Source organism: Calonectris borealis, chromosome 3, assembly GCF_964195595.1.
Source record: "Calonectris borealis chromosome 3, bCalBor7.hap1.2, whole genome shotgun sequence".
NCBI classification, from domain to species: domain Eukaryota; kingdom Metazoa; phylum Chordata; class Aves; order Procellariiformes; family Procellariidae; genus Calonectris; species Calonectris borealis.
Genome location: NC_134314.1, coordinates 5857015 through 6001193, shown reverse-complemented (window position 1 = coordinate 6001193; position 144179 = coordinate 5857015). Strand labels below are relative to the sequence as shown.

Genomic DNA, 144179 nt, shown 5'->3' with positions numbered 1-144179 from the left:
TAAGTAGCCTGAAAGCTGTTTTTTTCATGGTGACTCAGAGGGTCTGTTTACACCACAGGCAGCAGCTAGCTGCTTAGTGTGGAGAAAGAGCTGCTTAGTTATGTAAAGACAATAGCTCGGATCCAGAATCCTGTAGGACCTGGCTGGTATGGAGCCCAAAATTCCATCAGCTCAGTCTGTGTCCTGTCTGATGAAAAATTCATTTACCTGCCTCCAAGAGGTGTACATAAAATAACCATCTGTAATCACTGCATAGCTAATGGAGAGAGATGACTACTTCTAAAAACCCACAGAGGACCACCCATTTTGCTTAACTGTGTATGTCTTCCCCTGAGAGTGCAAAGAAGTAGAAGTAAACTATAGGTGATGACATCTCTGTAGGATCCAGTGCATCCACCATGTTCTCATGACAAATGCAAAATGAAGAGGAGCCATGAGCCCAGATTTTATATAGCAAGAATGTCATGTCTGACAGTCTCCCCAAGGCCCTGGTCCTGGGCTCTACACAGGCTCGAGGATGTTTGACTCCCCATTGCCCTCAAGGGTTCCCTAATCACAAAGCCAAGGCCAGGCATAGTGCAGTCTCCCTTTCCTCCATGAACCTAAACTGCTGTCTTGGAATACACCAGTCACATTATGTTACAAGGAGCAGGATCTGACATCCCTGCTCTTTCTCTAACCACTAGAAGCTTGACTTTTTTTTTTCTTTTTTTTTTTTTTGTGTGTCTGTCTCCCGCTCTACAATTGACCAGAAAAAAAAATGGTTTGTGGTGTCCTGGTCAAAACATTGTGGAAAATGTGAGTTCACTTTCCCTGGAGACAGTATCTTCCAGTTTCTATAGCTTTTAGACTCTTAGGAGGAAGGCAGATACTGCCACATCAGTGTCCTCACTACCTCTGGCTTTAAAGCCCTCTCTAGAAGACTTAGGTGGAGACAAAGTCATGTAGGCTTAGGAAAGGCTAGAACTTTGATCATAGCAGAGTTTGACTGACACATTTAAGTGTCCAGAAAATTTTCTGATAAAATAAAAGTGCTTTTAATGAATTTATAGGCCTGTATAATGAGCGGTCCAGGAAATATATGGACTGGTTTGCTGTCTGTGATAAAAGTGGGATTTAAATGGACTGGATTTCATTCCAGGATTGCTCTGCCTCTCAGCTAGCCAGCTGTCCTGGGCTCAACCCTGGCCTAATACAGCTATAAAACTTCCATTTCTGGAACTAGCTTATTTGATTCTTTCCCTGATATTTCTTTGTGCTGCTTTGCACACCACTGACGTACTTTGAATTGTGCATTAATTCTCATGCTCGTTCTCTGTATATAGCATGTAAGTCTGGCACACATTGGTCAGGTTCTAGTAAGACAAAATGAAAATAGGTGTTCCTGAGGGTCTAATACTAAAATCTTGCAAAGGATGTTAATCAGCCCATGAAGGCACATGGACTGATTTCTTTTACCTTATCTATTCATTTTAGTGTCTGTAATGTCACAAAATCAGCTTTTCCTGTGGTTTTCCAGTTAATTCCTTTATTTGTTTAAGGTGGAAATAACACAAAAGAAGACTTAGCGGCAAAGTGAGAGTATTTCTACCCTCAGGATTATATAAAGAAAGTATAAAGGGCATTTGAAAATTAAATTCTAAAATTTTCTCTGAAGCAGCCTGAAAGGAGTCTTGTGGATCATCAAATCCAGCCACAAATTCAGCCTCCCACGTAACAAAATCTGTTCATAAATTTAGTGTGCTCCTTCATAAAAGTGGTTAAGTTTCTTGCCATAACTACTCCTGTGGGAAGGCTGCTTCAAACCCTCACTTTTCTGACAGTTTGAAACTATCTTCTAATGTCCATCTGAAATTTATTCATGGCCAGTTAATACCCATTTGTCCTTATGCCAAAATCATCCTGTAGTTTAAATAGTCTTATCATCTTTCAGCTTCTCTTCTGATACTTAAAACAAACCTCTCCTCTAGTGTATGAAGTTCCACGTTCCTTAGATGATCCCAGTGCTCTTCTCTGCACCATCCTTATTTCCAGTTCATCTTTCTTGATCACAGGTGACCTGAGTTGTGACTACTATTCCAGAAATGAATAGTTTTGCATCTGTGCAATTGTAGTCACCAAACCTACAGTTTCCAATTTGGTTCAATCAAGTGAAGACATGTCAAAAAGATTCTGATTTTAGCCAGGCTGGTTTGTGTAATGAAAACGATTCCCAGTGTGTTTCCACGGTGCTTTCAGCTCCATGTAGATGAGAGACAGGCTTAAAAAACTATCCTCTTCCATCAAGTTCTCATCAATCTACATTAGGATTTAAGTGTCTTTGCCTTTGATTTGGCTAGAATGCAAATTGCATGTTTGCATCTGAACAGTTTAAGAGATATGTCTCAGGGACACAAACAAGTTACCATGTTTTTGCAAGCTACCATGTGCCGGCTGAGCTGCCACAGTTAACTGTAGTCATTGCCAACGTGATGTAATGCAACACAGTATAGCTTGCAGTGAAAGAGGTGGAAGCTATGCTGCGCAAGCTGTTGGATGCTGCGGATGAGGATTGGAAGTCATCTCCACAAAATGACTAACTTTAATAAGCTCCAGACTAAGACACCCAAATTTAGTGCTCATGTGTATCCAAGCTTCTGTTACAGTCAATGTGCATCTGGTCAATCGTGGAGAGATGGAGTAGACAACATATTCAGCTGGACCCTTGTCTACTAGTCAGGTGTGCTGTCTTGGCAGTCAATAGAAAGAGAGGGTCACTTGCAGATAACATCTTATACCACTTATCTGCAGACACCTGGGTTAGAATCTGCCCCATAACTTGGTACAATGCAATAATTCATATATATGTTCACGTGTTTTTGGTGGAGCTGGACCTCATATATTGATCAAAGATCTGCTCCAGTAGTAACTTTTTCAAGTATTTTTAACACCTGCTGTGTCTAGGTAGTGGCTACAGGCAAAATACTGCGCTCCTTTCTACTGCTTTTTGAGACCAAGTAATGAAAAGTGCTCTTTGGCTATGCAGTGTGCTGGATGAAGACTCTGAATACTTCTAGGTATCTACATGTAGGTGTATGAGTTCCCACTGTAGTTAGAGGACACAAAGTTGATGTGGTCAATGTAACCAATGGAGGCCAGTAAGTATTTCAGCTCGTAGTAAATATATACATGTTATGTGATTCAGCTGCCTAGTGCCACCTGAGGTATCCTAAAGTATCTCAGTAGTGCCGTCCTAAAGTATCTCAGCTGCTGGTCCAGCAGGACCCATGTCTTGTTTAGCAGCCCTTGTGTGTTTCTCTTGGCTAGCCAAGGCATTTCACACTGTGAAATAGATCTCCATTACCTATAATGTGATTTTAGAAACCTACTCATAGGTGTCTGTATTTATCTTAACCCCAGAATCAGTCTCACCCTATGGATATACTCAGCGTTTATCACAGCAGGCCTTGCTCTGCTTTTACATGAGTGATTGAGGGCTACGCTCAGCCAGGGGCTTTGGAGCAAAACCCAGGAAGGATTGTCTGGGAAGAGACCTCTGTGCTTCTCTCCGTATCTGGAGGGAGCTTACTCTAGGGATTCCTCTGTCAAGTAGTACTTCCAAGCAAGCCCACATCCTTTATCAAGGAGTAGAGGTCCTGGATGCTCCCAGAGTTTCCAGCCATTCTCTCACTGCCTTGCACCAAAGGATAGGGACATATTGACGCTTCTTGCTCCTCAGAGCCATTTCCAAGCAGGTGGTGTGGGCAAATGTTCTTTTTCTTTGCCGTCCTTGCGGTCCTTTGAAAGAATCATCCAAAGCCTTTAATCCAAGCCAAGCCACAGGTCAGAGTTGAGAAATGGTTTATAGCTGCAATATTTTTTCCCTGTGTGCTTCAAATAAAGAAAAAAGCAAACGCAGGAAAACACTCCTCTACCTTCCCACCCTTTTCTACAAATTCTTCTCTCATTTTCAAAATGGTTTGATTTGATTTCCTTGAAATATTGCAACACACACAAAAAATTGCTCCCCAGCTGAGAACTTTTTATATCAAGTTTCAGCCCTTCTGCTGTTGCATTTTTTTTTCAGGAAAAGTTACAAAACCCTGAAAACAGGAGGGTTTATAATGAAAGTACTGGCAGGGCCTTAGCTGTAGCATTTCCAGATGTGCTGTTGCAATTAGGGCTGGGCAAATAGAGTTGGATAAAATCAGAAGTGACCCAAAGTCTTTGTCAAAGCCTTGAACTGAACCTGGAAATCTTTAGGGAGTTGAAAATGTTTGGTTGTCTTTTTCTCTGTGTTTTGAGGGGGTGCTATATCCCATCTTGAGATGGAATTGAATGTGAAGAAAGAATGTTTTTGCAGCACAGCACAGCATTTCTGCTTCCAGTCACAGGTAAAATGGGAAGTACAGAGGCATTCAAAAACAAGGCTCTCCCTTCCTTCTCCAACATCGCCAGTATCGAAGAAAGCAGCTCCTTGCCTCAAACACCTCCAGAGTTTTGAAACCTTCTAGCAGCCTTCTAGTTGTGTAATAAGCCAAAACAAAACTCTTGGATTTGCATAATTTGAGAGTTTGCATCCAAATGTGACTCTGGATTAAAGCTCTGCAGTACAAGCTCATCTCACAATAACTGAAGGATCTTATGATGGCTTCAGATACGCACCAACACACATCTCACTTAAGGCTATAGGAGTCCCAAGTGTGTATCCACAGCAAGGCTCACTGATTTTTATATTTTCCTTGGTTTTTCACTTCCTTGTTTGATTCTGGGAAGGAAAGAGATAGCAGGAGAAATCACTATCTTCCCAGAAGGTGCTCTGGGGTTACTGCTCTGCAGTTCATACAGACACATAGCATGGGGGTCTCAAGAGAGGTAAGAGTAACCTGATGGAGCAGAGCTTGCCTGGATCCTTTGGGATAGAGGCACTGTCTCTCATATGGGCTTTGCATATCAAACTTTGCAGAAAGCAAGAAAACCAAACCAATTCATGTCAGAGGTAACAATAATAGCTGTGGAGAGCCAAGTGATCTTCAAACCTGTAGTTGAAAACAGAGGAGGCTTCTCATATCTGGGTTTGTTTTTCCATGCTGTCACCTTGACTTGAAGTTTGAATTCCCTGCTGAGATTTCCAGCAGGACTCTCCCTCCATGTCACATCATTTACTCAGTGAGGAAAACAAATCCCAGCAGACTTTTGAGTTTTCTGAGTCTTGTGTGACACGCTACTCTTGATATCCATTTCGAATCCATGTCTCGGCTCAGCTAAGGTTTCTTATTTTCTTCTAACACCCCGTGGCCCCCCTCTGCCATTGTTGAATAGCTGTATATATTAAAAAACAAATTAGTAAGTAAGAGCTCTCCAAGAACACCCAGGTGCTGAGGAAGTTATATTTGTGCCTCCAGAGGTGGCACGTTTTCCTCCTCAGATGATACCTGATCTAGTGTTATAGTATTGTGTTAACCGAGCATTATCGTGCTCAGAAGAGCCACAGCTCAGATGAGACGTAAATCTGAGGTCCTGCCTGGTTCCAGTGAGCACTTTAACCAGGGGGAAATTTGTGGGGAAGGCAGTAGGGTTGACAAGGAATGGAGGGGAACAGGGATTTCTCTTACTGTAGGCTGCCCTTTACCAGGATGCATCAAGAAGGTTTTTTCTCTTTTTACAGATGTCCCCAAAATACTGCTCCCCAACCTCATACTCAAAACCTGCCCTAAACATAAAATACTCTTGCTGCTTCTGTGTTATCTTCTCAGTGTGATTATGAGAATATAAACAGAAGTGAGAGCTGAAAGCCGTTGGACCTCTCACGTCCCAGCACATGCAAAATGCGATAGCGTGATACCTGCCTTACAATCTCATGTGGCAATCAAAGAGAGTAACAGGACCCCAGTACCTCCTGAATCTGTCCATCACAGTTGCATTGCACTAGCTCCCATCTCCATGTCTTCAAAGATGCCCCAGCTTGGCAGCTCAGGTCCTCAGTGCTGGGGAGGGCTTGCTTTTGTTAGAAAATTTCTGCCTTGCAGAGCTGACAAAGATGTTTCATGCCTTCAGATATGTGAAAAACACACAAATCCTCTAGGATTTACTTCTGGGCAGCATTTATCAAACCAAGGAGAAAGCTGGATCTTTGGATCCCTGCCATTTTAAAACTCTGAAGATTATTTCTGGTTACTGAAGTTTGACCTCTGCATTTCAAGTTGGAGCCTGTACTCCCTGGCCTAAATCTAAACCAGTCTGTAGCGTAGCTGTGGTTTTCTTCCAGGGTCAGCAATGGCTTAAATCCATGCCCAGCTCAGTAAATTGGAAATGGCAGAAGAAGATTCTAGGGTGGTGGCCTGGGAGGAAGATGAATACATCAATCCCAGATAATTGCTGCTCTTTTTAAAAAATTTAGGATGTCTTGAACCTGTTTTCGTGTATTAATATATTTCATGTATTAGGCTGGAGATAAGGCTGCATGATTAAAATGGTTCCCTTCAGCTTTAAAAATCTATTTGCAAAATTGGTTAGCTGTGTTTGAAAAGTGCTTTGGAAATCTCCAGGGAAAAATATTGCAGCATAGAAAACCAGTTGTGTTTATTCAGGATATAATGAATGGACAGTACAAATACTTTGCAGTATAAGCCCAAAACCCTGTGTTTGGGTAGCAGTGCATATTCTATTTAAAATACATGATTTTTTTAATTTTTTTTTTTTTTTTTGCTTGCCATAATCATCTGGGTTGAATTACAATAAAGTAAAGGAAGGACATGAATAATGATGATTAGCAAGCTGGTCATCTGTCCACCACCAAACTCAAACCAGGACTAACTACAAACTTTCTAGAAACTGCAAACCTGTTTCATGATTCAGGTCATTAATAACTATATTGAACAGAGCCAGATCAGCTACTTGAAGAAAACTACTAGATATATTTTTCAGCTTTGACTGTGACTATAACTAACTAACTGCTTTGTGAGTACGAACAGGAGCATACCCAGTTTACTGTAGTCCTATCTACATCACGTTTCTTTAGGTTGTTACGAGAAGCTCCTATAAGACAATGTCAAAAACGTTATTAAAGTCTAGATATGACATACAGATTTTTAGCCTATTATAAATGGATATTTAATTTTTTGGCTTGATTTATTCTTGCACATTCACCTCAGATATATTTTGTAGTTTTCTGTGATTTTACAAATTGAGATACAAATCTTTTTAGGCTTCATTTCAATGAAGAAAAAAAAAATTAAGATTCTAAGATTTGTCCTGAGAATTGATATTGAGCCAACTGATACATAAGTGTCAAAGTTGTCTTCTTCCTCCTTTTTTCAAAGATAGGCACTGAATTTGATACAGTTGTCTGTAATCTCACCTATGTTTCAGGAGTTATTGGAGAGAATACCTAATAGCTGCTGTCTCACACTTTGCTACTCTTGAACTTTCCGGAAAGAACTGGACAAATTGTCTTACTTATTATAACTGTGCTTCTAAATTTCATTTCTTGGGGACCAAATCCAAAATTAATACCTGTATAACAAAATAATAATAACAACAACAGGTAACATTGTCGGTGCTTTCTGCTTCTCATGTTCTTTATATATATTTATAAATATATATATATTTATTATATATTTATTAGTGCTTGCTAAGTAGAAAAGTAGTATCATCAAATAATGATCTGACTTGTTCCTTCTCACAGGAAGAGAGATGAAGCCTAGAATAGGCTTTCAAAGTACCTGAGTCCTACGCCTGCATTTTCTCCCAAAATAGTTGTATTGAACTGTTTTATTTCAGGCAAAAGTGCTCAGCATTAAGTTAATGGCCCTAGCTGAAGTCAGCTGCATCATCAGCAATGCTGAGTGCATTCAAAGACTTAACTCTTGATTTTGGTGTTTTTATACATATATAATATATACATACATATATACCATGTCAAAAAGTAGGATTTATGCCTTTTTACTTCTCTGGACTCATGACATTGGTATCTGTGGTCCATTTCCTATAGGCAAGATGATGTAATCACCTTGTTTTGTAAATAAGGGAATTTAATAATATGGGTATGACCAGAGTGTGCCAGTTAATCTCAGGGTCAGAGAGTGTGCCCTGGCAGTATCTAGGTTATATAGATGTACCCTTAGTGCTGCGAGCCTGGCAGGAGGTAAAGTGGATCCAGGCTTTCGCTATTGCAGAATGATAGGGAAATGTCATAGTCTTTGAACTTTGGATTTGGCCAAGTAAAGGATGTTGTCCCAAACTGCATGTTGGACCTGGAGCATCAGATGAGCATCATCTGATCTGGCCAAAGGACTCCTGGGATGACCTCTTCCTTCAATACTACCCAGAGTACTCACTTGCCCATTGTGGGCTGCCAGTAACTGAGCAAGCAGCTACTCAGCCTTCCAGGGATTTGCCATCACTGGACTGGAAAAACTGCAAGAACAAACCTTTCTTCTGGCACAACTCAGTGTCAGGCCTTGCAACTGACAGGTACGAAGATATGTGCTAATGTTTATCAGAGGCAGATGTGGAATCGTAATAGAAAACTCTAGAGGTAAAGACATCCCAAGTCACTTAAAGCCAGCTCCGGACTTCCTAGGATGCCAAGCATCTTTACGACAGGCAAGTGAGTATCTGATAGCTTCTAATGTTTCAGAAGTCTGGATATGAGCTGAACCAACAGTTGCTGCTCTGGTTTGTGTTACCTCAAAACTTCATTTTCCAATTCTCCTAAAGCAATACAAAAAAGCCCAAACTCAACAATTTTGTTACGATTTTTTTTTGTGTTCTGCTCCTCAGGAGCTGTAATTTCATGCTAGTATATCACTGCGCTAACCACTGTACAAACGCGGAACAGAAAGACAGAGCCTTCCACAGGAAGCTTAACTAAATACGGAAGAAGAGATGATAAATGGAGAGAGAGATGGGAAACAAAAGGAAGCAGTGACACTATGATGAGATGACTGTAAATTCAGAGAGATGTGGACTGATGGATGGACTGCAAGGTAGGTGGAAAACTGACAGGACCACTGGGCTCACGGAACAAAGGTCATCAGCAGGAAGTGCAGTTGGTGACCAGTTGCTAGCAGTTTTCTTCAGGGGTCAATAGTGGGACTGATACAGTGGGAAGTTGAACATCTTCATTAATGACTTTGAAGATGGGACAGAGAGCACCTCAGCAAGATCATGGACAACATGAAACTAGGGAAAGTGACTGGTGTAGTGGAAGGCGGGGATGTCATTCAGTAGTATCGTGACAGGCTGGACAACCAGTTGCACTTGAGTCAGTGACAGTGACGTACCCTCCCAGCAAGGGTCTCTTCCAACCTACACTATTCTGTGACAACGGTCAGCACAGTAGGCTGCTGCAGCCTGAAATCTGGTAAAGGTTGTTTTTTTTTTTTCCCCCATGGAATCAACCTAAAGGAATGTTTGGATAAGGAAATTATTGTGGAAATTCTGAAGAACAGCTCAACATAAAAGATCTTCTGGTATAAAGGGATCTTCAGAACGTTGCTTGGTTATTCCTGCACTGAGCCTAAACGTTTGTGGTTGGGAGTCATTTACCATTGGGAGTCATGGGCTTTTGGAAATGTGAAAGGAAGGGGGAATGACAGAGCCTGTTGTCAACAGAGCAAAGTTTCTTAACAACAGTCCAGTGTATAGATGAACCTGGAAACAAGTGCTGCTCATCCTTTCTACTCCTGCCTGCAATAGTTTTCTCTTGAAGTGAGGATGAACTGATATATTTTGCAGATTTTAATGGCTTCTAAGGTATATGGATGTTAGTGACAGGAACTAGGCAATAAAAACTGTACTCTCCAGTGTATAGTTATGCTAACAATGTTGCTGTTTGTGAAGGCAATAATATATTCTTTTAAATATGAACGAAGAATTTAATACTTGTGAATGAAGTGACAGCACATGGGGTTTATGAATATGGAGAGTGAAATTTTCAGTGGAAATCCCACCTGAGAGACAGTTCGAAGACCTGCCTATTGTTGATCAAGTAGCTTCTCGTATTTCCTACCATGCTAGCCCAGACAGACTGCAATCTTGCCCATTAACTCAGCAACTACTTTGCTGAAGGGAAACACGACGAGGGCAGAATTTCAAATGGTTTCAAGGTGCTGGTGACTTTTACAAACTGCACAGGCACCTTTTAGTGGTTAAAGGACGTGTTTATTTCTTGCAGTATTGGTTTGATTAAAACTGTTCCTTTTGCAAGTATGTAAAAGGTGGTTTTAAAACAGTGCCTGAACACCTGCGGGTCTAGAGCCGGTCAGGTTGTTTTCAGCCACTTTTTGTAAGTCTGTTTAGCAAAGCCAGGCTCTGTGTATGTGTGTGTACTTGCAATGCTTATGCGTGCATTAGTTAGGACATGTACCACTACTTCTAAGTTGACTGACCTTTATGGCTTTGCTTTCTGATGCTTATAATACTACCATTCTTCACCTCTTGGAACTGAAATTTTGGAATCTCTTTTTTAAGCTTTAGCAAAAATAGTTCTAGTATTTCTGAGAGCAAAGCTGCTGGTGGAAGAAGGGAGAAGAGGTGGAAGGAGAGGGGGGATTTGCTATTTTGTGTGTGTGAAATTGAGGCTACCATATTAAACTGAAAAGGGAACATAATCTGGGACTGCATGAAAAGATGAAGAACAGATTCGTACAAAAACCTTAGATGTGGAAAAACACTGTGTGTGCAATCCAGTGGGGATCTGGGGTGAAGACAGGGGAGGAATGGATCTTTTAGGAGGGAAAAAAAAAAGACATACAGATAAAGGAGCTGAGAGAGGAAATTCTGAGCCTTATTGCTTGAGAAGATTTAGGGGTCATGGGAAACAGGACATCTGGGAACACAACTGTGAGGTCTGCCAGGAGACTGGGACCAAGAGCTTTGAGAGGGAGACAGGAATGGCTTGAGATTGTGACAAAAAGTATTGAGAGTGGAGACTGGGACTGCCCAGAGGAGATATATGGGACAAGTAATCAGGGATGAGAAAACGGCAGGCTTGGGTGTGCCGTGGAAGATATGGGTCTGCTGAGTGCTCTTAGGATGTCGAGGCCCATGCATCCATCTGAGGATGTCATGGTTGCACGTATGAGCCCATACTGTCATGGCTGATAACTCTCAGCCTTCAGAAGCCCCTCAGGGTTACTCAGAGCAAACAGCGAGGCAGCCTGACCCTGAAATTCATTTCATCTGACTGTATAGCTCCACCAAGTAAATGTCGGCATCTGAGCTAAGTTCCCATTATAGCCCTGGGAGATAAAATAGGTGACTAAAAGGCATATCTCATCTGAAGCTAGTCATCAGTCACCATAAGTTTTTCTCCTTGTTAGGTGGTGATCTTTCGTGGGACTCGCTATCAACTGTTGCTGCAGCCCATGAAGATGGTGCCAGAAGACTGCCAACGTGCTGATGGCAACATCTCCAGATGATACTATATGGCCGAATTTCTGGCTTGTATCTAGCTGATAAATAGCTTTGAGAATTACAGACAGCAGCTTCATATGTTGAAAGAAAATCCTTGAAGTCACAAATCCTGCCAGAATATGTTTAAAACCAGTTTTAAAATGAGAATAAAGCCACTGGGTGATGGTGAGCTAAATTGAATTCTGAGCTGACCTCTTCAGGAGATAGCAGTTTGATTTTGTTGTTGAAATGTCTCCTGCTGAGAGATAACCCATATAAAATTTGAGTCTGAGAAAAGTATAAAACAAGCTGAGTGGATGACACTTGCCCAGGTGCTGAACAATCCTTTTGATGTAGAAATCTTCTGTTCTGCCTCCATCAACTGCATCACCCCTCTAGGTACTGGATTACACAAAGTTGGACTTTATCCTGGAACAGGTTAACAGGCTGGTCTTTACAAATCTTTGACGCAAGGTCACAGCTGGTACTGAAGCATGCTGTGGTGTTGCTAATTATGTCCACAATGTGCTCCATTAAGGTACTCTGTGAGTTAATGTCACATTAAGCTACTGTGTTATAGGATTGCGTGCTCTCATATACCTTCTACGACGGTTTTAGGAATGAGATGTTTATATTGCTGTTGTGTGCAAGATTTTGAGGTGCTATGGATGACTTTTAGGATGTCAATTAATAATGCATTACAAAGGGGATAATAAATGCATGTTAGTTCTTTGATTCATAAAACAATTGCCTCTAACCCAGAAATCTTTGGAAGGGTCTAACTGTGCAACAGATCTTGGGTTAGTGTTGTCTGGGTTGCAACAAACCCACGAAGTGCAACACTAGGCAGAAGTACCAGGTGGGGCAAAACACCATGGGAATGTGCATGTGTATTGCCAAATCTCCTCAAAGATACCAGGAAGGGCTAGAAACTTAAACAGTATCAGGCAGGTCTTGGTTCAGTGCTCAGCCCACTGGTTCACACTCAGATTTGTGTCCAAAACATCAAACCAAAAAATGTTTCAGCTTATCACAATAAGCCAGCTTTCCTCTTCTTGCTAGCACAAAAGAAACCTAACAATTTCAGCAGTTGAGCCAAAAGCATCAGCTGCAGCATCCTTTGTTCTTGAAACCTCCTGATCCTCTCAGAATAATGTCTTCCCTGCCCGCATAGAATCCCATGTCCGAGGGCTGACTGGAAACATATGGCACAATCCCATGTACATATGAATTTAACACAAGAATAAAGATCACAAACAAGGCCAGGCTGACTGTCTTATCCATTTGCATACCTTTCACTTAGAAACTTGCTGAAAGCATCCACAAATTTTCCGTCAGACCAGAGTCGATGGTTGGAGCTGTATGAATGCATAGAAAGAGAGACACCCTGGCCCAAAGGTCTGCTAGTGCAAAGAAACCAGACAGATGGAAAAAGAAGATGACTCTGGAGTCCCTCTCGTTTTGTCTCATTCAGGCTACCAACTGCTCACTGTGTCCCTGGTAGTCTCTCCGTGTCTTGCATAAGATTGGGTGTTATTTGGGGCAAGGACTATTTTTCTGTTCAGTGTTTGCACAACTCCTGTCGTAACAGCTTTCTGGTTTGGGTGTGAGGCTGCTAAGAGCAGTAACAATACTACCAATAATAATAATTATCCTATTTTCCAATTTTGCGCTTTAACCTTGAAGACATCTTTCTGGGCTCAGCTCATATTTGTGGGAGCTTAGTTATTTTAAAAAAATTAATTCCAGACAAATTGGCCCTTTTGCTATTTGCTTCACACAGACAATGACTAGCTCACAAATCATTTGGTCAGACAACCTGCTTCACCAGTTCCAGGAAGAAACCAAAACCCAGTGAACATGTTATTGGGCCAAACACTATTCCCACCGTGAATTCACGGTGATGGGTAAGCTAGAAATTTTTTCATTCTTGTACTGAAAACCTGAGGGTGGCCATAGAAATCACCATCATTTTCAGCAGATTCCAGTGCCTCCAGCATCTGCAGAGAAATTCATTTGGCCAAACTGCAAAAAGGAAAAGGGTGTGGGGAAAGGAAATAATAATTGCTACAGCTATCAATGTCTCTGCCATTTGCATGCTGGAGCCGCTCCAAATAACTTTGCCTCTTTTGGAAGTCGCTGTTTACTCCAGTTGCTTTGTACTGTGCTAACGGCTCCAATAAATTCAGTGCTATTCCTATGGCTCAGGGTGGCTGTCATCTGAGTTTATGAATGTGAGATTTGTTTGGCTCTCCCCCCCATGAGTGATTGGGGTTAGAAAGTGCGATTATATTTGGGCAGAGGGAGAGAGATGCTGCGAGAAGGCAAACTGAACAGACATTGTGAATATTTATTTTTTTTAGATGGAAGGCAGTTGTATTTATGTGCAGTTGTAAAACAGAAAAGATATTGGGTTCTGGTGCAGGAATTATATACTAACTCCAAAAAATGTATACAGTGAGAGCTTATAATAGAAACTTATTCCAGCAGAATCATTTTTTTTCAACAAACATGTAGATTGGCATGTGGAGCATGCTGTGCTGAAGAGATCGAAGCTTGATTGTGGTTTCATATCTGGCATTCCTGAGTGAACGGAGAACTGTGGTCCTTATTCATAGTATTTCGGGCTGGGGGTAGGAGAGGGGATGTTGCCATGCAGAATGGCTCTTGGTTTTGCAGGGGATGGGAAGCCAGAGGAGAAGCAGGTTCCGCTGTCCCCCATTTTAACTCCTCTGCTCTCTGCGGGTCTTTTGGATGTGGCAACTGTGGTAAAATGCCAAGAGAAAGTGGAAAATTTTGCCCTTCTAAATCATATCAAATCAATTAATTTGCTAAAGCAGGCTTAACAAATGTAATTCATTATGATAACACAGGAGCAAGCTCTTATATTTCCATGGGTTGCTTGCGCTTCACATGAGGAAATCAGGAATGCAATTTGGTTATCCATGCTGGAGTAGAGCACAATGTTATATGCTTAGAAATTTCAGGAGAACAAGGCATTTTCAGCTTTATCTTTTCACTATTTGCAAGACTGAGGCCTTATGAAAGAGGTGGCACTTCCAATTTGTATTAAGAAAAGTCTATCACGCCAATACACTGCTGTAAAGGGCCTCTCGTGGTAAAACATGATCTGACAGCTGCTGAAGAGCTATGAAGACATCATCTAAGCCAAGCTGGCATCACCATAAACACAAAAATTTGTATGGTTATGTTAAGTACTATCTTTTTTTCATGGTCAGGGAGAGAGGTTTGTCATGTCCTGAAGTTCATCAACATGAAGAGTTGGAGACGTACTAGTGAGACATCATGTAGCATAACTCCCTAAAGAGACTCTGCCAGGAGTCCTACCTGAGGAACTGAGTTTTAAGACTAGTTCAGGACTCCTCAATCCTTCAGTAACCCTAAGCTCTCACACTGCTGAAACTCTTAGTTTCCAAGGAACTGATGGTGAACGTGGCTAATTTTTAATATTTTCCCCATTCAAATGGAGTCTGAGATGCTTTAAGGCGCTACCCTTTATTGTTAATTAAGGCTTTGGATCACTAAAAAAAATCTCTTGCATTGAAAGTGTATGTCCCTGATCTCATCCCATTTTAGCATTTTTACATGATAAAATTGCTGGGGCTTTTTAGGCTGGCATAAATTAATAATCTCTGTTTTCTTATCCTTTCAATGACCTTATCTCAGCCTTGCTCGAATAGCTCATAGAGGCAATAGAAGATCCTCATTGGGAAGTGATTCAAAAGTGTATGCAAAAAATGGCATTTGTTTTCCTGCTTCCTACTGGATTCACTGAGTGATGTGCTGCTGAAGAAAAGCTGGCTAGCATTGCAAGCAAGGGACCTGGGGAGGTATTTGGAAGCTGAAGGAACTCAGGGCAGAAAGGCCTGAAGCAGAACTGATGAATTTGATGTATTCCAGTGATTTTCAGACAAGCTAAGATAGATTATCTCCTGTAATACATGATGTCATCTTCAAAGTTCTACTTTGTACTCCAGATCTCAGCCAGAATGTGTTTTTTTTCAAACTTTAGATTTGGATAAAATGTTGATATGTCCAATAGCAAGAAATTAAGTATTGCCCCATTGACGGGATTCATATAATCTGACGCCTATGGTGTGGCTCTGTCCATCTGACCCAGTCACACTAGGCTCACTTTATAGACAGTGGAAAGAAACAGGTATGTCTAGAAGGTGGTTTCTGAAGCCTGTTTTAGACATTACCCTAGGCTGAGAGGTCCAGCGCCCTGGAGGGGTCCCTCCATTCCCATGGCCTACAAAGGGAGGCAGCCACCACCTGTGTTGTAGGGTTTAAGGAATCCTGACCTTTCTGTCAGGAAGAGTCTCAACCCTTTCATGAAATGATTATCCTTCCCCTTAAAACCACCAAAGTATTTTGCTACCATTCTCACTGTAAGATGGTTTCAGACCATGGCCATCTGAAAATTTGAAAACTACATCTAATTTTTAGAGTAAATATACTCCAGGCCAACAGAAGCCCATTTGCGCTTGAGCCCCCATCCCTCTTTCACTCATATATGTCCTTTTCCTTGATGAAGGGGAAAAGCACCGATCTCCACTGCCGAAAGCCAACTGCTTTTAGACTTCTTTCAGGAGGCGACTTTAGTTAGACAGTTTTTTTCAAATTTTCTTAACCAAACCCAAGATGAACATAAACATTAAACCTTTCAGCTAGAAATATTTGACTGATGTCTGGAAATATCTGAAGGATGTATTCAGTGCCCTAGATTAGCAATCAGCTAAAAGTATTTTTGGCTACTCTTACTTTTATTCAGAATTTACTTAAGAAACTTGGTCAGGTTCTGAAACAACCTATATTAAGATCGAAACATGCAAGTTTGTGGGCATATCTCACAATACAATGGTGATTGTCATCTCTTATTTTTCTTAAAGAGAAGATTTCTTATTGTATAGTGCATCAAAATAGAGTGCTGTGTTTTAACTTAGCCTTCTGAAAGACAATATGGGGCTGCATATCCAAAAACACAGAACTGACATATTTAAAGGGGTAAATGATATTGAGTCTTCAGAGAAAAAAGCTACGGAAAAATTAAAGCAGTCTGCTTGAGTTGCCATTGAACATATGGATGCCAGATTGCAATGGTGAAAGCCCTCACATGATTTGAATGCTTTGACTTTTCACAGTGGCCTAATTATGATTAAGAACTGCCCTCTGTAACAATGTGCAAATCAATAACTCGTTTCTCTACGCAATGAGGAGGAGAGCTCTTTAGGATGCTTGGCTGGCCGATGATCGAGGACGTAGTTCTTGAGCACTGATTGCCCTTCATGGTATATTATTATTCATGGAAATATTGCTTCCCACTCTTCTAATGGTGACATCATGAAATTAGTGAAGACAAGCCCCCTTTCTCAGCAGGACAGGCGCCAGGATCGGATGCAGGTGTGACTGACTGGTCCCAAGGCAGATGCTTTCTGGTTTCTGACTGCTGCTGGAGGGGGCTGTTGGGAGGGCATGCCAGCAAGCTGAAGTGGTACAGGATTAATCTTAGCAGCCCGTTTCAATGGTACACTTAGCTGTTCTTTGCTCTTGAACTTGCTTTCACCATATTTAGAAAGTGAATTTGTGCAAAACTGCCCCATAAAGTAAGAATATATGGCTGACCTGCAGTTTATTTGGCCTTATATTAACAGAGTTTTAAATTCCCAGTTCTTTCTGGGAAATCAACCAGACAAAGTGGATTTGCTAAACCATTCCTGTCCCATACAGAAATTACAGTTGTATTTGATAATGGGTTAAACTGGATTTGGGCAAAGAGAGTTCAGAAAGTGTTGGATTGGATCCAGACCATTAATGAAGTAAAGGTGATGATTGGAGAAAAGGTGAAAATAAATCCAAGTGTTTGAGAGAGAAAAATCTCAAGAGAAATAACCCAGAGCATCCAAGATGGACTTTCTGGCAGGATGGGGAAGTTCAAGAAGGCTGAAATCAGCAATGATCACAGAAAGACAGAAATGCTCCACTACCCTTAATGAAGAGAAAGAAAAAATCCAGTCCACTTACAGACATATTGCCTCTGTAAGTGCTTGTGTCTTTACTCTGATTATAGAGGAGCTGAAGGCAATTATGCTACTAATTTTTGTGGCTCCGCTGTGTGCTTAAAGTAAGGCAGGATGAATACGGGCTTTGGAACCATATTCAGATTACTTATTTCCAAAATCTGTTAGTAATGAATTCAGACTGCCAAGCTTTTTCAGTTCTTTCCATCTTTTGACTGCATAGTAAATGGTCTAAAAACCAAGGATGAGTCTACTCAGGGCCAGGCCAAAAGCCAAGTGCCTAGGGCAGGGTGGGAAGTTGTCTGGACAGGACCCTGATGGAGCTCAGGTGGATCTGATTATGAGGATTCCTGTAGCCTTGCAGTGTCCTGGGGAGTCATTCCCTCCATTTTTGTGACTGTTTCTGAGTAATGTGTGTGACTCTCCATCTATTTGGTTTCCACTGACTACCTTAAGAAGACAAGTTTGCTTTCTGGCTTGGTGCGCCCAGCACCATCCCCAAGCCCTGACTGCCTGATCCCATGCACCAGGTGCTTCCAAGTGCTAATGCTGAGCGTTCAGCCTATTTCATGAAGTTTTTTTCCCCCACGCTTTCGCTCACCAGGTGCTGACTCTAGACACAGATGGATTATTGCACTCGTGCCTGAGCACGTAGCTGTGTGCGCACCATTTGTAAGGATCAGAGCTTTGCAGCTCACTGGGAGAGAAGATGTCTCGGTGTGATAGGTCCCGAGCAGCTGTACAAGGATAACTGACTTTACACGTTAATCCCCAAGCAACTTGCACTATTATTTTCTCTGCATCTGCTGCCCGAGCTCCTCAGATGTCCCTTGTCACTGGCACTACTGCAGTGACTTAGATCCCGTAGTTCACCCCAGGGACAACTTCTAGTACCGAGCAGCCTCTCGGGGGTAAACAGGTCTGAACAGCGAGTTGTCTCAGCAAGCCGCTTCATAGTTTCAGTCCCCAAACGGCTAGCTCTGTGTGTTTGACCTTGAGCATCTGGCTATATATAAATATATATATACATACACACACACTCTGGACAGTTTGCTCTGTACTGCTTACAGTGCAGCTCCATTTAAGCTCTGTGTTTTAAATGCTTCCCAAGAGCCATGGTTTAAATTGAGTGGAGTTGACTACTTATATGAAAAGCCATCTTCTCCTGAATCCCATCCATATCCTGGCAAGTGTCTGCCAAAAATATTATTCCCACCCCCTCCTCTCATGAAATATGCATATAAAATGCCCCCCGAATGGTACCTAAAAAATTCATAGTTCCTGACCACATTACAGTAATGCGCGTGGTGGAACCTAGCAGTGTAAAAGATGCTTTGTGACTCTGACAGAGATGATGCCGTATTCAGGAAATTAATATACAGGAGAAGTCTAAACATACAGGCAGGATTCATGTATATTATTCTGTAAGAGTTATTCATGTCTTTGGAAAGAGTGCTAGAGCTGTACTCATTTACAATATTTAGTGTGCTTGATAAATATTTGCAGTTCAAAGTTAGAGAATATATATATGTCAGTATATGTGTACACACGCATTGAAATACACACATATTCTACTATCAGGTAAGAGATTTTAAACTGCATTTCTTTTAATTGCAATCTCATTTAGTAGTAGGAGAAGAGTAGCCCTCTGGTTGATACATAAGCATTTTCTTAACCAAAAATGACCTGGGATTGACTGAATTTAGAATTTATAAATATTTCTCAACAAAAAATAATTGAAAGACTGGAAAAACCACTTCACACTCTCATTCTGACTTTGCTGGGAACCTGGGGGAAAATGTTTGGCTTTTTTTGTTTTGAAATACAAAGAAGAAACCAGTTAGTAAGAGCTCTGTAACAGAGATTTATGTTTAATTCCCAGAAACTCCACAGGGAACTGAGAACTGGGAAACTATCACTTATTCTTCCTGTTCAGTTTTCGATCTCTAAAGTGGAGATAATTGTCTTTCTTTTTGTAGGGAGCTGAATTGACATTCTTGTCCTGGCATGCTCTGATTTTTAAATCTTCAAAAAGTTTTCAGCTTTCAGGAGAAGTCAGTCTTGCCCTTATTTATTATCTACAATAACCTGCTAAGGGAGTTTGGGGATAAATGACTCATTCTTACGGTAGCACTTAGGAATCTTCTCTGAGTTTGCAACCTGTTGGGGAAGGCCCTGTATCTACGTGTAATAGGAGACTCTGGCTGCTCCAAAAAGTCTTGCAGGCTAAACGAATTCAAGAGAGGAAGGAAGTCTGCAATTTGTTTTTCTCATTTACCAGGAGAACAGAAGCGCAGAGGTATCAGATGAATTGTTAGGGATCATACAGGCAGGCTGCAGGAGAGCCAGAACCTGAACTAACATCTCCTGCCTCCTAGTATTGTCTTTGTCCCATAAGATCTCCTTTCTTTTCTGCTAGTGGAGCCTGCATTTCAATTAAAGATGTAATTTTTCATTGCGGTCAAGACCTGTCAGAGAATGGGAAGGAAAAGCTTCTAAACAGAAAAACTCGAAGGGAAGCCTGCGCTGCCCGCCTGGTCTCACCTTGCGTTAGTCACAAGTATTAATCCCTCCTTGCTGAGTGAATGGAAGAGTTTCCGAATTTACATATTGCTCAGCGGGCAGGACTCACCTTATCGGAAAGCCACTTTTTGCAGCATGCGGAGCGCCGCGGCTGCACAACAATGTGTCAGACTTCACGAAACAAGCGGAGAGAGTGTGAACACATCCACTTAGCAACGGAGCTGCCGACAAGTGAATAAACACTCCTCTGTGCCTGTGTGTTAGAGTTCAGTGGGTGCTAGTCCAAAAGGCATCTGTCTCCTCCGCTGGCAGAGACTTCTGAAAAAACCAGCATGCTGCATCTCTGACTCCTATAACCATTGCACAGCGGCCAGCATGATATCAGAGCTCCAAGAGGCCAAATCAATGCCTGGCTTTCCTCCCAAACCTTATTAAGGCTGACTAGAGCTGTTTGCATATCATTTTCCAGTGAAGTGATTTGAATTTGTGATTAGTTAAAATAAATTATTCTTTATTTTTTTTTAAACAGTCTAATAAAGCGGGGACTGTAGTTGTGAATAATTTAACTGATGGGTTTTGCACTCGTTCTTGAATAACTTGCTTTGGGGAAATCCTGCCAGAAGTCAGTGGAGCTGCACTCACGCACCGGTAAGGAACCTAGCCCACATTTCTGTCTTTGGAACACTATATCAGTTCATTTAGAAACATATAGGAAAAAAAGTGTTTTGTTCAAATTAGTCAATTCCTTCCACCCATGCCTAGAGCAGATACCGTTCTGGCAAAAGGCAATGTTTCAAAATTTTAGGGATTTTTTTTTTTCTTTTTTCCAATTCCTTCTTTTATTTATTTATATTTTAAATTTGATTTCTGTCTATGCTGGATATAAACTAAAAAGTATTTTGAATTTCTAATATATTTCTGCTTGCAGAACTCCCAAAACATGATGGCTCTGAAAAGAAATGGACTCTTTTGATACAGAGATTTTCCTTGTTCCAACAAGTGTTGGGAGAAGAGACCACTTGAAGCCCTGCTACTACAGTCATCGTCCTGCTGGCATACCGCTCCCTAATTCATGCACTGGTCCAGCTAGGTCCAGAAGAACTTCCATTTGGGCTTGGTTTCCCCACCCTTAGAGACCGTCCCCCTTGCCCAGGTTCTGAGTCGCAGCCCTGCAGCAGGGAACCATCATCCTCGGAACACTCTGGCTCTAGTTGGGCTTCTCCGAGCTTCCAGACTCCCTGCTGTGGACCTGGGAGCTGAGCCCAGATTATATCTACTCTTCCAGGCTTTTGGCTTCAGGAGAGACTGTCTGGAAGTTTTGGCATCGCTCCCTGCCCTACAGCTACAGACCCTGTAGTGCTGAAGACCTTGGCTTTGGGGAAATCTTCTTGGTAGGTCTATCCAGGGGCTGTCCCGCCTGGAAAGCTGTCTATATGTATTTGATCTTGGTGAGTCTATGTGGGGGCTGTCCTACCTGGAAAGCTCTCTGTATGAATTTGAATAGTTCTTCAGTGCAAGAAGAGCTAGTGCGTGAAATCTTGGGCTGTGTCTCATAGCGAGCACAGTGGTCAGGTCTCCCCCTCTTGCTCTGTCTCCTGCCCACCTCTGTCATGGTTCAGGTGATAGTCTGTTGATCAGGGCTTTGTTCTGGGAGGTGAGATGGGTGGGTTTGAAGCTGTAGAGGCTGAGGTGGTAGATGAATCCAGGTATCCCACTTCCCAGGTGGGAAGCATCTCACTACCAATTGCATACTGCGCCCCACTCGCCATTATGATCCGGGGAGTAAGGTAGGTGCCGTATTTCTGCAGATTCAGAAATACACTGCAAAGATGTACACAATCTTCCGTCCTCCCAGAGAGAGGTTCTGGGCAGAAAAACAGGACATATCTGGGATGAGGTCTCCTAAACCCAAGTTCAGGCAGGGAGGCAAGTGGAGAATTCATCCTGTGAATTGCAGCTTCACAGAGGTACTTGGCTCTGGGGTCTGTTGAGGGCCCAGTCCTTGGAGACATAATTTCACACCAGGCCATCTTTCAGCATTTTCTACTGATTGATAGGCTCCCCTCCACAACTCGGCTACGTGCCTCCTATTCCTGCCTGGCTGATCGTCTGCCTCCCGTAAAGGCACGTTTTGTGAAGTCCTGTCCCAGGACCAGCTTCCTAAGAAATATAGGGGAATAGTGGATCTCAGATCAGGTTTTTGCGTGGAAAACTGATAAGTCATCCTAATTCCTAAGGGACTTCATGAAGTCTCTGGTTCTCTTTCATCACACAGGCCCACCAATTTTGTCCAAAAAATCCTGGAAACTGTAAGGCTGTGTCTAGTGGTGAATATTATCATTGCCCTTTTTTGTTATGAGGTAGAAAACCATCACCAAACTAACAAGGCAATAGCTGATCTTTCATTCCACTGTCACATAAAACTATTTTCAGCCACAAAAGAAAGAATTGGGACAGTAATGATGAGAAGTCCTTCCTTCTGTCCCAGTTCTCTTCAACAGGTTGTGAGCGTTAAAGCCTAGTCAGGGCTATTTAGGTATTGACTGAAGTATTGTTTACCATAAGAAATGTCTCCTTTTCTTTCTACTTTTTAGAACAGTCTAGGAAATTAAATACAAGATAACTTGCACTAACTCCAAGTAGAGTCTCCCAGCTCCCAGGAAAGTAAAGAAATGGAAACACTAAATCACTCTCAGCTCTCCGATTGCAGCACTGCATGCAGCGTTACAACTTTGAATAGCTGAGATCAGCCCTTCACAAATCATGGTCTCTCCCAGACATCCCCTGATAATCCGCACAACACCCATTACTCCAGGCGGGACGGTGTCATTAGTCTTTATTTCCTTCAGTGAGCAATATATTAACACAGTCACCTCCTGCCCTTGCTCCCCTTTCCCTGTGGCTTTATTTCTTGCATGCATTTACTTGGCTGCTCCTTTCTTGTTCTGTCGCATTGCACTGCGGATAGAGCCGGTTGGTGCCTCTTTTTGCCAGGATTAATCACAGGGCAGGCAAGAAATCATGGTGCTCCCTTGAAGCCAGTAAGCAAGGCTGGATAAACACCGTGAGTGAGGATTTTAAAGGACTGCGCTAAATATCACATTCTCCAGCCTCTGCTGTCCCAGACGACCAACAAAGCAGAGGTGTTCCTCCTCCGTAACAGTGTGAGTTTGCCTCTAAGTTAGCAAAAGAAGTATTTTGGAAATGTGGAGGACAATGTTAAGGAAGAGGATGGGAGTGGGGGAGGATGTCCTTGCATTGTCAAAGAAGCAAATGGAGAAGAGCGCTGGATCCTCGCAGTCAGGGACTGTATTAGCATTGCATTTAGAGGTTGCTTTAGATGAATTTGGAGGTGATTTTGGAGCTCTGTGACATTAGCTTGCTTCCAGACACTTTCCCTGATTTGTTTTGCATTTCTCTGAGTATGAGGAAAGTTTCAGGAAGAGGGAGTGTCTTCAGCTGGGTGAAGCCTGGTGAGTCTAGGTTTTGCAAAATTCCTGGAGAAATCTTCTCAGGGAAAAATATATCAACCCTCGGCCCCTGTGTAGTAAAGCCATGGCCCTGTTGAAAAGCTGATGACTTTGGTTCAGAATTTCCAAGATGAGAGGACCCTCTCAGCACCTCCGAGGGCTGATGAATGGTAGTCCAGTCCCACTTGCTGAGGAGCCAACATGGAAAATCTGCAGGGGGGATGTGAGTGATGGAGTTTGTAGTTTGATGCTAGTTTGAATCACAGTCTGATGAGAAAGCGAGAAGGAACAGCCAATACAAACCATCCTCATCCTGTTCTCCCAGCAGTCTCTCCTGTAAAGCATTGCTTGGAGGTGAGCATACTGGAAATACTATTATTACTCAACTCCTGCTACTGTGAGACCGCCAGCGACTTGTGCAGAAGGAGCCAACTTAAATGACAATAAAGTAAAATCCTTGGCAGCTGGGAGTGTTTGCTTCTCGGTGTCTGAAAAGGGAAGCCTGGCCTGTGCTCCGCACTCATGCTGTTTTGGAAACTTGAAGTTGTCCATAAGGCATCGTCTGTGCAGAAGCCCTATCGCCAAGCAGCGGGAGATGTTGTCCTTAGCTGTGACAAATGATTGCCAGCAGTGATTTCGGGGAAGAAAGAGCAGCTTTCAGAGGTACTACATCTAGCAAGCCAGGGAGCTAAGCCGAGCTGCAAGAGTCATGCAAACACAGCGGTGCCACTGAGATGGGCCAGATCCTGAGAGCATTCACCACACCGTGTGGGGGGCAGGATTTGGCTTGACGCTCATAGTGTCACATGTCATTCCCAATATTCCGGGGCCAACTCCCGCAGAGCTGCGTTGCACTGGCCGAGACGGAGCTCTGTAATTACAGAGAGCTTTCCCTACCGTCTGGGTTGCTCCTGATCTGGCTGATCCTACTGATACAGCCCTCCTCACCCCACTGTGCTTCCCACATCTGACCTGAAAGGGTGATGAACACCTTCCTGTGAGTAGTCATTGTTTTTCTGAATTAATCTGGAAAGGTCTGATCTAGTTTTCAGAGAAGTATGGAGTCTTTCCATTGATTTCAGTGGCTCTTGGAATGGTCCCTGATTGCATAAACTCAGATCTCTGCTATTTCACACTTCATTTCCTTCCATACCCTTGGGTGAAGATCATCAACTCCTGTTGATTTACTGTACTTGAACTTCTCAGGTTTCTCCATATTTTTTTTTTTTTTGGAAACTTGGAGTTTCTTTCAAGACCACATTCAGATTTCTCCATAAAAATTCCCTGAGAGCAGGAATTTCCCTATTATTTTTTATGGTTGAACAATAATGCACCAAAAGGAACAGAAAAAAAAAGCCTTTAACTTCTCTGCTTCTTTGCTAGTGTCTCTAATTGCCTCACTTTGCTCAGTTTTGTCTCACGTTCTTGTAGATATTATTAAGCTTTACCAGGAAACACCGTGCTTCCGCTGTGCATAAATATAGCGATGCTTAAAATCAGACACTGATTACAGGAGTACCTGCTGAATTTTCTTTCACAAATTTAAAACCATGCATTCCTGATTACTGGCTGGAATCAGGGCACCAGAAGATGCAGAGTTCTGATGCTGTGGTAGTGTCCATTTAACTGGCTTTAATACAAATTCTTGTATAACCTGTTCTTCCTCCATACCCTGCATCCTGGATTCACAGCACCCCCTCGCCCAGATTCATTTGAAGCTACAATTGCATTTTTTCTGCTGATTCAGACGCAGCTATTTTTGTTCCGTTCTGTGATTCTTACACTGAAAAGCTAATAGGAAATGGCATTTTCTTAGCCTGCATGCCTACTCCTGCATGCATTCAGAGCCACTGGCTTTCAGTCTTCCTAGGCTTGCAGAACAAGCATAGTTAAGACCGAGTCAGCTGCCTCTCGCTCCCTGTGCAGTCAATAAAATTAGTTGTTTTTCTTTCAGTTGTTTCTAATCAAACCCACTGGAGTTTAGTGAGTTGGACACATATCCCTGAATATCTCATTCAGTGGTTGTAAGGTACACAGAAATTAAGAGTATCATTTATTCTATAGGATCCCCACTGAAAGTAATGCTACAGGAAAGGAGACAACCCCTTGCATCTCAGATCTGAGGCTACATTTGCAGGGATGGAAAAGAAAAAATCATCCTGCATAGTGTGTGTATACTTGATAGGAGATTGCAACTGAATGAACACATGGTCCAGTGACCCTATTGGTGCTATGTGGCTTTTCAGATCAGAATCAAATGTGCCACTGTTAGTGGTATCACCGAAACACTGATTTTCACCCACGTATCACTTCTAACATCAATGGTTTATAATGCTGTGGCCTTATCACAGGACCTTGGTGAATGGGAATCCTTCACTGAGTGCAAATCCTTCTTTGTTTGAACCTTGCTTTCACATATTTATTGCCTTTGCCACAGAAAAATCTTTCTTTCGCCAAGACAATCAGAACCGCCAGCAAAGTTTGTGTCTCTGCTAGGTCTCATCAAGTGGTACTGCTGGAACAAATTTCCTCCGACTAATCAGTGATATATTCTGTCTACCTTAGGGACTCCTTTGCCCAGTTTTAGTGGAGGATCTGACCTCTGCACCATGAGATGGCAGGGCAGCAAGCAGGTCAACTGGACTTGGGCTGTGCACAGCACCTGCTCATATTGATGCTGCTTCCCCCATTCCCTCTTATGTCATTGCTTAATACCTCCCAGTCTTACCTTGATGGTAGCCAAGACATCTCAGGTGATGTGGTTTTGCCCTTTCTGAGATATATGGGTGTTATTATTCTCAAAGTAAAGATAAAAGATGACATACATAGTGCTTAGGAGTCTTTTTTTGAAAAGACTTTATTGGTTTTGCATTGAAAAACTTCTGACATTTGAGGTGCTTGGTCCCTGGGTGAAATTCACAGATCCAATTTACTCACTTGGATTCACACCTTGGACTCTTTTCCATACCTTTGCAGACTAAATTGTCCTGTTAGGTCTTTGAAAATATGAAAGGAGGAGAAGATGATCACGGGCCCCTTATATAAATTGCCAAATGACAACTGAAGAAGGAGAAGAACTACACTGTCCTTCAGACAGCTGTACTCATTCTGAGGATCGATTCGGATATTCACTTGCTAAGCAATTACAACAATGAAAAAAGCTGCCACTTATCAGGTATGGATCACTGCCTCTTCAGAGGTGATGCAGAATGGATCTAGCTTCTTCATACATTAAACGTCACTATGAAGCTATTAAGCTGTCGATGAATTTATTGATCTTTCCTCTGCAATGAGGCACAGGTCCCAGCCACCCAGCTCAGACCCACACCTTATGGTGGGTACCTCCCCACAGCCTTGGCTTCTGGTATCATCAGCCGCGCTGCTGGAACAGAGCTCAGAGACATGAGAGATGAGGAACGGTAAGGGAGAAGTCCTGATCCTCCTTCCCTGTATTTCTAGGTCTTGGTGTCACTATCACCTAAAGCTGGACCTTGGGAACACGTCAAAGTGGAGAGAAGACCCCCTCCTTTTCTCTCCCCATCATTCTTGGACCTTGATATCAGCTGAGGGCCAGCAGCCAAGAAATTATTAACAGCAACTTCCGAAGCCCCTCTCAGCTGTATTGCACCTCCTCTTTAGACTGAAAACAAGAAGCAAGTCAACTTACACTGCTGAGCTCTGGCCCAAGGGCTAAAGGGTTTCACAGCCTGGGTAAGGAGCTATTGCAGCATGGACTTAGGACTTTCACAGTCTGATTAGAGCTCAGATCTGAATTTGGATCCAGATGAGGCATATAAAAAATTTTCATTGAGATATCACCAAGGATATCCTAATATTTATTTCCACAGTCCCCTGAGTTCCCTACAGGTAGCTGACAACTTTTTTTATTCAACTTTTAGAGAAATTTCTGGCAATTCTGCCGTTGCCACCCTGTTTAAACACCGTAGAGATTTTAGTGGTGATACAGGACCACTCAGATACCAACGATTCCCTTCCCTGTCCCAGTTCCTGCAAGCACACACTGCCTCTGTGGCTGTGAAAAGCTGAGGAGACAGCCACCATCCCAAGGTGCCACCCAAGCCAGCCACCCTTCTACACCACCTTCACGTGAGCCATGTCTCGCTCTTCAGGTCCAAGCAAAGAAGCAGAAAGGGGCACCCACAGACACGGGCAATGTTTGTGCTGGTCACTTATCTCCATAAATCTAGGGAAAAAGAGTCAGGACCTGCGGGTGGAAATGTGTGCTTAGTCAACAGATAATGTGGAGTTCAAACCCAGCATCTAAATCCTGGCGAGCCTTTTGCTTGATTTCTTGCTTTCATGCAAATCCTGATTAGCTCCTAGGAAAGCCTCACTGGGATCTGGATGTCGAGACTGATGTGCATCATGGTAAGGGCCTGTCCACACCTTTGATGCTGAGGAAGCTTTGCTCTGGATGCAGGCTTTGAAGCTGAGCTGTGCTTTCATTTGAAACAGAGCTTGGCAGCTCAGCTGCGGAGCAGAAGGGATCTGTGCTCCACGGCTGGTGGACAAGCTAACAGAGATGTGTTAACAGCTGCTAATGTGCTGCAGCTCCGATTTCAATTTCAGAGCATTGTGTAAAAAAAAAAAAAATAAAAATTTAAAAACTCAGGCATTAACAGTTAATAACAAGGGAATATTTCACCGGTTTCTCTTTTGACATAATGGAGCAGGAGGCTTGGTGAACCAGGAAAGGCTCCATAATGCAACATCCCGAGGCTGACACAGAGCAGAGAACAGATGAAAAAGCTCCTACTCAGTCTTTAATTTATAGCACATTTTATTACGTGGCGCAGATTTAATAAGTGAAAATATAAATATCAGGGTAACAATTACAGAGGCACTTTACTGGAGGAAACAAAACTTGGAATTCACGTCAATCTACAAGGCCCCAAGATTGCATCCAGAACCTCTTATTTCCTCTGGCACTCTCCTCTCCGGGTCTAAACTGCATTCTCTTCATCACAGCCATGCGGTCGGGTGGAGGAGGAAAACGTTGCAATAGTTTTGTTGTGTTGCAGTTTGGAGAGGCAAACATAGACAGAGGTATCTCTGGAGAGGCACACTTGTATGCTGAAGGGTTGGCATAAGTAAGCACGAATCAAAGAGGTTTTGAAACAGATGATTTGATATTCAATTAACCTCAACAGGATAACAGAAGAGCAAGTATGGTCACACACCGAAGAGGTCACATGGATAGTGGACAGCATTTGAAACAATGAGATGGTGATTCTTTCCCTGGTACAATCAACAAAAAACCCCAAAACCAGTATGATTGCATCTATCAGGGATGTTTGCCAGCAATAAACAGGAAAATAATGTGTAGGAGATGGCCTTGCATCTGTATTTGCATTAGTGAGACTGTTGCTGGATTGCACATCTGGAGAACTTCAAGGAAGACTCGGGGTAAACGGGAAAGGTGCAGAAAAGATTTAAAGAATTGGTTCAGGATCTGGAAAACACACCTGACAGTGAAGCTGCTTAGTTTGTCCATGGGGCAACTAGGGAGTGATTTAAACTGGGTCTGCGTGGTGGAGCTCACCCTGTACCCTGATCTTTTGCCACGCATCGCTTGCAGTGTACTCCATCAAACCTCTATGCCTGCAGCTGCAGTTGGGAAGCCCTCTGAGACTCGCCCACCAGAGAGGGTTCAACCTGCTGCCCTGAGCTCTGATATGCAACATGGGTGATGGCTTCCCGGTTCACAACCAGCTTGGGAAGTTACTCTCGATTGCTTTGCCCCTTTGAATTGCCTCTTCTCGGCTGTGATGCTGAACAACGTCGGGTCTGGGCTTTGGCCTGAAGGTTAATAGCTCTGAGGCTGAGGCCGGATTGTGATTACATACTCTTCCCTATGTGCAGGAGTAAGGTGGGAAATGCTTTCACATAGACAGGCACCAGGAACTTCCCCGTCTCTCAGATGAAATTAGAGCCTGACTGTGCAGTTTCTCCCTCCACCCACTATTTTGGGATATTTCTGTCAGTTGGTTTGGCTGCAGACTCTGGTCTCAGCTCAAAGGTAGCATTTGCTGATGGTTGCTACGTGAGCTAATGCCACTTGCCTTTCAGATGACATTTGACTGTGGATGCTTAAGTTAGCAGACCAGCATGTTTGTTGAGATGAAACTTAGGAGCCACAACCCTAACCATGGCCTGCAGGTACAGCTCGGGACAAAGACAGCACATGACAGAGTATCTTCTAAAGTTATTGTAAGCTTGAATGTCTTGAACTGGGACTTGCAAGTGTTCTAGGCAAAAAATTGGCACAACTTGTAGGGGTGAGACTTACCCATTAGGTCTATATGCCCAAGGTTGTGATGGCTCCTGTAGGACTTGATGCTTGGGTGGTTTCCCAGAAAGTGGTGTCCAGCTCCTGCACAAAATGCACAAATCACAGCATGAAATGCTATGGTCTGTGGTGTCCAACAATCAAACTGGATGGTCCAAATAGTTCATTCCCTCTGGCCTTCAAAACGGTGACTACTCTAAAAATAAAAGCCTTGAATTTCCTCCTTTTCCATTCTGCAGTGAATGCTTGGAAGGGGGAAGGAGGCTGGATCTGATTTGGATCCAGGGGACAGGTTAGAAACAAAATAATAAGAAGCATTAAAGTGAAAATGAAGAGTAGCCAGATCGCTGAATTTTAAAAGAAAAACAAACACACAATAAAGCGATACCTCCGCTGCTTGGACCAGCTCCTACTCCAAACCACCTATCACATCTCATTAGAACAATGTTGAGCGCTTTGGAAAAGAGGTGCCTGCCTAGGATCCACTTTCAAAGAAAACTGCTGGGAGTTTACTTAGAGATGAAGGAAAAAAAAATTAGAGCTTTTATAAGAACCAGAGAGAGTAGAATTCCTCACTCCAAAGCAATTGTTATATTTTAAATATTCTATTAAAGAATCCATTTTCTTCTTTTTCCTTAAATGTCTGGGGATAGGTTTCAACGTACATCTTGAATTGGGCTCTGCAGCGTTAGGATTTCCAGTGGCATTTGGTTTTGATAAACCTCCTTTTTTTTTTTTCTTTTGCCTTGAAGCAGTTTGTTCTCTTGGCAAGAATACAGAGACTGGCAATTGTAACTCACTTGTTGTTGCCAGCAGTAAGGAAGGCTTGAGGTCCTCTTTTTCAGCTGTAGCACGTTTGGTTGTTTGGAACCAGAGCAGTGAAAAGAGGGGGAAAGGAGGAGGGAGAAGGAGGGGGAAAAAAAAAGGCCCTTAAATCTGTTCTTTTCTCTACTGTAAATTACAACCCTGCTTTTTTAATTTCCTTTCCCAGCACAATGTTATTCATTCACTTCCAAAATAAACAGGGGGCTTAGAGAGCGAACAGCTTGGGAGAACAAACTGTCCTCTTTTCACAGTCTTTACCTGTCAAGAGCCTGATTAAACACATATATGCTGATGGCAAGTATGGTATGGTGGCCTTTGGGAAGCTTCCGCATCCCGAGGGTTGACAGTAGGCTGATCCTGAAGCTCTGAGGTCTTCAGAGAATCGATGGGTTCTTGTTCAGCTGAGCTACTGAACGGGGCTAAAAATACTATTTTTTTCTGTAAAGGCTCTGTTTTTCAAACACAAACCCATTAGGACTAACTTGGAAGAGACTGTCAAAAAAGACTTCACAGTCGCTAAGGCTTTTGAGATCCTTGATTTGGGATGATACATGTTTTTTTTCAAGAAAGGTGACTTGGGAGACAGAGGTCCTTTACTAAAAAACAGGCAACATAAAAGCTCATTCTAATTATATAAATGTGTGTTTACTGTTTGGCACAACAGTCCAGTCCTCTCCAGCATAACTTCATGGATCTTCCAGAGTGGCCCAATGGAGGGATGTGATTTTATGTTTCTTGATGAGGAAGTCAGATGTTCCTGCTTCATAATTTCTATTTCCTCGGTGGGTTCCAGTATTTCCTTCAAGGACAACCTATGGTCTAGACAAAAGCTAAAGCAGGACTCAGGTCCTCTCCCACCCATCTTCTGACCCATTTCCCACCCATCCTACCCTCTCCCACCCATCTACTCACTTCTACAGTACCTGTAGAAGTAAAACTAATCATGTAGGCAATTAGTAACCAGGGTTACAAAGCAGTCTGAGAGGTGGAGGTCTTCAGCTCTGTCTGTGACGCCACTGCTGAGATCGCAATAACCTTAAAGCAAATTTATTAACCTGTTTGCCCATCTTGACTTGAAAATACCATGGCCTGAAGTTTATCATTTTCAACCAGCAGTAAGTGGTGGGAGTAAATGGAAGCAGGAATACTGCTGGGATGGAAAAGCTACCCAGAATCATCAAGAAGCTGTGGGTTTTGGTGTCCTCCAGCTCCGGCCTTTGTCCTCACCCTGGGGATGGCTCTGATAAGTCACCCTTCCTCCTGGCATGTGTGTCCCCACCGCATGGGCGGAGGGCACCGTGCAGAGCTGGGAGGCTGTAGCTGGTCCCTGAGTCTGTTACTCCGACAGCAACCTTACTGCTGATGTGGCAGGGTCTGGCAGAGACCCACAGTGGACAAGAGGGACATGAAGGCCAGTTCTCTCAGTGTAAGAGATAATTGGCCAGACAAATATATTTTCAGTCTGAAAGAAAGAAAAAGAGGGGAAGGCCATCTTGTTTTTTCCATTTACTGTGTATACTGGGTGCAGTTAACTTTTCAAGGTCATTTTCTTTCTTGCATGTAAGTGACTAAAGATTCTGGAAAAGCTTTTAGATTTTTCCTGTTTACGTAAGTGGCTTGTTGTTGTGTGTTTCTTTTTTGTATATATATTTATATATAAATAATGCTGGAATACAAAATAATGACTGGTTTGTAGAAAAACCATCCGGAAGTTTCTCTGTATCCAACCCCGTAAAGCAAGAACCAAAGGGGGTTGCTGGGTTGATTTCACAGGCAACAAAGTTTAAATGGATGCAAGGAAATACTTCTGTTTAAAGCATATAATCACCCTAAGGAATTCCCTGCCACAGGAAATCATTGAGGCAGAGTTGAAGAAGGTCAGAGAGATATTTTTAAAGGCTTGAATGTTTATGTGAACAAGCAACTCACATTATGTACTTTTTCTCACTGGCCAAGAAGATGGGTCAAATATTACAGGGATTCAAAATATATGCCCACCATGTAAAAACTATGGACATAAATCAGTGATTTAGGTAGAAAGGTAACCATTTCCACACTATGGTTCACTACACACCGGTTAAAAAAGAACCATAAGCCAAATCACAGTACATTAATATCTGGAAACAGACGCTTTGGGGATCAACAAGTTCTAGAGTGATACAATGATACTACCATACAGTTACGCCAATGTGTGTAAGAATCTATAGCATCAAACTATTTTCTCAGAGCTTTAACCTTAACTTTTCTCACTTGCTTTAGTGTTTTGTTAGAAAATAATAAAAGTTTTTCCCTCTTTTTTCCTCCGTTTCTGTGTGGAATACCTCCTTTGCCTGTTACGCATTACCCTGCGATTGTGTTATCACTAGGCTAGCCATTCATTTAGTATTTGAAAACTGCAGAAAGTTCAGAGGCATGCCTTGTTATCTGTCATCTGCAGCTAGGGTTTTCATGGGTGATCTTGAGCGTTTCAATTTATGGAGGTCAAAACCGATCCATTTCACAGGCATCCAACTTCCAAGTGCTGAGCACACATCCCCTGAAAATCACCTCCTCCGCTTTATCTCCAGCAGAGCTCCTATAAATGACGCACTAAAAAGAAACTCATCACTTTTGGAAAATTCCTTTTCCTCCAAGTAGGATTTTCCACAGAAGTGATTTGCTTTGATTTTTATTCATTCTCAGGGCAATACGGAGAATGCAGGGTGGCTGTATCCCACCACAGACTGCACAGCCTGGTGCCCCCAAGAATACATCTGCACCAGCCAGTTAAACAGCACCGGGGAGTGCAATCATCTCTGCCATTGCACTGTTGGAGCTCACCCTGCCATGGTCTTCACTGAAGGCAACCGACACTGTCCAAATAGTGTTTCTGCATGGCTTGGGAATTAGGACCTTGCAGGCACTAAGCCCAACAGGCAGGTTGCGCCCAGCCATGCTGTTCTGAAGACTGAGAGGTCATGCTACACGCAGGTCACACCATGCCTGTTGGTCTTCATGTCTAGGGGGTATTCCCATCCACCTCATTTAGTAGGAGAAATGGGGCACAATGGGCTCAGGGCTTGGATGCAGTATCTCATGCCTTTTGGCCATGTGCCCAGGTTCCCTCTCTAGTGCAATCTCGACATGAGAGAGGAAATGAGAGGATTTGGGGTCTTGCTCTGATGAGGGATGCTGTGCAGATAAAGGGTTCAGATGGGGCTAGGGCACTCACTCAAATCCTGCAGCGTAGACACAGCCACAAACATCTCGTCTGATTCACACCTCTCAAGGGAAGAAAATAGCTCTTTTTCTGGCCAGATGGAACAGAACTTTAGAGAAATTAAGTGAACAAAGTTGACTTTCAGCCAAGAGCTGTTAACAGTTGTCAAGATAGAGAAATGGCTTATTCAGAAGTATCAATTAGGCCTGGACAACAGGTTTTGAAGTAAAAATTTACTCTCCTCACCTTTTATTCTTTTCAGTTCTGATCTGCTGTTATTTGGGTGATTTTCATTCTGGTCAACAATGCCAGTAGAAGGCTGAAGAGCAAATAGGCTTCAATTTTACTAGCTCTTTCCTCACAAGTTAAGAAAAAAAAAATGGAAAACCGGTAATGGGAAAGATCACATACCTCCGTAACTGGGAGATCTATGGTCAACAGCCCTGGCCATTGCCTGTCCCTAACAATTGCTATGAATGACTTGAAAGAAATATTGAAGTTACACCGTGAACAGCAAAGGTCTGAGAATTGTTATGAACCTGCTACCACCCTTTAGCTCCCTTCCTAGCTAACCTTACCCTCATCAGGTCTAAAAATTCTGGTGGTTATGAGTAACTTGTTTGAATACTAGACCTCTCACCGCTGCTACCACCAGCGGTAGCACAAGTAGGTATTTTAACAAACAAAACCTAGCACAGAAACACTACAAACTGGAGTCAATTAAAGACTCGAGTGGGCTGGAGCCACTAGATGTCATTCTCCATCACCACACTTCTATTGGTACCTTACATTTCAGGTATTAATTTAGAAAACCCAAACAAGAGTATTCTCTCTTTAAGGATAAGTTGGCTGCAGTCCTGCATATCTTGTGGGCTGTCCTGAAAGCATGGTCCACAGCCCGCATAACGTCTCATCCTCTTGATCTGTGACTGAATCAACTTCCCCACATGAAAGCATTTGCAAGGGAGACTATGCTGCTGGGTTTATGGTGGGAGGTGTCCTGGGAGGATGAGAAGCAACTGCAGAAAGTCAACAATGAACCAATCAAACGGTCCAAAGTACTGAGCAACCTGGCTGATGACTGCACCAATCCCACTGCCAGTTGATCAGGTTGGGTATTCAGTTTCTCAGGTGGTGGTTCAAGTTTCAGCGGAAGATATAATCCTCCCTTTTACACCTTGTTGGCTATGCAATAATTGCTGTGCCATGTAATACCTCCTCAAACTTGCCAAAATCAACTGATTCCTTGATGGACTCTGATTAGAATGCTAATATACTATGGTATTAGCCATAAAACTATCCAGGCATTAACACCGTAAAGAATTGAGGAAAAATGCTGTGCTCTTCCTCATTAGAAACCTTCCTTCCATATCCCGAGGAGTCTGGTGAGCCTCATGAGTTCAGGTTCAACCCTTCTGACTTTCTGACTTCCTACAGTGGGAGTTTCGCAGGCTTTTGGTGTGGTGCAGCAACTAATTTGTTCTAAATTTACTTGTTGTTAAATTTACCATTCTTTCTTTCTCATGTCCTCATGCTAAGGATGGGTGTTCTCCAAAACAGGGTGAGGGAAAGAAGCACATCAGAATGACCTTACAGATGAATTTGAATTAGAGTTTTGCCTCTGAAGCCTTTCAATCAATTGGGAGTGACATTTATTTAACCAAGACAAAAGTTCTGTGGCTTTGATTTTGTTGTCACACAGCAGCACAGCTCTGGAAAAACTAAGCAAGGGACTGTTTAAACTCAGATTATAGCAGGTCCGGTTTTTATCCCTTTGGAACAATAAATTGGCTTAGAACATAAGACAATACCAAATGCTTATTACTCCTGTGGAGAATTAATGAACCATGGCATCTAAACTATCGAGTGGTCAGACCATATGTTATTAGAAATGGTGGATGCTCTATATTGGTTAGGGCTGTTATGCATTTGTGATTAAGGCTATGAAACTTTACCAATAAACACAGCTGAGAAATGAGCATAAACAGTCAATCCATATGAGGGAAACAGGCCACGTGCAGTAAATGTAGCAAAATGCAATTTAATGAGCCTTGTAGAGAAGACTTGCTACATCCAAGAAACTTTCCCACAAACTAATATTGCCTGAGACCAACTGCTTATCAAAATAATCCTTGGTCTTACTGGACAGTGGTTCTATACACAGGGTGCGTAAGAGACGTCTGACACTAATAATCTCATCACTCTTGCGATATTTACTGCTGGCAATATGTATCTTCCCTGCTATAGCTTGTAGGGCCAGGCAGCAATGATCAACTGCAAAGGAGATTGTGGTGCAGGTCCAACCTCTTGAGTGGCACCAACAGTGACAGCCAAGTCACTGTTCTGTGCCTCAGTTTACCTATCACTCTAATGTGATGTTAATACATACAGCCCATACAGCTTCCCAGGTTCGTATTTATTATTGTGTTAATGCATGTCGAAGCATTTCAGCGCCTGTATTTCGTTATTGCCTTGAACACCATTTAGCAGGCAACCAGAACAGAGCTACTAATCATAATGAACATCTTAGGCGGAGATAAATCATCTCCGAGTGTGTACGAAATGCTGGTGGAGTTTCGGCCAATATGAATAGTGGCTCACATCTACATCTAAAGCTGGGGAAAGCAGTGGAGCAAACATGTCCCCAGGGTATGGCTCAGCGCTGTCCCCAGCCACCATGGTCCAAGAGGAGCATACCTCATCTAATGCCAACTCAGCAACACTGTCCCCAAGCAGAACCTGGGCCCCCCCATTCTCCAGCGAGCAGTCTGGACTTCAGTGAGAGACGTGCCTGAGAGAACTGGTGCACTGATTTGATGGAGCATCCTGATTTGCTCCATTGCTCTCATGGATGGGAAAAAGATAAAAAATAACTTGTGCAGATCTTTGTGGGATGAGAGTGGTGTGTGCTAAGTTGTGTTGAAAATTCTTTCAAAAATCAGGTCTTTAAGAGTTTTGGAAAATTGATTAAACCCTGGTGAACTAAGAAGAGGCTAGTGTGAGGCTGTCACAGAAAGGCCTGCTGAAATCCTGGTGGCAGCAAAGCTGAATTCCTGTTATATACACCAGGCTCCTTCCAACCCCTTTCAGCTTTTGCTTGTTTATTATTCTTGCTTGGTTTACAAGCTCCAAAGAAACTTGACATAGATTATTATACAGGAACAGGCTCAACGCATCTTGAGATGGATTATTTCCTTCCTTCAGAGCTACAAGAAGACTGGTGTTGCTCATGATTTGGTGTCTTTTGACATTTCATTGAAAAAGCTTACTTTCTAACACAGTAAGGCTGCAGTGTGGCAAAGTCTGACCAACACAGATCCATTTACCTGCTGGCGTCTCCAGCACTCTGGTCTATGATGGGATTTGCTGTTGCTGTCATGCCTTACATCTGTTTTTGCTGTTTAGAAAGTGGTCATTTTGACCTACAACAGCACTGATTAGAAGAGTTGTTATAATGTCCATTCCTGTGAGGTGGCCTCATTCTCCACAAGAAGCATATGGTGCAGAATACAAACTAAGAGGAAAGGGTAAAAAAAGTAAGTAGAAAAGGCAAGCAAAAAACTGCTGAGTTGTTTGACATGGTTTATTTATTTATTTGACAAAATAAATAATTCCTGAGCTGTGCAATCAATGATTATTTGGAGGTTTGAAATAATATTTAGGCTTATGGTTGTCTGAGCCATTATTCAGAGCTTCAGGATTCAGGCCCGCTGGACAAATGGACTTGTCTGAGTCTGCCTCTATTTCATGTAAAGGTGGGGAAGCTCCAGTTTTCCAAAATGAAAATCAGGTGCTGGTATCATCTCCTTCTGAGTTTCAGAATTTAAGAGAATTGATAGTGACTCAAAGGTGATCTTGTATCAGATGGAAACTAAAAACTTCACCAGGGAAGAATTACTATTAGCATTTATTACAACACGCTAATAGCGTGTCATGGTTAACAGAGCCCAATGAGAAGATGCTACGTAACACCAGAGACAAGGTCATTACGCAGCGAGTCTGGAGCACAGATGGATCCCGTAGCTCAGTCCCATTGGGGTTACCCAGCCACCAGAGGGAATCGGATCCTGTTTAAAAAACAGTTTTCGGTAAGATTATCTTGATCTGCCAAATGACCTTCCTGAAAATTGCATCTGAAGCTTACTGCACTGTCCTACCAGAATGCAAGCTGAGTTGATCTCCAGTGGCGCTGAGGCATTTTACACATGGTCTGATAGAAAGCTGCAAGCAGGACTCATTGCAAATTAACATAACTCTTCTAGTGCACTGTACTGAATTCAGCCTTCTGGATTATTCCATTTTCCAGTGAACTACAGATTATAATATAGCATGTGTTCTGTTTTTAAAGCAATTATGCTTAAATATACTTGTTCTTCAGTTTAATTTTCCTTCTGAAAGCACAGCAGTCATCTTCTATCAACAAATCCATTCCAGAATGTTTTTGCTAGCAACTGTTACTAAGACTTTTTTCATCCAAAGTGGAAGCTTGGGAGGGATATAATCAGCTCTCTAGCATGGCTAGAAACATTTGCCAGTAGCTAAAATATACAGTAAGCAAAATATCTGTCTTTCGGATGTTTTTAAAACAACAAAAAAGCCATCATAGCTTTAGGACGTAGGCCTCATCTGCTTCTTATCCTGGAAAAGTAGGAGTCGTTCTAGTCTAGCAGTGGGATGGCTGCTTTCAGGCAAGAAGGAACAGCTCCCTGGTCCAAGCAATCAAAGACCATATGACAAGAATGACTGGAAGAAACCCTATCATTGACATTATGTGACAGGATTGGGGTGTGGACTCCAAAAATGCAATTATAGAAGGTTTCCTCACAAAATGGAGGTCTGCAGTTGGTGTCTTCTCCTGGTTCCCCACTGCTGCCCAGAGGGCCCCAGGTGGCTGCAGGCACAGCCAGGGTTGACCTTGGGGGCAGTTTTGGCTGTGGAAGCCAAGTAGCCATGATTCTGTAAGCAGAAACAAAAGCTAAGCATCTAAGAAAGGGGTAAAGCAAACACCAAGCCCCATGCCTAGTGCTTACTGTTGAGGTAAAGCACCATTTTATTTTGATCAAAGCCTTTAATTGTTTTACTGACCACTGGAAAACACTTGCTGCTTCCATTCTTTCTCTCCTCGTCACATTGTAGGGGATCGAGCAGAACGAACACACTTGTGCACTGCTTGTGGCCAAGATTTGTGCTTGTCACCCAATCTGTGGACTACATGCATGTCCCTGCTCCCTAACTTGTAGTAAACAATAATGGCTTTTACTAGTCAGTGTTTTTAGAAGGTCCCATTCTTATTGTGCATGCAGGTCTACATGATTCATGAGTTTTGGATTACTCTTGAGGTTTGCTCCAAGAGCTGTTTCAGGTGGCTGTGATGTTATCAGGAGTAGCTGGAGAAACAAAGGCCTTTGAACAGAAAATTGGCAGGTAAGGGAATAAGGAAATTATTTTCAAACCATTTGTTTTAAGGTATATTTATCATACTCAGATCTAAACACATTGATTTATATTATGGCTTTGGCATCATAAACATTTGATAGGATTATTTATTAAAATTGCGCTGTTCTTTTTTGGCTTTCCAAAACATGTCTCTAATGAAATATTTAAACACACACACGCTACACAATTGGCTGACTCCAGCTCACCTCCTCAACACAACTGGATTGTATGAATATTCACATCTTTCATAAAGAAACCCAGCACTCATGGGTGCAGACAGATCACAGAATCGGGCTTCTGAGCTAAAGCTGCAGATGGACCTAAGTGCTACTTCCAACATGGTATTTTACAGAGATCCTTCAAATTCCTGTGGCTGAGGGCTATGCACATTCACATTATTGCTAGCAAAGCCCCATGGGCCTTAAGTCTCCACCAGAGAAATTACACCAACCCTGAAACTGTCACCCCGCTCAGATCCCTGTGTCACATCAGAGGCGAAGCAGAGCTCTCAGATTGCCTGTTTGCTCCATGGTCCTTCCTCTAGGACCTGCTTCAGAACATGTTGTTCTTTGAGCACAGTTATTTTACTTGGCTTTGCACCAGCCAGAGGTGGTAATGAAACTTTCTGATGTTGCCATGTGTGTCCCATCGTATCCCACAGTCATAGAATCATAGAATCATTAAGGTTGGAAAAGACCTCTAAGATCATCGAGTCCAACAGTCAACCGAACACCACCATGCCCACTACACCAGTAGTTCAAGTCCAGTGACTGAACTTGACGGGTTTCTTGCTAGTTTGTCTATCCAGCTAAGAAGATGTCCAAAAAACTACCTCAGAAGTCAAGAAGTGGATTAAAGCTCCTGTCTCAAACAAGTGTAGGGGATATCTGAGAAGATAACTCCCCGCTTTCCTCTTTCACTGTCAAAGAACAGTGCATCCTCCTGCAGGTTTCCATAAAATTGGGCTAATGTGACTTAGGTACCTAACCTAGGAAAAGATTCAGAGCTGAAAATCCCAGCTAGAGACTCCCAGATAGCCATGTCTTCCTTCATCAAGGACCAGGTATCTAGATGGTCCAGAGGGCCCATCTTCCTATTTTCTACAGGTTGCTCCAGGTGTTTTTAAGGTCTGCTTTCTGGCTTTGGGTAATCCTATTCACTCATCTAATCTGCTTACAGAGATCCTGAGTACTTGATACATGGAACAACCTGAGTCTGCTTAGAGATCTAGTTTTAAATGACTTTTCCAAGAGCAGGCAGAAAGTGAACGCAAGAGCCAGGAATGGAAGCCAAGTTTCTTGTTTCATAAACTCCTGAGTTAACCACTTCTGCTCATAAGAATCAAGTATGAAAAAAACATAACAAAAGGGAGTGAGAAGGAAAGCTTTCAAAGAACCAAACCCAACATCACCCGTTCAGATTTCTTGAATGCCTTGTGGTGCCAAACATTTACGGCTTTGAGCACCGCTGGAATTCTCAAAGCTGGTGGATAATTTTCCTCACAAATTTTATTACTGTAGAATCTGATTTTGCTACCCATACACATCGTGTTCAGCCCCACTTTTTCCCCCAGAGGTGGAAAAGAGCCCTTAAGCTTTGAGGGGACAGAAGACTGCCAAGTACAGAAGCTAACTTTTATTTTATTGCTTTTTTTCTTAAAAAAAAAAAAAAAAAAAGGAAATGAGCAGATGAAACCCATGTTGCTCTGTAAGCTTTTTTTCTTATTAAAAAAATTTACCTTCTCTTGTGATGCTAACTTTTCCCTGCTGTACTACCCAGGACAAGGTAACACTGAATATGATCCAGATCCAGTGAGAAGTTCTCTCCTCAGATCATTTTTCTGCCAGGAAAGGCAGGTTTGCTACTATCTGAGTGCTTCTTGGAGGTGGTTTGGTTTTGGCAAATCTTGCAGGAGACCTAAGCAAGAGGTTGCACTGGAAATTTGTGTTATTTTCTGTCAGCTCAGAAGGGTGCTTTTGACTTCTCAGTGGCAGTGTTTAAGAAGGCTTCATGAGGACCTGGGTGCTCAGTGACCAGGGTCTGTGGGTCTTTCCGTAAGGAAATTTGGTAGCAAGTAGGATTGGGTCTTTATTTAATGAGGTGCTTTGAGGTAAAAAAGAAAAAGAGAGGATATTAAGATGGACTTTTTCACTACGATTTAATATGCATTAAAGTAATTTCCACAGCAGTTGCTACAATTAGAGTGTAAACATTTTTAAAAAGCCATCCACTCTATTTCTTGGGGAAAGAAAATACGTAAATGAATAAAACCAACAGCAGTGAAGAAGAAGTAGCTTCCTGGCTTCTGATCAGCAAGGAAAAAAAAAAAAGAAAAAGAAGAAAAAAAAGGTGGCTGCTGTGCAACATTGGGGAGAGGAAAAGTCCAGTAAACAAGACAAAACAGACCTAATTGGAAACAGGGCCCCAGAGGCACTCCAGGATGGAAGGTAAGTGGAGAGAATGGGAGAGCTGCAGAGAAGATTAGAAGAACTGAAAAACCCAAAGAAAACCAAGGGGAATTGAATAAAAACAACAGTCTGCTTACAAAAGTAAACATAGGGGGAAGGGAGAACAGGCAAAGGGAAAACAGATGCACAATGAGACAGTGCTCAAGAGACAGAGGGAGATGAAAGCGGTCTAAAACAAGAGAGAAACTTGGAGTGAAAAAAAAGGAACAACAACAAAAAGAAACAACAAAAAATATTGGCAGCAACGCCTTGGTGACCTTCATGTATTGAGATGCCTCTGTTTGTACGGGCCCTGGGGAGTCTGGTGGCATTTTGTACACACAGAGGAATTTGCCACCAAGGAGCACGCTGAGGAACCTGAAACACAGATGTGCTGTCTTACTCAGGATTGTTTTTAAAGTCTCCTCTGTTTGTGCCTCTTCCTCCTGAGTAATGCAGATCTGAGATGGAGCAGATGAGAAGGAGCTCTGAAACTGAATCAGGGTACCCATCTGAGGTCTGGCTTCAGCCCAGAGCATCCAAAGAGAGCCTGATCCACCACCAAGCAGCTGAGCCTCCTCTCCCAATGGGCTGTAGGTGCACATATCTCCCATAGGCTTGCAGCCAGAAGGTCTACAAAGTCATGATTTCCAAGCACAAGTTAGGTTGCTTGTAAGAGTGTGTCCTTTCTGCGAAATAGATGCACAAAAATAAACTGCCATGGAAAAAAGCTGCTCTTTAGATCTTCCACTTGGAAACCCACAGTGGTTCAGAGCACAGCAACCACATGTAGAAGGTCTTCTGATGTCAAGTAGTTTCTCTGAGCTTAAACTCAAAGGCTTGCAATTCTTACAAGGCTATTCTGGGGAGTTATGCAAGAAGGTTTAAAATATTGCTCTCTCAGCTGCCTGACCTCCTCCTCAGGCATCTCAGAGTTTAGTGAGTTAGTGCAAACTGCCCTTCATTAGCAATTTAAGCTAATACTCCAGACTGAGTAGCTTCCCTCTGTCTCCCCCCCTGTGGTACAGGAGAATCGGGGTGACAGAATGTGAAAGGACCCAAGCAAAACTTTCCCAAACAAGTCCACCTGGTTGTGTGGGAACAGGTAAAGCAAGGGCGTTGAAAAGGGGTAAGGAGACAAGCCCACAAGTGGCATACATGGACTCTGCAGGCATTGTTTTGATGGTGAAGCAATCTGACTTTGATAGTGGTCCCATGAGTGGTGAAAGTCTGGCGTGGCATCTGTCTGTGGTGTAGAAGTCAGACCAGGAAGCTGTGAAGAGACTCAGAAATGTGATTTCAATGCGCAGTGATGCTGTCTCTGTGGTACTGCCCTGTGCGACGCATGCTGGAAGACCAACGGTATTTGGGGCATGGGGTCATTCAGACCATGTCACGCTCTGAAGAGCATTTAAAGGACAGGGTGGTCTTAGGGTTTCCTCTTTGATGATTCTGCTGGGAAAACATTCATGACAGGGCACAACGAGACAGAGTATAGAATCTTAAAATAATTGTCGGTGATTACTATGACAGGGCAGACTCTGTGGCACGTGTTTGACTTGGTCCACTTCAGAGTTTAGGGGTTTCCACAGCATCAGATGAGTCTTATTGACAGCATTGGCAAAAAGAGCTAATGACTGGGTCTGGGAGGCTCTGAGAGGGAGAGCTCAACATCTAGCTCAGAGTTGTGATTTTGGGTTAGTGATACAGCATTAAGTGCTGCTGCCTGTGTTATTCCCATCTAGTGAAAAAGCAGAGGATTTACAGACCAGACTCTTATCTTCTTTCAGCCTCCATCTCTCGGAGTACTTAAATGTGTCTGTCTCTCCAGTTTGCCTCACTGACCTCAATGGCTACATCTGTATTAATAAAACAAACATTGCCAGGAGTCATTCTTTGGTTTGGAGTCTAACAGTCTGGTTACATTCACGCTATTAAACTCTGTTAGCCTCTAAAACAGGGTGACCGCATCCAGCCATCTATTGGAAGTGGTCCCAGGAGCGTGCCTGTTCCTGCACCACCCCTGAAAGCAGCCTGGGAAAGACCCGGCAGCCCGTCGAGGACCACTCTGGCAACGTGACAGCAGATGCCATCAGCGAGGTCTGTCCAAGGAACTAGTTGTTCTTAAGGAGACCGAGGCAAAGAGCAAACTGTCCTGTGACTGCTCATCTCTATCCATTGGTTCTCACTACCCTGATACCAAAACTAGTAGAGAAATGGTTTTATGTGCCAGAAAAAAAGACCTGGTATAATTTCCTTAATCAAAAAAAAAAATCCCAAATCCCTTTAGGACAAATCCTCAAAGACATTTATGATTTCCTCAGCCTGTAAAATTTCACTGTTTTGCCCCGAACCGTGGTATTTGCCAGGAGAATTTTGGAACAAAATGAAATCTTCTGTCCAAACACAAGAGGGATAAAATTCCAGTTTCTCCTTTCTGTTTTGTTTAGAGAAAGGTCACGAGTGGTTGCTTTTTGTCAGAACCAAACTTCCTCAAAGCCTAAGTCTCCTAGAAATGGAGTTTTGGATCACTTTTGTTATAAGGAACAACCTCCAAATCCAACAACATTTGGATTTGGGACTTAGGTGTGGACCTATTAACAAATTAGGAGTGTACATGATGCTAGGTTGAAGATCCAAACTTGCCTAAATGTTCAGGGAGTGATCAGACCCGTGGTTTTGGTTTAGCTCCATCACTGGTTTAGAGGGAGGAAAGTAGTTTGGACTTCGCTGATAAAAGAAGCTCGCACTTGAATCATTTTATACCGGTAATGTGTTAAATATACCGCAGCAGATTCATATGGCAAGGAAGTATTTTAAGCATTGCAGTGAGTTAACTGAAAGGAACCGTAGGAAATATATACCAGAAGTTAATTTTTTCCAGTTCTTTTTCAGCTCTGCACCCTGCCTGCGTTAGCTCTTATGCAGGGTGGCTTATTTTCACTTAGAACTGTTTTGGAATCATTATAAAATACAACTCGCGCGCCGCAAGGACACGGGGAGTCTCTTGGTTTATATTTTGCAGATGTCCATAATTTAATTGGACCAGCAGGTGACCGGGATTACCAGGTCACCTTACGACGGTGATCAGCTCATGGCTGAACCTGGGCTCACAGTAACACATTGGGACGGTTGTACCCGCGCTCCAGCCCTGCACTCAGCTGCTTTCCAGCAAGTCTGTGGTGGATATTAGATGTTCTCTGCCTGCAATCTGTCCCTTGAGGTTGAGTTACAAAATCTAATAGTGCCTTCTGGCCCAAAAAAAATGTGTCAATCCAGTGAGGTGGTGGTTTTGCTTAAAGGTAAAACAATCCAGGGAGCTTTCAGGTCTGGGTGCAACAATCAGTGATTATGGAGTTTATCATGACGTTTATTAGTTGTTAATGGCAGTGCTTCCAGAGAGGTAAGCACTTTCCAGGCAGCCACACAGCATCCTTGGCCTGCAAGAGCTGGTAGTTTGAGAACACCCAAACGCTAAAGGAAACAGCAAAAATAAAAAGGGGTTTTAAAAGTTGGGTTTTTTTCTTTGTCGTTAAAGCTCTCTTGAGTCACTACTAGTCAGATGGTGGTAGGCAGTTTCTCAGAGGTGGAAATATCCATGGGGAAGGGACCTGCAGGTTGACCTAGATGGGCATGGTGAGGTCAGTTGGCGCTTGGGCTTGACCCCCTCCAGGCGAAGTGAGTGCCAAAACCAACAACGATATGGCTAGAGTCTGGGCAAGAAAAATCACTGCTTGGGTGAAGAGCCTCAGTGACAGTGGCAGAGGTTGTGACCAAGAAGGAGGTCAGCAGAGAAGAAACAAATGGCAACTCAGGCAGTCACATTGAGGAGTGTGGCCCCTTTGAGATGCCAGAGGTGCTGGGACCATCTGTGATGGCTGCTGATCCTGAAACTATGGAAATACAGCTGCTCCTTTCCCACTAGAAAGCAAAATCCTGAAAGGCTGAGATCCTTTTGGGTGGTCTTTCCCATCGGTGTCTGGTGCTGCTCTGGAACTGAGGATGGAGGAAGGATTCAGATGTCTCTGGGCTCAGGCCAGACTGATAAATGACATCCCAAGACAAATGAGCACATGGCAAAGTTAAGCCACTAAAGCTCAGTGTCAGCTTAAGCAGCATGGACTGAGTCATTTCTGAGCAGAGCTTTTTGCTCACCAGATTATTCTCTTGAGTATTACCTTAGGGGCTGCCATGTGACATGAAAAGGCCTCTTCTCTTTTGCCAGGAGAAAAGCTTCTTCTAGCAGATAAGAGAAACATCTCATCGCAGTGACTCTCAGTTAGCAGAGACAAGTGGATGAAGACAGGGGAAAAAAATGCAGCTAATCACATCACTGAGTCTTTCAATAGATATTTATTTATTTTCTGGTTTCCACCTAAGTCCAGAAACTGAAATTCAACTCTGAACTCTTCATCTACATGACTTGGGCAGGCCTTTTGACCTTCTGGGCTTTTTCATTTGTAAAGTATGGGTAATAGTGCCAGGTAGCCTCAGTAATTGCAGAAAATGCCCCCATGAAGTAATTTGCAGATCAGAGAGAACAGTATCATTCAGAGTTCGCAAAGGACTGTGTAGAAATGTTTTTAAATAATGATGTATTACTTCCTTGGGGTAATCTCAGATTTCAGAGTCATCTCACACCACACCCCGTGGCTCTTCAAACCATAGCAGTGACACTGGAAGCAGAACCCAAGTCAGTCGGATCCTGATACACAGATCTCATCCGTTTCCATTAAAGCTGATGCCTTTAAAATTATTTAAATTATTTAGACTCATTTATTTAAAATAAAAGAGACTGCTACCAGTGCAGGGGTCCTTAACAGACCCCTGAACGCTTTGGATTTCTCCTGGCAGATGCCCGACATATGGACAAACTCCTTTTAACTAAGTTTATGACAACTACGTAGGCTGACCCACCACACGACTGCTCTGAGAGCTGCCAGAGCTGCAGCACAGGTGCCCCTCACGTGTGAAAAGGGGCCCTGTATAAGCTCTCCTCCAAAGATGAACCTGTCTGCTTCCCCTTGGGGCAGCAGCAGATTTCGGTGAAGGCAGCAGCCGCTGCTCCTCTGAACTACTACCCCAGGCTGCTCACAAACTGCCAAAGGCATTGGTTATGTCTCTCTGTGCTCCTCAGCTTCTATTTGCAGCCATAAAGAGTAGGGACTTTAAAAAATAATAAATCAGCAAATAATCATAGATGTGTCGGTACAGCTCTAATATCACCTTTTAGTCCTAGATCCAGTTCGTTAAGAAGGTAGGAACCTAAAAAGGCTGCTGAGTCTGGGTTAGGACATTCACACTGAATACGGCAGCAGCCCCAAAAGGGTGGAAATGGCTCGACTCGAAAGTTTTACAAGTGCTTGGGAGGGACGAGGGCTTGTAGAGCCAGGAGAGATGCCTAGAAGCTTAAACAATGCTGAGTGTGGCTCAAAAAGCACTCCCTGTGGACAGACCATCTTTTCGACACAGCCAGAGATTACCCATACGTCTTCAAACCCCCGTTGCACGCTACATGTTGCATTGATTGTGCACAGCAGCTGAGCACTGAACAAATAAGCTGCCGCTGCTGTGCTGGATGGGGGAACATCCTGGTGTTGCTATGACATTTCTTGTCAAGTTTTCAGACTCAAATGGATCCCACATGGGGGAGTGCATCAGGCTCCGTTGGCAAAGCGGGAGATTTGGAGGCTGGAGCGCTCCCCATCTCCTGTTCATGGAAACAAAGCATCTTTTATGCTTTCTTCCAACCAGGACAAGGGGCTGAAATAAATCATCAAGTGACCCAGCCACTCCCCTGCTATTATAACAAGCAGCTGGAGGGCCACCAAAACCGGGCACCGCTGCTAGTCAAAGAGGCGCTTTCCCGTTCGCCTTTTATTTGGATTCACTGGTGGCACTCTGGGGATTTGCCACTTCTTTCTTTGCCTCCTACTGTCCAGAGACACTACCAGTAAAACCCCAAAGTGATATTAAAAAAAAAGGGAGGCTGGGCTGGCAGCCAGCTGTTGCTAACAGATGTGCCTGTGAGCATCGCAAAGAATAAGCCAATTTAGCCGACCCAGCCTGCTCGCAAACCAGAGTCCATTGTTCGATGGGGCACAACCAGCAACTGCAGGAGGTTAAATAAATCCCAGGGCACAACTTCTGCAAGCTGTGGAAAGCTTCCAGAAAGGTGCTTGGGAATCCCCTGTGCTCATTGCCACAAAGAAAGGTTGGGGAGCTCTCTGGAGCAGATAGTAGGTGCCCAAACACTGGCACTCTGCCACCAAAAATATACCCTTGCAATTTTAAGCTCTTATGCACCCACTTTGAAGATAACAGGAATGTATTTAAAGGGTCAAAGTGCAAGTTCCCAGGCGTCCAGGTTGGATGGGGTTGACTTACATGACCTTGAAGATGAAGCGGGTCTATGGTGGAGCCAAAAGCAGATGCCCAAGCCTTTTGCTGCTGCTTCAAAACCACCCTCCCTCCATCCCTCCCCTTGTCTGGAGTCTGTCCTGCACTAGGCAGAAGTGGCGGCTGCTGCAGCCCCCTGGGGCTTGTTTCCTACCTCGAACCACAGCCTCAAGGAACAGCGAAAAGATGAATTTGGCGATGCCCTGCAAACCAGCTGCTTTTCTGGGCCTGCTGCCTCTTCTGCTGGAAAAGGAGAGGCGCAGCGGGGGGGAGGAGGCTCCAGCTGGGAAGGTGGGGAGGGCGAGAGGAAAACCGGGAGGGAAGTGCCTGAGTAATTTCACAGCAAAGGCAGCGTATGAAGTTGCTTCGGTTCGTGGTCTGCACTCTGGGGTTTGTCTGTGGGAAGCCTGCAGGGGTGTTGCAACCTGCCAGTGCCAATAAACATCACCACAAGACCAGAGGAGCTCAGGGCCTGCAATATGAAAGGCAAAGAGAGGAAAATTAGAAGCAAAAATATGAAGTTAATAAAAATCCTTTATCCAATCAGACTCTAAAGAGAGCACAGCCATGGGCTGGAAGCAGCAGCCGGGCGCTCCAAGCCCTCACTTTGCTTAATTACCTAATAGTTTGCAGAGCCCCTTCAGCTTTATGAGTTGCACATTTATTCGCAGCTGTCCTGCCTTGCAGGAGCCATGGTAGCTGGTGGGGGGTGCCTCTGCCCATGCCCCCCGCCTGGATGCAGGGCGATGGGGCTTCATGGCCCAAATGCTCCAGATATCAAGGTCTGAACTGGCTAAAGCCCTTTAGGTAAATAATCTTTCTCATTAAGTCCATAATTTGCCCACTGAGGGAAAGAAATTCCCCCCCCTCCCCGCTGTTTGCACAACAGGTCCTCTGGGAGGTTTATTTGAGTCTGTATTCCCAGGACAGAGGGTCGATGATTTCATGAAGATCAGAAATTGTGCCTGCGGGGGCTGGCACGGGCTTTGCTTTGGTTTCCCTGCCCTGCTGTCACTGCAAGAAAACTGCAAGAAAACCCCTTCCCAGCTCAGCTCCTCTCTCCTGCTGGGACCAGAGCAGGAGGTGGGTGGGATGATGGAAAATCTTTCAGCACTGGCGGGTGCACTTTGCAGGGCTGGAGTTGGGCATGGACAATGTGGGCACACAGCTGCCCGGGGTGTGGACAGCACCCTGGACCCTGATAAATAATGGGGCTGGGCACAGTAAATCTTCCGTTTTGCTCCAGGGCAGGCTGATGCTGGATCTAGTGAAGTTTTTCTCCAGGTTGGACTGATGAGGACCACTGGGGTGTGTTGTCTTCCCCTGTGTCATGGGATCCTTGCTGCTTCCTGGGCATTTTGTCCACGTGCCCCGTCCCAGCATCCCAGTTCTGCCAGAACAACCCCCTGCGTCCCCATCCAGCTGCAGGCACAGGCATTTCAAAACTCCCCCGCTGGTGCCCTGGCACCAGGCTGTGCTGATGGGAAGGTCACGGCAGCTGTCATGCAAGCAGAGAAAGCCAAGCCCTGCCTTCAGCAGATTGTGAGAAGCCAGGTAGAGTTCTCTGTGCTGACAAAGGACCACTTGATACCTGCTGCCTCAGCGCGTCCCAGGAATAAGCAGTGTCTGAAGATCTCTCTAATCAACAAGAAATTATTTGCAAGGTGCCCATGACTGGAGCCCTTTGGCTTTTGATTAACAGCTTGCCTAGCAGGGCAAAACTTAAAGGCACCATACGCAGGAGTGTTTGTCCCCCAAAGCTGGGCGATTACTTCTAGGCTTTGTTCCTAGATCTTTTTCTAGGGGAGGATGTGTGCCGAGAAGGCTATGGAAAAACATGATGGCTTTTTCAGAGTTCTTAGATCCAGAGGGCAGCACTCATGACTGACATGCAGGGATAAACACTGACCAGCTGGGAGGAGCTGACGGCTCACTTTATAGCTGAGCACCATTAACACCACCTGGTCATTAATCCCCAGGAAATTGAATCATATCACAGAACTGGAGGTTAAAGGAGTCGAGGGGACCTTGTGAGATCATCTTATCTAACTCTCTGCAATGTGACAACATCAGGGAGCCCCTGTTCCAACACCTTTTGGAGTTACAAGCTAAAAAATGGAGAAGGAGAGGGAAAGGAGAAGAAGAAAATAAAAGAAAGTGTTTAACAAGAACTGCAGTGTTATTCATTCAATGCCCCGTTGTTATTCCCTCTCTGCTGGCAGTTACGTGTTGGTGTAACTGAAGAGGGGAGATTTTTTACGGCACAAATCCTCTCAGAGAAAAATTTGCGTTGAGCATCTGATTTCTGTTTATGCATTAGGAAGGTCTTTCTGCTCTCCACCTGTAGTATATTACTGCCAAAAGGTGATGGACCCTCAAAGCAAAGCCTGTCCACAGGCTCTGGACTCTCTGGCTATGGGGCAGCGGAGACACCCATAGCCATAACCAAACACACCCTGTGTGTTCGCGGGGTGCCTGCACTGGTCATGCGTTCCCATGCCTACAAGGTGACAACGGTTGATGGATTGGTGGGCTTTTCTCCTGGGCAATTGCAATTGGGCTTTGTATGATGATGCTCCTGTGATCCTGTCCTGTGCTTCACTGCCTTGGTGAGACACCTGAGAGATACCTCATTCCCCTGACAGGTTAAGCTGGATCCAGAAACTGATATGACTCTGCACATGAGGAACAATCCTGACCTCCCCCCCTTCAAAACCAGCGCGAAACGTAAGTGCAGTCCATCCTAATACACCCAGCTAGTCAACTGAGCAGGTGATGGGGTTTCAGGGTCCCCCTCCCAGATGTTTGGATGTGGACATACACAGCTTTGTCCCAGTCATAGAGAGGACTCTACATGGCTTTCGGGGTGTTTCCCAGGTACCTGGGACAAGTACAAGGTGCATCATGTATGACCAAGTTCACCAAGCTTCGGCTCATCTTTCATTGCTCTGCATGGGGTACCACCACCCTGAGTGCTCCCGGTGCCAGATGCTGAGCACTGACGTGGCCCTGATGCCTTGCACTTGCCAGGAGCTCTGTTAAACATGGCTGGTGATGGACACACCACCCCCTAATTTCCCTGCTGAGGTTGTGAGCTCTACCTAGCTCTATCTAGCAGAGCTCACAACAGTGCCCAGTGAAGCTCGAGGCTCTGCAGAGATCAAGCTTTAAGAAAGGTGAAATGTTCTCCCCTGGGTTTTCATGGTCCATGGGACCCCAATCTGAAACCTTGGGCCACTTACTGGGGCACCTGCACAGGACCCAGAGAGCCCAATACAAGCTTGATCTGGCAATGATGGTTTCTGAGCTGATATCATGACTGGGCAAATCCACTATGTGGTCTTTTCTTGGCAAAAGAATAGGTAGGTTATGTTTCAATAGCAGACCCAGAACTTCCACTTGAAAGAAAAATGGCAAAAATTCAAATCAATATTGTGCCTTTAGTGGGTGTGTAAAAAAAGTTCACACAGATGTCTTTTTCTGCATTTCCCAGCTCTGTTTTCCTGAGCCACTCTCTAATTTGGGATCATTGTGAAATCATTTTATTGCACATGGAAAATATAAGTAAAATGAGCATTTTTTTCATACTCACTGGTATTTTTGAAATAGAAACTCTAAGGCTTCCATTAAATCTCAGTCAATTCTAAAAGGAAAATAGAAAAATGAAAAGCTTCAGGATTAAGAAAGAAAATGAAAAAATTAAGATGACCTGGGAATGAAATACAATAAAATAAGATCCCCTTTCTGTAAAAGAATCCCCTTTCTGTTAAACAGAGAGAGAAAAATTCTCTCATTTCCCCAAACTGTTCTGTGTATGAAATTTGATGTGATGGGAAGAAAAGGTTATCCATGGTTTTCTGTGCTGCAGAAGAGGAAGATTGTAGATACTTGCTTAAGTAAAGTTAAAATGAATAATTTCTTCATAGAAAGAAGACTTTAATTAAGACTTTAATAGGCTTTAATTAAGTCCAAACATACAATCTCAAGCTGCAACTGATAGAGGCCATGTAAACCTGTTTTTTCATACTCTCAGTGCATGTTTTGTTTCTTATTCCTATTTTTCCAAAACATCTCAAAGCCCCACACTGGGCGTTTCTGAAAATCCACCCGTTGTCTAATGAGGATCTGAGCTCTTTTGAAAATGTATCTCCAGTTGGGAGAGCTGACCACTTCTGTAAATCTGGAACAGGTTTTCAAAGGGAATTAGATGTCAAGTTTTGAAAACACCAGTAGGCATTTAAATACCACCGAAAGTTTGAGTTTAGGTGCTCTGAGGGTAATAACCCTTTCTTCCCTTCATCTAGTCTTTCTTTGGTGTCCTCTTAGATTGTAAATAATTCTGTGTACAAGCTGTCTCTACCGTGCATGTGTGCATCAGAGCCCTGACTTTGGTTAGCACTGCTAACCATTGCCAGAAATGCATTTAACAATATCGATAATCATCCCTTTCATGTCTATAAGTGAAGAAGGATGCAGAATTCAGACATAAATTGACTTTTAATCTTAATTGGGCCCATTATCCCATTTTTACGGTTTTACGCCAGGCAACACTGCAGTAGGTATTACTTGTGCATGCTGCCTTGAGAAAGCAAAACTTGCAGAGTGAGTTTGATGTGAGCTTAGCGGTTACACTGGCCTGAAACCAGGTTTAATGTTAGATCAGACACTCGTGGCTTCAGCGGAGATGCGCGGGTGAGCAACAAGTGAATACTTGCTGCCGCTCCCCTGCATCTCAGCCCCTAAACCCGTCCTGCCGGCGCACGGTGCAGCGAGTGCTGGGTCTAGCTCTTTTACGAGCTCATCGCGTGCAAGGCTTTCTGGAGACAGGGGGGATTTGCAAGCTCCAGACACATCTCGGTGGCTGCAAAGGGCCGGTCCATCTGCTGCACGGTGTACGCTTACGTGGAGTCGGAGGAGCTGGCTGCCAGCTCTCAACAGACAGATCAAAACAGCATAAAACTAGATTAGTATCTGAAGTCCGGATGAAATTCCCTGACGTTACCCCTTAAAAGTTTCAGGTGGAGGATAAAGAAAAATCTTGTAACTCGAAACCTTCTGATGTCCAAATTGTTATGTTACATAGGAAATCTCCTTCTTTCTTACAGCCCCTGGTGGACTTTCACTGATGAGTGACTGGGCCATCTGTTTAATTTCATGATTAACATATGTGTCGTGCAGTTACAAACGCTTTCCTCCCAGCGCTGTCCGGTTGCCCGTATCTGAAGTGTAGCTGATTTCCGTCCAAAAACCACAGCAGGGCGTGTAATTAATAAGGGTAATGTTGTGATATGATAAGTGCTGCAGTTTAGTGTGTGGTTGAGCCTATTGTTAACCCCAGAGCTGTTAATTTCAGGGCAATGTTTTAAGCTGATTTACATGAGAGATAAGCAAATTCATCTGTATTACAGCAATAAGACTACTTAGCACTTATCCAGCTGCAGATCTTAAAGCACTTTATAAACATTAATGAATTAAACTGCATGTTCAACGAGGCTGCAAAGTTACAACGTTATAGCCTCATTGCTAAAAACAAAATCCAGAAAAGTGGGAGAGAGATCACCGTTTTACCAACACGAGCTGAAAGCAACTGCCACCTGTTTCTATTTGTAGTTGTAACAAGTTTATTTTGGGGCTCTGTCCTTCTTTTGACACCTGGGGCAAAACTCCCTTTGACTTTGATGGCCATTCAATGCTACGTTTCCCCTTACAACTTAATAGTGAAATATCTCTATATCTCACTGGCAAAAGCCGGTGTTCAAAACACACCACTGATAAATTAAGAAGAGAGAGTGGAGTTCCCAATCTATACTAGAAAAATGTCTTTTATGCCCCATTTATCTATATCTGCGTCTTCTCTGTCTCTACTCAACAACAACATGAAAAAGAAGGTCTAAATTTTTGCAGCAGTCAGTAGGGGTCTATTCCCACCTCTGTGTAATCAGTTAAAAGGGTCCTAGTGCTTTGCAGCGGCTCTAGATCAGACCCTGAGGATAAATGCTCCTTCTCGTTTGAAGATATGTAGCTCCGCAGTAAGCTAGCCAAACCCATCGAGCGAGTCGAAGACATTTTAGCTGCCTTACAAAAATTCCCTCATTGATTAAACGGGACTTGCCCCAGTAGGTTTTGCAGCATGTGGTGGTGTCCTGCAGGCATTATTTCATGGTGGGACGGGCAGTCTTCGGTAAGACGGCTTCAATTGTTGCTATAGGGTTTCATAGCAGGAATAAAGGCTTCAGTTAGATGTGATCCTGATTGCTTGTGCTAGGCATTTGACTATTCAGTAGAAATGGCGAATAGGAACTTCAAAGTCTCAGCAACCTGCAAATCAAATATAACCACAGCTGGAGAGAGCCCATAGCACTGGGGAGCATGCAAGGAGATGGACAAGAAAGGAACTGTGGGCATCCCCCCTTTGCACATGGAGAACAGTGTCAGAGGAAGATCAGGCCAGATTTGCAGTGAGCTCCTCACCCAGCATCAGTAGGGTTCACCTTCTAGGTGCCCAAATAAGCAGTCATATTTTCTAGAGCGTCGGTGACCTGCAGTTGCCATCTCTGCAACCAGAGTCACGTAATGATTGTTCTCACACGCTCTGCCCTCCCTTACACATCATGGCAGGGCCACAGTCTCCTTACGAGTTCTGAGGACAGATCCTACCAAATGCAGCACTGAGACAGGATTTTGTCCTAAAGATCATCTCTGTGCTGAGTTACTCGTGCCCATGCACACCATCGCTGCATCCCAAAACAAACCCAGGGCTCTGCTGGTGGGGGAATCGCAGGGCGATGCAAAGCTTCGCGCTCGTGTGGTGTTGGCAAGGGTCCAGTTATCACAAGGGCCGACTTACTTTGCATCAAGGCATCCAGAGGCAAGTCTGCTGTAACTCTGCTTTAGGTATTGAGGAGAAGGGAGTGGCCAAGTTGGAGAAGTCTTACTAAAGAGTCTGATCACCATATAGAATCATAAAGGTTGGAAAAGACCTCTAAGATCACCCAGTCCAACCGTCAACCCAACATCACCATGCCCACTAAACCATGTCCCTAAGCGCCTCATCTACACATCTTTTAAATACCTCCAGGGATGGTGACTCAACCACTTCCCTGGGCAGCCTGTTCCAATGTTTAACCACTTTTTCAGTAAAGAAATTTTTCCTAATGTCCAATCTAAACCTCCCTTGGTGCAACTTGAGGCCATTTCCTCTCGTCCTATCGCTAGTTACTTGGCAGAAGAGACCGACCCCCACCTCACTACAACCTCCTTTCCGGTAGTTGTAGAGCGCAATGAAGTCTCCCTTCAGCGTCCTCTTCTCCAGGCTAAACAGTCCCAGTTCCCTCAGCCGCTCCTCATCAGACTTGTGCTCCAGGCCCTTCACCAGCTTCGTTGCCCTCCTCTGGACACGCTCCAGCACCTCAGTGCAATGGGGTCCATAATACTGCAATTCAAAGTGTTTTCCTCTAATGTCTGGGGCCAGCCCTGGAGAACACACTCGCACCAGCATTTTTTTCTCAGATTCAGCATAATTTCTGCATAAATCCCTATTGTTGTTGGCTGAGATTCTTGTGGGCATCACCTGTGATTCGTGTTTGTGTGGAGCACTGTCAGGGAAAGTGTGAGGTGCTTCCAGCCGCAAGTCTTTAATTGCTGGTGTCACCGAAAAGGATGTCCTACAGATCTTTGTAAAGCTTGCTGAGAGATAGGGACCCACAGGGAAGAGGAAAGCTGCATTTATCTGGCTGGCATTCCTGATACATGAGCTGGGGCACACATCGTAAGCCTTTTGCTCACAGACAGAAAATAATCACTAACAGGAACTTTCCTCCTTCAGCTCATTTGAAAAAAAAAAAGTGTGCCAAGAAAACTCCTATCCAGGGCCTCCTAGACACTTTCCCAGTGCCAGAGGATGATCTTTAAACATCTGTTACAGCTCTGCACATGAAAGGCTCACAAGCACATTAGTTTGCATGTTCAGTCATCCTATCTCCGAGGGGAATGCGCTCATCGGCTGACGGAGCTATCTGCAGGATGCGATTGTTCATGCTGCATCCAGGTACTTGGCAAGCAAAGCGGGTGACGATGTTCTTGGCATCACACCTGCCTTGTGTAATCAGCCACGGGCGGTGATTTCCGCATTGCTATCTCGCTCTGCCCGGGGAGGAGAGCGGCTGCGAGCTCACAGCTGGAGCTGGCCAAGCTGAGCAGCTCAGGAGGAAGGATTTCATCTCCCCTTTCAAGGCAGAGCTGTGAAAAGACTTGCACTCGACAGGTTTTTCCTCTCTAGCTAGATTGAAGATGCTCAGTGAACTTGGTGGATGGTTTTTGCTTCGGCTTCTGAGATAGTTTTTAGGTAGAATCATAGAATCATAGAATCATACAGGTTGGAAAAGACTTCTAAGATCATCGTGTCCAACCGTCAACCCAACACACCATGCCCACTACACCATGTCCCTAAGGGCCTCATCTACACGTCTTTTAAATACCTCCAGGGATGGTGACTCAACCACGTCCCTGGGCAGCCTGTTCCAAGGCCTGATCACTCTTTCAGTAAAGAAATTTTTCCTAATATCCAATCTAAACCTCCCTTGGCGCAACTTGAGGCCATTTCCTCTCCTCCTATCGCTTGTTACTTGGCAGAAGAGACCAATCCCCACCTCCCTACAACCTCCTTTCAGGTAGTTGTAGAGCGCGATGAGGTCTCCCCTCAGCCTCCTCTTCTCCAGGCTAAACAACCCCAGTTCCCTCAGCCGCTCCTCATAAGACTTGTGCTCCAGGCCCTTCACCAGCTTCGTTGCCCTTCTCTGGACACGCTCCAGCACCTCAATGTCCTTCTTGTAGTGAGGGGCCCAAAACTGAACACAGTATTCGAGGTGCGGCCTCACCAGTGCCGAGTAGAGGGGCACGATCACCTCCCTGCTCCTACTGGCCACACTATTTCTGATACAGGCCAGGATGCCGTTGGCCTTCTTGGCCACCTGGGCACACTGCCGGCTCATGTTCAGCCGGCTGTCAACCAGCACCCCCAGGTCCTTTTCCTCTGGGCAGCTTTCCAGCCACTCTTCCCCAAGCCTGTAGCGTTGCCTGGGGTTGTTGTGGCCCAAGTGCAGGACCCGGCACTTGGCCTTGTTGAACCTCATACAGTTGGCCTCAGCCCATCGATCCAGCCTGTCCAGGTCCCTCTGCAGAGCCTTCCCACCCTCCAGCAGATCAACACTCCCGTCCAGCGTGGTGTCGTCTGCAAAGGTAAAGTGTTCTTCTTCCCTGGGAGGGGATGGAGGTGACACACCACCCTTGCCCCACCAAATGCATCTGTAGCTTTCCTGGTGGTTTCAAAGTAGCCTCAAAATCACCACGGCAATGTCAGGAGCTGAGTCCAGATGTTATCAGCTCCTGTTGGTTTGCTTTGACTGCAAAACGCACCTTCAATGCTGCGGTATCTTAGAATCATAGAATCATAGAATCATACAGGTTGGAAAAGACCTCTAAGATCATTGTGTCCAACCGTCAACCCAACACCACCATGCCCACTACACCATGTCCCTAAGGGCCTCATCTACTCGTCTTTTAAATACCTCCAGGGATGGTGACTCCACCACTTCCCTGGGCAGCCTGTTCCAAGGCCTGACCACTCTTTCAGTAAAGAAATTTTTCCTAATGTTCAATCTAAACCTCCCTTGGCGCAACTTGAGGCCATTTCCTCTTGTCCTATCGCTTGTTACTTGGCAGAAGAGACCAACACCCACCTCGCTACAACCTCCTTTCAGGTAGTTGTAGAGCACGATGAGGTCTCCCCTCAGCCTCCTCTTCTCCAGGCTAAACAACCCCAGTTCCCTCAGCCACTCCTCATAAGACTTGTGCTCCAGGTCCTTCACCAGCTTCGTTGCCCTTCTCTGGACACGCTCCAGCACCTCCATGTCCTTCTTGTAGTGAGGGGCCCAAAACTGAACACAGGATTCGAGGTGCGGCCTCACCAGTGCCGAGTACAGGGGCACAATCACCTCCCTGCTCCTCCTGGCCACACTATTTCTGATACAGGCCAGGATGCCGTTGGCCTTCTTGGCCACCTGGGCACACTGCCGGCTCATGTTCAGCCGGCTGTCAACCAGCACCCCCAGGTCCTTTTCCTCCGGGCAGCTTTCCAGCCACTCTTCCCCAAGCCTGTAGCGTTGCCTGGGGTTGTTGTGGCCCAAGTGCAGGACCCGGCACTTGGCCTTGTTGAACCTCATACAGTTGGCCTCGGCCCATCAATCCAGCCTGTCCAGGTCCCTCTGCAGAGCCTTCCTACCCTCCAGCAGATCAACACTCCCGCCCAACTTGGTGTCATCTGCAAACTTACTGAGGGAGCACTCGATCCCCTCGTCCAGATCATTGATGAAGATATTGAACAGGACCAGCCCCAGTACTGAGCCCTGGGGAACACCGCTCGTGACTGGCCGCCAACTGGATTTAACTCCGTTCACCACAACTCTCTGGGCTCGGCCATCCAGCCAGTTTTTTACCCAGCGAAGAGTATCTTGTGACATAAGCCCCCATCACCAGCAAAAGAGTTAAAAGAAACACTGAGTGTCATAAAAGGCCAATTCGCCACATGCATCCTTTCACTTCTCAGCCTGGAAATGGTGTTGCTCACCACAACTGAGCGCAGACTTCTGGGACCTGTTGGACATCTCCAGCCTCTGCTTGTTGTGTGTTAGTGCTGCAATTCTACAGTAGTGTGAGCACACACCAACGCAGCATCCTCCCTCCCTGTCTGCCACCAGGGTACCAGTTTAGATTGTTGTGACTTTTATAACCATACCTTTATACCAAATATGCTAGAAATCACCCCAGTCAGTTGTCTGAAATGTCTTGTGCTTCTTGGTATTTGCCCCAACCAGAAATGCTTGCAGTAAGCAATGCCTTCCAGGCCAACTCTTTCAGGTGAGGAGGCAACAGAAGAAAGAGGACTGCTGACATGTCCCGGGGTCCATGTCACAGGAGCGTTCAAGTCTTGGCTTGTGTTTCCTAAAACTCTTTGGTCAATTGTTCCTGCTGCTATCTCTTCTCTCTTCTACAGATTTATTTCAAAGAAAGTGTTTGGACTGTCCTTAGGCAAAGTTCCCTGTTCAGTTCAGTCCCCTGCTATATATAGCAGCGTGTCCATCTTATACTTGGATTTAAGAATTTTTATATGGTGTAGACAGTTATCTGCTGGAAACCAGGCAGAGAACAACACCTGGTTTCATGCAGCGCACCAGGCAAATGCCGCACAAGTTACAGGTTTTGGTCACCAGTGGTACGGGCTGGGGTTACGGCTGCTTGCCTGGAGATAAAAAAACATTTCTTCCTGGGCCAAATGCTGATCTGCTCATACCATCTGCGTGGCTGTGGGACTACCTCCTTCAGAACAAGGAGACACAGAGATGGGGCAAAACTCGATCCTAAATCTTACCAGAGCTTCAATTTTTCTCTCTCTTTTTCCTCAGTCTCACCCCATTTAATTCAACTCTTGCTTTCCAAATTTGCAATAGCGGCTTATTTTGTATCTGCAGACACAAATCCAAATCCTGATCCCATTAAAGTTAGTGGCAAAACTTCCAATAACTTCAACTGCACCAGGACTTGGCTCACTGTGAAGAAAATGTTGTTCTGAAGGCAATATGTACTGCCACAAGGATTCAGACATCCATAAATCCATCAGGCCAATGAGTATTTCCATCTGCCATCCAGCGTTTGGAGCCGGGTGTGTTAACAATATGAGCTAGAGAGTGAAAGTTACCAGCAAATGCATTTCTGCAACCATTTCTCCCACTCTTATTAATGAGGTTTTCGCATTTACTGGCAGAAGGATAAAGAACAGCTTCCAGAGCACAGTGGTTTATGTGCAGGTTGGGCTCTTGGGACAGGAGCTTGGATGCCAGTGTGATGGACACCTTAAAAATGTTGTAGTTAGACCTGTTTTAAAGAGACCAGTATGGGTGTCAGGAAGGATGAGCTCATTTTCCAGCTCTGCCACCGACCTCCTGTGTGTCCCGGGGCAGATCATTTGATCTCACTGTGTCTCGGTCCCTCTGCTCCAGCATTTCTAACTCCTATCCTTTGCCTACGCAAACTTTCGGGCAAGGCTGTAATACACATAATGATAATAATAATAGTAATAACAATAATGACAATTTGGTATATACACTGCATCAAATCTCAGCCACCCGCATCTGGCCAGCTGCATTCTGGCAGGAGTCTCACAGCCGAGCAGCACACACGGGAACCCTTTAGCTGGGGAAAAAAACTTTCCCTTTCCCGGTGAGTAATTTTAAGGACTAGACTGGTAGCAAAGCCAGAGTGAAACCTGGAGGCAATTTCGCTGGCGTTCTGAAATGAGTTTTATTTAAGTCCATAAATGTTTTTGAAAAGTCTGTTTTAAGAGAGGCCAGAGTGCCCTGGGGTGACTCTCTTTCAAGTGCTTTGTTTTGTTAATAATGATTTGTAAACGGCGTCTGTCGGAAGTGTCGTTGCCACTATCTTGGAAAAGTCTTGGCTGGGAAACGCAGGTACCTTACGTTACTTAACGTGCTTCGAGTGTTTTTCCTTGCAATAACGCCTGTTAATGCCACGAGCCTGTGTGGCCATAGCTGCCAGGGCAAAACGATGCTCTGCTGAACGGCCAAGGTCTTGGGCTAGATTCAGCTGTCCCTTCCTCCGATGGCATATGGGAGGTCACCATGGGGAGCAATGGCATTAGCCCAGGACATGGGGAGCAGAACATCTTGGGGAACTCACCGGGTCATTTCTGAGCGAGAGCATCTCATCCCTGGAAGATCCCTGCTGCAACCGCACCTGGACGGTGCTAACGTATGAATAAAGGACCCATCTCACCTGTGGGAGGGAGGACCCAATTCATGGCACGGAGAGTGTCCCGCTGGGATGGAGAACAGCAGTTGTGGGAAAGCCCTGAGCAGAGCAAAAAGGCCAAAGCCACCAGTCCTGGCATTAATTGTCAGAGAAAGGAAAAAATCCAGTTATTTCAACGTCTGTATTTGTATTTAGTGGGAGTTAAGATCCCTAAGTGCCTTTAGGAAATACTCAGAATTATACCTGCTGCAGATATGTCTCCAAGCATGTACTGTGTCAAAACACAATTGCTGCTATTTCCCTTTAAAATCCCACAGTTTGGTTTGCCTACAAACACCGTTTCAAGCCTCTGGGTCCTTTCGGAAGACCCAGCATCATCTTCTAGGGATCCGCAGCACTGTTTCCGCCTCTCAAATCTACTCCAGCAGCTTCAGTTGGGATAAAATTACAACGGCCATCAATCCAGCCCTCCTACTTCAGAGCATACACTAATCACCACAGAGGGGAAGGAAGCAATTTTCTTCACACTTTATTACCGCACAGCCCCGTACATTACAGATCTCAGTGCTGCTCTTTGTTTCGCATCCTTGCGGAGCATCCATCATCGTCCGCTGATGGAAAACCTGACGGAAAGCCAAGCTGGACAGACCACCGTGGTGCCCAGGCAGGATTTGTCTGACCTAACTGCAACTGCCTGCAAGTTTGGCTAATGCCAGATATCCTTCTCTAGTCGGTGGAGAGAGCGGGAGAGGGTCAGGGGATGATTCATCCCATGCTAAGAGAGGTGTCCGAGGCAGCCGGGATAAATCACCCTTCGGAGGCCCTGACTCTTTGCGTTGGCTGTAGGTGGAGCCCATATGATTCGCCTGTGTGAGATACTTAACTTCTAGGTGGCTGAAGTGAAGCGAGCTGTCTCTCGCCTCCCTTGGCCGTGGGTGCTGAATTCCTGCTCCTCTGCAGGATTTCTTCTTCAGGTGAATGAAAGACCAGAAGATTTGCTTATGTTTAATAAAAAATTCCACCGAGCACACCGCCTCTTAGCAGGTTGACGCTGGGACACTAGCACAATATGGGTGTGAAATGGTAATAATAATAATTGCTATTTTGGAATAGGGGGATGTAACTGCTGAAATCCAGCAGAAAGGGCCGGCAAGAAGTCCTGTGCCGAAGCGATTGTGTACTGAGATGGGGTGGAAGGGGAGGGGAAGTTTTATTAATTATTGTGCTTAAACCTGAGTGAAATGGCAAACGTTGCTGCTTTTAAAACTTCCCAGCTGTTCTTTCCTTTGTTCTGGTGACTGCTTGGAAGTTTGAGCAGTGATAAAAGCAAGGACTCTTAAAGCAGTTTGCAAAGTTGTAGGAGACTTTAAACAGCTGGTATGATAAAACACCCACATTTCCCCTGACAAATGTAAGCTCCACCGGTAGCTTTTAGAGAAGGGATCCATACCAGAGCCATAAAAGAAATAAAATGGTTAAGTGTAGAGGTGACGTGCTGGGTTTTCCCAGCTCAGTAAAGATATATCTAACCAGCCATTATCACGCAGGTGCACGTATATCATTCAACATCAGACATCAAGGAAAAATAATTGCCTGGAGTGAGAGAGTAAAGTTCAATGAAAGTTTGAAAGCATTACACACCAGCACTCCTGGAAGTATAATCAGACACCAAAAAAAAAAAAAAAAATTACTCCCATGCTTTTGTTTGGTTGATGAGTTTGGGTTTTCTGGCTGCATCAAATGAGATCTCATACTAATCTGTCTTCATTAGACTTCTTCTAAAAACAATTGTACATTTCCTGGAAGCTCATTAACAGGGGAGCATTGCCAGGCTTTTATTCATAATGGCCCTGATTCAGCAAAGTACTTAAACATGTGCTCTGGGCCCTACGATTTATAATAGGGGGTATAAAAGTAACCCAAACTTTTTCTAAGTTGCAGAAAATACTAAGCCCAGCTTTCATTTGCATTTTGAGTGAAAATTCTGGTCAATTCCTCTTATCTTTGATCTGATCTGTTTTAAATTATGACATGTTCAATATCTACCTATCTATGATTCCATCAGTCTGCATAAAGTCATGCTGCGCTTAAAATTATTGGTGGCTGTACCTCTGCATCCCCTGATTCCGCCTTGTCTCTTCTGGAATACTTCAAATTCCCCGCAGGGAGGGCACAGCTATTACCTTTTGTGGACAGAGACACCTCTGTCTTTGTCCTCTGCTGCCCTACCCTGTTCCCAAGTGTGCTGCGATGGAGATGTTGAAGGTGCTGGAGGATGGCAAACTTGTGCCGTTACATGTACTGTGGGCCATCAAGCTCTGCTAACTTTCCTGCTGGGACATGCTGAAAGCCTCCAAAGATATTATTGGTTTTGGGTCCGTCTGCTTTTCATCGCCTGACTTGAGGCACCTCAGCAGGAGACCAATTTTCGGGAAGCCGTAAGTTCTTGCTTTTGCAAACTGTCTGCCTGGCTGGGCGCTTGCCTGTCGTTCTTGTATGTATGCATTTCTCACCCCCTTTCAGCTCTCAGGTCCAAGGGGTGGCTCGTCAGTGAGATGGACTGCGCGACATGCCGAGATAGTTGTCCCTCTGCCCTAACCCTGTGGTCAGCCAGACCCTGAACGGCAGCAGGACTGCTCCCAGCTCTGGCCAGCACAGGTATGGCTGTACAAACATGCAAAACGTTAACATGTTCACCAGACTCCAAAGGAGAATGCAGGTAAAGGTCCTTCATGTAGTTTTATTTTTTAAAATAGTTATTTTAAATAATAATAATAATAGTTAAATAGTTAAATAGTTAAATAGTTAAATAGTTAAATAGTTAAATAATAATAATAATAGTTATTTTAAAATTTTTAAAATAGTAGCTATGACTTGGTTGCCATCACGGAAACATGGTGGGATGAGTCTCACGATTGGAGTGCTGCAATGGATGGCTATAAGCTCTTCAGAAGGGACAGGCGAGGAAGGAGAGGCGGTGGGGTAGCCCTGTATGTTAGGGAGTGCTTCGACTGTCTAGAGCTCGATGGTAGTGATGACGAGGTCGAGTGCTTGTGGGTAAGGATGAGGGAGAAGGCCAACAAGGCAGATATCCTGCTGGGGGTCTGTTATAGACCACCTAGCCAGGAAGAGGAGGCAGACGAAATATTCTACCAGAGGCTGGCAGAAGTCTCACAGTCACTAGCCCTTGTTCTCGTGGGGGACTTCAACTTTCCGGACGTCTGCTGGAAATACCACACGGCAGAGAGGAAAGAGTCGAGGAGGTTCCTGGAGTGTGTGGAGGATAACTTCCTGACGCAGCTGGTAAGCGAGCCCACCAGGGGAGATGCCTTGCTTGACCTGCTGTTCACGAACAGAGAAGGGCTGGTGGGAGATGTGGTGGTCGGAGGCCGGCTTGGGCTTAGCGACCATGAAATGATAGAATTCTCGATACTTGGTGAAGTAAAGAGGGGGGCCAGCAAAACCGCTACCATGGACTTCCGGAGGGCGGACTTTGGCCTGCTCAGGACACTGGTCGAGAGGGTCCCTTGGGAGACAGTCCTGAAGGGCAAACGGATCCAGGAAGGCTGGACGTCCTTCAAGAAGAAGTCTTAAAGGCGCAGGAGCGGGCTGTCCCCATGTGCTGCAAGAAGAACGGGCGGGGAAGGCGACCGGCCTGGCTGAACGGGGAGCTCTGGCTGGGACTCAAGAAAAAAAGGAGAGTTTATCACTTGTGGAGGAAGGGGCAGGCAACTCAAGAAGAGTACAGGGATCGCGTTAGGTCGTGCAGAGAGGAAATTAGAAAGGCAAAAGCCCGGCTAGAACTCAACCTGGCCACTGTCGTGAGAGACAACAAAAAATGCTTTTATAAGTATGTTAATGACAAAAGGAGAGCCAAGGAGAATCTCCATCCTCTATTGGATGCGGGGGGGAACGTTGCCACCAAGGATGAGGAAAAGGCTGAGGTACTCAATGCCTTCTTTGCCTCAGTCTTTAGTAGTCAGAGTGGTTATCCTCAGGGTACTCAGCCCCCTGAGCTGGAAGACAAGGACGACGAGCAGGGTAAACCCCCCATAATTCAAGAGGAAGAAGTTCATGACCTGCTATGCCACCTGGACGTTCACAAGTCTATGGGGCCGGATGGGATCCACCCGAGGGTACTGAGGGAGCTGGCGGAGGAGCTTGCCGAGCCGCTCTCCATCATTTACCAGCAGTCCTGGTTAACTGGGGAGGTCCCGGACGACTGGAGGCTTGTCAATGTGACGCCCGTCTACAAGAAGGGCCGGAAGGAGGATCCGGGGAACTACAGACCGGTCAGCCTGACCTCGGTGCCGGGGAAGATCATGGAGCGGTTCATTTTGAGGGCGCTCACGAGCCATGTCCGGGACAACCAGGGGATCAGGCCCAGCCAGCACGGGTTCATGGAAGGCAGGTCCTGCTTGACCAACCTGATCTCTTTCTATAACCAGGTGACCCGCCTGGTGGATGAGGGAAAGGCTGTGGATGTGGTCTACCTGGACTTTAGTAAAGCCTTTGGCACTGTCTCCCACAGCATTCTCCTAGAGAAGCTGGCGGCTCACGGCTTAGACAGGTGCACTCTTCGCTGGGTAAAAAACTGGCTGGACGGCCGAGCCCAGAGAGTTGTGGTGAACGGAGTTAAATCCAGTTGGCGGCCGGTCACGAGCGGTGTTCCCCAGGGCTCAGTACTGGGGCCGGTCCTGTTCAATATCTTCATCAACGATCTGGACGAGGGGATCGAGTGCTCCCTCAGTAAGTTTGCAGATGACACCAAGTTGGATGGGAGTGTTGATCTGCTGGAGGGTAGGAAGGATCTGCAGAGGGACCTGGACAGGCTGGATCGATGGGCCGAGGCCAACTGTATGAGGTTCAACAAGGCCAAGTGCCGGGTCCTGCACTTGGGCCACAACAACCCCAGGCAACGCTACAGGCTTGGGGAAGAGTGGCTGGAAAGCTGCCCAGAGGAAAAGGACCTGGGGGTGTTGGTTGACAGCCAGCTGAACATGAGCCGGCAGTGTGCCCAGGTGGCCAAGAAGGCCAATGGCATCCTGGCCTGTATCAGACATAGTGTGGCCAGCAGGAGCAGGGAGGTGATCGTGCCCCTGTACTCGGCACTGGTGAGGCCGCACCTCGAATACTGTGTTCAGTTTTGGGCCCCTCACTATAAGAAGGACATGGAGGTGCTGGAGCGTGTCCAGAGAAGGGCAACGAAGCTGGTGGAGGGTCTGGAGCACAAGTCTGATGAGGAGCGGCTGAGGGAACTGGGGTTGTTTAGCCTGGAGAAGAGGAGGCTGAGGGGAGACTTCATCTCGCTCTACAACTACCTGAAAGGAGGTTGTAGTGAGGTGGTTGTTGGTCTCTTCTGCCAAGTAACAAGCGATAGGACGAGAGGAAATGGCCTCAAGTTGCACCAAGGGAGGTTTAGATTGGACGTTAGGAGAAATTTCTTTACTGAAAGAGTGATCAGGCCTTGGAACAGGCTGCCCAGGGAAGTGGTGGAGTCACCATCCCTGGAAGTATTTAAAAGACGTGTGGATGAGGCCCTTAGGGACATGGTGTAGGGGGCATGGTGTGTTGGGTTGACGGTTGGACACGATGATCTTAGAGGTCTTTTCCAACCTTAATGATTCTATGATTCTATGATTCTATGATCTTTTCCTATTGCACTTTCCTCACTAGAATAGATTTTCTGTTCCCTGCTAACAGTGACCCAGCTTTGGTCCTCCAGTGGAAGACCTTATCCAAACCACCTCCAAGGGACCAGCATCTACTGCTGCTTTGCTAATTTATTGCTACTTCATTGTTCCTATTACCGTAGGCCAACAGCCCCAACTGCGATTAAGTCCTTACTACATACTAGGCGCTGTACGAACATGTAGGCAGAGATTAACATCCCCCTGAAAAGCCTATAACCTATATAGATGAAATAAATAAGCAGGCAAAATGATTTGCCAGGAGGAAAACCTGATTTTCAGATTTGCACCTGACCGCGCCAGGTCTCGGTGCCTAGTCATTAATCCCCAATTGCCCGGGGGAGCACGTGCGTTCCCTGCTGGAGGTCCACAGCTGGAAAGCCTTCCAGCTACAGATTTCCTACTGCAATTCTGCGGGAGACAAATCGCTCCTTGCGTGACGCGTGGAGTTGTACGAAGTCTCGTTACAGAAAACTTTTTATGCTGTCGATCTTCCAAAGCATCGTCACTGGCAGCACAACACCGGCTTCAGAATGGGTGGATTGTGCTTCCAAAAGCTAATTAAAATCATTAGCAGCTCTCTCAGATCAGCTGCCAGAAGCTATCCTTCATGACAGTAACCTCATATTCCCCCTTGTCTGCTTGGGTACATTTAAGAGTTATTCTGAAGTTTATTATCTACCTTTTAAAAAATAATTCATGGTTATTTTATGGTAAGTAAGGGGAGACATCTTAAAATGATTATGTATACCCAGATAAGCAATAAAAATCACAGAGGTCAAGAAAGAGAGGGCCTGTTTTGAATGTTACAAGTGCTCTGTATCTGCTGCTAGGTTCAAGCCCAGAATCTTTGCCAAATCCCCTGAAGTCAGATATCTTTGCGCTCTCTGCCTGTTACAAATGGTAGCCGCGATGCTGCGCAACGGGAAGGGGATGGCAGGATGAAAGGGGAATTCTCAACCAGAAAATAGTCACGAGACGATATCACCAGTTAGGATTTTTTTTCTTTGCCTGGAGTTTCTAATTCTCTCGTCCTCCACCATTCCCAGCTCTGTATCCTTTGGAAATGGATAGAAACAAGAGTTTCATGCAAGATAGTATATGTGTGTTTGTGGTATGGATGAAAACTCTGACAAGGATTTATACTGCTTACCTGAAGACTTGTATTAAGAGTACAGCTGCTCTAAGTCCCTGGACAGAGAAGGGTGGTTCAGTTCACTGAATATAGGCTGTGACCCTCAATAAATCGAAATAATACTGCTCTCCTCTGAACCCTTACTTGTCCTGTCTGTTTAAAGTATATTATATTTGCCTTTACCACGTTGTACAGTGGATTCCCCAGATGCTGACACAAAGCATTTCAAGATTTGTAAGCCACATTACACCTGCAACGTGCTGGGTGAATGCTGCGAGGGGTGCATTAATTTCAGCTATGCTGAGAGCTGCTTGCCACAAGCATTTCGGCAGTGAAATCAAGTGGCTAAAACAAAGGATTTTGGGCTACTGTGGGCAATTGTTTGTGTGGTTGATTGCTTTCATAGACATGGAAATTCATGCTGGAAACATGGTTCTAATCATTAAATTCATTTGGATATTTAATATAGAGTGTTGGTTTAGTTCTGTAATAATAAATTCCAGTTTTATTTCTATTCTGTTTGCAGCAATTTAACTCTTGCTGAAGAACCATTTCTGTTCTGCTTCCCATTCTCTGGTTACCTCTAGTGCCATCTATTAAATGGATTTATCCACCTACGTAGCTTTGAAAAGCACAGGATCCCAGCGATTTCTCTATATTTGTAAGTATATCAAATTAGTGAATACAAATCTATGAACCCTAAGTGATTAAACTGTGGCTGAAGTTACTTAGTGACACCCTTGTTGTGCTCTGGCTCTTCAGGTGGGCTAGCTTTTTGGGTCTCGTAGCTCTGCCAAAATCACATCGCTCTTATGCTGGTACTCTTGAGCAAAAAGCGCAGTTCCCATTAATGATGATTATTGGCAATAGCAGTGGTAATAAAGAACGGAGGTCTGCTAGCACAGCCCTGTAGGAGGTTGTCTACAGTGCCTGGGTGAGTAGCAGAAGACCCACGGTCCTACTTTGCCTCCAGCAAAGGCCGGTTGCTGGTGGTACTGTCCTCAATAAGTATCTCAGGGTGCTTTGGTGTCCCTCTCCTGGGCGCCATGCCACAAACAGCTGCATGCAGGACCCCATTTTTTTTCTTACCAAGATGTATAAAACTACAGTGTTTGCTGGGTGTGAGCACTGGCCATGCTCGTGACACTTGTTGTGGGATAAAGGCCTTGCCCACGGGCTCCTGATGGAGATTTCAGAGATCTCTTTCCACCGTCCCTTGCACAGGAGGCTGTTGGCGAGGCTCACGTGCCCCTGACGGACCTGCTTTTCCATGCTGAGGAAGCAATTTCGGTGCCTACGAGAATATTACTCTAGGCCTGAATCCAGTGACCTTTATTCAACTTTTACTCCATCAGGACAATAACGATGGAAATTGGAGGAGGGGGAGATCGAAAACTTTTTGAGGGAATGCTTTTCCATATGGACTGTAACGGTGTACCCCACCGTAGGGGCACATGTTAGCCGTTGGCTAGAGGTTCAGCCCTGGCTGGTACCCTGTCCTTGTGCCAAGTGAGGCTTTGAGGGAACATTCCCCACCTGCAATAATTTACAGATGGATTTTTTTGGTACTTGAAGTCCCCTTCGGAAGAGGAAGGGAGTCCAAAGCTGGCTGTGTCACCCAGGAAGGAGGCATTCACCCAAGTGAATGTCCTCGATTAAAGGGTTAACCCACTTTGCTCTTTAGCCTACTGCCCACAGCTGTAGATATCTGCCTACTCCTCAGGCCAGCTCTCCTTCAGCTGAAGCTTTGTTCTCCAAGTGCTCCACATGCTTGGGACCATCCCAAGGCACCTCTAGGATGGGGCTCCCCATTGTCCCTCGGCCAACTTGGCTCAATTCTGTGAGCAACGCTCCTGCACAAGGGTACCAGTGATTCCAGCAGAGCAAAGAGCAGCTCTGGATGGTTTTACTCAAAAAGGATGATGGAAACAATGTTCTTTATGACTGACTCCTACAGTGAGCATTTTCCATGGTGATGGAAGGTCCTGGTCCAGTTCCTGCTTCTTTTTGAGGGGATGCAACCTCTCTCTCCCACCTGGACAGGCTATAGAATAAGACCTTTTTTTTTAATCTTTGGCCTCTCTGCAGGCAGGGCTGCAAGATATTTGGGGACAGGAGGAAAACAGGTAAGAGAAAACGTTTTTTTTTGCACCCTCAGCCTGGACAGAGGCACTCTGAGGCTCTGCTCCCTGGGCAGACGGTTGGACACGATCTTAGAGGTCTTTTCCAACCTTAATGATTCTGTGATTCTATGCAAACTGCACTCCTTGGATCTAAGACAGAGGCCATCTCAGGAGCGTGGCTGGGAGGGCAGGATCCCCTCCTGCCCAGCCGTGGGACCTGCGGCTGCGAGCAGGAGCTGTGTGCTGTCTGGAGCGAGGCGTCTAAAACCATGTGCGAGTGCAGACTTCCCCTGTGAAGTTCACTCCAAAGGCTGCTCGGTGGTCGTTTGGCCGGGTTCCCTACCTGCTCGGTCAAATCCAAGGTTTTGAAGGCAACGCCTGAGACTGTTGGATGAAAAGATAACGACTAACAACATTCCCCAGCTTTAACTGTGTTGCTGCTCAACCGGGATTTGCTCAAATTCCTTGAAATAGCTGATTCACCCCAAACCTGCCCAGAAACTGAACAAAAGCTTTTGCAAACCTGATCCCTGCCATGCGCGATGGCCGTACCTGCAGCACGCCGCTCGGTGAGAGCCGCCTCTGCAGCCACCCTGGAGGGAAGCAGCCGTCCAGCCGCATCCGTCAGTTCATAGTGACGAATAAATAGAGTAGCTCCGTGCATCGTTCACCTAGCAGCAGGCCGTTTTCAAAAGTTTTACAGCTTTTTGGTTTTTTTTTTTGGTAGTAGGAAGCGTCCTTCGAGTGAACATAAGACCATTTGATGTTACAATAAACCATTCTGCTGGCTCAAATCAAAGATGAGGCACCGAGGTGTTGTAAAAATCTTTGAGTCAACGAAAGACAGCTGGTTGAATCATTTCCCAGATTTTCATATGACTCATAAATTTGTTACATAGTGAGGAAATTCCCTGAAAGCTTCTTGGCAGGCACTACCAGTCTGACCAGTAGCTAAGAAACACAAAACCTTCCAGTTATAGGGGGGGAGCGGTGTGGGGAAGAAACAAAGAAGACTCTGCCTTCAGGTTTGAGCATGGGGGCAGCTGAAAATGCATTCCTGCCACCAAAGCCAGAATCCTTCTGCACAAGAGGCCAGGAGATTTAAGGGACAGCTTCCCGGTTGTAATGTGTATGTCCAGAAGAACCCGCCTCCTCCCTCCCTCTCCTTCCACCTATACACCCGGGAGCACAGAAACACGCACGGCCGGACTCCACGGGGGTGTCCTGGTGGCACCGATACCTGCATATCAGGCAAATGCTTGAAATTAGACCTTGTCCCTGTTAACCAAGAGCATGACATTAGGTTTTGTTTCTTGATAGACAGCCCAAATCCTGTCTTACTCAGGCATCTAGCTAACGTTTCTGTCACCAAGATCCACATCTCTTTGGGTAGTTAATGGTGAGCACCTTTGAAAGCCTTTAAAGGGAAAACCTTGTCTACCTCGGGTAGGTAGGTTGGGTACCTGTGTTGTGGTCTCCCTGCCAGACCTTCAAATGCTTTTTCTCTCACCACTGACCGTATACGGAGAGAAATGGCTTCCTTCAAGGGAAACAGTTAATAGTCTTGGCACAGATGGGGGCCTCAGCGATGTGGACCTCAGCTCCCTGATGTAGTCTGCCCCAAATTAAGCAGTGCAATTAAGCCCCAGCGACCATCTGCGTTAATGCAAGCACCGGGCCAAGATCTTTCCTGGCATCTCAGAGACCTTTTGAGCCTGGGGTTGTCTCCATTACCCCAGAAAAATGGAGCATTACCCATAAAACTCCCCCAACTTCAGATGTCGCTGGTGTAGACATCTGCATCTGAATTACTCAGTTATCCCTTCTTCATGGCCAAAGGAGAGGAAGGGCAGGTTCCTCTCATCCCAAGTTAAGCGATATGAAGCTCCATGTGATCTCTAGTATTATACACATAAGCTCAAAATAAATTTTTTTCATGTCCCTGTAATATATAAAGAATAGAACAAAGGACACATTGTTGAAAGCTGTGATGTAACATCATTAGTACCTCTATAGTAAGACCCTACGATGCAGCTTTTTGTTGTTCTGTGGGTCTCTGACCTCTGTGCCTCGTTATCTTTTGAGGAACCACCAAGGTATCTGCAGGGCTTGGTGAGCCAAACTCTTGTACAGCCTGGGTGTAAGCGTGCTTCTGCGCTGGAGATGTGCATGTCTCCAGTTGTAGCAGAGAAGCCGTGGTGCTTTGGTGTGTTGGCAGACTGGTCATCTCAGGGTGGTTCCCTGTCACTGAGACCACGGGAGGAGTCCATAAACCAGCTGCAGCAATTGACCCCAAGGTGTTGGGTTGGGTGATGGGAGTGAGACAGTGTCCAGGTTGGAGAGTGTGAAGATGATGAGGGCCACCTTGCAGAGACTTGGGGACCACCAGGGAGACGTGGGCTGCAGTTTGGGAACCATCCGTTCAGACATTTTAACTAATGCTTCCGAAGCTGTGTGACCTGGCAATTTGCCCCATGGAGTCCTCACACATTTAATTAATCCATTAGGTAATTCAAGAGCCATGGACAATCACGTATAAACCTCCCACCAACGTCCCAGCGCGTGAGCACACACAGGCACACGCACGTTGAATTCACGCTGCTCCCCGCTCCCCAAATCCCGCTGAGTTTAAAAAGGCCAAAGGAAACACAAATGACATTTTGTTTCTTCTCCGTGAAAAACACTTGCAAGCTCTGACCAGCAAGAATGGATTGCATTTCAGGGACTTGTTTATTCATCCAAAGCTCAAAAGATTTAAGAGTTTAAATAAAATGTCTGAATGAGGCTCCGTGTATGCGAGCCTCTGAAATGCTCCTTTTAAGAGACAGACGTCTGACGCCTTGGAGGAGCTCCTCGGTGGCAGAGAGGCTTTAGCGGCTTCAGTCGTGGGCAATTAAAGCTGATCAGGGCTTCGGACTGATTGACAACATAGAAAATCATGCCCAACGCAGCCCTCCAAAATGCTTCTCCATGTCACATGTTTGTCACAGCTTTAACTTCAAATTGCAGCATGAAATATAGAGCCGCTCACCAGGTTTAGGAGTAAAAATGTTCCTAGGAATTCAGAAACTTTACCAAACCGTTATTCTGACTGCTTTCCAGATTGAGTCTTTTTTTTTTTTTTTTCCCTCTCTCTTTCTTTTGGTTGCTTTAATTTAGTAGAGGAAGCGAAGGCAAATAGTTTAATCATAACCATCCCTAGGGGCAATTTAGAATCATTTTCTCATTAGTGCATATAATATGCAGTATAAGTAATGTTCAATCAGATGGTTGCTACAAAGGCCTGTGCAGACACTGAAATGAAATGCACTCCAATGCTATGAATAGCTGAATGAGAATAATCTTGTCTTTTTGTGTCTTGCTTCTTTGTTGGTGGGTGAATAGGATTTTTTCCCCCTCCTTTCTTCCCTCTCTTTTTTTTGGGAGGGAATCAAACTTTCTTCTAAATAGTAAAATCAAGTTATAAAAGTGGAGGGATTCCAAGACTGTTAAGGCTCCAGGGAATGCAGTCACAGACAGCCAAAGGCAGGAAGCATTTGAAGAGGCAGAAGAAAATAAAAACACAAGGGAGCAGGAAATACGTGCTCCATAAAGATGACTTAGCTGGGAGACATGTGTCACACATCCACAAGAAGGGTCCAACAGGAGTACCTGAGGATATTTTGGGGGAGACAGTAACTTCAAAGGCTTCTCCTCCTCCAAAAGCTACTCAACCTGTGATGCATTTAACGCCTCCCCAATTTCATCATATCACCTTGTGTGGGTCAGGCCTAAAGTTGGATCATGGAAATGACCCCAGTTAAAAAGCAAATATGAAGATCCAAGACGGTGAGGCAGGAAGTTCTTGCACCATCTCTCCTACCAAAGCTGGCACAGCGTGGGATTACACCCCAGGCTTGTAGATGGGCAGATAAGCAAAAGCAAAATGCCTAGCACTTGGAAGGCCAGGCAGCTCAATGATTGCCCTGTTGCTCCCATCAGCTGGGGTGGGCTACTCAGCCACGCCATGTAATTGGGATCTCATGGATCATACTGGCCATGATGGGAAGCCCAAAGAGCATTGCCTGTGATTTCAGCACAAGCTGGGAGCTGAGGAAGGTAAATGCTTTCCTCTTCCTAGAGGAAGAAGTTTGTAGGACCCTTGGTTGTCTGCCTCTTTCTGCATTTCCCAGTAGGCTCATGGAGTGCTAGGGGTGGTACCTGCTGGCTTTGATGGACCTTGTCCGGGAGAAGGGTGAATTCTGGGATCTCCTACTTTCCAGCTGGCCTCAGGATGGTGACTGGGATTGGATGTTGTCTCTTGGATATCCAAGTCTCTACATAAAAATGTAGTGGCTTCACTGGCCTGTTTTTTATAGGTTGGAAGAGACGCGAGCGCTGCTCCAAGCATCCACAGAGATCAAAGGTATGAAATAGGACTCCATAGCAAGGGGGTTTGCAGATCGTTTTTCAGGATCATTCAATGAGGGTTTGAACCTCCCAAGTTTCACTTAATTCTTCATAACTAAATAAAACCAAAAATTCAAAGTGAAACTCAACCCAGAAATCCACGTTCAGCTTGGTTTTGGATGGAAACCAAAGGAAATCATTTAATCCCAACATGGTTTCCACCAGAAGCTCTGTATTGGTCTGAGTTTTGTTGAAACTCAGCTTTTGCTTCCCTTTGCTGAACAGTTCATGTAAACTATGGGATAAGAAGAAACAAATTCAGGAAATACTTGTGTATTTTCCTTTAACGGTTTAAAAATATCTTCTGAATTCTATCAAACACATCAGTTCCATGAAACTCCAGGAAATACCTCAGTCCAAATTCTCTGTAAATTGGAAATAAGAGAAATTTGTCACTGTTTGTCTTCAACAGAAATACAGATATCCCAGAGCTGGAAGAACTAGGAATATGTAGCCTGCAAACTTTTCCCATAGGTGGAGAAAAAAGACAACTCCAAAACAAATTCTTTGTTTTGATAAACAAAAATGAAAGGCCTAGACAATGCGATAAACTAGTTTTTCCTTTCACTTTTACAAAGTCTGAAGGAAGCAAAAGCATCGTGCTTCCTGCTACAACAGACTTGGAGGATGTTTTCTGAGATCTTAAAAATTATGGTGTTACACTGATGTCCTGTTGTGCAACAGACTGTGTGCGATTCAGGACAAGTCTAATTATTGTCTTATCATCTCATGGGTCATTGCAAGGAAAACTCTATTAAAGGTGATGGGATAGTTCAGATAGTATGTTAGTAGTGGGTATCAAAAATGGATGTTTCTTATTTTAGGATGTGCTTGTATAAGTCCCACGAGACTGTCATACAACGGCAAGTTTACTAGTTGGGCTTGTCTAGCTCATATCCTTTAGACCATGAGAAGATGCTGCTTCATAGGAAGGGACAAGAAACCATAATTTATGCTTGTGGGATGAGCAGTCCTGGCGGGATTATTTTGCTAAGCCAATAATTAGGGGTTGCCTGAACTCAGATGAAGTACTTGCTCCTCTGAGCTCACGGATGAGTTGGTATCAGTAGATCTGGACTACTACTGTAAATTGGTATTCCCCTTTAGGCGTGCTGGGTGGCAAAAATACTTGTTTCCAGAATTTTGGGTATGACCGGTACCCCATAGGGAGTGCTGGGCATCTGCAAGCTACGTGCAAGGCAAACTCACACCCCGGAGATATTTCGTGGAAATTCCGCTCGCTGACTTTTTGGTTTTCTCCTCAAATTCCTCATTAATATATTCTCCACTAATAAATCTTTTCATTGCTCAACCAGCTCTGGAGAAAACAAAAGTACAGTTGGGGGAGTGTTTGGTTGCAACATTTTTTTCTGTAGAAATAATGATTAGCCAATAAAGTTGCAAGGAGCTTGGCAGAGTTAAATCTTCCCCTGGGATTGGGTGCTTCCTCATTGGATCCTCTTGAAAAGACTCAAATTAATTTTGCCTTTGCCATGATTTGATTAGCTCGTTTCACATGTGGTTGAGCTTCAAAACAGAGATTTATATCTGTGCAGCTAACCTGTGTAATAGCACTTGTTGCTCCTTTTGACTTTTTTTAATACGTTAAGTATGGTACATAAGCATATTTTAAAGACAAGTAAAAAAGCAAACATAAAGAAAAGATTTTAAATACTGACTCGCATACATGATGTTGTGCTTCTTCCCTTACTTTCACTGTATGCAAGAACATAATGTGTTTTGGCCAGGCCATTGTCAAAACAGACGGAGATTAATTACCGCGGCCATTTGTTCTGTTACAAAAAAGATAAAAATAACTCATGAGTCATGACAACAGTGAATATTGTGGAGCCAAATCCTGCATCCTGTTTGCCATTTTCTAGCCCCAGCGTAGAAGAAAAGATGTGATTTTGAGAAATGATCTGATGCTATCTTTAGTACCTCTGCAGTGTTTACACAGCTAGGGAAGTCGGTGTCTGGCATTGCCTCTAACGACATGCAGACGTGGTTCGGGAGGAGGGTGTCCTGCTGCAGGCTGTGGAAATGGAGTGTTGCTGGATGGGGCTGGGAAGGGTTTGTGTACATCAGTAGATACGGCTGCAGGGCACAGACATAACCTTAAAATACGTCAGGGCTCAGAAATTAAGGGAAAACCAGTAGTTTTGCTCAAGCAGAGTCCTTCGGCATGTGCTTGGCATTTATTAGCATGTTGTCATTGGGCCTCCACCACGTGCTTAGGTGCTATGTGGAGAGGACCTCCAGTCTTAGAGTGAGCTTTAGAGGGTTGGGTTTCATCCCACCATGTAGGACATGTCCTCCCACGTACGGGACGTGAATAAGAGTATTCTTGCCCATTTGCTGGTACAACCTTAGTGGTTCTGAGGTTTCCCACTCTTGTATTATTACTAGCATGGACAAGGAGATGGACTTCACCTCTGAAGCATTTTCATGGCTATAGATTAATATCTTTGCATGGGCAAGAGGTCACTGTAGTCTCCCAGGGAGTGTTGTCACCATCTTTCATGCAGTCTTAGAGCTTCAAATCCAGCAATGATGCTGCCCACCGAAATACCACAGAAATACCAGCTAACGGGTCTGCATCCCCCAGCCACAGGCTCCATACGCTGATATAGGAGGGAGGACGCAACGGTGATCCTGCAGCTTAGCCCCAAGGAGCTCCTTGGCAAATGGCGGGCTCACCAAAAACCAGCACTGGTAGCACAAGTGAGCCTCATCTCCCCTCCTGCAGGAAAGAGGGAACCTGCTTAATCAGCTCCAAATCTTGGAATATTTTACGAATGAAGATTTGAGTGCAGGGGGGAAGAAATCAGTCAGCTCTCAGGTAAAGTGAGCAAGCAAACGGTCTGATAATATTGGCAGAAAAAAGGAACATTTAAAATGTGAGCTAGACATGCTTGAAACCATCTAAAACCTTAAACCACGTTAGAAAAATAATTCACAGTGCTTTGTTTCAACAGTTGAAGCTGTTTCGCCATGGTAAAAGACCATCTTTTAAGAGAGATGAGTCTATCATGAATTAATCATGCTACCCTACCTGATAGCACTAGGCTGTGGCTGTGCCAGCATCTGCTGAGATGGTCAAGGACCATTTATGGCTCTTCCCTCATGGGGGAGGCACGAGCCAGCCCAGGGAGGATGGGTTTGGGTCTGCACATGCTGGAAGTGATGGCAGTGGATGTGTAATGTGTCTCTGCAACCCATGGGGTAGGACGCTCAGCCACAAAAAAGGCTCCCATCACCTTGTCGCTTTTTGGGGTGAGAGAGAGCAGCTCTGCCTTGCCTACTTTCCATTAAGCAGTTCCAGACGCAGCACTGGGCCCTGTGTCACCAGCGCACTGGACCTGGGGGTCCATATTGTGCGCCTGGTAGGATGCTCCCTTTGCACCATCGATTCCCAAGCTTTCTTCAGGTGTTAGCAGGGGCCAGGGCCAGTTCTTAACACAGTTATCATTCTGGGAGAATGAATTTAATAAGGGCAAGGCCATGCCCCACCTGAGGGACAGGGACAGGCACAGAGGTGGCCATGCACTGGAAGGAGGACCCTGTAACCTCAGTGGGGCAGGCATCAAGGTCTGGACTCTACACGCAGGTCTAGGACTGCTCAGATATTTTTTATTTAAGAGTGACTGGATACAATAAACAAAAACTCTTCCTTGCAGTGCTACTGTCTGCCTGGTCTGGGGAGGGGGGGAAGAGGAGCTGAGTGCCTTGTTGCTACAGCACAAAATTGGGCAGCTCCTGGTCCAGGCACTGCTCCCCAGCAGAGCTACGGGGATGAGTCTCTTCCAGCTGAGGCTGTCCCTCCTCTTGGTTTTTATCGGGCCAAGTGCTCTGTCGAGGAGCTTGAGCCAGAAATGGCCAAAGACCAAATACGTCACCTGAGTCCCATCGCCTCTGGGAGCGTGGTGGTGCCAGACAGAAGGCATTTGAGGTCAGCCCTGCACGTGTGACATGAGCAGAAAAGCATCAGGACATAGTTTTCTTTTTTTTTTTTTTTTTTTTTTTTTTTAATTTCGCTGGCACACGTCTTGTGTGTCAGGTCATTCCTTCACACATACGCATGTGTGCACTTCATTACAGCTCCTTGCCTCCCTCCCTTCCTCTGCTTTGCCCCGCTTCCCTGCAGTATCCTCCTTCCACCCCGGGGCTTGGAAGCTGTGCTCAGCCTCTGCAAGAAAACTGCTTCCAGCTGTGGGCTGTGACAGGCTCTCAGCCGCCTTGCAGCTGTTCTCGGGCTTCTGCTCCCTAAACCAAGGGGACGGGTGGGGAAAGGCTGATCTTTACTGCTGACGGTCTTCAGAGGCGGTTGCCCCAGCCTGGGTTTGGAGGTTGCCTTTGGACACTGCCAGCAACAGGCACAGGACCCTGCTGACAAGCTAAATCGATGTGCAGGGCTACAAGAGCTAAAGATTTCAGGAAGGTGGGTTGTAGCAATCTGGTGTCATCCACGTCATTAATGCAAGCAGGGTCTAATGGCTGCTTGGGGGATCTCCGCTTCTTGCAGCGAATTTGGTAAATTGCCCATGCAGTCAGCAGCTCTGTCTGTGGCATGAGCTTTCTCCCCATTTGGTTACCTTCTCAACCTGTTACTGACTCTGGCTGGACGTCAAATACCATCAAACTCCGAAGGAAGCTGTTCAAACCTCCTTAAAGCACCCTCCCTGGCTTTGGTCATACGACCTTGGATCCTCAGGCCACTGCAGATCAAATTTCGGTGTCTGAAAGGTTAAAATTCCTGTGAACCATTTCAGCCAGTTTCCTAAGGCAACTTTCCTTTTGTGCCAAGGGCTCTTCTCAGCAGTGTCCAGACAGGTCAGGTTCTGCTTCTCCTTGAAACCAATGGGACAGAGGTGCTGGATTCATGTTCCTGAAGACCCCAGAAATAGCCCAAGTACATTGGGTGAGATCAACAGGAAGACCTAAGTGCTTGCAAGTGGGACTTGCAGAGAATTTAGCTAGTTTGGCCCAAAAAAACTCTCTGCAGTCCTTAGGCCCCCTCATTTCTTTGTCACAAACATGCCCAGAACTGGCTTAGGCTGGAGGCTTCTTTCTAGTCTAAACACCACCATGATTTGCACAAGCCAAAGTGTCCCCAGAAAGGCCAGGTACAGTACAACTCAGGCCCCAGTTTGGAGTTCAGCACAGCATAAGCAGCTATGACTGCATTAATTCTGATGCTTCAAGACTTTTGGAGGTACCCCTCAGTATCTCTGCATCCAAAGGCAAGGAAATCCTTTAGAAAAATCTGTCCCTTACAACACCAAAGGGTTGGCAACCCGCTGCCCTGCTGAAGACGATTTCCTAGTAGGTAGGTAGGTGCCGCCCAACCAGCTGGCATCTCTTGACCTTTCCTGGCCAAGTCTTCATCATTATTTGTGGTTATCTTTTGCTTGGCGTTTCCAAGACATGTGTCTGCCTGGCTCAAGTTTTCGCTGTGAACCCTTGTTCTTCTGGCTGATTCAGCAGTTTCTTCAATTACTGTCACAACCGCCCCTTGCGTGGCCGCATCGGCTTGGCGGTGCTCCTGCGATCACTCATTACTGCTGGAACAAGGGAAGGCAGACAGACGTTTGTGCATTCTCTGGTGATGCACAATCTGCGTCCTGTGGTCACTGGGTAACTGTAAAATTAAAACAGATCCTTGCTGTTAACCAAAAGGCATTTGCAATAAAAGGAAGTTAAATACAGTGCTGGAAGGGCTGTTTTGCTGCTAACAATACATTATAGGACCTGCCGGGAAATTGGATTCGCTACTCTATCCTTGCCCCCACGATTAAGTTCACCCCCAGTTTAATGTGATTCAGAATTAGGTGGGATATTTTATGTTAATAGCAGGTTCAAGGTCCTTTTTTTTTGCCTGGATTTTGGTAGCATTGCCATTATTAAGGATGACAGAATAAAATCCACAGGATTTTGCTATGTTTTGCTATAGCAAGCATGAAATACAAAAAATACAATTCTTGAGCCTCCTTTCCTTTCTGCACAATCCTTTGGTGAGGTAGAGGATGGCCAGCTACACCCACCTTCCTATCGAGAGACCAGGCAGGAGGCCAGAGCCAAAAAATTCTGCCTTCACGGGAATTTGGACACTTTCCAGGCAACGCAGTGATGCCGGATAGTCGATCTCTGGGACTGGCAAAAGTGTCACCAAAGGTCCAGACCTTCAAATCCCTGACAGTGCTGAAGCTTTGGCATCTTCTCTGGAAAGGCGCTTTGTCATACAGAAATGACACACTTGCGTGACTAAACATCTGCTAGCACAAGGAGAGAAACTGGTCGGGGCCCTCTAAAGCAATGACCGTCCATTTAATACATGGGGTGAGGAGAAAGGCTCTGAGAGGTGCAGGGCTGGGGCTTTCCTGGCCTGGAGAAAAGCAGGCTTTGTGCTCTGCTCCAGGTTACATCTTCAAGATTTTTGCTCTGGCTCCCTAAGGGAGTGCTTCAGCCCTGACACAGCCAGGGATGGTGAGGCTTTCCTTCTGCTCTCCCAGCAACCTGGGTCCCTTCGCCATTAACTGCTATGCAGGTTGGTCACCCTGCAGGACTCAGCTTGGCCAAGGCTGCAAGCGGTGCACGTGTGAGTCCTGTTAGGATGGTGGTCAGAGATGCACATGGCCAAAAGAAAAACCATGGAGCTATTACATGGTAACGAGGCAGGTTTCTGTAACACAGAAAGAACAAACAAGAAGAAAAAACAAGGCTGGGTTTAGACACGTGAAGATGCACCACAAAGCAATCCCTTTGGGGTTTAGCCCACAGACCTCTCCCATTTCCCAAGTCACCAGGCAATGGTGCAGTCAGGGTATTTGAGCCATGGTTAGCTTATCAACACTGATGAAAAATAAGCAGGTTGATCATGGCTGAGTAGGTTCTGTGCTCAGAGCTCCCTCACACCAGGTCAACAGAGTGATTTCTGAAGCACATGGGACCCATCGATCTCTGAGAGCTGGGGGACATTAGTATTTAAGGAACTCTCTCCTCTTTTGCCAAAGGACTTACTGCTTCTAGGTTTTGTCTTGTTTTCCTCTAAACTTAAAGCAAGACAACCAGCATTGTCCCTTTTCACAGGAAAAAAGGGAATGAAAATCTTTGAAATCACTGTTATAGCCAGGATGAGCTAAGGACATAGAAACTGCATGGTCTGAAGGGAGAATATCTTTGCATAAACCAGCTGGAAAAGGGAGGTGAGATTCTAGTTTCAGAGTTCAGGACTTCATGAATATCTGTGTTCTTCACCTGTATGGTCTAATGAAAGACCCTACCCCTTCCCAAACCCTTGAAAGTGCTTTGGTAGGAACACAGACCAAGCAGGGGCAAGCCTGTTCCGTGCTAGAGATTGATTTGGTTGTTTGAATTAAGAAAGAAAAGTGGGGAGACACAATCTATGGAATAATTTAACTTCTATTTATAGTCATTTTATGGTCTGCCATGCAGATTAATTAATGTAGCCAGTAAACTCACTCTTTGTTTAAGGTCCAGCCACAGTGATGGTCCTGCCCAAGCCCTAAGATAATTCATGAACATTAATAGATAAGAGAAAGACAGCTTTGAAATCAATGCTTTACACAAGGGCCAGATATTATAAAGATCAGTGCAATAATTAGTTTAAAAAAAAAAAAAAATCATACAGTTGAATTACTCCAGGGGTGCCTTTGTGTCTGAGTTTCAACCAGTGGATTCAGTCCTTTTAATCAGAATTAGTTCTGGAATAGATTTTGCTGGCCATAGAGCTAAAAACATAATCCTGGCTGGCTTGTTCAGCTTTATTAAGCATCTATGACTATTTTTCAAAAGCAGATCTCTTTCTTCTCCTGACAGAAAGGCTCATCAAATACAGACAGGAGAGGAGAGGAAAGGAAATCTCAGCTTCATTGAAGTTGAAGCCAAATCTCCCATTGGTTTCACTGGGGCCACAATCTCACCTAAGCTGCATAACACGCTTTAAAATGCTACTGGCATGATAATTATACAAAATAGACCCAACATTTCTTTTTTGGGAGAGGGGAGGGAGTGGGAGGAGAAGCGGGGAACCTAATACACACGTTTGTCTGATCCTATGAGGCATTTACCTGTTGGCAAACGATCTGACATATGAACTGAATAAATAATAAAATAGTCTGTTCTTTGCGTCACAATTCGTAAATGCTTTCGATATACATAAATGATCTTAAAAGAGGTACTTGCATTTCCTTTGAGGAATCTTTAAGGAATCCAAACACATCAGAACCACTTTTATAACTTGGAAACCTGAAAGTGATCTAATGAGGCAGACCCTGGCTAATCTGATACGTGAAAAACCTTTGACTTTGACTTGAAAGTGAGATTTTTCTAATCCTGACACCAAGGCATCTCTTAATAAATTATAAAGAAAACCCAGAAAACACCCCCCAACAACTGGCAAACAATCAAACCCACTATACCGGCAGCAGAAGTGATGCTGTAAAACACTGCTTGTACCCACTTCTTTACCTTTTCACCTACTGTGTGGATCACAGTTCTGCCTGAGGCAGCAGGAATTGGTTAAAGCCACCTCATTTAAATACATCAAAAAAATCAATGAGCCATAGGCTAGCTAGGGGAGAGACTTACCTAGCGGCAGTGCCCGCATGTAACCAAAAAGTGAAGCTCCTCTTTTTTATCCACTGCTACTCCCTTTGCTTCAAAGTCATTCAGGCCTTGATTCAACAAAGCACTTAGAGACCATGTTGAACTTTTAAAGCGGTGGGACAGTTAGTGGAGATGCAGGGATGGATTGGCTTACGTATATGTTAAGCACGTCTTTTAAGTCCTTTTCTGAATCGGGGTCTGACCTTGCGCCCATGTGAGATAACAGGAGTCCAAGTCTTCAAGACCAGCAGAACCAGGTATTCTGTTGTTCGTAAGCAAAGGTAGAAGCTGGAGTCCTAGAAAGGCAGAAAGTACAAGTCTGGAATCAGTTATAAAGGACACTGCTTTTAGATGAGTATCTGGCTATTTTTCAACATGCATTTCACTCAACTAAGAGAACGGGGGAAATGCTATTTGATACTTCACTTTTAAATCCTGCTTGGAAGACAGGTGTTGCTTTGAACCCACAGTATGGAAGATAACTGCAAGCTGGATTCCTGAGATGAATGTGAGGCAGATTAAGTCCAGACCACAATAATGTCATCTTCTCCAGCAACATCAGTGTCCTGGGATATCGAAGGCAAGCCAAAGTTCACACACTAGTTTAAGATACTGCTAGTTAGTTTGCAGCCAAAACAAAAAGTTCAGATGGTTTCTGAAAAGTTCATGGGTTTTGATGCATTTTATTCAGAAATCTATGTTCAGGCCATGTTTGCAGAAAGCAATGAATCTCCAGCATTTATCATCAGGGCCTCAGATCCAATTGAGTCGGTTACAGTGCCTAATTGTGGGTGGTTGCCTCATGTCAGCTACTTGCCTTGGAGCACTGCAGACCATGTCTCACAGTCACTTTAAGCAGACAATGGAGTGGGACAGACTCTGATAGAGACAATTCTGCCCCACTTCCACCTTCGCTTGTACTTCCTACCTCAAAAGTTGGCCCAACTCATGCCTGTACAGGGGATCGGACAACCAAGCTGGATTAACACATTTTAAACCAAATGTGGCTGCCCCAGTGCTTGCACCAGCAAATAAAGGTGCAAAAGCAGAACAAGCAACAACGGGCAAAGACAAGATGCTCCTTCTGTTGGCACTGTAAGTCTCTGCTTAAGAAAGCCAGAGAACTACAGCGTATCTTGGCCATTGCTGGCCAGAGTGACTAATTACAATGTTAAAATAGCGCTTATTTCTCTGGAGATTTGCCATGTTTTGAAGAGCTGGCTCCAGCTCTGTTGGACTTCTCACAGGGAACCTCCTGCGCCTTAGGAAAGTCTCCCCCTTAAACTCTAGCTCGTGCTTGATTTTTGTTATCTGCCGGGTATGGATGAGACACTCAGCTGTTATAATTTAACACTGCTGTCCTATTAGCTTTCCCAGGTACCTGAATCCAACTCAATTGAAGTAAATGACAGTCTTATCAACTCCACTGACTTTGAAGCAGGCTCCAGCTACGGGATTGATCCAATATGTAAATGCCAAGTCTGATTCCAGGAAGGGAGGAAAATCATCAGCTGAAAGTCTTTAAAGACTTGCAGATATATCTTGGCATGCTACATGGAAATGAAGGAATTTCTCAGGGAGAATGTTAAGTAATTCTTAAAATAATTGTTAACACACACAACACAACCCCCATCCCACCTCTGTCACTCAGTCAGGTTACGGTTAACCCACTGCAGTAAACTGTTAACTAGTTTGCACTGTTTGTGGTTATACTTACTATCGTTCTTGGAAACAAAGATCAAATTAGTGGCTGGCTTCAGAAGTTCAAAATGAAAATTTGGTGTCAAGGTGTGCTGGTCGCTCTTGTGTCCATCAAACATCTGTATTCAATTACAAAGCGTTTTAGAGAGAGATTCAGGGAGCATTGTTTGGGACATAAACTGGACCTAAGCCCAAGAAAGAGATCTAGAAAGCTCAAGCTCCACCACCACCTGCTGTTGGAAGCATTGACATCTACCAGCATCCAAATTTGGTTGAACAAATTTCCTAAGCACTCCAGTTTGAGCCACCACACTTGAATTCCTTGATCTTGCGATGTCCTAGCCAGGCTCTGCTGCTCCAGGCACATCCCTCTGGATCCAACAGACACATGCACAGAGCATCCAGTGTGAAGTTTTAGGGGCGATTTCAGCAGATCTAAGACTGGCTGCCTTAGAGTGGGCACTGAGGCTGTGAATGATACCCAGGACTAACAACCTCAGGCAACATCTTAAGCATCTGCCAGTGGTAAGTTACTGTCCCATGGCATTGAAATACTTCTGGAAAAGGAGGCAGGAGTGGTGCCACAGTCCCACCTCTGTCAATATTCTGCGTCTGCAAAATAAAGGCCCAAAGCTCTAGTGGTAGTTACCTAGGATAAAGACAAGATGAGGGAGTCTCTATAGCTTAACATCACCTTTGCACTTTCTGTCCTCTGGTCGCTAGAGTCCCGATTACAGCAGGGCTCGTTTAGGACCCTCAGCAGCGCCTGACCTCAAGCCTTCTCCAGCACTGCTTTTGAGCTCAAGAAGCACCGGAGGGCCTTGAGTACCTTCTGAACCACAAGGGTCTCGCCCTGGCTCACAGCAGGATTTCTTGGCAGCTCAGGGCAGGTAAAAAGCCAAAGCAGGGTACAACTGAGCTTTAAGAAAGGCACGAAGGCACGGAACTCTGTTTCATTAGTTTTGTTTCATTATTGAGATAGGCAGAAACTTCAGGACAAAAACTCTTGACTACAGAGAGGGGAAACGGCGAACTTGCTTAAGCGTTGTCTAAACAAACTGAACTGGAGAAAACACTGAAGAAACCTCCTGCAGGTACCTTTCAAATATAATAACCTTGTATCTGCTGCGTTACATGCTACAAATACATATCTGCTACAATTAACGATGGGTTAATTGTATGCATTTCAAGAAAGAAAAGTGTCTTTTGCAATTTACCAGTCCTTCTGAATTTGCCATTAAAAATATTTGCTAAGGCAGAGTGTTTGAATACCTGTCTAGCTCCAAAGCTGTCAAAAATACAGGAAACATCAAAGGGGCTCTGCTGCAGCCCTAAAAAGAAAGGAAATAATTGTAGTTGTGGTATTGGTAAACCTACAAGGGTTTTCTGTTAATATCTCTAGCTACCACACAACCACAAGAACTGTCATGATACGCATTTATATGATTTTTCCTTTTGGGTATAACCATCCAAGCTAAAATACCCCATATGCTAAAAGATTGATGCTTAATACTTCTTTCCAGATGTGCTCTGGTTTAGTTAAATATTTAACACATTTCTAGAAGTATGTAGTCTATAATTGCATTAATACTTCAGAAGAATGATGTCCTGGTGAGTAAAGGGAAAGATATTCCAAGGCTGGCTGTGTACCTACTCCCGCCAGTGATCAGTAGAAATCAGACAGGTTGCCTTTAAAAAAATCTCTCTACCGTTGATCACCCTGGATGGCATTTAAACAGCTACACAACCAGAACCCTGACAGTGTCCCCCAGTGATATTCCCAAGGCCTAAACAAAGTGACATTCTGTAACATGGTAAAACAGCAAACAATGAAGTCCTCATTTAAATTCAAATATGTACAAGCAAAATTGCATGATGCATGCAACTGGATCTATTTAATTGCTGAATTCTGTGCTGTAACAATACAGTTTTGCCTTTTTCCCTATGCATTTCCACAAAAAATTGCTCTAAAGACCCAAAGCATAAGAGCTGGAAATAAGATGGATCCCTGAAGTGATGACTTCCACAAAAATAAAAACATGAAAGCAATCCTCTAATAAGATGCCTGACTCTGGCAAATGCATATATTAAAAGCATTGGGAATAGCTGACAAAATTTTAAACAGTAACATCTAACTCAAGTGTGGTCTGACAAAACAGTACTCAGAGAAAGATTTTGGATGAGATTTAGAAAAGTACCTCAATGAATAGGAAATAATGCATTCACCCCTTTCAATAATCCCATCCTTACCCTTCAGAAGAACAGTCAAAGCAGCGACAAAATGAAAACCTGTTGAGATGTGGTGAGAGGAGAGGAGGAGTAAATTGGGAGCTTTTCTCCACCCCACTCCGTGGCTGCTCTGGGCAACAAAGCACGCTGAGTAACCAACTCCCAAGGAGCAGCAGGAAATACCACCAAGGATCTCAAAAGTACTGTGTGCTCAGGATGTACTCCATAAACCCCTAAACGATGGCGTGGAAGGGTGACCTTGTGAGATGATGTGTCCGTGTCTGCAGTAGCAAACTCAACCATGTCCAGGGCGTGCTCCCCAGCACTCAGGCTAACTGGCACAGCATAGACACATGCAGTTAAGCTACCAGGGCTGGCCACATCCCCACTGCTTATTGGGCATTCCCAGTGTCCCTGGCCTACGCTAATTCACACCGTGACCTGGAGGTGCTTTGAAGACACCAGTTGATCAGAGCCAGAACACAACAAAGGACAATTCTAAAATCCGAACAGAACAAGCAACTGAGTTGCAGTGCTTGTGATGTGTAAGACATATGGACTTACATAGGCTCCGCAACCATCTTCCAGAAGGTCTGGGCCAAGGCAGAACTATGATGTTACCCAAGTCCTTCAGCCCACTGTATAAAAGTCAGCAGAAAAAGGTTCAACCAGATGGAGGGAACACGCATTATGCACAGATGATTTTAAAAGCATTAATACTTAGAAAATTTAAGGGTACATTTTCTGCTGAAATCTATGGGAACAGTTAGGCTATGCTGGGTGCTTTTATAAAACTTAAACCTGTTTTCAGGATGGTGAAGTTATGCTTACTGCCAGTATGACCATTTGAACGTCTTGATAAAAATGGGAGTGTTTAGTCACATGCACAGAGAAGAATCGGGAACACGGTATTACATGGACCACAATTATCCCGCATAGGTCCTTCCTATTACAAATTACAATCTTGGAAAATAAAAGCAGCAGCAGGGGAAGGGAAAAAAAGACAATTTACCAGAAATACAAAAAAGGCCTGCGATAGGGGAGGATTAAATTTTAGTTAAAAGACAGGCATTTTATTTCTTAATTATTTTTTAACATTCCAGGTTTATTCAAAAGACATTATTCTGCAGGCATGTATCTTACAGGTCTTAAGACTGATAGAACACTAGGAATAATGCGATAACCCTAGCAAATGAAGACATGGCTAAAATCATACCAGTGATTTTTTTTTTCTTTTAATAAAATTTTTGACATTTCAATCCAATTTTTAATACTGGCCAAAGCCATTCATACCTAGAGCATTTGGAATAGTTCATTAAAGGAACAAAACTTGACAAGATGCAAACAGCAGACTACACTTGACTTCTGCAACTGATGGCAAAAGCTGCTGGAGAAGTATCTGTACACTTTAAAAATGTTACATCAGTGACGAATGGAATTTTGTGCTTTAATACTTTGCTTGAAAAGTCTCTTTATCCAACATGAAGTCAGCAAATCTCTGCTGGAGCTCCTTTTCTCTCTCCTGCTGTCGCTGCACATCTTCCTTCAGACACTGTAAGGAAAACATAATTAAGCAACTAGTCAGTTTTTCCAATAGTCACACCCATGAAGATCTCTACCAAAGGTTGTATTTTAGTTCCTTCAGAGGAAGGGGTCAGAACTGAGACAGGACATTGCTAAAATTACTTACTTTAAATACAAATGTAAAACAGAGCAGTTGATGTAGAGCATCAAGAATCACAGTTATCTCACTTCAAATGTCAGGTATCTTACTCTGTTTTTGACAGCAATTAACATCAAATGCTTCAACAGGAGAGATTTCAAATTGGAAACTTGCCACAAGCAGTGCATTGTATTTTACAGTTATGCATGGATTCTTCTTCCATGAGTTTGTTCAAAACCTTTTTTGGGTAATCTTCCTAATTAACCCTGCATCCTGCAACGAGGCCTTCCACCGGCTTTCTTCCACTAACCACACAGGGCATGAAGAACTACTGCTTGTCCTAAAACTGCCAGCTGCTAGTTCATTTGATCTCCCTTCACTCTTGTGTCAGAAGAAACAGTAAATGTAGTCTGAGGATTAGCCCTGAGTAAAGTGCCATTTACTAAAAACAGGTGTTATTAGTAGCTATCAAGCTATTTAATACATTTTTACTGTTAACTTTTACTAAATCAACTAATCACTTCTGAGTTTGTACACACATCTATCAGCATTTCTAAACTGCCTTCACAAAATCAGTTTTAAGAACTGATACTTTTTATCTTTTTTATAGCAAGTGATTGAGAAGATTTGAGACTCAATGGAACCCTCTCTTCTGAAAGAAAAAAGAATTAAAAGAAAAATTGTGCTCAGATGAGTACTTATTTCTTGGAAAGCAAGCCAGGCACTGGCTCAAGCCTAGGACTGAGTCTTGGTTGAGGGTTGCGTTCTTAGCTGAATAAAGCCGAGAACAATATCCTGGAGATCCTTAAACTAAGAACAGTGTCTCTGAGGCATTGTTTTCAGGTATCTCAGTGTACCTGTTTCTGGTAGTTCTGGGCTGACGTTAAGGCTGCTTAAGAGAAAGAGATTATCTTCCTCCTCAAAGCCATGCCAACCAGTTAGAGGCCGGTAAGGCAGGTGGTGTTATTCAAAACTATAATTACAGAACAACTGCTCAGCCTCTGAAACTGAGAGCTGTGTTTAAATCGGTACAATAACCCCATTTCAGCATTGGCTTTCCAGAAGTCCAGCCATCTGCAAGTCTGATGACAACGTTAGCTTCAGGCAGTAATACAACCAACATGTGAAAAGAAAGGAGAATCTCCTGTAGTATATCCTGGCATTTGGTCCACTGACTTTTAAGTAGGAGGCTTTACACTTCACACAAGTTTCAGATCTACCCAAAGTTCTAACAGTAATTAAAAACAAAACAAGCCAAATTAAGATAGATATGGAACTTCTGCTGATACGCATTGCAGAAGATTAATAAAATAAACCACACAAGGAAATAAAATAAAAACAAAGTTAAAGAACACACTAGTAGATTAGTCCCAGCTTCTAATATATATATCACAGAATCTTTGATATTGAAGTCAGTGGCAGAGGAGTCTGGTAATAGCCAAAAGTATAATTTAAAAAGACCATTAAAAACTTGATACAAACTCAGGCTGTGAAACTCAGAGCCCATGCACTGTAAAAACATCTTTTCGACAAAGTGCCTGTATTTGACCTAAGGTATTACATTTAGGAATCTCACCTCCAGTCTCCGAGGGATTGCAGCATCTTCATGTTTCTTCAGTTCCTCAAAAGTACGCAGCTCCAGATGTGCCTGTTCGATTTGGTCCCACAAATCATTCAATTGTTTGATGAGGCCCATTGCTCGAGACTGGTAACCACCAAGCAAGATCTTCAGCTTCTTCTCCATCTTGGCAGCCCTCTTTGCTTCAGTTGTCATGTGACCTCTGTTTATCTGTCAGAAGGAAGCCAAGAATTGTTTTATTTATCCAGAACTCAAAAGTCAAGAGGAAAAAAAAAAAAGTAGTAAAAATGTATCTGTGGAACTGTATCGAGTTGGTCAAGTTCTTTGATTTGTATTAACAAATCATACTGGACATTTTACAACAGCCTAGATATCTGGATTAAAACCTTTACAATGTAAATACATTATTCCAGGGGTGAAGTCCACTAGCCAAAACAGGGGTGATGACACACTATACAAGTACAGCTTTATAGAGAGGAATTGTTGCAGTTGCTGAGCTAAGTAAGCAGCCAAGTCACATGATAGCTTCCTACGCCACATCCCACTTGCACAGGAGATGTTCTTTGCCTTAATAAAGAAAAACTATTACGTTCCTCCTTTTCAAAATCGTATTCTTAAGTCTGCAAAACCAGCCACATCTTTCAATCCTTCTGCCTATCCCAAAAGGACTCACCTAAATCATATTCCATAAAGTAAAAAGCAATTGGGAACATTAAGGCAGCTCTGAATCTGTCTCTCTGTTGCAGAGAACCATAACGAAAACATTTAGACTGGTCTGAGTGGCAAATGAATGGCAATGTTGGGGCATGGAAGCACTGCAAGGAACAGCAGAAGGACTATTAGAATGTTAACTAAATTCTACCACCATCTGCACGCGCTTTCTCAGGACAGCCACATCAGGAGACAAAGGACTAAGACTAAATCCTGGTAACTCACAGAAGTGGGAAAGGATGGACACACAAACTACTGTCTGCTTCTAAAAGATATGAAAGGTAAACAAAACAAAAAAAACCCATGGTCACCATCCTAAGAAGAACCCAGGTGCCAGGATGAGAACTCAACAGGTGGTGACCCTTCATTCCTGGTGTCATCATAAAGCATCTCAGAAAGATCCTTGGATTCAAATGTCTCGGTAGCTGAATGTTGGACAGATTACTTGATTAAGTGTTCAAAGTCAGGTTGGACAGGGCTTTGAGCAACCTGATCTAGTGAAAGATGTCCCTGCCCATGTCAGGGGGATTGGACTAGATGATCTTTAAAGGTTCTTTACGACCCAAACCATTCCACGATTATGTGTCTTAGTGTTTGTAAGCATGTGAGTATGAGGCTGCAAATAAATGAAATTGGTTTTGTCTTAAAATAAAGTACCCTCACCTATCTGTAAGATCTCCCATTCAGCTTTACTACATTACTGTAATGGTGAAACATTACTCCCTCCTGCACCATACCAAAAACCTGAGGCTCCCCGGTGGCCTCTCTAGTAACACTGCTTTTGCACAGGGCTTTTCCTTTACGGATCTCACAGCAAGAAGGTAAGGTTATCTTTAGCTAACAGACAAATACTGAGATAGCACAATGAATCAGCTGCCTAAGGTCAGTGGCAAAAGCCAGAAGCAAACCCCCACAATTTACAGTCCAATAGCGTACACAACATATATGACAAAGAGATGAGATTAAAATGTGGTATCAAAACCACAAAGCAATTGGCATGTTAGACATGAAGCTCTCTCTCCTGTATCATTCCGGTAAGTGCTGCCTGGTGTGCCCTGGATTTGGAAGTCTTCGTTTCCCCAAAGTTGTCCAGGTCAGTCTCCTAAAACCATAATCCAGACATAATCCAGAAATGGACAAGTGATACAAATTACAAAATTCTGCCAAAGGGGACACAACGCAAATAAACAAGCATATTCATGTTAACATGTTATAAATGTTTTATATGATATTTTTAAATAGCAAAGGTAACAGAAGCCTCTGCATATTTTTATACATGTATTCAGTGGAGCAAAATTAAAGGAGCAGTAAAAGCATGAAATAGCCATCAGCATTTTTAAAGCCTGATAGACGGCATCAAATAAATCTTTAACACTGCATCACAAACCAACAAACTAACACAGGATTATACCACTGAGCAAAACTGTGGAGAGGTGTAGCATTTCACATCTCTAAATATGGACATAAGGTTCCTGGTTGGGTATTTTTTATGCGACTTCCTTTAAAAAAAAAAAAAATACCACCCTTTTTTCAGAAAGCATTGTGTGAAAGATGCCAAACTCAACAAAAAAAGAATCGGGCTTCTCAGATTTTCATTTTTGCCACAGTTAAAGACATATTAGTACAGGAGATGAAGACAAATGTGTAAGTTTCTCAAGTGTTAGAATATAAAAGCCTAACTTGGAACCACAGTAGCGGAATCACCCAACCTTGCCTCGTTTCTTTAAAAACCAAAGCTTTGCTGGTGAACGTTCTTACATACAAAGGAATTACCACTGATCAACCAAGAAGCAGAAGCTTTTCACTGCTTCAAACCCTACAATTATCCAAGATATCATCTTTTACCAATGAAACTAAACTCCATTGGGAAGGAACTACTTTCTGATCTGTCCCTACAGTGGTCACTACAGCCAGCCAGACAACTCCAGCCACCAGGACTAGTGCAGCCATCACGGCCTTATGCACCAAGCTATTGCAAAGCGCATTTCATCAACCTTTCAAACCTTCCAACTTTATTAAAGGACACTCTATCGCACAGCTGCGTGTTTCTGTAAAATGCCCTACTCCTTAACAATTTATACACTCATTTAAAACAGTTTTAGTAGGTGTGCAGAGATAAACAAAGCGAATGGTCAAGGGAGCAAACTGTTAATGGGTGAGTGAAAGAGAAATTTGACTTTCTAAGCTGTCTAGTTTGCTCCTGGGGAGAGAGATGCAGACTGCTATGCTTTTCAGATTCTGTTTGCAATGTAGACTTAAGCTATGCCCAAGGTGCTTTAAGCATACAGAAAGGCGCCTCTTTTTCAATATTTATATAAATCTAGAGAAAATTAAATAAATAGATTAGGGATTTGTGAGGATACTCTCTGATGGAAAAGTATGAAAGCTTTAAATGTCTTCACTGGTAAATAATATGCTATTACTGCAACAACAAATACAGCTGTGTGGTAAATGAACTATTTTCCAATTACTGTTTCTTGGATGAAAAATGTGTGTTGAGAGCCACTGACATTTAGAGATCATGGAATAGATGGATGCACAGGCAAACAGAATTTTGTTTGTAACAGAGGTCTAATGTAACAAAGATCAATTGTCCCATGTCGTTTCACAGCATTACAGACAACGTAGAGTATGCTTGGTGTGAAATGAAATTTCAATCAGGAGTCACTTTTCTAGAACCGGTTAAAAAGACCATTGAGAAAAATTCCACTATTCTGTCGTCCCGAGTGAAGATCTGTCAACAACCTAATTTTTTAATAAAATGTTAAATATTGAGTACCTGAGGACATAATACAGTTATAAGCGCTCTCTCCACCATAAGGAAAAGAGACTGGAGCAGGGCACTGCGGTCAGAAGTCCTGAATTATCTGCATGCTCTATCACCAGTAGCAGTGGCAGTATGGGTTGGTCTCGCACTTTTACACACTTCAGTTGGGATTCACGTTGCTTGGTTTTAGACATCAACATCCGAGCTTGTCACCCGAGGTCTTTCCATAACCAGAAGAGAAACTGGCAACTCTAGGGCATGGCTCATCTGATCCAGGGCCTCAGAACGAGACTAAGCAAGCCACTGAAGTGCTTTTCACCGACTAAGACGGGAGCACAGACTGCTTTGCTCAGACACCATTACCTAAGGTCAGGTGGATCAATCCCAACCTAATGTGTACTGTTTTAATGTATGAGATATAATAAAGCATTTTTTTTCTCCAAGAAAAACCAAAGCCAGTTCAAATCTAATGCTTATTATAGTATCAGATGCTGATTATTTAAGAACTCTTGAAATTTTCAGACAATGAGAATTGGACTTAATATTTCCGAGTTGTTCTGAATATAGATTCTTACTTTTAACTACTAGAGCTCCTTAGGTTGTATACTGCTACTCAGTCCTTGCTTTTGTACTCAGTTCCTTGTCTATCTCGGATTATCACAGGCCTCACTGCTGTAAAAAGAAAAATAAGAAAAGAGGAAAAAAAAGAAAAGAAAAAAAAAAAGAAAAAGAAAAAAGCCTCCCAAGTACCTAAACGCAGAAATAACAGCCCTTTCTTCCTTCTCTGCTTATAGAGAAAAATGTGAACACTCACCACCTTTCCTCCTCCCTCCCAACTATAAGATTTTAGGACCTACTACGAAAAGGTCAAAAGGAGGTCTCAGCTTTTGTAACAAATACTATTTATTAAAAATTGCTGACTGCTGCATTAATGCCAACAACTGCATATAATTTTAGTTCAAGCTTCGTAAAATTTTAAGGCTCAGATACCAAGCTAAAAATTCCAAGCAGTTATGAAGAGGTGTGTTTAAACAGTAGTCTACATTATTTTCTTAAAGCTAAGAAATAGCTTTCAGTAAAATCTGACAGCCATTTCCCCCCTGAACCTAGCAGAAAATGTAAAGACATTTGAAAGATTTCTCCACTTAGTTATTTATTTTGTACTGCTCCTTGGCTGGCTTTGGTTCCACTGACTTTTGTACCAGCTACAGCAAAACGAGAACAGCGTGTACAGACATAGGGTAAAATGATATATGATGTTAGGGCAAGTGTGAGAGCCTCATCCCATCCCAAATCTCTTATGTAAAAGCCTTCCCTCACGCCTAGTAGAGTTGTGTTCAGTTTTCAGTACTACACTAGAGATCCAAAACAGAGCAACAGACATAATCAGAGGTTTATAAAACATGATCTAGAAAAGGGAGACTGACAGAAAAAACAGGGGGTTTTTGTTTGTTTTTTCTCCATCTAACAAAAATAGAGAAAATGAAGAAAGACACAACAACATGTTTTAAATATCCCAAAGATCATTGTGAAAAATTAGTCTGTTCTTATGTCCACTGAGAAAGGAAGAGGGATTTAAATTTGGCAAGGAAATTCGAGATAGGAGGTTACTTGTAAGGTTTAACTAAGGACAACAAAGAACAGGGAAAGACTGCTTATGAGAACAAACATCCACTGGGAAAGATTTAAGAAAAAATGACCCTGAGGAAGGAAGGGCTCAAGTGCCTTCAAAACTGCATTTTCACAATTCCTCATCTCACTAAGTCTACTGAGGACACCCCTCCTCAGTTCAAAGGGCTGTTTTTCCCTGTACTGACTGTTTTTTTTCCTTCCAATAAATGTGGAGCTTCTGGTAATCTCTAAACAGCATTAAGCTCTCTTGTCTTCTAATTGATCTTCTTAATCATGCCTGATGGATTAAAAAAACATGGAAGAAAAACTGCTGCATGTTCTTACCAGAGCCATAGACAAAAGTAAACCAACTTGTTCCATGACCTTGGAGAATCAACATATCATCATAAAGCTGCTTAGGTTGTGCAGAGAAATCCTCTGCCAGCTTCAGCTACGCTGGCTGAATAGGTTACTCTTGGAACCTATATAGGACTACTCCAAATGTTACTGTAACTTCCTTCCTCACCTCAGACCCACAAGTGGCCCTCCCATACTCAATTCTGCTGGCAGGAGCTGGATGAACTTAATTTAAATAGCAGGGTCTGTGAACTTGCCTCATATTGGCTCAGTCAGCCAGAGTAGCTGGGATGAGACAATGCACACTAAGATGACAACCTTCTGCTCAGCACCAAGTTACACTGAACAGGTTTCACCAGCAGTTCAAACCACCCCAGGGACAATGATGACCGTAACACTACAAGCTTGGTGGTGCACTCTACAACAGCACGTTTATAAACAAAAATTCATTAATTGCTCTACTTAAAAATATTTTTCCACTTCCATGCTCTTGGACAGAATTCTCCATTTTTTGGCTTGAAACACTGTTTCATCTGTCTACAGTTTGACCAGGCAAAACTCTCTGTAGAGCCTGCCTCTCACCTCTGAGTTAGTAAAAGATAACAGTCAATTCTGCTGGAAACTGAGGCTTAGAGTTACTATCAAACAAAAAATTGCATTTCCAGTGTAGAACAATATGGGCTCAGTCTATCAAACTGACATCAACACTAGCATTAGCTCAGCTAATCAACTGAAACCACTCCATGGCTTGACACAATTTCAGGACTCTGCTGTGACACTGAAGATGCTCACTTAACGTATGAGGGGGTACGAGGATCGTTAAGAAAAGGTGCTGATCAGTATCAGAGCAGTCAAAAAGGGACAGAGTATGTAACTTTCAAGAGATGACAAAGTAGGGTTTAATTCTAATCGACTGGGATCACACAACATTTTTCATGGAAAGATTCAGTCATAGCTGATCCTCAAATTAAGGCACTGCTGGTATGCAACTGCAACTTCACAGCTGAAACTAGACCAAATGTTCAAAGCTTGCATGGGAATATAAAGCTACCTTTCCCCAATTTAATAGGGAAGCCTCAATATAAACACCTATCTTGTACTTTGTTATGTAGAACAGATACCATTATGACTTACTGATATCTGCAGAAGGCTATTCTCTCTACTCACAGTCAAAACTAATAATCCAAGAGCAATCTCCACATGAACTATGTTTCAGAAATTGTGACCACTTGCCTTCAAACGTCATAACACGAGTTGGTAGGACTGTTGAGCAAAGGCAGTACAGGGTACATCAAGAGCAAGTGTTCCCACAGAAGTTCACAGCATCCAACTATCTAGATCTAGAATAATCCAGAAAGTTACTGGATAAGTTAGCAGTCACTATTGATCTACAATGATGACATTAAAGCCCACTGAATATTTTTATTTGGGAACTGCTTCTAAGACTAGCAGTATTATCGGTGATACCCATATATCACAATCACAGTAGAAACACATCTAGAAGAGCACAGTTTAAGAAGAAAACCAAATAATTTATTTTTACAAAGCTTTTCTGAAAACTCTCTACCTCTCCCTGGGGAAAAAAAAAATTACACTAAGATCACAGACAGCAACAACTACCTCAGGCTAACAGCTTTGATTAACTGTAAGCAAACATGGGTCACTGCTGTGTTTGATGAGATAATATGGCAGCGAGCACAGTGTAATTACCTTCAAAAACTATCACTGCAAACCCAGAGTTCTTCGACTGGTCTCTTCCAGGGAAAGGCTAGCAATCTTGTGGAAGCTCACGCAATAAACAAGTTAGCAAACAGCCTGGTTCCCTCTCAGTACATAGAAGCCCCATGATGAGCTTGCAGCAGTCACTAGTACTCTATTCCAGCAGCTACTATTACACAAGTATAAATGAAGCGAGTTACTTTGTGAGCAGCAACTCACACTGGCCCAACATTTGCAGGTTCTGACACATTAGGACAGGCTTTACAGAGCGACAGGTCTGCAGAAGAGGGGGCTTCCAGCAAAAGACCGTATCAATTTATACTTTTCTCTGTCCAAACATAGTTTTCAAGAGTGATGGTGTGCAAAGGCCTTTTGCAATGAAGAGCTCTGTCAATGCTGAACTTTGTTTCTAAGTGCGTAAGTTCCCATTAGGAACTCCCTTTCCAAATGTGAAATCTGATTTCACCTACCACTACAGAGGAAATCAATGGTTTTAGACATGAAGGGAAAAAACCTCCCATCATACTATGAGCAACTGGCCAAGGAAAAAGTAACTGCTATGCAGTCTAAGCTTATTTTTAAACAACTTTTTCACTGCTGATTTCCAATGTTTTGGCACATCCTGGACTGAGGACATGCAGAAAAAGACTTTCTTCTATACAAAAACAGTTATCCAGCCCTCCTGAATTATGACCTTAGAAGAAAGGCTAGCACAACGGTCCAACCTGAAGACAAATTTCAGACTCATAGGCAAGATCACAGAAATAAGAATATGAAGAACCCTTTTACGGGCGCTCATTCGCTTCCTTTCAAAGGTCCCAAAGTAAGTCAATAGTAAGAGAACTGGTATAAAATCAACTAGTAGCATTTTCCTCTGAAAATAACTGTTTAACAGCAAAAGTATAGTTCTGTTTCCCAAAGCTGTTAAATTGGCAGTGGGGGAAATGTCATTATTTTAAGAGTTGACTAGTTACATTTGAATAAAACTAGATCTGCTTTCCTCCTTCCTGCTCATGGTGATGAAGGTTTTGGGGGGTGGGGTGGGGGGAGTAGCTGCTAACTGCAGATGTAATTTGTGGGGAAAACCAAGGACGTAATAAGTTAATTCACCTAAAGGACAATGGGGTTTTTTTTTCAGACTTTCAACACGTAAAGATGTAAGGCTCTAGTTTGACTCAACAAGCTCGAAATGGAAACGACAACTTTCCAGGTAGTACAAGTACACTTAAAGATTTAGTAGTTTTAGGTAGTGATTTTCAGTCACGGGTCTACAAGTGCTTCGCAAACAAAACTGCACAGAAACCCCTAAGGTAGACCTTACTCCTGTTCCAATGACAGAGGAACCAAGGGAGACATTAAGACCTAGTTTCGTTTCACTGATCTGAGGTGCTCTAGGTGCCTGTGTAATAAAAGAGAAAAACAGGAAACTCAAGAGGGAAATTCAACTGTTAAATGGGCCAAGCTGCTCTCAGGAGGTGCTTGTCTCTCTACCAAAAACAAAGGGAGCCTAAGGCAACTGCAGCTTTGTGTTAGGAGGCTAAAATAAGGTGTATCGAATCTGAACTCATGGGACTTGCTCAAAAATAGGCAACGAATACTCACCTACACTAGAAAGGAAACACAAGATTTCTGGCTAAATCCGTTTATCTTCCCTGGCAGGGTATTTTTTCCTACTGTAGACATAAGTTCTCCTTGACAATACAAAACCTTTTATTTATCGCTTTCCTCATTATAGGTTATGGGTTATCTTCACTGTGGATCTCACAAATATTCCAAAATTCTGCAAGCAAATACCTGATGTGTTATAGCTAAGCCGATCTGATATCTGGCTACTGTGGAAAGGAGTCTGCTGCTTAATCTAAAAATAACTTTTTTCCTGCCAATTCAATGAACTGATCCAGATTACCACAGAGTTATAAGAACACTGGTATAAGGTCAGAGGTAATAGCAAGGGGCAGCTAGAGAAAAGTAAGTAGCACTGACCCTTTTTGGCACCAGCTAAAATGTTAGAGCATCCCAGCTATAACACAAACTGTATTCTAACCATTCTGGTAAACAGTAAAAGTGTTTTCACGCACAGGTAAAGACAATTCTTAAGGGATCTGCCATGTATCTGTGTTGCCCAGGAGAAGTATATACACTCTGGAATTGCCACGCTATATATATGTACTCTGATGATCAACTGTACATTAAACAGAGATCAGACACCGCAATAGTGGTCTTGCATAAACAGTGAGCTCTATCAGATTCTGAGCAGCTTAACAGTGAAGACCACCGATAACCCTCAGATGTGACCCTCTGATGCCAACTACATTGCCAACAGACCTTATTTAAAAAAAAAAACAAAACCACAAACATATTTCACAATGGCAACACAGTAGTACAAATGAATATATGTGTTCACAAAAGCAGACTACTCAGGGATTCCACCATATTTTAGTTTTATGAGTAATTTCTCTACTCCTAGTCTTATAAATTCTCTTATTTTCTCCAGGTGTTTTCTCAGTAACAGCACACCTGAAAATCCAAAAGAAACTGCAAGCTTTAGAAGCATGTAAACTAGAGAGAAATTAAAATATAATCTCCAATAAACTAGTAAGTGATACACCTTGCAGCAGAGTGTAACATGCAACCCATAAAACTCCAGCTAAGCAGCTGGTTTTCAATGTAAATTAATTCAGAGGACTTGGGCTGCAACCAAAAACAAAAATGGACACTTTAGTCTGGTAAATTACCATCTTGGTGTACCCTGGATATTGCAAAGAATAGATAATTTACTATGCTTTGCATATATAGTATAACTAGAGCTTTCTCCCCTGTAGACTTTCAATAGTGTTTTTTATAATTTAGCAATCAACTGAAATGATGATGTCAACTGCCACAGTTTTAATAAAAATATTTGTATGCTACGAACCATCTTCAAAGGAAAAGTAATACTGGCAGGAAGTTTCTACGTTATGAACTATGAAGGGAAGCAACTACCTTGTTAAATAGATGCCTCTACTATCTCATTTAATCTGATAAGGTTCCTAGTTGAACATACACTTTAGGTAGGAATGCTCTTCTTTCTAAATATATTGCTTGGAAGAGAAGGGAGTACAAGGTATTGCAGAGAACTGAAGCAGTTACTAAATGCAACTGTGAGCATCAGAAAACTCCCATTTCTGAAATGACTAGCTAAGCAATGTAGCCTAGCCTTGAACAAACACGCTAGACTTCTAGAAGCTACTGGAAAGATCAGAAAATTCCACCAGGATTCAAGCAAATCTAAGCTGTATCACAGACACATAGTGAGGTCACAGGGATTCCCTTGCATGGACCTGAAACTCCCCATCCGTAATGCAAAAAAGTTCACATACTAATCTTGCAACACTCTTAAGCCACGTTAAGTAACACATTCAAAGAGTCCAAAATCCTCAAAATAAAGGAGAAGTGAAAAGTATTACTAATACATAGCAGTACATTCCAGTATTAAAACTGTTGCTGAGTTGTGCATTACTGCTGATGATGCCTGGACAGGATATCCAGCCAAACAGAAGCTCTCCACAACTGCTCCACTTTGCCTCCTCAAGTCCATCAATAACAGCACAAATCTGTTTGTGATATCACCATCAATTTCAGAAAGATAAATGTCATGTCAACATATGCAAGGCTGCCACCACTAAATCACTCAGGCAGTGAAAACAGGCCAATTAGAGAAAGACGACTGTTTGTCCATGCCATCAATCCACCCAGTAATCTCCGAGCAATGAAGACAGCACTAGAAATAGCTGGCTTTTTTGTACAGGATCTGCAGGGTGTTAGCAGTCCCATATGGAAGTATTAGACAGTGACTACCCGATGTGCAGCTGTCTCCAGCAAATATCACTTAACTCTCACGTTTTTTTCCTAATGATCTTAGTGCAATATGAAGGGGAAGAGGCAGCCCCAAAAGCTGACCAACATCAGTTTCTGTTGCTGGCAAACTCTATTTTACAGTTTCTACTCTTCTCTCAAAAGGAAGTTAAGAGTACAAGCAAGTATCTTGGGGTATTGAAAGCTGAGCTAATATCCCTGCTTTTCATTATGGTTGTCTGATACTTCCCATTAAAATATCTATTTCAACTGATATTGCTTTCAGACAATTTTCCTTGGAAAAACATTAAAATGAAGGTGGGTTTTGCCATCGCTGAAATGGTTAGGAAAAAAAATAATTGCTGTCCTTTTTTCATTGCATATTCTTTTGTTCACTAAACCGCTACACTTCTTATTTATTATTTAAAAAATGATTCAGCTGGTGACCTATACTTAGAAAACTGTATATGTATATCTTACTTTTAGAAGGGGCCTTTTAAATAGGTCAGGCAACTGCTGCACTAAACTGCATTTTGCACACACTTGGGAGAGATTTTCAGCTCGAGCCCACCTGCACCCAACAACCAGTGAGCTGTGAAAGGCAGCGCAGTACTTTCACTGCACCTGCAGTGTGGGGCACAGCTAGCTCTGCTGGCCCTGGGCGCCTGACTGAATTGGGGTGTGTGGTATTTTGAAGACATACACAAGCTTGCTCCCTCACTTTACTGTCAGTGCAGCAGGCAATCAGCCTTGTCTAGCAGCGCTCCAAGCTCCCAGCTAGTCTGAAGAGGCGTAGCTACATTAGCGAGACATGGAGTCTCATGATCGCAGCAACTGATCGTAGACATGGCTAGCTGGATTTTGTTAACTGTCTTCCAGGGAGTCCCAGGCAATGTTGGTAGCAAATGAAACCCAATTTTTTTTCTTGGCAAGACCTCCGATCTGTATTTTGCTTCCTGGGTGACTGTCTTGTGACTACAGAGCAATGAGCACTTTCAGAACGAGCAAATGCAACAGGAGTTTGATCAGTGGATGACTTGACTTTACTTTCTTTGCTTCAATATCCTTAATCAGCACACTACCACCAACTACTCATTCAAATATTGGGAGGAGACAAACAGAAATCAACAGCGTAAGAAAGCCCACACAGAAGTAAGCAATTTAGACTGCAGAAATAGTGCGCAGCATAAAGGCACAGGGCCACACACTGAACAATAAAGAGAAAACAAAATATTCAATAGCTACTCATTAAGCAAGCACCATCCACCCTGTGCAGTAAATGAGTCTGTGGAAAAAGCAGGCTGTAATCATGAAATTAAAGACTGTCTCATAATGCATATGCATAGGCAAATTAAGGCTGCCAGAATAAGGCTGTTTGTGCATTCCCTAACTTTGACTGTTTGACTTTGCAACTTCAATAACGCACTTCTAATGTAGTTTTGGGCATAAGATATTTAAATTTCAAAAGCATTTGTACACAAATTAGGTACAGTCCTCAGATGGCTGGCGTGATGCCAGCACAGCCCCCGCTGCCATGCAAGCTGGCTGCTGCTGCGCTCAGATACTGTTTTTGCGAAAACAAAGTAGAGCAGAGCATGTGAGAGCGCGTCAACCGGCGGGCAGCGTTGGGCAGGGCAATGGTGCTCTCTGCTGGGTGAGCATCAGCACGACAAGTGCTCTGGCACTAACGCTAAACCGCTCGGCTACTGGGCTACGTGCAGGTGAACTGCTCCTGGCCCGAGTGGCTGACTAACAACTGGGGAGTCTATACCTGGACGACATTCTTGACTGACAGACTTTACAAAACACACATTCACGCTGTGTTTTACATGTATGAATCAAGTGAAAATTCAGCCTTTCTGGCCTCCCTCTCATGTTATTTCTGTGGTAATAGCTGTTTGAGGAGGTTTACTTCTAGCAACAGTAGCTATGTTGATGTTAAATACAGAAGAACTTTTTAAAAAAGTTTCCTTTTACCATGGAAAAAAATAATCTCATGCCTGCATAATTTAGAGAGACTTTTAGTCTAAAATGTATTTTGGAAAACAGTTAATGACTTACTGCAAGTCTGAACAAACACATGTTTTCTGTGGGAAGAAACAACTTAAAACCAGCTTACCTTTTATCATAAAAGCTGTGTATTTTTGTGTTTTGTGGGGAGTGTCTGGGTGAAACTCTAGAGAGGGGACAGGGCAAGGAAATCAGCGTCAAAGGGTTTGAATTTGCTTTCTTCTACTTGGTGCACCATACCTCAGATGATTTCCTCTCCACACACACCTCCCTCAATCCCAGGACACCTTACCAAATCTTAATGCCTCGTTGAGTTAAGGCCTGTGACTGTTGCATTTTGAATAAACCAATGAAAGCATGTTGACGCTGGAGAACGCTGTACTCCACAACTCGGCAGAAAAAGATGTCGTTTCAGTTCTTGGTCCCTTAGTACCAGTGCCCTGCCACAGTACTCAAACTGCATGCAGACACATTGGTGAGACGTTGCTATCTGAACTCCGGCATTTTGTACTTGCAGAAAATATTAGTTATGCAAATACACAACAGCAAACTCAAAATTTGAGTTTAAAATGCACTCATAAGGAAGCCTACTATTTCCTGATAAAGTGGAATGGATCACAAACATCCCTTGTTCTCTTTTGTGGAGGGAATCACTGGAATTGACAGAGGATGCCAGTCTGGCAAGAATTCGGGACTATCTGGACCTTCATGTATGTAATAGTCCATCAGAAACCAAATCTTAAGTTGGAAAGAGAACTTGAGAGGGGTTTTGGGACAGAGACATTGTTTTTAAGCATCCTTCTCTGAAGTATCTCATACTGGCCGCTATCAAGGACAAAGTGCAAAACCAGAAAGATCAGGTATCTGATCCGCTAATAGCGGAGATTAAGAAAACAGCAAAAAATCCACATGGAATTAAGAGAGAGCAGAACCTGACCTTCTCTCCAGTTGGGAATAAAGGGGGCGAGATGAGCAGTGTTACAGCTAATAGTGCAAAGAGAAACTGTGTGTGGGAATACTCAACAACCTTTTCAAAGGAATCCCACCAAAAGACCTGAATGATTTATAAAGTAACCTGTAACTCTTACATAGAAAAAAGAAACAAAACACACGGGGAGAAATAAAAAAAAAAAAAAAAAAAGCAGGTGCAAAAAGCAGAGAAAAGTGACACTGACCTCCAGCCTCTTTTCAAGTGACTCTATCCTGTCTTTTTTGCTGGCCAGGTTAGCTCTTGTGTAGCGGCTCTGTCCAGGCAGGTATAACACTTGGCTGTAACATTCTTCCCACACCTGGTTATAAGCTTCACTTGAGAGCTCTCCATGCCCCATTCCTTGCTTTACCACTTCCATCTCTTGTGCCAGTAGATCCTGTGCCTGTTGGAAATGATGAGAAATAAATTGCAATTACAATACACAGGATATAAAAAAATTCCTCCTCTTTTCAATCCTTCAGTGTGCAATTCACGGGGGCAGTTTCTCTTTTCATACTAAAAGCTCACCATCAGGGTAAGCTAACTATGAAATCTAACACAGATGCTGTGGATTATAAATGAAACCCAGGTTAGAAGGCTACTCACAGCGCAACTATCCCTCATTTTATATAATTTGGCCAAACCTGACATCACTCTGCTGTAGCTAATGAAAGCTGTGGCACAGCTAGATACTTCATCTTACTGCAGAAGAAAAGAGATAAAAGCAAGGACCTTGCGGGGAGGGAGAACTGTACAGACAGAAGCAGCTGTTCTATGAAACAAAAATCACTTTTCATTTCCTTTTGCTTGCCCTTCTCCACACAACCTGGAAAGTCAACTCTAAACATTAACTGGTGAGCTGTATAAGCTCCATTGCAGGAAATACTACTCTGACTTTTAACTAACACACATTCTATTGCTAGAGAACTACCAGTAAGATAGGAGTATTCTGCTGTTTCCAGTTTAGTTTACAAAGTAACTTACAGTGAACTGAAAAGATTCATGTTGTTCTCACAACTCAGTATTTCTGACAAAGAGCCTGGCCCACAAAACTACATAGGCACCCAGGTCCTTCCCGTTTTATTTATAACTAAAAAACTAAACTATCTTTGCTGATCTGGACCTCATTGGTTACACAGTAGATATTTCACTGCAAGGAGTAATTCAGGTATCACCAGATTAGATGATTCCAGGGACACTGGGGAAAGGAAAATTAATTACTTGTCCTCAATGGTTCAAGACAGATAAAATAGGAGTACTCTAACCACACCTAACAAGGCTAAATCTTATGAAGGTTCACTTTCAATTAGCGTCTATTCGTACACTGTGAGGAACTACTTAAGGCTATTCAGTTGTGGCACCACAACAGTTCCACAGCTTTAAGAGCTCAGCATACTGCGCTCAGCACCACTGCTAATCCTTCCCAAAAGAGCACTACACATCAGGAAAAGAAAGGAACATTTTATGAAGGGATTTTAGTAGGAAGATGTTCTAAAAACAAATGAAGGAATAAAGGAAAATAAACAAGCCCCAGATGAGAGCGCAGAGATAGGAAAACTTCCTGGTTTGAATTTGATATTAGACAAAGAGGGAATATTATGCCGAATGTTAGAGAGCAAGCAGGAGCAAGGATGCAAAAAACTTCTGCCCATAACTTAGGAGACAAAATTTCCAGGGACTCTGAATAAAGTTTCCAGACAAAAACTACTGGACTGTGTAACAGTCTCTAAGGGAAGTGATAGAAAACCCAACTCTCGTTCCACTTCAAAATAACCAGAGAAAGCACTCAGACAGTGTTCCTAAGGGAACAATCTGACACCGGCAGGGCAGTGAAATTCATGATCTAACTGTATTTTCCATTTTTAACTTCTCTTGCTCAGAAATCTTCAAGTATAATTTTTCATTTAACAGCAAATTGGAAGTACATACTGTTCAGTGTTTCTCATTTTAGGCTCTTGATTCATTAGTCAGGTACGGTCAAGGAGAAGGATTTAAAATCTGCTTGTATATCTTTAGAGCCACTTTAAGGTAATATGGGATTTAGGTGTAGAGATACCACAGCTATTGTCAGAAGGCAAGTCTCAGATAGCAAGAGTTTCATAAAACAGATGACTTGGTGGCACGTGATTTTGTCCTTTTCACTCATTTTTATTCCTGTAAGCATTTGGGCAAAGGTTACTGGCACAACTTCACAGGTGAAACTCTTTGAAAGAGCTAACCACAGCACTATGTGTCTGAACTGTCTATCTGTCACTTGGCAGCAAAAGGCAACATCTGTAGCTGCTTAAATATATGAACAACCCGAACCAGAACCCTTGGTACAGGACTGCTATTTAACTTGGGATTACAATGCAAAACAGGACAGAGTGCCCAGACAGCCTACTCATTTCATCCAGCAACAATCTACTCTGCCTATTCAGCGCTTTTTAACCAGGTATGCTTTAAGATCAGTTGCCATAGCCCAGCAGGGTCTGCACTAGCACAGCTCTGTTGGAGCAAGCTTGACAAGCATAATTAAACAACTTGATTTGCTGCTCGAAGTTGTAAACTGGTTACCACTGTCATATTTAGCCTGCACTGCTATGAAAAAGACATGCTTAGTAATTATGGATTAACAAGCTACACAGGCAGCAGAAGGTGGATCTCATAGCTAGTTAAAGTCTCAATGATTTAACATCAATTTCTAGAAACAGCAAAGTAGAATTTGGTAACTGTTGGAGTATTATCGCTCCTACCCTTACTTAAAATGAGAAGCAATCACAACACATTCAAAATCATATCTAAAGGACAATGTCTCTGGACAAATACAGCATCCTCATCATTCTGCTGAGTGTCTAGATTAACATTAGCTCCCAGAAAAGAGAATATGCACTTAAATTATCCTTTCAGCTCTTCATACAACCCTCTGGAGATCTCCTGACTAAATTCTGTGCAGGCTTTAATCCACCTGTTTTTGCAAGATTACAGGACCGTGACATAAGGAGACATCAGGTCACTGGTAATTAGGCCATAAAATTCTCACCTTCTTGAGATCCTCTTTGGAGAACTTCTCATAAGGATTTTGTTCCAAGTAAGCCATATGTTCTGCATTGTTGCTTCCAAATCCTGGGCCTTTCCCCTTCTTACCACTAGGCTGTTCTCCAAATGGGTGGTGTAAAAGATCAAAATGAAGCATAGTAATCATCTCTTTCTTTATTAGCTCTTCACTTTTCTGCAAGTCTGTTAGAGGTGGTTCCACATTTAAGGGTCTCAGTATTGTTTCATTAACCTGCCCAGGAATAAAGAAAAAGTTCATAAACAACATACACACCAAAGACGACATTAAATTCACTTACCTCCACCTGAGCATGAATTCTATAAATCTGTTAAACCAAGCAGAACAGGTGTCAAAATCCCTTGCAGGGTGACGCACACAGCAATCCAAACACCCAATTGTGCTTTCATTTGTGCATATGAAATACCTCATGACAATTTCAATGTGAAAGTTTCCTGAAACACTGAAATCAGCATACTCAAAGATTTCATTCTCTCATGATCTACCTAGACAGTATTTCCTTCTATAATGGTTAACATCTTTATTTCTATTTTTTTTCCTTAAAAGTGAATTTTGTTTCCACTTACTTCTGAGGGCCGTGGTAGATTCTTCTGAACAGCTTTGTGCATTCTCTTCAGTTCCTTTGCACGCTCTGCATCTCGGAGGGCCTAGACAAACAAGCTAAGTGTTACTCCAGCTACTGTAATACAATCAGATGCTTTCTACAAATGTATGCGATACAAAAACTGATTGACTACTGCAGCAAAGATGCCTTGAAGTATAAAGACTTCATGTTATGAAGCCAGAGCCAAATAACAGGTCACTCTCTACGTGATGACATCATAATTTACTGCCTCTAAAGTAAACGGGAAGAGCACAGCAGACTAACTCCAAGAGAAGAGATACCCTAAGAAGTCATTTCCAGCCATCAAATTCTCCTTCTGCCTTAACCACAGCAGACTTCGTTCTTTACAAATTTCTCCACATCAAGTTTGACATCAGCTCTAACTCTCCCCACAGGAAATCCACCAGGAAAAAAGAGACACTTAAATTTGCAGCCAGGACTCTGCTTGTCCTCTTCTATGACACAATGTAACTACTTCACTAAAACAATACTTGTGGAAGTGTAAAAACATGAGATTTCTCCCTACATTCCACTTTCAGGCAATAAATAACATGTAAAGGCAGTGTTGTCTAAAACGTCAAGAAAGATGACCAAGATCCTCCATGTTCTAATCCCACCCATGCCATGCCTTCATTTGAAAGGCAGTATGCTATTCCCTTGGATGATATTACAACTCAAATTCTTTTCTCTATTCTACACACATAAATTACCTGTATTTATGCAGACTTTTTGTGTGCATATGTGTGCACAAGACATGCAAATAAATGTATATAATATGTTCCTCCCCAAATGGGACATGCTAGGAATCAAATTCTGGGAAATGTTTATCATATTAGAAGATATCAGATCATAGGATTTTTTAAAAATATTTTGTTCACTTGTCAAAGCACAGTCATTGACAAAAACCCCTCTGAACTCAAAAAACCATTTATCTGAAGGTATATAACAAAAACAGATTTGCATCACACAAATCAGTATAAGCAATAAATGGAAAAGAGACTGTTCTTATAAACAGAAAAATTTGAAGTGTCTCTAATTACCGGCTAGTACAGCTATTTAACCAGCAGAATTTAAGCTAGTGCTTTATCCAGCATTCCTTGATTCTGAAACAAAACAAAACAAAACAACAGGGACCCATTCACAACTTGGCTGTCTGGGTAATCCCATGGTACAACTCATACAAAAGGGAGCAATTCACTGCATGGCAGATTTCTACCTGTGTGCTACCAGACTGCCTGAATTTGTATATACCCGTCTTACATTTCACAAACAGTAACTTTTAACCTTGGGAGAATAACCTGAAACGGGGTGGGTGGGGAAGCACAATTCTCACATGCTTATAATCAAGCATGTGCCTCTGTAGAAAAATGCTTTTAATTATATTTTTACCTTTTGGGGGACAAATGCAGGAGGTAGGACATACACACTCTTAGAGACTTCATCGTAGAAAATTATGTGCGATACATAACATTAACAAATTAAGAAAAGGATTCAGAGAGAAAACTGATTTAGCCTCTGTGTGTGTATACTCTGATGGCAGCACAGAAAACAGGTACGTTTTACTTTGTTATTCTGTAGAAGCTGTACCACTTCCACTAAACATGTATGAAACTATGAGAACCATACAAGGAACGTATTTTATTTTAAAAAAAAGGCACTCTCTGCATCACACACGCCTACCTGTTTGCGGGCATCGATATCAGCAGTATCTTCTACAAAGGTTTCATCTACTTCATGTTCCTCAAGTTCTTTTTCTGCATTTTCAGGTAAAACAATCTCAAAGTCGTTCTTTGGAGCAGGAAGGGCCATGAGTCCAAGGCGCAGGTGTTCACGAGACTCTCTCTCCTGTTGAAATAACAATAAGATATAATGCTTCTGAACTCATGCACTACAATCAAATCCCATTCATCTACATTAACAGACATGAACGATACACGACTAACATAATCTGGCAATCTTAGTCTGCTGCAAAGCCAACAGAAACAAAATCTCTGAACTCTGACAAAAGGGGCATGTTACTCATCCAGGCTGGCCTACAGACCACCACCCCAGAGTTTATGGACTATTAAGCACAGAAACTCTCTGATGCTAAAAAACCACACACAGCTTTCTTAAAGATAGCTAATGAAATCTTCAAACAGGCTGAAATACCCAAGTAAAACAACAGCACGGCACCTTCGCCTCCCAATAACTTCAGTACAATAGCAGAGATTCACATAAACGCCTTTCAAGAAACTGAAAATATGTGAAAATTTGTCTATGCTGATGATGGACACAGGGGTATTTGCAAGCCTAACTGGGAACTTTTTTCCTTGCAGTTGCTCACAAATCTGGGGATTGTGGCAGAGTATGAAAATGAGACAAACAGCACCAGATCTGGAAACGAGTGGAGTCCACCAGGAAATTGAAGCCCCGGTTTTCCTTCTAGCAGCAAAAAGTCTTTTTACTATAAAAAGGCTAAGACAGAACCAAAGTAAGTATAAGGACATCAAATAAACTTTGTCCTTCAAGCTAAGAGGAAACCTAAAATTCTGAACTTGAAGAGTTATTTTTGCAAGAAAAACATGCCAAAAACTTGAAGTGGGTATCCTTAGCTAGCCCAAAAAGAAAAATGTCAATAGCTCTGGTGGGAGATACCCAAAGCCACAGTTAAGGCTGCAGAATCAGCCACATAAAAGGAGCTCCCAAGGTGCTACCTATTAGGTATATGCCCTTTTATACCATGTCTAATTGGCAGGGTATATCTGGCTGAATCTCCAAGAATGGAAACATCTGTTGCCAAAGGCGATGAAAGAATCTGGATGGGACTCAGATTACTGGACATCTCAAAACCAAGTGCTCCTAATGGCAAAAATTAAACTCCTTTAGCTCAACGTTGTCAACAGGACAGACTGATGAAAAGGTCCTGTAGGTAAATCGGGAAGCCAAGATGATGAGGGATTTGAGGGCTGAATAGGATTGCAAGAAAAATGAATCTTTCCTTGAGATACATTTCCTGCTCAGCTTCAAAGATACAAGTAGGACTGGAACTTAACTATGTCTTCTTTGACGAATAGCTTTAGTGTGCTTTTACCGAGCACACTGAAAGCCGTTCTAAGTGGCAAGATTTCTATTTTTTCAAATAAAGATTTGATTTTATCAGGTGATGAGTACAGACCTGTAGACAAGTGGTAGAAATAACACTTGCTATAAAATAAAATTCTGTTCAGGAGATGAGAATTAAAAAGCCTGGAAATTAATAGAGCACTGATATCCACTTCTTAAGTGCTTCTTACCATTTGTTTTGCATAAGATGGGTCACTGTAATCTGCCATTCCCTCTTCTGGGTTGATGTTCAATTTATCACGCAGTGGAGTTCTACCAGGAGTTGTACCAACCACAGGTTTAGGAGTTAGTCCTCCACGAGGAGTTAAGCCTTCTGGTCCATGAGAAGGTGTTCTAGAGGAAGTGCGGATACAGTAATTTATTTTTTACCCCGAAGAGCTCTACTTACAAAAGTCTGAATGCTGCAAAAAGTTATGTAAATACCGTTAATAAATTCAATCTAGATTTTTTTCTTGGGAGGCAGTGAAACCATAATATGCAATTAGAAGAATCAAAAAAATAAATTGTTTAAACCTGCCAAGGTGTAACCAAGTACCTGTCAAGCTGAAATCTAGGCACGTCATTATGTTAAGAGAAGTTTCAGGAACTACATCAACACAAACTCCCACAGTTACTTTTGAGAGAAGAGATTATCTAGTTACCAGGCACTATTCTGGGACACAGTAATCAGGATTTAATTGCAAGCTCTGATTTCCCTACCACCTGTGGCAAGTCATTCACTCTGCATTCATCTGGCTTAACAGCTGTCCCATCTTACAATTGAATGAATCCCTCTGAAGATGCCTCTTTGCTTTCACTGATTATTGAAGGAGTAATTACATTACAATAATTACTTTTAAGCACCTAAGGTTAGGCAAGACGGGTTAAGTCTCAGATTTTGTGGGCCTCAGTTGCTTCTCCTCCAGACTGGGAAGAAATATTGTTCTCTATCCCAATAACCTACTACATGAAAGGCATGCAGACATTGTCTTGGATATAGTCACAAGTTTTCTGTTGCCAGCCTATAATGAGGTTTCACATAGTGATGATCATAATAAAAATAAACTGATAAGACATTGTTAAATGTCTCAAAGAAAACAAGTTCAGGAAGAGGAAAAACTTTTAGAAAAAAGCCTACGTTATGGTACTCATCTACACTTATGTAAATATTTTCTGACAGCAATGACAAGTATGTGTGCTGCAGAGAATAACCCTGGCAGAGACAGACTGAACAAGATGATTTAATACATCATTTCCACTACTAGTTACTGTAATTCTGTAGTGCCAGTACGATGCCATAATGTGGACAAACACAACTGTGTATATGGCCTGACACACACTACTGGTCCTCTTTTAAGGGATACAACAGTGCCTTATTTACTGGGTATGTCTCTGACAGGCAAGTGATACTTTCCTCTTGCTTGAGGTTGTTCACAGATTTTTATGAATTCTCATTTAGTATGACAAATACAAGCAATAACATTTGCAGGATGACACCCACAAAAAACAGCAAAATGAATTTTTATGTTTTCAAATGAATGTTTCATAGGATATATTTACTTTGTCGATTATACCAGCAGAAAAGTTTTATGCTGACTTTCCATGCTCACTTTCCATAAAAAACAGTTTCCAAGTAAGCGGGTTGTTTTTTTCTAGTTGTCTCAGTTCCATGCAGTGTTTAAAACCCTATTACAATTTTCAATTTAATACTTTTCAAGAAAATTCTTATAACTAGGATGTGAAAAAAAAACCAAAACAAAAAACCTAATGCAAGGCAGTAACTTCCATAAAAACCTTCCATCAAAATATTACAAATTTCATACCATCACAAGAAAAAAAGGTGTACTTAATTTAAATATTTGCTCTTTTGGTCTAAATAATAAGACGATGGCTCTGCTTCACTACTCTGCCTCCTTAAAAAGTTATGGCTTCCCTGTATTTATTTCTAACCACTTAATGGATATTTTTTTTTTCTCTCTGCTCAAGGTCTTGGATTTTCACACTGATAGAGCATTTGTGCAAGCAAGTCGATACATAGGTACCATATTTACATGTGCAAATCTGAACTTCAGAAGCTAAAACAACCACCACGAACAAACAAAAAAACCCCACCCAAACAAACAACAAAATTAGAATGTCTTTACATTTTTTAATACAAAATGACCCAAATGAACAGCCAGATCACTCCAGGCCAAACTCTACATTCATTCTGCACCGCACTGACGCCAACAGATCTCCAGAAAAGGATTCATTTATGCAGATCCAATTAAAAGAGCAGGGCTTTCGCACACAGCTTTTAAACAACAAAATAAAGCTGCTTTTGAAAAGCTGCCATAAAGGTCCTTTTTATTTCATTCTCCACTTTTCCTACTAGCACGGATAGAAGTAAAATTAGAACCTAAGTTGAAAAAATTGACAGACAAAATGTACCAAGTGTAATATTTTTTAGCTCTATGGTATTTGGCATTTGTGGGATATATATTTATTCAGGACCCACTGCAAGAGTTAAACCAGCAATTCCATACTATTTAGATTGGCAATATAAGAAATATTTTATTTTGGATATATATGGCTTATAAAATATTTACTCCACCTTTTCAAAAATTCAATGTGGGTTTGGCTAAGGGACCTCCCACACCTTCGACTCAGAGGTAATACTTTGGAAAGGCTAGGATCCACATACAGAATGACACTCCATTTTACTATTTATACTCCTGTATTACTTCAGTATAATTTATATGCTCCAGACCACAGAAGACCTCATTTTGGACCAAAACTCCAGTGAGCTATACACTGTACAAATATAGATGAAGATGATGTGGCTGAGCTTGTGAAAGACACAGAGAAGGAGAAAGTTGTACAAGGGCTTGAAATAAAAGCCAGTTAAAATTTGTTTTGAAGCACTGATCATAACCTACTATGTCACACATTGCAATCCGCTCCCTCCACCCTCCTCCACTAGATACGTGCCCAGCCAAGCACCCATTAGGAGAAGAGTCTGCTTTACCTGAAGGGTGTGGAAAGCACGGTATTTGGAGTCTGAACAACCTGTTTCTGTGGTGTTACCCCCGAAAAGTCACTTTCATGCAAGGGAGTGTTAAGACCTCCTTTCAGGGGGGTATCCACATTTGTGAGAGCCATCAAATTCTGTGCTTCCTGTATAACAGACAACATATGCAGTACATCATTAAGACTTCCAGAGTCACACTCCACTATACATGTTTAACAGATTCAGTAGCAGTAAGAACAGATGAAGAGTTATTTTCCACAAACTGATCAATACTCAAATGTTTAACATTTCCTAACTTTAACCCTCATACACTGGTATTTACAAAACTTACTGTTCCACTGAAAGGGATTTTAATCTTCATTTCCAGTAAAATATATTATAAATTGGAACTGCAAAAATGAGTTGGTTATTTAATGTTTCAACTTCCTTCAGTTTCCCAGACTCCATAAATCTGCAAAATTTATTACTGACTGAATACTCAAGTATCCTGATTTTCAGAGGGAACAGTGCACTTGCACTCTGAAATTCAACATCAATGAAGTTTATCCAAACTGCACTTCAAAGAGAATGTTCCAAAAGAGATGGTCACTATTCAGATTTTCGGTCCATGACTCAATTGGGGCTTTTATGAAGACCCCCTTAATTTTTTTTTTATTTTTCCTTTTTACAATGAAGAATTAAGGCACTCTGAAAAATGAGCTGAGATAATGAAACTACTGCATATAGCAGTTATCTTCACAGAAGACTACTAATCCAGCTACAGAACTATGTATATGCATAATACTGTGACATATATAATGTCAGAGTACTCCATTTGAAGGTGAACATGACCATTCCGGCAAACACTGCATGGAGACTTAGGTCATGACCTCTAAAGTCTGGAACCTTCTCTTTTCTCCTATCATGAAACAAAAACTGTTGAAAAACAGCTCATTATCAACATAGGGTGTTTTTTTTTGTTTTGGGGTGGGGTTTTCGGGGTGGATTTTTGTTTGTTTGTTTTACACATTAGCTGCACTGATTTCATTTAGCCATTTCCCCGCAGTCAACAAAACATTATCCAACACTACCAGTTTTTGAAAGAACCCAGACACTCACACAGTGCAACACAAATATAATTCAGAGATTGCAAAGGTAGGTTTTTGACAATCTTTTAACTTTTAATAAAGTGCTAGGAAAATATTCTTGCATTGTTGCAGTTAATTACTTCTTGTTAATTGAAATAAAAGCTGAACAGCAAAACCAAGCAGGAAACAACATAAGGACATTGTTTTAAGGACATGAACACCATACACATCTTTGATGCTGAGAGGTACCCAAGACAAGGGGAAATTATATAAGACACCAGGAGAACAGTTAATGCTAAATCTTACACACAATATATAATACGAAAAAAAAGTATCACAGCGTTTTGAGGCGTGGTGACAACTGATCAGACAGAAGTGGATCTGCTTCTATGCTTTTCAGTGTGTCTTGGAGGTCACGTGTCAGTTCAAATCCCAGTACCGCACACAACCTAAGGAATGTTTCTATGGTACTTATATCTTCTATTCAGTTGACTACTGCACTAAAACTAAAAGCCCATTCTGTACATTTGTACTCTACCTGCAGGATCCTGTCTTGTGCTGCTGGAGTTTTGGGAGTCCTTAGTGCTATGCTGTTGTTGGTCACATTATATTCAGACAGAAGAGTGCTGGAAGCTGAGTTTGTAATTCCAGATTCCTCAGCAGTCTGGCGTGCAATCTCACTTGCCTGGCCTACTTTGACAACTTCTTCAAGTTCTGTATCAGATATCTTTAAAAGAGAAAATTCCAAGGCATAGTAAGATAAAATACAACCATGAGATCCACTAGATAAAACAGAAATCATTGATTGGCATTGGCCTTATAAGTCATTTATTGATCAATGAACAGCTTACCTGAGGAGCTGGAAGCACTAGTTTACTTCTTTTTTTGGTAAATTCTGACACTCCACTGGTCTGTAGAATAGCTGAAGGCAAGTCTGACTCTTTTTTCCGTTTCATATGTTGTTTGTCTTTTTTGCGCTCTCTTCCCTCCCTTTCACTGTCATTATGGATAAAAGAATCATTTTAGAACACACAGAACAGCTACAAAGTAAAACAAACAAGCAAAGAGCAAAAAGCCTGTACCCTAATCAAAAGTTGGATATGCTGAAATAAACCATGCTGCAGGAAGAGTGAACCACCTTGTGGTGCAGAAGTTAAGTGATTAGATATGGTCTGCAGATCTTGCAGCAGAACCTACAACAAGGCCATGTAGTGCTTCTAAATTATGGAATTAGGCAACAGGTGATTGCTTCAGCTACAATTAGCAGGGTCACTGGAGCAAGAAAAAAATGTCAGTCCAAGAATTTACATAGCAAGAATGAGAGGATGTGAACAGTCCCTTTTTCTCCAGCAGCTGCTAAGGGAAGACGAACATTTTCTGGGGGATATGGGAACGAATTTCTCTTCAGTATTTAATAAAAATGGTATTTTCTTCAAACAGCAATGGAGTCAGCCTGTGAAATCATAAGCTTCAGTTTGAAGCTCCTGCCAGACCCTCTGAACCACGAGCCATACAGAAAGAATCAATTAAATCACAGGCTAATAAACCAAATCGTATGTAGTACCGGACCTACTCTCTCAGTAAAAGGCAGTTGGCAGAAGTAGTGGGAAATGTAATTGTACAATTAAATACGTGCCATGCTGATCACGATGAAGATGGGCATTTGATTTCTCAACTGCATGTTTTGGGATTTTTTTGAGGGAGGGGGAGAAATTAAGCATTTAAGGAGATTCTACTTAAGAACAATTCCATCAAAAGTAATATTACAAGTAAAATTTGCTCTTGTAAGCAATCTTAATAATGTTATTACTGGAGAAAGGACTGCAAATACACAAGCAGATCTACTGCTAAAAGAAAATGAACCTCAAAAAAATTAGGATTTCCATTTAAAGAGTAAGAATGTGCATGAGGAACTTTTTCTCATGGAAAAAAGGTCAACTAGACCTTTTAGAAAGATAAAAAATAGAGGAGACTGAAAAGGCAGAAGCAACCTGCACTAGTGTCTGTCCAACAGAAAATACCATTCCTGCCCACATGATATTTCAGACATTTCCAGGACTTAACATTTTTTTAGAGGTATATATATGGGGTTTTTTTCAAATACACTGTTCCCTCCTTATTATAACACACACTTACGATCTTAATTCTCCATCCAGGTCTTGCTGACGTAGCTTCCTGAAATCTGCATCCAGGGACTGGTAGTTTTCCTCTGATGTATCATAAAAACCAGGGGCAGGCTTCTTTTCAAATGGAATTTCTGCATTATAATCCACACCTCTCTTCTTTTTTCTTTTCTTCTGTATCTCAATTCCAGCAGCCCGAAGCTCTCGTCTCTTCTGGAGAGCAGCAAGTCGTCTAAAGAAACAGTAACACTACATGATTTAAAGTGCATACCTACAGGTGGCTCCTGTATCCTAAAATCTGGTACTACTTTAATCAGTTGCTGCTGAGATAGGGCTGCACATAATTAAACAACAAGAATGAAGTTCTTGTCACAAATGACTATCAAAAAGTCTGATTCTGCAAAGATTTAAGGCTATGCCTGACTTTATGCACTGTAAATGCTCCAGTGTCAACAACATCAGTCCCACTATATGAAACTAAGAATAAGTTTACCTAGCTTCTTCCAGCTGCTTCTCTCTTGCTTTTCTTTTGGCCTTCTTTCCCTGTGTATTAGCCAGGCGAGCTCTAGCTTCAGACAGCATTTCAAGTTCATCTACAATAGTACAGATAAATACAGTATGAATTTGCACTTAAAGATGGGAGTAAAGGAAAAAAGTGACATTAAGATGACAAAGCAATCTTTAAAAGCTGAATGAATCAATGTTTTCACAGGCATTCTGCATGACTGCTAAACTAGTTTTCTCCAAGTTGCTCCAATATATTTTCTAAATCATTGGCCAGATGAAATGAAGACTTTAAGAAAAAAATGCCTAATGTTGAAAATAATACAACTAATATCTACAGCAAATCAAAATAGCTACATAAAGAGGCAAGTTGACCACACTAATGAAATTATAATTTCATTTACATCTTCATCTAAAAGTACTGGATTAGAGAACTTGTTAATTTCATTTACATGCGGATGCAAGAGCGCTGTATTTGTGAACCTGACTGTTCAAAAACACCATTGGTCCACTCATGTAATTTTAGCAATGTTAATTTTTTAGTTCATAACATTGCTATGTGCAAGGAAGAACAGTCACGTAGTCCTCCTGTGCTTTAGCACGGATTCACGTGGGAGGTATGCACTGATGGGAAAAGATGAAGATACAGAAATAAGAATGCAAACAAGCAGAGCAGTTGTCAAGGCAAAGAACAGTCAGTCATGGTAAGAGATGACAAAGACAGATTAGAAGGCAGAAAACATACCAAGAAAAGGAAAAGAAAACCGGAAAAGTGTAACTGACTGCCCAGATACAGAAATAAGACAAAACCCGTACGAAAAAATGATCAGGGGCGGAGAAAAAAAGACAAAAGAAACCCAGGGTACAGAGGCTGTGTAAAAAGAAAAACCAAGGAGATCAGATTTCTGTCCAGAACAGTAAACAAACTCCTATCTTACCTTCATCCATGTCAATAGGATCTGGCCTGGCTGGTTTGGTTTCTGGATTTGGATCAATTTCTCCAGGTTTAAGTTTCCGAGGATCATCAGCAGTTTCTTCCTCATTGTCTCTCTGAGCAGCTTTGTCCCTAAAAACACATTGTATGTATGTCACAACTGGCTCTTTTGTTTTCCCCCAGGCTCATAACAACCCAAAGACTGATCAAAAAAAGTAACCTTGTACTATGTACCACACATAAAACTTTATACATAAAAATTATACAATTACTGCAGAAAAGATTCATGAACATGGTACAGTGACATAACCTTAAATCAGACAAGAGAAAGAAGCCAACATAGCATTACATTACAACAATAAAGTATTATATAAAATACAATATTGACAAAGCTAATAGTAGAGAACTCTCCTCGGGTAATCTTTAACAGTGAGGACAAGAATTCAAGCAGTGCGACAAAATGAACAATCGAGTTCCTGTGATGCTTTTATTCTCAACCAATCACACCAGAATTAAGAAGGCTCACAAGGGAAAACAGCACTTTCCTTCTCTTCTCATGGCCTAAAGAAACCCTCTGTAGCATACAGAGATGACGGCTGCACATTCAGCCATTTCAACAACATGTGCTTTATGTCTGTCTTTTTTCTTCTCTCACACACCCACTCATGCTGATCAGCCAGTCAAAAAATACCCAAATAAACCTGAAATGGAAGCCTATAAAAAGCATCAATCTGGACACTCCTCTAGCCAGAATGACCAGAAGTAAGAAAATATACACCTATCTCTATTCAAGACTGCCCTCCAGGTTGCAGAAGCTTCTTCTTTCAAGCTAGACACATCAACTGAAAAGAAATGGTCTTTCTACAAAAGGACTCGGTCAACTTGAAACCACCATACTTCAGCACCATGGGAGAAGGGAATGACACATCGCTACAACAAACTCCGCAGATTTTCCTGGTATGCACCTCTAGCAAAACAGTAACTCACAGCAGAAATTCATAGTGTTCCAAACACTGTGCAGCAGTTCTCCCAATAATTGGGGCAATGGTTCTCCACTGGGTTGGCATTAGCTTGGCCAGGTGCAACAGTTTCTCCTCCTCTTCCCGTGACCATTCTGTCTTTTTGATGCTCGGGTCTAGCCATTCATACCTGTTAAAAAGTGAAAAAATTAAGGACGACAGATCCAAGCTACCCATTGATTTGTCTTGAATTAATTCAGAACAGTGTTTACCCAAATCATCACAATGAGATTTCAAAATTTGTCATGCAAATTTCAAACAAAATGAGTATTTTTATGACATATGTATTTGAGCTTTAAAATGCATTATTTATCCACCACTTTTCATACTGCCTCTTCTTCCTTTCCCCCCTCTTTCTGGCGAAGTAAGGAGTCACAGAAAAAGAAAAGTAAAAATCGCAGTAACAGGTACCAGAAATGGTAGATTTGTTTGGTCTGGATCTTTCAACAGTTACCTTACTAATCATTAATCATGCCAGTACTGTTACCTTTATACAGAAGTATACAACGGCATGTAGTGATAGGGCAAGGGGTAATGGCTTTAAACTGAAAGAGGGTGGATTTAGATTAGATATAAGGAAGAAATTCTTCGCTATGAGGGTGGTGAGGCACTGGAACAGGTTGCCCAGAGAAGTTGTGGATGCCCTCTCCCTGGAAGCGTTCCAGGACAGGCTGGATGGGGCTTTGAGCAACCTGGTCTAGTGGAAGGTGTCCCTGCCCATGGCAAGGAGTTGGAACTAGACGATCTTTAAGGTCCCTTCCAACCCAAACCATTCTGTGATTCTATGATTCTATGAAGTATTCTAATAAATACATGCAGTTCAGTACTTGACAAACTAAGTCTGATTCTCAAATACTGGATGTATTTGCATTCGTTTTAAGCTTCTATGTTTTTTATATAAAATGGAATTCCACAGTGCAATTGCTAAACATTTATCCTCAAGCCAAACTCTCATTATGAAAAATTAGAAAATTACCTGTAAGAGATTATTAATATCGTACAATTTTACTTCATTGGCAATACCCACTGATTAAAAATGTGTAAATACAAGGAAAAAAAATAACGTACACAATTTTAAGTGATCCTGCATTTGCTAACACTGCACTCACTGGCAAAGAGAACATCTGGCTACTTTTGTTCAATTACTTTCAAGCAATAGGAATTTGAAATATCCACAATAGCAGAAATCAAACAATCTTAAAACTATTGTTCCTCTGTGGACATAAACCAATCTGTAATAATTTCTAAATTCCCACTAATTATGAATCTCATATTCCCAAATGTGGCTATTCTCACTTACCATCTGGCTTTGCACTGCTTTGCTGATTTTCTATGCAATAATGAAGCAATACGTGACCACTGGTTTTTGCCATATTTCATCACAGCTGCTTTCAGAATTTCATCCTTAAAAAAAAAAAAAAAAAGTTACGGATCATGAGAACTCACAAAAGAGAAAGTTTCAGCTCAAGCAGGGAAGAACAGGGTGGATTTCATCTAATGGGCTGACCCAGTGGAAACGGCACAGCACTGCTGCTTCTTTTCCACATTTTCTTCTCAAGACAAATGAGGATTTGTATTTCAAAGGCCAATGAAATCAGTAAAGATTAAATGAAAAAGATAAGTGATGATTATTGTGGCCTGTTTCACAGACCCGACAGAACTTCCAAAACAATTACTTTCAATGCTCTCTAATGGACAGTTTTTAAAGGTTCTGTATGTCTTCCTTGAAGAACAGCCATAAAGAGGTAGGGAAGTATTTGTCAGGTAATGACACAATGTTTGGAAAAATAAAATAAAATTGACAGATACCTCTGAGTGGCTTGTTTTAAATAATACCATAAAATCATCCTTTTTTCGTTTTTTGCATATTTTAATGCAAATGGCATATTTACCTATCAAAGGAATATGCTGTTAAAAAAAAAAATCACAAAAATAAAGAAACTTTATAGTAAGTTTTTCTTTAACACGTAAATCTTAAAATAAATCTCTTTAATGTTCAGAATGTAACATCTGAAAGTGCTGATCCCAAAGCTTATAAACTTCTGGGGGAAAAAAAAAATTTAATGGATTCACCTTGGAAGCCAGGTTGTTCATATACATCAAAGTGTGCACTGAGATTTGATCAAAAGCTAGAAATCCTATCGTCTGTCAATCCATCCATCAATCCCTCTCTCCCTTCCCCCCAGACAAATGGGTTCATTATTTCTGGTTTCCTCACAGGTCAGAAAGTGGTATTTTAAATGCATCAAAGCTATTCTTGCAGCCTTGTCAACCACAGATGTTCCTCTTCTGTATCCAGTAAGTACTTGTAGTTGTGTTCAGAATCTGTTCAGCCGTACCGTGCAGATGCTAGTCATCAAGGACAGGTACTCTGTCCAGCAGAGACATCTCTCAGAGCGCCCAGCAGCTTTAACTGTAAGATGATGATGAGCTCTGGCTTGAGCTGCTACAGGAAACAATTCATGTAATTTCTATTTAAAAATAAATAATAAATTCTCTCTTGTTTTTTAAAATTTAGTTGGCGTTATATGGCATACAGTAGCCATGCTGATGACATTTAGCAGGCTTTTTTGCAAGCTATGGGTCATTTTCCTAATGACCTGATATCAACTGGTTCCACTTTCTGTAATTTTAATGTTGTATGTATAATCAAAATGTTAACCAAAAAAATAGCACCGAAGAGAGCTATTTCATCTCTGGTACACAAAAATGGGTGAAACAATTATCTACTTAATCCACTGCTGTTTCTCTTAACAGTCACCAAAATTAGTCAATTATGGAAGACCATAAGAACAGGGTCAGCACACAGTGGTTCTTCCTATCCTCTGCTGACCTGCAATTTAGCAGCCTCCTGGCACACAGCTGATACATCACAAGTGGTTAAAAGCACATGCAGCGCACAGTACTTTTATCTTCCATTAACGTTTCCTACGGCTTTTTGGAACTATGTACGTGCCTAGTGTTCACAGTATACGGTGGCAGAGTTCTGGATTCTACAGTGTCAGGTACCTCCTTTTGCTTTAAACATGCCATCTAATAAAACTGACATCCCTGATTTCTCGTGTTATCTTCCTATTCACGATCACTTGCAGTTCTGAAAGCATGTGACGGCAAAAATAGGAGAGTGGTGGGTTTTTTTGCTCTTTTTTGAATGGCACATAAATTTCCGTGTACAAAACCCTTCGGGCTGCAGATGAAGAACCCATACACATCTCCACTATTTCCGCTTTTGGACGGTTCAAGGGCAAGAGATTCCAGCTCCCTCATACTCCTAGATAATAAGAACCCTGCCTATGCAGTGTAAGACACACTCCAGCCTACGAAAGGGACATCCCCGAGGTCAACACTGCCCACGTATCCCCTTCAGCTGCTGTGCGGGCGGTTTCACCTCTGAGGGGGGTGAGGGACAGGACACACGCACGGCTGAGCTTGCTCTTCTCCCCAGCACGCAGCCTTCAGGAGAAACACCACCGATTTGATCTCTGCCCAGAGGACAGAGGCCGAGGAGGAAGGTCCAGGCTGCTGAGGATTCAAGCCCAGCAGAGCCACAGTGCCTGCAGACGCCGAACTCTCCCCGTCCCCTGCCACAGAGGGCCCAGGGAGATCCCCCTCTTGCCCCACCTCCGCGCTCCTACAAGACACCCCACCACATGAACCCCCTGCGCGTGCGTACCACGACCCCTCCACCGGCGCCTGCGCACTAGCGCGGGGCACCCCCCCCCAGCCGCTGAGGGCCAGGCCCTTGGGGGGTGGGGGATTAACACGAGCAGCGTCCTACCTCGGTGTTCCGCCACACACCGCCTTTAATCATAATCCGCGGCATCTTGGCGGCGAAGGGGGCTCGAAGTCCTGCAGAGAAAAAGCGGTGAAAGGAAGGAAGCGCCGCTCGCCTCAGCGGGGCCGGCCGAGACCCCGCGCAGGCGCCCTCCGCGGTAAAGGCGCGCACTCTGCGCAGGCGCACGGGGGATACGGGAACGGCCGCGCCGGGAAGGGGCGGCACCGCTGGCGCAGGCGCAGAGGGGCGAGGGAAACGGGGGGGGGGGGGGGCTGGCTGCTCTGCGCAGGCGCAGGCTCCGCTGCGCGGTGCCTCCTCGGACGGGGCGTTTTGGGGAGGCGTTTTGCACTAGCGCCACCTATGGGCTGGAGGTGCGCACGGCGGAGGGGCCGGGGCCAGCTCTTAAGTGATTAAGTGACTATTCATTAAGTTGTGACCAATTCCCCAAGGGACACAAATGGGGAAGGAAGGGGACAGCAGAAGAAAATCAGATTTCACCAATGTGACATTTACAGTGTATTTTGTTAATTTGAGAAAAACCGTGCATTTACAGGGACGCGCTGCAGCCCAAATGAAAACCATAGCTGCACACAGCAACATATAGATTTTAACACCTATTAAATCTTACGTTTTAGGCTCCCCAGCGGCGTGCAGAGATCTCCGCGTCTTGCTGCCTGCCTCGACAGGGTCGGGAAGGATTTCAAACCCTGCAGAAGGGTTCAGCTCGGACACGGCTAAGCCCTGCAGGGAGAGCAGCGGGCAGGCGGCCGTCCGCTCCGCGCTTCTGGCACCGAGTTTAAGGAGTCATCACCCAACATGATTTTTGGATTAAACTGTCAGTAGTGAAAAGAGGCCAGATAATCAACAGTTGGTACTTATGTTCACACCTACAAGATGCAATTATTCATTTTTTCTCACAGATGAAGTCCTGCCCATGTTGTCCATCCTCCAGCAGCAAAACCGGCCTTTATCAAGGTGGCCATGGAGGAGCTTCATTTCTTTACTGGATTGGGGTTACCAATGTTTGCAAAAGGAGCTGAAAGAAGAGGCTATTAAATGCCTCTTTCACCATCATTTCTGAAACACAAATGCTGCCTGAAGCTCTGAAGTTCCCGACGGGGACCAAGGCACCGAGCTGCCATTGCATTACTCACCCTCTTTCCTGATATTGGATGAGCAGCTGTTTCTGCTATTTCAAAACAACTGCTGGGATTTCCACACCTTTTATTTTTTAAGTAAAAAAAAAAATTTTTGTTATTTCCTTCCTTGTATTGTAGATAAATCTGGTTGGTGGTTAACCATGTTAACCATATTGCAGCATGGTCTAATCCACCTATATTAATTTACTTCACCCTGTGTTTAATTTTTATTCACTTATTTACTACCTGCATAGCAGATAAAATGACACCTATCTGCTCAAGTTGTTTGTCATTAGTGTGATTTCGTATTACATTTTACTGTTTTGTCCAAATTCAAGATGTGTTCATAAAGAAAATTAAGCGAATTTTTTTGGTTGAAATAGAAAACTTCATAGTATGATTTAGGAAGGGCTTTGATTTTTGTTAAAACTCTGCAAGAATAAAAAATAGTATGCTTTTAGCTAGCAAAAAAAAAAAATCAAGAACAGACCGTGTCCTTATTTTAAAACAACTATGCCTTTACATTTAAATTTCTCTGACTTGGCAGACTGAGAATCACTTCCAATCCCCAAAAGTGCAGTGCATTGCGCAAGGAACAGAGGGGAACCTCATGAGTCATGAAACACTTTATTTATTTTTGTTAGAGGCAACCACCTGGAATAATTATTTTTACAAACTCATCAATCCCACCTGAAAATGTCTTCTGTTGTTCTTACTTACAACTAAAAGAAACTTACTTTTACTAAAAGAAACGTATGTTTACAAACTCTTTTAAAAATTTCCTTCAATGAATTTATCCCCCTTAAATTGGGCTCCCTTCTTCATCATTGTACACCATACCTTTAAACAATTATTTTCAAACAGATTTAGCTTTCCTAGTCCCATCTGATACATAGGCTTACAATTCTCTTCACCATTTTTGTTTCCTCTTTGTACCTGCTTCAGTGTATGATCAGAATTGTACAGCAACGCAGGTAAAAATTCCTTCATGCTTATATAACAGTGTTAATATTTCCCAGAAATCCTTTTCTTTATTCACATCTGGATAACGTTCTTCTTTCTCACAACTCTATCAGGTGGTTAGCTCAATCATTCTAATATCTGGGTCATCCATTCCCAAATGGCAACTTCCCAACTTCTAGTAGAAACATCTGGAACCACCAGGGTTCACAGTCACAGATATTTACTTGTCTGATTTTACTGCAACTACAAAGAACTAGATCACTTAAAAACCTTTGCTGATCTGGCCTTAAACACATGCATCTATTCATGAGTTTCAATCCACTCTCGGAAAACTTCGTTCCAAATCACAGAACGGCTGCGGGACTTCTGGAGGCCACCTGGTCCAAACCCCTGCTCAAGCAGGGCCACCCAGAGCCGGTTGCCCAGGACCATGTCCAGACGGCTTTTGAGTATCTCCAAAGAGGGAGACTCCACCACCTCTCTGGGCAACCGTTTCCAACCCATTTCCTACGTTACCAGAAAGCCTCTGCAAGATATTATCTATATTTATAAAGAAAAGCATACATTTGAGAGCAGTAAAAAAGCAGTGGTAGTTTCACATTTACACTCTCTAAGTTAAGCTATAGGTTTACTCTGCTGTTTCACGGGCTGAACTGTAACATTAGGGGACAGCTAGCACCAGCCCTTTGCCATTCTTTCCTCACACAAGAGGGTAACACCGCTGTTATCGATACCACTGAACATATTACAGTCAGTGATGTCCACGCAGAGTTTCTAGCACTGTATAACTCCGTAAAAAACCCAAAGATTTGTCTAGATTTGAATATAAAGTGGAAGCAGCATCCATCTGTCTTCACCATACCAGGTAACAACTGCTGTTTGGTACAAGTTGTCCTTATACATGGTATTTTAGATGCACAGTAAAGCTCTTCAACAAAATAAATTTTACAGTTCAAGATACTGCTAAGGTTTTCAATGTAACTAAATAGTATTTGCAACATATCAGCAAGTGGTTAAATTAACAGAAGGTCATTGAAAAGTATGATACTGTCTATTTTAAGAAACAGAGCACAGTAACTACCGGCCTGAGAAAAGATAAGGCATTTCATACTAGATTAACATTAAACATTTACATAAAATTGAAGATTAATTTAAGGATTCTCAGTATCATAAAATACCTAATTAAGGACATTACCATTTCTGTCAGACTACTCAAGGAATTATCGGAAGCACAGACAAGGTAACTGCCTAATAAACCTTTTATATATACACACATACAGAAAACATTTTCATATCCCAATTATCCAGTGATGACATCTTTTCTGTATTTTGTGAGACACTATTTTTTTCTCTTCCAAGTATTGCAAGAGATCCTGGGAGTAGCAAATGCAACTTTCAGCAGATGGGAGGCAGCACTAAGCCTCCAAACACATTGACAATTTTTAAATGAAAAGTTATTACTATACAATAAAATGTGCGCTTCCTTCCCTCCCTTTAAACATTCTTTCAGTTAGACATGAGGTGGGTTTTTTTTTTATTTTTTTTTTTTTTACAAGAAAATAAGTGGCACCAAATAACTGTTTGAACTGATGAACATCGGCCAAATCATAACTGACCTCATGGTATCAAGAAGTTACTCGGGCCTGAAAAAGTGCCTCCAAGATCTTCTTTAGCACAGCCTGTGCTAGAACTGAAGCTCTCAGAAGAACCTGGAGCAAACCAGTACCCTGAGTTTCACGCTCTGGACCCAAACGCTGGATGCATCCATTACCAGCCATCGCTCTGGGGACAGCAGGGGAATGTAAAGCAATGAAAAAATTCAGGACATGCAAACCTCTCCAGAACCAAAGTGCCAACTTGCAATTCCCAAGCTTACATTCCAAGCTTATGTTGCCGCTTATGCTTTTCCAGAAGTTTTTTGGTAGGCAGCATCACATTACACTTCCCACATTTGTACTTTTTTGTGTGTGTTTTTACATGTTTTTGGAAAGCACGTTTATCTACCGTAGAAAATTTACATCTTCTGCACTGCAACTTTAAATGAGTCAGTAAGTGGCGCTTCAGGTGGCTAGATGTGCGGAAAGCAAGAGCGCACTGACCGCACTTGAACGGCTTCTCCCCTGTATGAATTCTCAAGTGTGGCTTCAAGTTTCCGTTGTGGGCTGTGGAATAGCCACACTCTTCACACGTGTATGTTTTGACAGGTAGCTGCTTTTGTTCATAGAGACAGACAGTAGATGAGCTTTCCTCACACGAGTGTGAAGCCAGATGCTGTTTCAAGGACAGCCATTTGCTCGTTGAATAGTCACAGCTCCTGCATTTGAGATGCTCCATGTTAAAATGCGTGACTCTGTGTCTTTTCAGGTGACTGGAAGTACGAAACTTCTTCTGACAAACGCTGCAGCTGTAAGGTTTCTCACCTGTGTGAGTTCTTACATGTAGTTCAAGGTTGCTTAAAATGTAAGTAGTGTACTCACACTCTGCACACTGATAGAATCGTGGCTGACTTTGTGCTAGCAAATCATTTTCTTTGCCCCTCTGGACATCTGGCTGTACTCCACAGACTTCCGAACCAAGCAAGGAATGGACGCTGTTTGAACCTTCCGAGGAACGAAAATCTCTTTCTGGACAGATGCCTACATGCATTTCACGATGCAATTCAAGATTCTCTAAACGGCTATCTACGTAGAGGCAATGGCCAAACTCATATCCATTCTTTACGTGAATAAGGCTGTGTCTCTGCAAATGGTTTGATGTTTTAAATGTCTTATTGCATTCTTTACACACAAATGGTCTTTCATCTGTATGTATTTTTAGATGCAGCTTAAACTCACCGTGAACAGCGGTAGCATAATTGCAGTGTCGGCACTCGTACGTTTTGAATGTAGACAAATTGGAAGGCCACGTATCCTTTAAGTCTTCCACAAATTTATGATACGCATCATCATCTTGAACTTGTGAATGAGAGGCCTTGGAGTTGAAAAGTGTTTCCTCTTTGCAAATGACAGTGTCCGTTTTGTATGAATCCAGAGGAACTTCTGAGCTATTCCCAATAACAGGTAAGCTGTTGCTTCCATGGCTGTTTTCAGGGAATTTCTTTCCAGAGCACATTTTCTTATTGTCCCGCACATCACCTGCCCCCTCACAGTCTGCTTCTGAAGCCAGCATTCCCCCACTGAGATAATCATTGTCTTTACCGGAAAGAGACAGAGAAACATGGTCCTGGGAATCACTGTCAACTTTGCATATTTTGCTTTTATGATAGCCATTGCTCTGATTCGTATAACCATCAGCAGTAGCCTTAAACTGTTCATGAAACTTCTTATGAAAGCTGAGATGTCCTCTAGTGTAGAACACTACGTTACACTCACCACACGTGTAATTCTTTAAAGGTCTTCGAGTCCTCTTTCTTCCACCTACTAAGTCGAGTTGCTGCCCTTGGCACGTTTCTTCGCCTGCATGTAATCTTCTGTGTCTCTTTAACCCAGCGGCGCTTGTGAATGCTGACTGGCAGAACTCACAGGAATATGGTTTAGCCCCTGTGTGTATGTAGCTATGCCTTACCATGCTCGCAAAATACAATGAAAAAAAGGTGCAAAACCTGCACTGGTACAGCTTATATCCAGCGTGCCAGTACATGTGATTTAACAGATAGGATAAGCTAATGCAGGAGTAATCACATTGAGGACACTGGTAAGGTGGTCTCTCTTTATGTCCCTTCATGTGATGAATAAAAATCCTAGGATTTGATGAAGCAAAGAAACAAATTTTGCAGGAAAAACTAACTGGCACACCCAGAGGTGTAAAGTCCCTTTCAATTTTGATGAAAAATTTCTCATATTTACTTTCTTTTTTCTTGGTCTCAGATTTTCTTTCTTCAGATCTTCTCTGCCTAACTTTTCTCGCATTTATTCTATTTTTTCTTGCCTTTTGCAACTTAGTCATTTTCTTATGAAATTTAAGGTGATTCTTAAGGTTGACAGAAAAGAAAAAGCTTCTTTTACAGAAGCAGCATTTATGTATTTTCTTATCTTTATGAGCTGAATAAACATGTTTCTTTAGCTGCGCACTGCATTTATACACAGAACTACAAAACCTGCACTTCAAATTCAATCTTTCATGCTTATTTATAGAACAAGATGCTTTAGAAAGAGGTTTGATGGTCACACTATTACTTAGCCATGCTGAACCTTCTTGCTGGCTTTCGAATTCTTTTGGGCTTGCATGAGAAACAACTCTTTGTTGCCGATATCTTTTTTTAGGAAATGGCGTCAATGTCTTATAAATGTGCTCTCCAGTAGTATTTGATTCAGCAGAAGTGGAAGCGTTCATCTCTGGTTTCCCTACATCTTTTAGCGATTCTTCTGAAGTAAGAGAACACCCATTAAGAAACAGAGCAGAACAATTATAGGTAAATTTCGGTTCTTCTTTCAAGCCATGTTCCAAAAGAGAACTCAGAGTTTCATCTTCAAATTTGCTTCTCTTTCTTTTTCTGTTATTAGCGTCACTATCTTCATTCTTTGAAGAATCAGGATCTACAGGGGGATAAAAAGTCACATGCATGACATTTCATACAATCACCAATGTTCACGATTAATTGGTAGTAATAAATCCAAATTGTCTAATGACTTGCTTGCTCTTCACTCCTTTTGCTTGCTTAATATTTTCCTATCTCCACTTCCTTCCTAATGTCTCTCTCCATGTTTCCCCTGCCCCACATTTAAATAATGTTTTAAGAGAAGAAATCCTAGTTAGGAGCCTCCTCCTTTACACTTCCCCTTTTCACTCAAAGCTCTGAACTTCACAGGACAGCACTGCATCCCCTACAGTTTTTAATGAAAGAGCTTTATGCCAGAATTCCTACGGAAGTAGTCACCGAACTTTGCTAGGGCTCCATTTTCACAAGTATGATGCTCCTTCTGCTGTCTTCTGTCTGTTAGAAAAGAAAATACTCTTAGTACTTCTCTACGCCTTTCTTCCTGAAGGGCTTCCATCTGCTATAAGGAATGGTGGCGTTTAAACTTAAATTATGCCTCTCCCAGTCTCTGCTTATATTGTTAAGAGTTACTGCCTGTTGGTTTTCTCTCCCCAATATCTCTAATTGGGATAAAAAAACTTTTAATCTGCTTTTATTTTCAGATTCTTTTCCCAAATGAAAGGCCGCCCTTTTGGAAACTGCAGCAGAATGAAACAGTACCAATTTATTGTAGTTTCACTATTTGTCACAGGAGTCTGTGAAATAACTAAGCATACTCCAACCAACATTCTCTTCCTGCTGCACACAATAGTAATCTATGTTGAAATGCTTACTCTAAAATAAATGGGTTTAGCATTCTTCCTATACACTTTCCTACCTATTTCAAAAACTTGAGATTTACCAGATTTCTTAAACTCTTGCACTAGTCTGATTAAGAAGTTACCTTCCGTTTCAACAATTGCCTCCATCTCCTTGTGGATTTCTGGTTGTTTCTCTTGACTGCCAACAGCAAGAACACTTGCAACACTGACAAGTTCCTCTTCATGTTTGGATATCGCTGCCAATGTCAACTGTCTGCTTGTCTTGATGGTATCATCTCCACCCTTGTTGCCAGCAGAGGAGAGGAGAGCAGGAATCTTCTGAAAGCCATCATCACCATCACATTCTTTTCTGTCACTGGTTTCGTTTATCTCTGCAAGCTCTGATTTGCAAGACGATGTAGGCAACACATAATTTTGATTATATTTATCTGTGCCTGCCTCACACCAATCACTTAAAGATGACTTTGATCTGTTACACACACTCTCTGCAACCCATTTTTCTCCAGAGTATTTCATGCTATTATCCGCATTTAAAGCGGTCTTGTTTTCTTCCCAAATGCTTAAACTGTTACTGTCATTTGAAGGTGTCACATTGCTTTTTAGCAAAACACCACCGTTTGAGTTAACCTCCTGCTCATCCTCCTCCTCCAACTCGGCAACCGACGCTGCTTGCTCCTCAGCATCATCTTGCAGAAAATCGTCATCGCTCAGCACGAAGACAGTGATTGGGAGCACAATTTCAAAGACATCCGACTCTGAGGACAGAAAAAGAGAGTATTAATACTACCCCCAAAATACCTGAAGCAACCGTGGACCACCATCACCCGCTGCGCCTGCGCGCCGGCCAGTGCGCATGCGCACACCCAGGTCGCCGCCGCCGCCCCGCCCACGCGCGGGATGGGGGGGTAGCGCCCCCCCCACTTCCCCGGTCCCCCGCGCCCCTCAGCCCCCGCCCGCTCGGAGCCCCGCTGCGTCCCCACCAGGGAAACGGGAACCTACCGGTATCGTCCGCCGGCTCCGACCTCCCCTGCCCCACCGACATCTCCCGGCCGGCCCCGCACCCGGCTGGCTCCGCGCTGTAACCAGGCAGCCCCAGCCACACGGCCGCAGCGGCGTCGCGCATGCGCCGGCCCAGCGCGCGTGCGCACGAGGGCGGGGAACGGTGCTGCGGTTTCGTCGTGACCAGGGTGGAGGAGAAGGGGGGGATTGTGCACGGCTGCCGCCTCCTGATTGGAGGGAGCGGCAGGGGGCGTGGCCTGAGAAGGGGGTGGAGTAACCGCCTGCCTGAGGGGAGTGCGCGCGGCGGTCGGTCGTTTGAGTGTCGGTGCGGTCGCTTTTAAGCGGTTTAAAAATCAGTTTAATCACCCGTTACCTGGACCAGAACAGCCGAGCCGTGGGCGGGTGGGGGGAAGTCCAAAAGCTCTGCAAAATCTATTCCCATTTTAACCAAAACAAAAAGATAAGGTATCCCATCAACCAGGCGGTGGAGGGCTCGGTGCCCCGCGCGTTCCTTCCTCAGGCAGCAACAGGAGAGACGCTTGTGGTGGCCTGGCAATGGAGATCCGTGTTGCCTTCGATCCTGCTTCTCGGGAGGGGAGGGGAGAGGCTGTGGCAGAGCAGGTCTGAGGACGTGTTAGCCGGGGGAGGATGGGGAGCCGCAAGGTCTCCCAGTCACCCAGAGCGCTGTTTCCATAGATATCACGGGCAATCCCTCAGAGATGGCTTCAGGAGCGAACTTCAGGGTGTGTTGGTGAGGGTCTGAGCTCAGAAATTAATGTGCTGCTTTCCTGAAGGACGTACAGAAGGAGGGGTTTCCTGGTCAGGGAATGGTTTCTCGGGACTAAAAAACCGCTTTGCCCCACTCTGACTTGCTCCTCTGTGCCAGGTTCTTGCCAACTCAGCTTATAAACTGAGGAAAAAACAAAGTCATTGTGTCATTAGGCCCAAAGGTTTCACAGAAAGTGAAGTAAATTATTGTACCGGGTCTGGCTGCGATAGAGTTAATCTTCTTCATAGCAGCCAGTATAGTGCTGTGGCTTGTATTTGTGACAAAAACAGCTTTGATAATGCACCAGTATTTTGGCTGAACAGTGTTTGCACAACATCAAGGCATTCGCTGTTTCTCACTTTGCCCCCACATGGAGCAGGCTGGGGGTGGGCAGGAGGTTGGGAGGGGACGCAGCCGGGACAGCTGACCCCAACTCCCCAAAGGAGTTTGATCCAGCTGACCAACAGGGTTATTCTATACCATATGACTATCTTGTGTGTTATTAATACTGTTTAGTTACAAACCTAAAACACAGCACCATGCGAGCTGCTATGAGGAAAGTTAACTCCATCCCAGCCAGAGCCAGTGCAGGTGCTGATGGCGATCTTACAGATCCATAGGAGATTTTGTTCCTTTTTTTGTTTACTGCTCGGCTGTCCATGCTCTGGGGCTGTTGAGAGAAAAGACAGCAAAGGAAGATAAAATGAAATAAAAAAGTTGTCGTGGTTTAACCCCAGCCGGCAACTAAGCCCCACACAACCGCTCACTCACTCCCCCTCGCTGGGATGGGGGAGAGAATCAGAAGGGTAAAAGTGAGAAAACTCGTGGGTTGAGATAAAGACAGTTTAATAGGGAAAGCAAAAGTCGTGCACACAAGCAAAGCAAAACAAGGAATTCATTCACTACTTCCCATCGGCAGGCAGGTGTTCAGCCATCTCCAGGAAAGCAGGGCTCCATCATGCGTAACCGTTACTTGGGAAGACAAACGCCATCACGCCAAACGTCCCCCCCTTCCTTCTTCTTCCCCCACCTTTATATACTGAGCATGACGTCATACGGTATGGAATATCCCTTTGGTCAGTTGGGTCAGCTGTCCTGGCTATGCTCCCTCACAGCTTCTTGTGCACCTGGCAGAGCATGGGAAGCTGAAAAGTCCTTGACTAGGAAAAAACACTACTTAGCAACAACTAAAACATCAGTGTGTTATCAACATTCTTCTCATACTAAATCCAAAACACAGCACTATACCAGCTACTAGGAAGAAAATGAACTCTATCCCAGCTGAAACCAGGACAAAAGTAAACCAGTAATGAGAATAACATTGGTCATATTTGCCCTGAAGAGATTGTTCTCAACTGGTCTGATGAGTTCTCGGATGCTGCCAAAAACTTGCAATCCCTTGTAAGAAGGTAAATACGCACTGAATCCCTCATGCAAGGCCTGAGAGAAAAGCGTTAGGGTTTGCTGAATCCAGTAGTCCACTGGATGGGAGGCTGCTGCAGTTCCACGCTGCCTGATCCAGCCAGTAGCAAGCTGAGCAGGTACTCCCAAAAGGCACTCACGCGTTCATACACCCAGTACACAAATATATATACACACATACCTAAATAGACATATACATACATGGTCAGCCACACAGATAAACTCGGACAGAAAACACAAAGCACTCACACAAATATGAATGGTACGGGTGGCCTGATCTTGTTCCTCCTCACTGCCTGATCAGGGTGGGATTCTGCTAACGGAATGGGTGTACATACATATATATATATATATATATGTGGATACTATGTATATATGTTTATATGTAAAACGTGTGGATCATTGCAATAGCTGGTGGTGTGCTCAAAGTCTTGTTCAAAGAAGCAGCACACCTTACATGTATATATCAAGCCAAGAATTTATTGTTATCACAATTGATATCTTAACAGTGTAATTCAAGAATCATTATTCATCTAGATCTAAATATTAGGAAAAAAAGAAAGAATAAGATTGCATTTAGAATACTTCTGTGGAGAAGAAATCTCAACAATAGTAATGCAATTAAAACTGTAAAACATGCACTTAGTTTTATCACTTTTTCTTGGTGTTATGCTCACCCTTTCATTGTTTCTTGGGTATTAAAGTCAGAAATTTTTGACTGTGAGGAGGATAACACCTGAATTGTCATCCTCAAGTTCTTCATTGGGAAGAATATGATGTTGATGTTGCTGGTTTCTTCTTCCTGCGGTAGTGGACATTCATGTTCACCGCCTATACTTAACAGTCCATAAACTGTGAGAGAATCTGTCCTTAATTCATGGTGATTCCCCAATTCATTAAGGCAAGTATCCACCTTGTGGTCCGCAGACTGGAAACATGCCTGTTTGGTACTTTTCCTGACACAGTGTACTTCAAGGATTCTTGTTTTGTCTGAACTGTACTTGGGCTGTCTCCTATGAAATAGGGCCAGTCTTCTAAGGTCCATATCAGCACCACACACTTTTTCACACCAGGTGAACTGTTTTGAATGTTAGTGAGGGCATATGCCGTAGCTTGTTGCTTCTTTCCCGGGTTTTGTGATAACGTGGCTCCCTACATCTAGAGTGGTCGCAAATTGCAAATGAAATGGTTATGCTGGATCAGAAAATTGGCATGCAGATGTCTATGCTAACTGGATTTTCAAAGCTGACAGGGCTTAATCTTGATCTGGTTCAGATTCCCAGTCCTGTTTTTTCTTTAACAGCTTGGTTAAAGTCTTACAATTTCTGCAAACATGGGCATAAAATCTCTAGAAAAGTTAAATATTCCTATAAATATTCATGCAAATTTGTATGTGCGAAGAACAGTTTGTCCCTCTGGGCGAAGGACAGTTTGCTGTAACACCCCCCACAGCCCCCGAATGAAATTAACTTCCGTAGGAGGAACAGGGGAAGGGTGAGCACACCACCAGGGAAATGGAGGAAACTAAGCATGTCTAAAACAATTTTAATTAATTATTATTTCTTTTTCTGAAAAATTAGATCTCAAATAACAATGATTAGACTCTTAAAATTTGAATTATGCAAACAATAAGTTCTGTGTTTGGCTCCTGCCTGAGCTACAGCCCTGCAGTGTCGCAGCGCTGACTGTGCCTGGCCGCGGACCCACTCACGTGGACCCTGGCCCCGACCCGTGGGCTGACTGCCCGGCCTGGCCTTAGGCCTGCCTCAGCACCATGGACTTGCCCGTCTATTGCTGGGCTGTGCCTGACTCTGGCTGCTCTCCTGGGGCCTGATCCTGACCATGACTTGCTGACTTGTGTTCCCAACCTGACCTCGGACCTGCCCCGTCACCGTTTGTCTGGTGATCTGGGCTCTTCGTTGATCTAGGCAGCCACCCCCCTCGCTGGGGGCAGAGGGACAGACCCTGGCTGGCAAGTTCCTTGTCCTGCCAGCCCAGGGACTTGTCCCCTTGTCCCCTCTGTTCCCAGCGCCCTGGTCCTGAGGGAGCAGCCAGCCTGCATGGTGCCCTGACAGTATTTTATTACCACCCTCAGGCTGTGATCCCAGGTCCTACACTGCTAGAGGATTTCCACTTCTCATTTTACAGGCTCTGTACTCATTAATGGTGCCTCCAGAAGAGGGTGGCACGTTCAGCCATTCCAATAAGAGCAATTTCCCCTATTCCCTACCTTCTTCCTTCCCCCCATAAAAAGCATGTAAGGACGTAATTACAAGCCTTAAGTTCAGTGCCTTGCTTCCTGACATACATACAGCTGCACCCATTTATTCTTTTTATCAACAGGCAGGTGTTGTGTATGTAGGTCACTTCAGTACTGCTTTGGGTTGAATTAAAGTAAAAATGTAGCATGTTTAACATAGAGCAATGTTTGATTAGGTCTGATCAAAACATGCGTGGATATTAGATAAAGGCAAGGACAAGGTGTAACCTTCTCTATCCAGTTAAAATTCAACCAAATCCCTGCTAACTTTGGCACGTAGCCAGTCATCGTTTGCAAAAATTTGTTTTATATGCACGGAAATGTTAATAGCTGGAAAGCTAAAAGAAGATCGAGACAGGCAGTACCATCCAAAGCTAAATATGTGCCTACTTCTAAGTTTGTCTACTGTACTTCTCTGCCTTCTGTGAATGCTAGCCAGGTGCATACGAGGCAGAGTGATTTTCCTGTATATACAGGTATGCTGGTAGCCTTTATTCATAGAATCATAGAATCACAGAATGGTTTGGGTTGGAAGGGACCTTTAAAGGTCATCTAGTCCAACCCCCCTGCAATGAGCAGGGACATCTTCAACTAGATCAGGTTGCTCAGAGCCCCGTCCAACCTGACCTTGAATGTTCCCAGGGATGGGGCATCTACCACCTCTCTGGGCAAGCTGTGCCAGGGTTTCACCACCCTCACTGTAAAACATTTCTTCCTTCTATCTAATCTGAATCTCCCCTCTTTTAGTTTAAAACCATTACCCCCTTGTCCTGTTGCAACAGGCCCTGTTAAAAAGTCTGTCCCCGTCTTTCTTATAAGCCCCCTTTAAGTACTGAAAGGCCGCAATAAGGTCTCCCTGGAGCCTTCTCTTCTCCAGGCTGAACAACCCCAACTCTCTCAGCCTTTCTTCATAGTAGAGGTGTTCCATCCCCCTCATCATTTTAGTGGCCCTCCTCTGGACCTGCTCCAACAGGTCCATGTCTTTCCTGTGATGAGGACCCCAGAGCTGGACGCAGCACTGCTGGTGGGGGCTCACCAGAGCAGAGCAGAGGGGCAGAATCCCCTCCCTCGACCTGCTGGCCACGCTTCTTTTGATGCAGCCCAGGACACGGTTGGCCTTCTGGGCTGCGAGCACACGTTGTGGACTCATGTCCAGCTTTTCATCCACCAGTACCCCCAAGTCCTTCTTGGCAGGGCTGTTCTCAATCCCTTCACGCCCCAGCCTCTATTGATACTGGGGGTTACCCCGATGCAGGTGCAGGACCCTGCACTTGGCCTTGTTGATCCTCATGAAGTTCTAGAAGCCTTTTTTTTTAAATAAGGTAGCTTTTCCTAAAGGCAGGATTGCAGCCCCCTTTTAACAGAAGGTAACGTGAAACTCCAGGAACGTTAGAATGAATAACTGAAATATAGCCATCTTTCTCCTGCCTTTATAGGTAGAAACATTGGTTCAGTTTGTGAAATGCAGACGGCATAGTTATATTTTCGAATAGAAGTGGCAAAACCTCGTGGCAGGAGCATTGTCAAAACCCTCCTAACTGAGACTATTAAATTAGACAAAGATGAGAGGAATATTGGTTTCTGTGTTTCAGCCTTCGGGGTAAGACGACTTGTTGATAATGCAAGCTGGATGAAGCAGATGCTGGGGTGAGCAGGATGTCTTGCCTAGATTTTTCCTGCCACAGCAACCCATAGGACGTCCTTCTTGTTCCTCCTATGCAAAAAAAAAGTAACAAAAAATTCTCTTCCTGCCACAACCTGTCTGATTCTCCACAAGAGGGCTCTGCGGCCACGGATTCGCCTCATGGACGTGCTGAGAAAGGCTCTGCAATGAAAGAACCTGAAAACACACGAGAGATCAAAAATAATCCTGTCCCTGTTCAGCTGGTCCAGAACATCTCTTGTAGAAAGGGGGGGCAGGTAAGATAGGAATTTCAAGTGGAAATAAAGGAGCAAAAATACATCATCTCAGTTGTAATTGTCAAAGTTAATAGAAAGGTAATATCTCACACATTTGTTATTCCCATTTTATAGTCACTTTCAAAATGCACAAACCCCAGCTGTTTTAAAGAGACTGAACTGCAAGAAATCCATTGTGAATAGGATTTCTTTTTTGGCTGTGAGTCATGTCTCAATTCCTAGCGATGTGTACACTGATTTCTTGTAGTGATTTGTGTCTCAGCCATTTGCTGAATCTTTTTTTCCTGAACTAGTTCCAAATTTACATTTTAAAAGTGCAGGGGTTAACAGCTGAAAAGCATGTCACAACTCAGACAGCTAGTGTTTCCGAGGGAATGCAGAAAATGAAGAAAAGAACTTAATGGTGAATGTTTTAGTTGCTCATATATTCTTAATGGAAGGAGATTAATACATGTTTCCATTCTTTCTTTTTAAAGCATAAACTTTTAAATAATCTTATTTGAAAAATATCTTCCCCACAAAAAAACCTGCAAAACTCTGTGCAAACTTTACAAAGCTATAAATGACAAGCCTTGGACATGACATGCAATGGCTGAAGAATAAATTTGGCCTATGGAAAGTGAGCCTGGGGGACGGTGGAACTGCCTTCACATTGCACAAAACTATGTTCTACAAATTCAACTTGCAGTGGAATCATAGAAATTTGGCTGCAAAAAGCTCATGGCCACACTCCAGCATGAAAAAAAAGAGTCGTGGAAAGTATCTTGTAAGGAATCTCTGTGATTCCTGCATCTTTGCCTTCTAACTCTGTGACAAATCTAAGAGAAAGAGGGCATCGTCAGATCCACTGTGAACTGGAGGAAGAGTTGCCACTAATTATTAATAGCCAAAAGTCTTTATTTATAAGCTTCAATTATGATTATGAGTGCATGTGTGTGTCTTGGCCAATGAATGTTCCTTTGATTTCCTAGACAGCAGTGACAGAAACAGGAAAATCCATATGAGATATTATATTTTTGAAAAATGTACTTTGAGAAAAAACAATCCAGCAACCTACAGCTTTCTGTCTGCAAGATAAAAAACAGACATTGATTTGTACTGAAACTTGGTCTGCGCTGATTAACAGTCAAATATGTATCTTGTATTTATGGAAGATAATAAATTTTGAAAACCAATATGGAAAATATTGGACACTGAGAAACTGAAGCATCCCCAATAAAATGTAATTATTTGAAGTGTGGATTTTTGACATCTCTGGGGCCAGAATGGTGGCCCAGATCTATCTCAACTAACATAAGGTATTGACCTGAAATGCATAACTTGAGCACCCTAGGCTGCTTCTAGAGCAGAGTTTTTTATCCTCATGCATCTAATGCTGTACGTTGGAAGGGCCTGTGACAGTAATTTCGTAAGATCTTACATCAGTATGCTTCAGTTTGCCAGCTAGGGCTCTGTACCTCCAAGAGGGATCATTAAGGCTTCTGCAAGCTGAAGGAGGTTGAAAACCATTGCTGTACAGTGAGAGCAGAGGTGAGGTATTCTACTAGAGCTCAGGTAGACTGAATCACCTTTTAGAGTGTGTCTTTCTCGATTATGGAAGAACTTAGGGAAATTACACTCCTAATATGCAAGCTTTGGCTACAAGACTAAAATGAAGCGGAGTACATGTGGCCCTCTGCCCGTGTTTCTGTTTGCATAGTACCTTAGTGGAGCACGGTCTGATTACAGCCCCTAAGTGCTGCTGCTGTATAAATACTGTTATTGCAGCCGTTGCACATGCCACTTCATATTTCATGCTCCTGATTCTGTTTCTATTAGTGGCTGTGTGTCATTATCACTCACACAGATACCGGTAGAACCTGTCATTTGTAAATACTGGCAGATGGCAGTACCAGTCCTTTCCTAGGCATTACAATGTATTGTTTAAAACCTCAAGACAAATGTGGTCATCTTTAGATGCTTTCAGATTGTCATCTGGCCATAGACATCCATTGCTCCTAGTAATTTCAGCTATATCTTTGGAGGTTTGGCACGTAACAAAAAATCAAGCTGGAAATATCTTAGTTGAGCAAAAAGCCTGAAACCCCACAGATAAAAGATAATGTCACTTTTAGACCAGGGAGAGTCAGAGAATTGTTCCTAGGAAAATAATGGAAGAGCAATTATGGTCTGACAGTTAGAGCAGGAAAAGTGGTAGCTGAACACAAATCCAGCTGGAAAAGCATAGAAACAGGCTGGATGAGAGAGGCATGAAATCATTAATCAATCAGCTAATGTAAAGAGGGAAAATATCTCTAGAAGGGTTGGTCAGCACAATATCAGCTGTATTAGGACTGTGAGCTACAATGATGGAGAGCTTTTTAAGAGCCATGATGTTGCAATAACAAACCAAGACTTAGTAACTAAATGGCTTCTTTTATTGTAAAACCTGCTAGGTTGTTGTTTTTCTCTTTTTCACACTGTCACTGAGTTTTCTTTTTTTCGTTTTGGTTTGTTTTTTCTTTGCAAACAGCTTCACTAAAGTCTGTTCCAGAGGGAAGAGAAGAAAACACATCAGTGAGGAGCTAGTCATTGGCAAAGAACTGAGCGACACTTAGGGACAGAGCCTTCTAACACCAAACGCCCACTGAGAGATGCAGCTGGGGATTGAGAGAGACACATGAAGTCTCCAGTGCACTCTTCTTTTCAATACTTTCTGCCCCAAGCTGATTTCCTTGTCATTAAGTTCACCTTGAACTTGTTGAAACTGTAAGACTGGGGTGTGACGGTGTGCTCCCCCTACCCCCGACCTGGCCTTTTCCCGTAATCCTGCTCAAGCGATAACCACCTGTGGCGACCGTGAGGGATGTGTCTGGTCGTGATGGATGCATCCAGCTCAAAGTGGATTTGAGGGAGACAGATAACAACACAATAGGCAATGCGTCCACCTAACCACAGTGCTGGTCAATGTCCGACTCAAGCCAAACTTGGAAGAAACTAACATCTACCGTTGGTATGTAGATACGACGATGAGTCAATCGTCTTACCCCCGCAAAGAGTGGGCAGCCCAAGAGCCCTTGGAGCTCTCCTGCATGGCAGCGGGCTGCACGCCAGGATCTCCCCTTGAGTAGGGACGTCTCTCAGGGTTACTCCTCGAGGTTGAGAGATTCCTTGCCACAACAGATCCTCGCTAAGTGACTAATAACATGCTAAACTTGGAAATCTTAGCTAAGTGATATAAAGGATTGATTGCACACATCTAATCCTTTAGCCATAAACCAAGTCTGGGACCAGGATTGGATCCAGCCGCACCTAGACTCCTCTCTGAGAAGGAGTTTAGAAAGCAAGGGGGTCCTTTCTGAACCTCATGACTCAATGGGAGGGCCTCCCTGACATTTTGTCTGACCCTGTCCTCTGCAGTAAATAAAGTGTACCTTGCTATTGAATCTTGTTAACTTACTGTCGCATTTACTATCAAACTTTGTTAAATTGCTCTCTTACATCAATAAACATATTGCTACTTCTCTCTTGCCAGTGAAGTGCATCTCTCTCTCTCACTCCATCCGCGACATGGGGAAGAAATTCAGTCTTATGGTTAGGGCATAGGAGCCAGGAAGTCTGATTTCCACTCCTGATTTTTCTGCAGGTTTGTGTAGATCACTATCATTTGCAAAGTGTTTCAAGTTCTTCACATTGCTTAAAGAGAACAGTGCAGTGCTACTATATAAGTGTTTGCAGCTCTCGGTAATTGGAAACAGAATATGATTTATTGCCATACACAGCATTTCCCTAAATCAGGAGACAAATATATCCAAGGTAGAACTCAGGAAAACTTGGAAATACACAGCCCTTTCTCTGGTAAATTGAGCATGGTCCATTCTACTGAATTTGCTCTTTCTCTCTTCCTGCAGTTCTCTTGTGCCTTTCTGATGTGGAAGACAGAGAATCTTTGCCAGCAGGGACACCAATCTGAGAACTTCTGAATCAAAGGATTGCTTTTTATAAAGGCACACTTAGAGACTAGTCTGATACCAAAGTTGCTATTCTTGAAGGTATGCAGAAAGAACTAGTAACACTAAAAACTACATGTTGTTTACTGTTTTGAGCTGAACAATTAGCCAAAAATTCTGGGTTGTGGGGTTTGTTGCCATCTGAGAGAGGAACAAGAGATGATACCAAATATTTCTGTCATGCAGTCCTGGTCGCAGCTGTTTCCCTAGAAGGGAGGGAGTCCTGGAGGTCCTGTGTCTTAAATACATGCTAAAATGCATAAGCCATCCACTTCCCTTCATCTCTTGCCCATGTTCTGCAAGAAACATTGCAGAATCTGCTCTTCCCTCTGCTCTTATTTCTTTTCTTTTACAGTTTTCTGTCCCCTTTTCTTACCTGCCTGTTTTCTTTTTGCATTCCCCAGATTCTTATCTTTCTTTCTGCTCTCTTTCCCTGTTCTTTCTCTCCTAAACCTTTTCACTCCCAGTCTTATCCTCATTTTTCAGAAATCTTCATTTGACTCAGTTTGCACCTTTCTTTGCATGGTAGGGGCTCCAGGAATTCCTTCTGCTCCCTGTATCACTGACCAGCACTTTGGTTACCTGAAGCTTCTTGGAGAAATCTTTACAGGGAAGGCCGTGCTCAGCCCCAGTGACCCCAGGGTGGATGTGCCTAACGATCTAAGGGATGGTGGGAAGAGGAGCTGTGCTGAGAGGAGCTCAGTGCCAGCACACTGGACAATATAGCTGTCAAACTAAGTATCTCCTGAGCATGTATAAACGGATTTTTCAAGGGGCTCAAAGCTGTGTCGTGTTTGGAAAAACATAATGAAAACAGCCGAAGACACAACATTGTCCCCAGGGTTACATGTATGGCTCGATTTCAAGTTCCTGCTTCAAAGCACAGAAATGCTAGAGCTTTTCAGCAATAGTGTATGACTGATTGTATTTTTTTTATTTTTTTACATACACAAAATATTTCTTAACATTCGTCTTGGAAATGACAGGGTTTTTTTATTGAACCTTTCTGAAAAAATATCAACGTGAAACAAATGTGGCAAAGGAAATTTCAACTTGAAAGTTCCAGCATAACAAGACTTTATTGTGGAAAGCGTGAGGCAATCTTAATGTAGGATATCGGTGCCTCCGCCTTCGATAATAATTTGAAAATTGAACATTAAAATACTGACAGTTTAACAGAGAGTAATGAGCCATCACTTGTCAAAAATAATATTGTAGGAAAAGGTCAGCTGTTTGGGAAAGCAACTGCCTGTGGATTGACAAGGTTACTCATAAAAATAAGTGTATTGCTGCCACATTGTCAGTTGCTGGGTAACCCACAGCTGAAGGAAAGTATATTTGCTTAATGGAAAGAATGTAATGATTTACCATCTGTGTGAAGTTTTCTTCAATGGAGTGTGTAAGACTAAAATACGTGTTGTACAGACAAGAAGCAACCAGCTTTGTTGGTAGAGTTCAGGTTACAATTAAGACATGAGGCTCAGTTACCTGCACATAGGTAGGTGCCTTGGGCTGATTGAGAAGCCCTAGGCTACTCTACTGGTTTTTCTGCTGCTAGTCTAGAAGAAGCAGGTATCCTAACTGTGTCATATTGGCCAGCCCTTTGAGGATGTCTCCCATATCACAGAGCATTTAAAATGGTGCTAGAAGGCCATCTATGAACTGACTCAAGTCCTTAAAATGAGATTGAGCTACAGATGAAGAGACCTGCACCACATGTGCCTGCAGATGCAGCAGATGTCCAAGCTCCTGTTATAGACGGTAGACCCGAGGAAGTAATTAAGCTGATCAGCCACTACAGACATGGTTCAGTTGCGTAAACATGGGTGTCTAGAACCATCTGAGGTGCCATAGGGCATGTGAGCCATCTGTGTGGGCTGGTAGATATGACAGATACTATGGGAAAAAGAGCCCTTCTGGGAAAGCACCTGTAGACCAGGCAAGATAAATCAGGGCATCTCAAATGGCTTGACACTTTTATTTGGGCAATGCAGTCTACCTGCTACATTTGGTCAGCTAATCTCTCTCTAGACTCCATTGATAATATTGGCTGCAAGCTCAGTTCAGTTGGCTGAACATGAATAACAATAAAAAGTTCCTTTATTTAGTTTTGATGTATCCTTAATGGACTTAAAATAACTTAAAACATCCACACCAGATAAAATAAACTACACATGATTTATTTATGGAAAAGTTTGGAAGAAACTTTTTTTGTCTG

At 43.2% G+C, this 144179-nt stretch overlaps 2 protein-coding genes and 1 long non-coding RNA gene across 4 annotated transcripts; all 3 read right to left on the bottom strand.

Moving 5' to 3' along the window:
* Nucleotides 1-77064: 77064 nt before the first annotated feature.
* On the bottom strand, nt 77065-85843 carry LOC142080066 (uncharacterized). The gene is made up of 4 exons (XR_012672855.1): nt 84594-85843; nt 83303-84426; nt 82859-83172; nt 77065-79889 (listed from the first exon to the last, which is right to left on the bottom strand). It is a non-coding gene; the product is annotated as an uncharacterized LOC142080066 (long non-coding RNA).
* A 46-nt stretch (nt 85844-85889) lies between these two features.
* CDC5L (cell division cycle 5 like) lies at nt 85890-123387 on the bottom strand. 2 transcript variants are annotated; one of them, XR_012672854.1, is made up of 17 exons: nt 123206-123387; nt 120728-120831; nt 119396-119557; nt 118413-118540; nt 117464-117563; nt 116984-117202; nt 115699-115843; nt 115386-115574; nt 113778-113926; nt 110962-111124; nt 109367-109531; nt 107649-107729; nt 107050-107295; nt 104233-104430; nt 90046-90258; nt 88100-88358; nt 85890-85908 (listed from the first exon to the last, which is right to left on the bottom strand). XR_012672854.1 is itself a non-coding variant. In XM_075144897.1 (16 exons), exons 1-16 carry the CDS (start codon nt 123248-123250, stop codon nt 88254-88256), a joined length of 2412 nt encoding a protein of 803 aa, XP_075000998.1. In that variant the 5' UTR covers nt 123251-123387; the 3' UTR covers nt 87878-88253. The 2 variants fall into 2 exon arrangements, 1 of the variants encoding a protein (XP_075000998.1); XM_075144897.1 differs by lacking the exon at nt 85890-85908 and having other exon boundaries at nt 87878-88358.
* Nucleotides 123388-125280: 1893 nt separating this feature from the next.
* LOC142080064 (uncharacterized) lies at nt 125281-131724 on the bottom strand. The gene is made up of 3 exons (XM_075144896.1): nt 131602-131724; nt 130725-131357; nt 125281-129839 (listed from the first exon to the last, which is right to left on the bottom strand). Exons 1-3 carry the CDS (start codon nt 131642-131644, stop codon nt 127177-127179), a joined length of 3339 nt encoding a protein of 1112 aa, XP_075000997.1. The 5' UTR covers nt 131645-131724; the 3' UTR covers nt 125281-127176.
* Between the last annotated feature and the right edge of the window lie 12455 nt (nt 131725-144179).

Bases quoted from the DNA above. Each gene is read 5' to 3' on its own strand.
- CDC5L (XM_075144897.1), bottom strand. From the start codon at position 123,250: ATGCCGCGGATTATGATTAAAGGCGGTGTGTGGCGGAACACCGAG. The intron at 120,832-123,205 runs GTAGGACGCTGC...TTTTTTTTTAAG, and splicing joins GTGTGTGGCGGAACACCGAG to GATGAAATTCTGAAAGCAGC. The intron at 90,259-104,232 runs GTCAGTGTCACT...TCCTTCTGACAG, and splicing joins CACTTGAAAAGAGGCTGGAG to ATAAACAGAGGTCACATGAC.
- LOC142080064 (XM_075144896.1), bottom strand. From the start codon at position 131,644: ATGTCGGTGGGGCAGGGGAGGTCGGAGCCGGCGGACGATACCG. The intron at 131,358-131,601 runs GTAGGTTCCCGT...TTCTGTCCTCAG, and splicing joins GGAGCCGGCGGACGATACCG to AGTCGGATGTCTTTGAAATT. The intron at 129,840-130,724 runs GTAACTTCTTAA...ATCCCCCTGTAG, and splicing joins GGCAATTGTTGAAACGGAAG to ATCCTGATTCTTCAAAGAAT.